At 33.8% G+C, this 144,179-nt stretch overlaps 1 long non-coding RNA gene and 1 pseudogene across 1 annotated transcript; one reads left to right on the top strand and one right to left on the bottom strand.

Annotated features, from left to right (window-relative positions):
* Positions 1-69,219: 69,219 nt before the first annotated feature.
* On the top strand, positions 69,220-69,859 carry LOC126745749 (uncharacterized). Its single transcript, XR_007663668.1, has 2 exons — positions 69,220-69,412; positions 69,491-69,859. It is a non-coding gene; the product is annotated as an uncharacterized LOC126745749 (long non-coding RNA).
* A 2,731-nt stretch (positions 69,860-72,590) lies between these two features.
* Positions 72,591-141,898, bottom strand: LOC126745946 (uncharacterized; annotated as a pseudogene).
* Positions 141,899-144,179: the final 2,281 nt, after the last annotated feature.

Raw genomic sequence — 144,179 nt, 5'->3', positions numbered from 1 at the left:
GATTGCCCTTCTTGTAGCATCATGATTACCCATATTCTGTAATAAGATTATCTTTAGCCTGTTTTGCACTTTGGCTAGGTCAAGGAAATCCTCTCAGCAGTTTTGTACAGTCTTTGACCTAGTCTCAAACGGTCCTTAAGCATTTGTTGCTGCCTAGACTCCTGTAAAGATTGCGAAGTTTAAGATCCTTGGGGCCTCTTCTCTCATCAGTTGGACACAGGTTTGAATTCGTAGTATATTTGCCTTTAAGTCTGTTACTTCTAGGCCCAGGATCAAGGTGAGTTGCCTGCCGTTATCCATCTCATACTACGCCCACTGCTACCCCAATCTTGGATCGTATGGCCGCAGTGTACTATAATGAGTAGCCGCCTCGCCTAACCCGGATAACTGTTGTTCCTAGTGTTCCCTTTCTTTCTTTAATCACAAAGGTTTTTTTCTAGCAGTGTGACCTCGTTTTTTTTCGTTCTTAGTGCCATACTCCCAAGGTTATAGATTTTATTGAATAGGGCGTTGTGTCCAACTTTCGTTGCGATCGTTACGTTATTCGATAGTAGCCTTTTTGCTCCTAATATTGCTTCAGCCCGTAGTCCTAGATGTAGTAGGCTTAGCCCTGTTTGATTTTCTAGGACAGCAGTCGGTGTTATTGACATCACTCCTGCTGCATAACTGTTCTTTGTGTTTTGTTGAGTATCTAAATAACAGCCCTCCTTTCTACCGTATGCCACTATATTAGTGCTGCGTATATAATGATGGGTCTCACCATTGTTGTGTATACCCAGGGTGTCATTTTTGGTGAGAGTCCTTATGATCTGCCAAACATTCCCTCAGTACATAAGAACTTTCCTGGTCTTATTTGTATTACTTATTACATGCTTCTTGTAGATAAGTTTTTACGCAGGATCATCCCTAGATATTTGACCTAATTTTCGAATTCTAGATATTTGCCAAAGAGCACTACACAACTAGGGTGGGTTTTTCGGGATTTACCCTTAGTCGTTCCTCTATGCAGTAGTGTTTGTCAACGTGCAGAGCTTTTTACATTTTTTTTGAATACATGAGCCTGGTTGCCCTTTCGTGCTAGTAGAACGATGTCGTCCGCGTATCCCTCAGTGAATATATACTGTCTCTCTAGTCGTGTCAGCAAGCTGTTCGAGACAACATTCCAGAGTAGCGGTAAAAGTACTTCCCCCCTGGGGTTCTCCTATATACGTGGTGTTGTTGAGATTCGCTGTCACCTTCCTATAGTTTAGCATTTGGTTGACTCAACCGCCTATCATAGGATGTATACCTTGTGTAGCTATGACATGGTTGATTGAGTGTGGTCAAATGCTCTTTCAAGGTCTAGAAAGACTCCTAGAGGGCTAGCCTGCAGTACATCTTTCCTCATAGACCTTTCTATATGCTTTTCGTCTGTTTTCAGGAAGAATGATGTATTTGAGTTTCACGTATAAATGTAGCACGTTATTTATAATAAAATATTAATTACCTAATAAAAAAAATTAAAATCAAATCTGCAAATATCACTAAAATAACAACAACTCGATAATTACAGTAAGAACAACCTGTCAATATGTTAAAATCAGTGACAGGTATCAGCATGTAAATATTTTACAAAGAACACAGCGTTCTTTATTTTAACCTAAGCTGCATCTCCAACAGGTATCAAGATCTCTATGCCGAGGATCCTGTATAATGATATAAAAGTAATATGAATCTCAGAAAAGCAGAATCATAGAGAGCCAAGTTTCTTAATTCCTGTAAAAAAATTATAATATTTAGTATTAAATTTGCTTTTGAATTGGCTATAGCCAACAAATGTATCGTTCTCATCAAAATAAACATATTAGTCGCTTAAATTTAATCCAATAAAGTCAATTTATAATATCTATTTTATACACATTATTAAGGTTTGAGGCTATGTAATATGGCTTTGAATATTCTATAATGTTGTTTGCGAGGAGGGTCATTTAAATGAAATTCAATGTTAAGCGATGTAAATAAGTTTAGCAGATTACTACGATAATGCTAATAATATATCGGAAGTCAAGTATTCATTTATCATTAATTAATTGATTGATTAAACTGAAAATTGGACAATATTATAACATTTCATGTATAATTTAAATTAACTTGCAATTCACTAGCTAAGCTGGGACAATTTAGTTGCGCTGTCATAAAAGACTATCACATTGCGATTTGTAAAATTTTGTTTTTTACGTAATAGAGCAATCAAACTTTTCATTCTCAGTTCTACTGTATTGTATGCATGGCTTATTTAAAATTCAAAGGAATGTCTTAAAAGTGCTGTTTTATATTTATGAATATAACAATTATGATTATAAATTATTGCTAAAATTCGGTCGTAAATTCAAATGCATGTAAGAATTCTGCACGTTTTGAAGTTTATTCTTAAGGTCAGTCTACACGTAACCCTTTAGTTGACGTTTTACTTGAAGAGTTTAAACAGATCATGCAAAACGTTGCGTGTAGACAACAAAACGTAGGTTTTACCTAGGACTGAAAACGGACCTGTTGAACTGATCGACAGAAGCATTGTTTTCGGTAAAACGTCAGGTAAGATTGAACGTGTATACGTTAAACTGTCTGTTTTGGCTGCATTCTTTGCTGTTATCCTATAAAATTTATTTCTTTTTCTTGAGCGCTTGTGTGTTGAAGTACAAAATGTTGGGCATAAGACAGTGGTCGAGAGAATTTATTGCAGAATTCAACACAACAAAGTAAACCACGTTTGTGGAACGTAAAAAACAAAATGTACAGCGACCGTGACCGAAAAAAATAATAAATTCAGAAGTAATGCCGTTCTGGGGTGGGCAAAGATGATGTTTATCAACCAGCTCTGTGGTACTTTAATCTTCTAGCATTTCTGAATGATCAAGGAACACCAAGATAGACACTTAGTAATATAGATAATGACTCAGATGAACAGGTAAGAAATTTATATTTGTTGCAACGTATGAATAATGTTATGGCAACATTAAAATTTGTTTTCTGGGTGTTTTCATCTGAAAATTTAATTAGTTAGGTTGGTTACAATGAAGTTTGTAAATTAATATTAGGCTATTAGTTTTTTGATCCAGTCTTGCTGTCTTCGCATTTTTACGCTGCGGCAATTTTATCTATATATCAAATTGAACGGCTAGTCTTCTTTCAAGGTTTTTTTTTATAAATAGGACAATTAAGAATTTTTTGCTATTTTATTTCCTTACATCTTCTTTTACATTATTACTAAAGGATCTAATTAAACATTGTTATAAGAAATTGCTTTGTCTTGCCAGAAAACCGAGCCTTCTATTACAAAATATGATTTTAATGTATCTCGTATTGCTTTTGTATCTTTTTTTACAAGTCCACAAGATCCATGTTAAAGGTTATGCAGAACAGAAGGATCGCATCTCGCTCTTTTACGGAGCCATCCTCTAGATTTTCATAATCTAAATCCTCCAGATGTGTATACTGCATAGAACATGTTCTTCTTAAGTAATTGTGGAGTACACAACAAGTCATTACTACAATGTCAATTTTTAATATCCAAATTTATTTGCGTGTAAAAACTTCTAAAGCGAGAAGCCATTATTGCAAACGCATTTTCAATAATAATAATAATAATAATAATAATAAGCCTTTATTTCCAACAGGCAACTTGCCCAATAACAGGAAACAGTTGCAAAACAATGAAAAATATAGTTAAAAAAAACACACACAAACAAACCTAAAAGAATGAAAAGAAAAGAAAAAGAGTAAAGTAAAGTCACATTCTCAAAAGTTATCCAAAGAATTAGAACAAATAACTATTAATATGATATAAAAACCCAATTATAAAAGTTTAACAAGATAATCACATATTCAACAAAATTAAATTAAATTAAATTAACTGCAATATACCTACTAACTATAACTTAAACACATGTGTCTTAATCCCAAGAGTAATGATCCACCAAGATATCGACAATCACATGAACCGGAGAGAAATTTATATCGCACATGTGACAGATCCGATTAAATATAGCGCATGTTGTATATAGTGGCGATTTCAACAGGATGTTAGTATGAGGCCTTGGCAGAAAGAATGTTAGGGGATGTCTAGCATTAAGCCTAGGCACCATGAAACGTACACCGGAAAGAAGTACAGGACTATCAATGAATCCATTCAGTAACCCATGCAGGAATTTTACAGAGAAGATCATTCTTCTGAGTTGTAATGGATGTAGATTGAAGCGTTCCAATAGTTGCCGATGATCAAACCCTCTTACCGGATATATGCCATCCTGCCTGAAGGCCAAAAACTTAGCAAATCTACGCTGAACAGATTCAAGCAGACCAACATGATTCCGATAGAGCGGGTTCCATATAATGCAGCCAAACTCCAGTTTTGATCTCACAAAGCAACAGAAAAGCAGTTTTAATGTAGACTCCAAAGTAAAACTCTGAGAACTTCTAATTATGAACCCAAGCCCTCTCAGGGCTGACTTGACTATGTTATTGAAGTGTGGAACGAATGTAAATTCAGAGTCAAAGGTTATACCAAGATCAGTAATTTGCTCTAATCTACTCAAAATAGTATCATTAATAAAGTAATTAAAATTTAAGGGTGTTTTTGATCTAGAGTAACTGACCACACTACACTTAGCCGCATTCAAGCCTAACCTGTTAACAGCACACCATACCTCCAATGTATTTAGACAGTTCTGAAGAAAAACACAATCCTCCAAACCATATACATTTAAATATAGCTTCAAATCATCGGCAAAAGCCAGCCTATGACAAGTGAGTGACTCAATCAAGTCATTTATAAAAAAACTAAACAGGAGCGGACCCAGGTTCGAGCCCTGTGGCACACCCGACGTTACGTTAAAAAGTTTCGATTTAAAGCCCTCATATTCAACATATTGAGATCTACCAATCAAGTAGGAATGAAATAAATTAAATAATCTCCCTGAAAAACCATACTGAGTTAATTTATGCAGCAAAATATAGCAAAATATACGTCGAGTTCCAGACAAACGGTACTTAAAAATTCTTGTCATCCTATCCAACCTCTATGTAGGAAATAAACTGCTCAACAATCGAATTGAATATTTTATAAATTACGGAAATTTGCCTAAAAAAATTAAATTCATCATGTTGCGTTTTATGCTATGAGTAAATCCTGTTGATAGCAAATATTTTTTGTCGTTTTTTTTTTTCATACATTCTTATCTCTTTTAAAGAATTCGGTTTCAAAATCCTAACAATTTAGTCACATAAAAGTGCTTGTAGAGACTTTATTATTCTCATTGTTACCAATAAATCTCTTTACTTATTTCTTACTTTCTTAAAAATAATGGTTCTACGACGGTTAGAAACAGTGCAACTTGAGCAATTAGTATGTTGGCTACAGGAGGGCCTAACTGAAGAAGAAGTTGCTAACCGGCTAAATGTGTCCGAAAGTGTCGTGAGTCGTGCATGGAATCGATATGTAGAGACTGGGTCTGCAGCTTACAGGCAAGGTGGAGGCCGAGAACGTGCTACAACTCATGCTCAAGACCGCTATATAACAGTAACCGCAAGAAGAAACCGAACACTTACGGCTTCGAGAATTAACAGCTACTTAAGGCATGCTACTGGGAGGGTAATTTCTAATCAGACTGTTAGAAGAAGATTACATGCGTCCGATTTAAGAGCCAGACGACGTGCCACACATCCACGGTTGACGGGGGAACATCGTGCATGCAGAAATCGGTGGGCAATAGAACACAGTAATTGGAATTTTCAAAACTGGAGGTCTTGTATGTTTACGGATGAGTCCAGATTTCGGCTGCATATGTGTGTTGGTCGAATTTTGGTGTGGAGGGAAAGGGTACAGCGATACCATGAAAATTTGATGGCGCCCACTACCCTTTTTAGTGGCGGTTCAGTTTGCGTTTGGGGAATGAAACAATGAACGCTATACGATATAGAGACATTATTAAAGAGAACATAATTGTACCATTTTTTGGTGCAATAGGCGAAGAATTCGTTTTAATCAATGATAATGCGCGCCCGCACCGTGCCAAATTGTCAATGATCGCATTGAATTTCATGGCATTACCAGAATGGACTGGCCACCACATTTACCCTACATGAATTGCATTGAACATGTATGGGCCGAAATGTCTCGAAGATTAAACCAGCTCGAACAGCCACCTCTAACCTTAGAACAACTAGCCAATTAATTACCGAAAATATGGCAAAACATTCCTTAACACTACATTAACAACTTAATAAGAACTATGCCAAACAAGATGACAGCACTAAGATGAGCCAGGGGTAGACCTACGAGGTATTAATTTTCATGACAGGACTTTGGGGCACGCTTTACAGGGTGTAATTTTATTTTAATTTTTCCTGTTGTGTGTTAAAAATTTAAATTTTTTAGGAGATATCTGTTTATTTAATTTTTTATTTATTTAATTTTTTGGGCTATTGTGAGTGAACTTAATAGAGATTTATTTATTACATTTAATTTTGTTGTATTGTAAATCATTGGTAAACTAAAATTGCAGATTTTTATAATATCGACTTCGATTGTTGAGCAGTGTAGTTGTAGTAAATCGTTATGCAATGAAAATGCTTCATCTGCTATAAAAACATAGGGCGATATTTAATCACTCTTTTTCATTCTGTCAGGCTTTGGTAGACGCAGACTGCCACTTTCAGTTTTTCATAAAACTTCGTGTTAGCAATAACACCTCCATGACAATAAATGGATTACTGTGCGTCTTCTTGTAATCGAAATAGGAGAATCTACTTCTTGCTGGTGGTACAATTTGTACGTGCTTCCTTCAATAGCGCCAAGGCAGTGAGAAAACTGCCATCTTCTCACGAACTCATTAGCAGTTTTCATCCAGTCTTATTGATCTTTTGGAAACTGAAAAAAAAAATTATTTATTTACACTAATGCCAACAACAAAAAGGATATCTGTACCCCAGAGCAAGACTATGTTAAGTCCAAATTAACAAAAATCAACCTTAATATGTTAAATCACATAACATTATGCCCAGCATCTTTTGATATTTTTAGATTTAACATATCTTAAAAATTACTGTAGATAGCCAATTTTGAAAAATGTTAAGTCCACATAGCGCACAAACCCAAACAATGTTAAGTCGCATTAACCTTATTTGGCTTGGGATTTCGTATTTAGTCTAATGTATTAAATCCGTAAATAAAAATTTTTTTCGGGAGAGCTAAAAATTATTGTTTGATTAAAATTGTTTTAAGGGTGTATTTTTTGAGGTAGGTAGTAATGTCATCGACACCGTCAACTTTGACGACCCCGTGGTCTTCTAGGACCGCTAAAATATTAGGTAAGGTGATACCTGATGAAGTAACTGGAAAGGATAAAAATCAGCAAGGTCCAAACAGAATAAGAAAATCAGGTACGTAAAAAATACTTGTTACTATAGAAGGAACAAACTAAATAACGTATTGGCCTAATTAATAGTTTTTTTTTACATTAATTAAGTCATAGAATGGACTTAATATAGTTTACCCCTAGCATTAAATAGCATAATAATTAGGACTTAACATATTTGTGTTAAATTAAAAAAAAAGTGATAGGTATTTTAGGAAAGAAATATTATTTTTCCAGAATTTGTCGAAGGTAAAAAAGATGATCCTCCTAGTGGGTGTAAACCTGAATATCCAGAGAACCTTCAAATGAATTTTGAGATAGGATTTAATAAAATGGAAACACCTGGTAAGTTTTTAAAGCACTTACATTTTATAAACTATCTAGCTTAAATAATTTTGACTAATATTTCATAACATTTTATCCAATCAATCCAATAATTTCATCCTATTTATCATAAATTTATGTTTTTGTTTTTCAGAAAACACCAGTCGTGAAAACAGGGATTCCCAAATAGGATGTGTACTGCCATCGCAATCAGCATTTAGTTTAAGCGCAGATTCGAACAATTCAGAAGGGAGATTAAAAAAACATGTAACGGCAGAAGGTGAGGAGCATCAATCGCATAGAACTCCAGACCGAGAATTATTAGATTTTGGCAGTGATGACGATGTGGCGGATCCTAATTATTCATCATCAGAATTAGAAGATGAATCTGATGATGAAGCTGAGCAAGATGAAGACGAAGGTGCATCTAATGCTGAACTAGGTCAATGCGAAGTACAAACTAAAATACTAATCCGAAAAAGAAGACGAGATCCAAAAATTTGGAAAAAAAATGTAACAAAAAGAATACGGTATTCAGGATTAGAATACAAAACGGACAGTGGCAATCGTATTATGAAAACGAAATATCTTAAAGAACCGTGTGGTGAATAAAATTTCTCAGGAGCGTCGCCAAATTATTCATAAGAATTTCTGGAGCCCATCAAAAACAATAAATGTAAGAAGGCAATACATAGCATCCAACGTTTCTCAAATACCAATAAAAAGACGTAGGGAGGTAACTGGTCAAAGATGGGCAAAAATAAATTTTACTAATAACTATAGTTTTGAAACAGGCGGAGTAAAAGAAAAGGTTTGCAAAAAGTTTTGTTTAAATACACTGAGCATCTCTCAGCAAACAGTGGATACTGCAATTAAAAAGAAAAAGGATGGAGGCATTGTAACACCTGATAAAAAAAAAACACGTACCTGTCAACAAAATCTCAGAGGAGGTTCGAAACGTTGTTCGAGCCCATATTTCGAAATTTCCAGCTTGCGAGTCACACTATTCCCGGGAAAAAACAAAAAAGAAATATCTCAATCATTTGAATATAAGTAGGATGTATAATCTTTATTTAGAAGAATCTCAAGAGAATGGTCTTGAAGCCGAAAACATTGCAAAGGAGTGGATATATTCAGAGATATTTAACTATGAATATAACTACTCCTTTAAGAGTCCTGACAACGACACCTGTGACCTATGCGATGAGCTTCAGTTTAATACCCGTGAAGCGGAATCTCTTGAATTACGGCAAGCTTATAACGCGGCTAGGGTAAAACAATTTTTAACAAATACTTTTCCTAACCGCCTTATTAGTGGGACTGGCGATATTAAATGGCCTCCTAGATCTCCAGATTTGTCTTCAAATGACTTTTATCTGTGGGGTTACCTTAAGCAGACCATTTACAAGCATGAATTTAGTAGGCCAACAAATTTAGAGGAGTTGCGAAATAAAATTGTCGAAGGTGCCAATTCCATTTTACCTGAAACTCTTTTCGAGGTGCGAAATAGCTTTTACGATAGGTTAAGTTTTTGTTTAGCGAAAGAAGGCGGTTTATTTGAGCCTTTTATTTAAAAAATGATATGTTGTTAAGTTTGTTTATTAGAGTTTCATTTCTGATTTTTTATTATATTTTTATCAGAGTTGATATTTTATTTTTTATTAGAATAACGCTTTAATTTTCATTATGCAAAACACAGCATATTAAATATTTTAAGATTACAATTCTATGCGGGTTTTACACATTGTCATGTCTGTACACATTGTACACGCGCGACGTTGCAAAATTTCGCCTCTATGCGGTTTCCTATAAGTAACGAACGAAAACACGATCTGTATAACGGCTTGGATTTAAGCCCTTCAACTGTGATCGACTGTAATCTGTCATCTAAATAACTGCAAACAAGTTGACTAGTGTCAAGTTTAATACCATAGTGAAAAATGTTTTGCACACAGCATTCAGAGTATCAAAAGCTTTGCTAAAGTCCAACAACAGTCCTGAAGTTTTACCCCTCTCGGCCGCTAAAAGAATGTCATCTAAAGCCTTTAAGAGTGCTGTGACAATATAAATCCTGTCCAGACTGCAACATAGATAATCAAGTATTATCAGTGAAGTAATTAATAATTTTCTTATAAATAAGCTTTTAAAATACTTTAGACAGTACTTTAGATTTCAGCCATTTTTATTACGCAGTCAAAAGGCTCCTTCGTATGGAGGAAATAAAAAGATCAACAGGCAAAGCAGAATTGTTAGAGAACGCAGCTTCAACATTTCAAGGCTAATTCCATCTACACCAGAGGCGTTAAACTCAATCTCCGATACTGCTCAGAAAAGTTATCTTCATTAACCAGTTTCACTTTCAGTTGAAACCCTACTGTTGCACTTTTGGTATTAAGGTATTCAGAAATAGTGTAACGAAGTTACAAGTTTTTGTCTTTATTTTATAGTAATAAGGGTAAGCCCAGGCAGTCCTTTATAAGACAACTTAGATGGTTTTGCTCCGTTAACATTTTAACCTCTAAATTTGTAATTTGCATAACGGAGAGATGCATTTTAAGCTTTACCTGTGAGTCATGAGGGGTTTATAATTGTAAATATACATAAAGAAACCAACTTAAAGAGGTTTCTAGCCTGATAGTATCCTGGAAGGGTTTGATTTCTTATAGGTTATGCCTAGTTCTCCGTTGACTATGTTGTAGTCTCTGGCCTTATTGTTTTCAGCCCTGGTTATTCTTAGGATAATAAGGAACCACAAATGCCTAAAACTGAGAGGGTTTTCATCACTATGCTTCCAGTTTTCCGGTTATTTTCATGAAATTTTCCTTTCATGCTGTTGCATTATTTACATGTTCTATTTTGCAAGTTTTAAGGTTTACCTACCTTGGGAAGCGCTGTTAAATGAAGGCGCATGCCCGGTGCGGCAAAATATAATATAAATCATGATCCAGTTTCCCGCGGTTTTCCTGAAAAAACGGTTTTCTTGTACACATGTGGCCAATTTTTGTCCCGCTGTTTTCACTTAGAAATACCCTTTTTATAGCCTTTAAATCCGTACCGTTTTCATGAGGAAAAACTCTATTTTTATTAAGTTTGCATGTTTATTCAACGATTGGTTCCGAGGATGTTCGTGAGTCGTCGGCATTCAAATTCTTGCGATAGGTATAAAAAGGATCCAGGTCCACCAAGGATTCACATTCGTCGCAGTAAGGTCGTACCATACCTTTCGAGCGAAGTACCAGTAATTTTTCCATATTTCAATACCGTTCAATTTTCAATATTTACGTTTAATTTTGTCTTGACGTTGACAGTGTGAATTGGGTTAGGTAAGAGCCACCTGTTGACAGTTTACCGGCCGCTTCCAAGCTCGCGTATTAAGATCTTTATCGAATCCGTTGCTATTGATATCGTTCCGTCCCGTTCAATTTATTTTTAAAACTGTGGACACTATCTTTCTTCGTGTTTTGCAGGGCAGGCAGTAGCCGCGTTTATTAATTATTACTTGGCTTCTCAAGATAGTGAGAGACGAGTAATAACCGAGTCCGTGATGTCATAATTACTATTCGTATAGCAACAGAGCAGAGATAAATGTTGACCGATTGATTGAGATTGCTTCGCTTGATTGGTGTTGAGTTTCCGGCTTTGCTTAACGAATGTCATCCGTAACCGCTTGTACAAAACATCATAACCCCGTCCCTTAAATCATACTATTTTGCGTCATTAATAGAGTGCCGAATTTTCCGGTACATTTTCCCAAATAACTGCCTGTGCTTAATCATAGAAATTGGTAATGGGGATTATTAGATTTTAAGGACACTTTTGTTCATTTAGTTTTAAACAACCAAACCTGTTACTTATTAGTATTTGTAATAATAAAGATTAAGAGTAATAAGATCTCATTATAACCGGACAGTCTACTTTCAATTTCTATCTGGTTTCTCCACTGTCTAAAGGCTTACCCGAGAGGCTAGAGGGGACTCTAAGCTCCTTTAATTGCTTAGAATGGCGCCCGAGGCATTTTGTCAACTTTTTCTCCTATAACTGTACAAAAAAATAGTGAGGGGGGTTGACGGATACCCTGCGTCGTCAAAGGTTAGAGGGTGGGCATACAGCGAGTACGTAAGGCCCCCCCCTACAATAGTATTCGCATCGACAATCTATATATATAAAAGAGTTTGTCCTGACTGACTGACTCATCATCGCAGAACCCAAACTACAATAGCTAGAAACGTGAAATTTTGCCAACGGGTACCTTTTATAATGTAGGCACCGATAAGTGGTAAAAAATGGGAAAATTATTACCCGTGACCTCGACAAGTAAGGAGGCGTGGCTTCGGAGTTTGAACGGAGACTGCCCGCACCAACAAGTCGCAGGCATCAACTTAAGAAAAAAAAATTAACTGCAACAAGGTTTTTTTATAATGTAGGCCCCGGATACGAACGAACTTTTTGAAATTCCACTAATAAGAGGTGTTAGCGATATGATAAGTATCGCATAGCGGCATAAAACTGAAAAATAAATACGATTGAAAAAGTGCCTCTGTATTATTTATATTTTGGTAGACATAACAACAAGGCGGGTCCATGCGAGACTAATACCCGAGAGGTGACTACTCGATTCAGTCTTACCGCTCGCTCTGCATCTAATGAATCATTTTTAAGATTATTTGTGTCTTGGTTTTATAATAATTATATTATATTAATCGCGCCCCTTGACCTCAAGAAAAACGGCGTGGCAATTGTGGGTTGCATGTACTATCAATGAAGCGAGGCTTCGGATTTTATTTTTGTGTATTGTGGGTTGCATGTACAATCATTGAGCCGTGGCTTCGGATTTTATTTTTGTGTATTGTGGGTTGCATTTACTATTATTGGAGGCCTTCTTCGACTTTTCTTTTATTTTCACGAAAGCAACGCCGCGGGCATTCAGCTAGTACTATATATTTGTCGCACCGAGTCTATAAAGTATTGAATAAGAATTTTGAACTCAAATATTGAGTTTTTCGGATGGTAAGAAACAAAAAATTTCTCTTGCTTTTTTTTATATGAGGTGCTGTTTTAATTTTTTTTTAAATGTAATGAGTAACAGTTGATATGGATTTTATTAACTGCACTAGTATAATTCTTGCTACTGTGGTTCAGACTTAGATCGCGCCTTACTAACGGATGATTCTCATATATTCATATACTTAAATGACATAACTCTTCTAAATGTAAAAGTATTACACTGAGGTATAGACATTCTATTATTTATGATCATAGAACAAAAAAGACTAGATAAACAACAACTTTGTTTGAGTTCAACATATGCTCAGGGGCAAGGGGAGTGCTTTGTTTACAAATAGGTTCATCGATTCTCTGTTTTCAAGTTCATACACATTTTCAAAAAAGGAAATTTTTAGCTATATATTAACACATATAATAATCAAATTATGAGTTTTACAACTAACCAAAACTCTTTATTGTTACTCTCGATACATGTTTGACAATGTTGTTAACGATGTTAGCATCTTCGAGTGAAGATTAAAACTTCTCTCTCAAGCAGTTAACATCGTTAAACATGGTTAGCGAAATACGTGTCGAGAGTAAAAATAAAGAGTTTTGGTTAGTGGTAAGACTGTCTCGTAATTTGAGGATCACACCAAAGATTCCAACCATAGGATTATATATAATAATGTTAATTTAACTTATTAGCGTTAGATTTAAAATAGCATTAACTGGGCTAATGAGATTTACCTGAAACCGTTACTGCTTGTGCGTCCTAGCCGTACTGCCCGACGTCCGGCGGTCTGCATCTGACAATCTACTGGGACGTGTCTCAGTCTGGACGCAGCCGTTGTACAAGCAAACATATGTTTTTATTGTGTTTATTATTATGGCGCAAAAATTTTCTGCTTTTGAGGATGAAAAACTAATTGAGGAAGTGAGGAAATATTTTGCGATATTTGATCCCGAGCAACGCGACTATAAAAACTTGACTATTAAGGACGCAATATGGGAAAAAATAGGAGTATTGTTGGAAAAAAACGGTAGGTATTTACTTGATTTTTATTTATTTATATTATTTAATTTGGATTACTACTAGTTCTAGTAATATAGACATTTTACCAATCAACTTGTTCCTCGTCATTAAAAAACCTCATAAATTGACCCCGTACCTCAAATCCATCTCCGCCAAGCAAGCAACAATTATAAGGTTATCGCAGGTCAGAACCAATATTTGCCAGAAAACTGTTTACCTAATAATGAGTCCAATGAAAGCACAACACAACATGGTCTTTATCTACACTCATTTCCCGAAAATTCCTAATTATTTACATTAATTTAGTAGGTATAATAAAAGCACCTTCTATTAAGCCTTGATTATACTATTTTAGTTAAGTTATTTTTTTAGAATTGTTGATTTTAGTAAGATTTAAGAAGAAATTTTTATTTGTTTTTTATTATATATAGGTACTTCATCAATAAAGTAAAGACGTAAGTGAAAATAAGCGTTTTTCATTGATTTTGCCTGTGTTGTTTTTTAATGTAAATATTCATATAAATATCATTATAAATTTAAAATAAATATCAAAACTTACCTTAAAGTACTGGCCAATTTTTCTTTAGGTATTACGGGATGCCTTAGAAATCGCGTTGGCATTTTTTGAAGATCATCTTTTACAAGGCCTAACACAAACTGAAACTAATCATGGTTTAGTCTAAAAAAGGCTCTAAACTTCTTTTCTTCCTCATTTAGATGATTTCTTATTAAGATATTATAGTAGCCTTCTGTAGATCGTTTTTTAAAGAAATCTTGAGTTTTCTGACGTTTCTTCTTAAATAATTTTAAATATTCTTCTTCTTCTTCATCCTTATCCAATAAAAGAGCACATAATAAGCGTTTATACATCTTTGCACGTCGAGATATAACAAATGATTGCGAAAATAAAATTATAGTCAAACGCTTAAATGAAAACACTCTACCGCACTGCTAGACGCGGCGACTAGCGGTTGCGTCGAAACGCAAACCTCCAGACGCACAAGCGAAACCATAACTTTAAAGGTGAGTCTGCTATCTCTCTTCGTTTAATGATAAACATATCTCTTGTAAAAATGCATATTTCTATCCAGATTGCCAGAGAAGTGACCGTCTGCCACACCAGAATGGCAGAAACGGTTGTCTAGTGTACCAGTTGTTGGTTCTGCAACTGGTTTTCATAGTCACTACCTAGGGTAGTAGAAGAATGTATGTTTAACTGAATCGATGCCGCCAGAATAATACCATTTCTCTATTTAACCTAAGTTAAACCATTTTAGGTAGGCTTAAAAATTTCCATGACCGATTAGTAGTTGCATCAGGTAAAAGTGTGTTTCACCAAGTTTCCTTTTCACCCAAGGTCTTATGTGTTGGTTATGAGCTTTTTTATCCCACCTGCTGTGCCATTATCGTGATTGTAATTCCACGTTTCTGGCCTCTTTTACTTCCCTCTCTATTTAAGCTTTCTGCCTTGCTAGCAAGTGGAAGTGTATTGAAGGAGTTCTTGCTCCTACCATCAGTGCCTTTGTAGACGATGTTCTGTACGTGCAAAATATTCGAACTGCAGTTCTTCGTTACGTACTAATGAGAACTTTTCTGTGCGTTTCCTTTTCTATGGCTTCGATCTTCCCATATCGATGTACCATAAAGAATAATAGCCTCTACTATCGAGGCCAATATTCTTCTGCATCCTTCGCATGGTCTATACGTTTTTGGAATTAAGCGGCTTAGGTTGTTTAATGCTTTGGTAAGTTTTTTAGCAACGATTTCGATATGGTTTGTAAAGGTGTGATTTTTATCTAGATGAATGCCCAGATACCTGAGAACTTCCTGTCTTTTAGTAATTTTATCATTTATAGTAACAGAAATGTTTTTGGTTTTTTTACTTGCAACAAGGAGCACTGCCGTGGTTTTCTGCGGAATCAGTTTTAAGTTCTTCTTTTCTATCCACTTCGTGATGTTATTTAAAGCTTAATTTGTTGTGACCTGTCAAAACTGGACTCTTCGTCTTCTGGCTTGCATTAACAACTTATTCAATTTTGAGCCGGAACTCATTTTTAATAACATTATCTAGTCCCCTCCTTTCTTTTCAAGCTACCGCATGAACGGTGATGGCCTAATGGTCAACGCAGCAAATCTTAGTGGGGTTGTAGCTTCAAATCCCGTTTCTTCCGTTCCTTTTTAAGGTATACTTATTCATTTAATTTTAGGATCTTTATTATAATTAATTGGTTTTGCTGCGTTATTTTTTAGGTGTGATGATCGTAGGAGCGAAACACATGTTACTACTTTATGTATAATTAATTAATTATTATTATTATTATTATTATTATTATTATTATTATTATTATTATTATTATTATTATTAAATAAAACACGTACATTTTATTACATTTTTCGATTCAAAAATATATTAAGCATATTTTATGTTTTGGTTGTTTATGGTTTTTGAGATATTGACTTTATACTAAAATCAATTAGTGCAATTTTTGAAGAACCAGAAGAGTTTTTACTATAAATAGAAAAAAAAAAGATTTTTATTTGTTTTTTTGATAAATGACTGAAAATATTTAAAAGAAGTCGCAATATAACAGCGAGGCAACGTGACATATCACCATACTTTACCTAAGATCCTGTTAATTTGCTTAAAGATTTAAACTGAATTCAAAATGTCATTTAACATTTAAATCTGAAAATCAACTCTTCAATTCCCTTCGTAATGGCCCAAACAACAATAATAGCATCATTACATTTATAATAACGCCCAGAGGGTAGTATATCGTATGCCGTAGCCTTTGAAAATGTAATCCAATAGTGCGGAAAATTGTTAAACTAATTTGCAAAATATAAATAAACCATGTACATGCATCAAAACCCGTATTTCTGAATGAACATTTTGTAATTTTAGTTATTCCCCTCTTGTCTATTTCAAGGCATTAATGAGATTTACATAACGCCGTCTGAGCTAATTAACATTTATTCTGAACTATAGGATATCGGGAGGAATTATGTAAATTGCGATAACTTTAGCTGTAGATCGTTGGTTATATTGATCGTTTGTTAACTTTATTAATATTTTCCGTTTACTGTTAGTTATAAGTAGCCTGTCACTTTCTAGTAGATTTAAATAAGTTACAATTTTACCACTAAGTAATATTTAGAATAGGTATATGTCAGGATTAAGAGTACCTACTACAATGCTATTTCTTGGGAACCGAGCAACGAAATCTGATATCCAAAACACCTGACTATTGGACATTTTTAATATTGTACTTGTATTGATACTGTATTGATAATTTATTGTGATCCTTATGTACCTAACTGTTAGGGGGTGCCAACAACAGGGGCCGGACCTGCGAACCTGGACGACAGGAAGAAAGACAGGCAGAGAGCTTTTGAGCCTCATTAAGATGATTACGCTCCGAACGTTCAATAGTTAGTTTTAATATTTTTTTTATTTTTTTCTAAGCGGCGCAGTGAGCGTCATTTTGTAATTAATCGTAAATAGATTAAATTGTTTTTAAATTAAAATATTTCATTGTTGAATATTACATCAGAAGTGGGATAGTATTCGTGACTTTCCGCAAAGTGTGTTATCGGCAATCATCAGATGTTCAACCCATTAAAAAAAAATATATACTTTTTTTTTCGTTGCGTGATGTGTTCCACAATCGAAGAATTCGCGAAAATTTTATCTGAGTATATTAAAGACCTAAAAGAGTACGACCGACAGTGTCAACATCTTTTGATATACCGTGTTTTAACCCTAACCGAGATGATGATGGTGCTTCTAACTGGTGTAATGGAATGGAGAAGTTGGGAGAGACTTTTGACTGGTCCAGTCATGAGCTTTTGGCGAGGAATGCCAACGGACTGGCCGGTGAAGCCAGGGGCTGGTTTTCTTTGTGGAAGTCTTTGGACAAGTCCTGGGTGGAGTTTAGGAACGAGTTGTTAAGCCTTTATCCAGCCAAGCGTAATTTAAGTGAAAAACTTCACAAGACTAGTCAGTACACTAGCAATGAAGCAAAATCCTACAGTGAGTATGCCAGAAAAAAATTATTTTTAATTAATTCGTTAAATTTTGATTTGTCTACATCTTAAATTGTGGAAATTGTTTTAGAAAATATTTTTGATAATCACCTTTAAACGGCTGCTTTTAACAGTAATGTAAAATCGGTCAGTATCATTTTGTCTCTCTTAACTAAAATACCAGTTATAAAATAAAATGTTTTTCTTCTTGTGGTGGTTCAGACTTATGCTATTCATGTAATGAGAGACACTATGTTAGTCGCCTTTGTCCTAAGAAACGCAAGTTAAATACTTTTAATTCGGGATCAAAAAGGGGTTTACGGGACCATCAAACTAAGTTTGAAGTTGTTTGTGCTTATTGTAAAAAACGTGGCCTTTATGCCACGGAGTGTTTTTTAAAACGACGCGACCGACCTTCTACATCAGAAATTATTTATTCTTCAGTACAGTTAGAACGTAATTTTTGTGCAAATTGTATAGTACAGCGTACTAAAGTAAAATGTTTGGTAGATACTTGAGCAGAGTTTATTATCTAAGAAAGTTGGTAAAAACCTCGAGTGCCATTTCGAGCCTGCATTTATTACCATAAAGGGAATTGGAAATAATCATGTTTTTGTAAATAGGAGAGTAAATCTAAAAATTGAAAGTAACGGCACGGCATTTGATATTTGTTTTTGTATAGTAAATAGTGATGTTATGACCCCCGACGCTATATTGGGCTCGATCATTTTAGTCATCAATGCGTAGAAATCCGTTGCGACCATCTTAGAACATTGAAAGGCTAGAATTAGCATTGCCGTGGAACTATGAGCCGTTTGTTTACTTGCAACATTTCTGATGTATGGTAGAAATGGAAAAAAACACAATTTGTCACTTATTTTGATAGGCGCATAATTATATTGTTTCTCTTTAATAAAATATGAAGCATTTTTTTTTCATAAAATATGATAAGATACTCTATAAAGAAGTCAACATTCAAAGTAAATGAATATAGATAATGTCCCTATAATAAAGAAAAAGGCAACAACATCGCAACGCCGCTCGATCTTATTGTTGATTCCACTGACACAAGTAATCCTTACCAGTGACGTCGTCAAAAAAATATTTACATGATAAATATTTATTATTAATAGGTTATGCTTTAAATTATAAACAATATTACCGTTTATGAACTCTTTATGCTTTTTTCTACCATACTTCATTAAAGTAATGGTACTTATCTAATGAAATGCATTTTTATGGAAATTAAATATTTTATAATTATTATAGATTTCTTACTAAGTTTTTATTATTCTACGTTTATGACGACGGTTATTCCTTGATATGATCTTATGACAATAACGGTATTTACTTGTGAAAAGATCCGCCTAAACCGCCCTTTTCCTATGGTGCGGCACAATTTTTTACTATCGTAACAGTTCACAAAAACACTCTAATGCAGGTTTTAGACCTCCTATCAGGTTGGATTTTGCTCCTTTTTTAGCTAGCTTGTCAGTCGCCTCATTTCCTGTGAGCCCAGCATATCCCGGAATCCATGTTAGGGTAATTTTGTTCCCTTTCTCAATCAGTATGAGCTTGTTTTCGCAGCTTCATGTTGCTCTAGATGTGCAGATAGGGGATTCTAGCGCTTTTAAAGCCGCCTGATTGTTACTATAGATTTTGGTGGTTCTCAAGTGGTTTTCAAGTTGCATTTGGTTAAGCATTCTTGCACAGATTTCAATGGCATGTACTTCCGCCTGAAAAATTGATGAGTGCTTCTCAGGGCAGATAGATTTCTCTGTTCTTGGGTTAGTGCAGTATATTTTTGCTCTTATTCCAAAATTGGTTTTAGAGATGTCTGAATATACTCGGATGTCCAATTTCTCTAGGTCCATCCGTTTCTGATCCATGTCTCCTCGGTCTGGTATGTTTACTGAGCATAAACTCGTGTTTAGTGTTTTTCTTGGCATTAGGTCTGACGGCATTCCAAGTGTGCTGTGATTGCATACTTTCTCAACTAGTTCGGTTGAGTCCATCCAGACTTTGTTTACCGAGATGTCCTTTATGAAATGGTGCAGCCTGTAAGTAGTTCTTATGGCTTCCTCTTGCAGGCATATCTGCAATCCAAGTTATACTTCGATGGCGACTGTCGGGGTATTTCTGATCGCCCCCGTAATGAGCAAGTAGGCCTGCTTTTAAAGGTTATTAAGTTTTGTTTTGACCAGTTGTTATGTTGTTATAATGCTTTGCTTCACCACACAACAGGATATCATCCATCTGATGACCTCTGTGTATATTCACTGCTTTGGGTTTATTCCTGCGACAGTTCCATAGGACAAGTTTTGCTTTCTTGATTGTTTTGTCAAGATACGAGTTCCAATTAGGCATCCTATCTTAGGTTATCCCAAGATGTTTCGACTCCGTTGCAAATTGTATGGTTTCACCTCCCAGGATTAGCGGTTTGAGTTCGCCCTTTTTCTGGTGAGTGGCACTTTTACCATTTTATGCGAATTAATGGATATTTCCCCTTTCTTGCACCATTTTAGAATGATGTTTAGTACTTCTTGTAGTGTTGTTGAGATTGCTTTCTCATTTTTCCTTTTAACAGGATCACCAAATCATTTGCGTAAGCTTGAACTTCGACCTCCCACAGTCGAATTATGGCCAACAGGTCGTCAACGAGTAGCGACCATAGGAGGGAGATAGTACCCCTTCCTGCGGGCAACCTCGCGTGGCCCTCAAGTATACACGTTCGCCCTGTAAGGTGGTCGATATTCTTCTGTCACTTAGCATGGCTTAGATCCAATTGCAGATACGGGAGATTACTTTTCTTGCTGCTATCGATTGATAGAGTGAGCATAACAGTGCGTTCTTGAAGGCCTCTTCTATGTCTAAGAAGGCCGCCACGGGCACTTCCTTTTATTTCAGCGAGTAAGTCTGTTGATTTTCCTGCCTGATAGGCGTGTTGGTGGATATTTGGCGGATGTTTTTTCAGCGCCACATTTCTGATGTGTCCATCAAAGATCTGCTCAATGGTCTTCAACAGAAAGGATGTCGGTCTTATTGAGCTGAGCAAAGATGCCTCGGCAATTAGTCGCCCGGCTTTCGGTATGTATGTTACGTTGGTAATTTCCTCACTCTCGGATGTTACCACTGGGTCAGTGTTGCGGATGGTAATTGATCCGTCACTCGCAAAGATTCCTCTAAAAGAGAATCGTGACTATTGCCCACCATGTTAGAGTCTTTAATTTTTTCGTGACGTTTATCCATAGAAAGTTCCACAAGAAGCTAGGGAAAGTTGGTCGATTGTGACAGAGCCTTGCATGCTACAACAAGGCTTGAATACTACGGAATTTTACCCGGTTTTCTATAGGAATCGTTCGAGATACCCAAGTTAAGGGCTCAGGTGCCATGCAGACCTCGACACGATGGCTTTCACCTTGTCTTAAATCCGATGCCCCTGAAACCCCACCCCGAGAGAAAGAAGAAGATAGCGCAGTGTGGGAGAAAAGTAATCTAAATTGTGATCAGTTTGACCGATAGCGGATAGCAGAAAGTAGAAAAAGCAGAATCACATGCAAGCATAGGAGAAATAGAGAGAGTGCGTTCTTAGTCCGATAGCTGCAAGTGCCGCCACCGGGGAGAATATTGACATCTAGTCTAGAGCAACCCCTACTAAAAACTCAATTAACTTTTAATGCCACTATTCAAAAAACAAGTCGATTTACACTTACTACGATTTACACAATATACTTATTAACTGGCGTAGAGGGTAATATGCCGAACATTACAATACTGACTGAATTTGGAAAAAGATAGGGATCTGGCATACGCGCGAATAAGGAAACAAGCTGACGACGTAAAAGCTCTATTTAATAAGACACGTAGGTTCAATAAAAATGTCAGGCATCTGGTATTTCAACCTTCGAGTAACAGCCTTCCAATCTGGCTAAGCTAGACCCAAAATACGAGGGACCTTTTGAAATAATCAAAATTTTAGATCACAGCGGGTTCGATATAAAAAATTTAATGACCAATCGCAAAAGTATTGCTGCCATATATATGCTTTATGTATGGCCTTGAGAGTTTTCCAATAGTTTAGAATAGAATAGTTTGTTTTTAGGTGAATATTGCTATTCAAACATATTATTATTAAATATGTGAGTTAAATGTAAACGACCCATAGCGACATTTATTTGTTTAATTTTGTGAATAATTGTTATAATATGTTGAAATCTACGAAAAAGATGTTAAAGTCTACAATAATTTATTTCTAACTCTACGATGACATAATACGTTTAAGTAGGTCTACGACAGTGTTCATTCATTTCTACGAGGATATAATACGTTTATATTTGACATGATATTCATTTTAAGTTGACATGACGTCGATTAAGCTGTAAACGTACGAATAAGGAATAACACATATTTTTAATTGGTTATGTTTTGCATCACTTACATTCGGCTCACAACTCTAAAGCATTGATGATAAGAAAAAATAAGTTTCTGCTACTGTTTTTTTTATCGTTTCAGAAAGTAGTTAATTCGAGGGCGAATTAATGTCAGGTTGGGCTTATCAGAATTAAGAGTACTTACTCCAGTGTTATTTATTGGGAACCAAGCAATGAAACCCGACATCCAAAACAGCCGACGTGTGGACAACTCTAATACTGTACAAATAAATTGTTAATTTATTATAACACTTATACTGTATATAGTTGTTACATTTAACTGTCAGCGGGTGCCAACAATATTTGTGGGAATAAGGAACCTGGAAGATGGGAAAAAGGGAAGGCAGATAGATTTTGAGCCTCATTGAAATGGTTACGGTCCGAACCTTCGACAATTGGTTTTAGCATTTTTTTCTTTTTTTCTAAGCGGCGCGGTGAACCTAATTTTGTATTTAATCATAAGTAGATTTAATTGTTTTTAAATTACAGTATTTTTATCGAATCTTACATAATCGGTATAACATCGATTGTGTGGCATAACATGAACCACCAAGTCAAACAATGGTCTAGAGAGTGCCTCCAATGCCAACGCGCCAAGGTTGGGCGGCACGTATGCCAAACGAACGATTCGCCCATATTCATGTTGACATTGTAGGACCACTTCCGCCTAGCCAAGGATTCCGGTACCTCTTGACCATCATTGACCGATTCACAAGGTGGCCTGAAGCTATACCTATCTCCGAGATAACTGCTGAGATTGTGGCAGTAAAAATTCTTGAAGGATAGATATCTCGCTTTGGCGTTCCAGGTACCATAACTACCGACCGAAGAAGACAATTTGAGTGCCAGTTATTCCGCCAGCTCAATACAATGCTGGGGGTACAGCACATCAAGACGACCCCCTATCACCCACAGTCGAATGGGTGTATTGAACGTTTCCATCTGACTCTAAAAGCTGCCCTTATTGCAGCCGACGTTGTGTCCTGGACCGAAGCTTTGCCTCTGGTCAAGCTTACCTTACGCAACACGTTTAAGCCATACATATGTATGTATGCGCATAAGATTATGCGCACAGCCTCTGAGTTGCTGTATGGTACACCAGTTCGCCTCCCCGGCCAGGTGTTGGTCCCTAGTGCCGCCGCTCCTGATGACCACCGATTTGTCCAGCGGCTCTGCGAGATTATGGGAGCATTACGACCGGTACCAACCAGCAACCATTCAACTCACATCGCCTATGTTCATCCGGCGTTGCAGTCAGCGACACATGCGTTTATTCGCAACGACAAAGTGAAGCCACTGCTAACGGCTCCATACAGTGGTCCGTACAAAGTATTGGAATGACACGACAAGTTCCTAACACTTGATGTCCAGAGTGTCCCCCAACGAGTGTCCATGGACCGCCTAAAACCCGCATATGTTCCAGCAGCTCATCGTCTCTTGGAAGAACATTCATACGCTAACCGAATGCAGCTCAATGCATGTCAACAGAATCGCTCGCAACCAGCGGGTTCCTCACTGGGGGGGAGCCCTGTGGCGAATATACATAACAGGTTAATTCGCCCCAAATCTGATTCAGAAGTGCGGCAACAACCAGCTGTTATCTGTCTTGTCAGAGGTAGACGGATGACAAGTGACGTAGACGGCAGGTTCTCCCGCGCATTCCGACCGACGACGCGTGTCGGACATTACTCGTGTTCTTTTTAATAATATAAGATAGTTTTTAAGTGCAATTAGGTTATTTAAGGGTAATAAATTTAGTTCCTAAACAAGTATGCCTTATTTGCTGATCGCAACAGCCACATTGCTGTAAGTAAAACATCGCTAACTCGAGCGTTTTTGCTTGGAATTTCAAAAAGATTAAAATAAACATTTGACACTGACACATACAATTACCTGATAGTTCCGTGAAAAGCTCACATAAAACATACGACCAAACTTTACTGTGTGCATCTTTACCTCAAAGCCTATAGGTAAGCAAAAACAAATAAATAAATCTTCAAAAAGTGCTCTCCAAAATATTAAAAAAAAAACAAATTAAAATATTTAAATATATTGCATTCTATTCTTTATTTGATTATAATAAGGTGGCAAATAATGTTGTAAGTTGCTATTCAAATAAGATAATCCTATTCATCTTTAAGAGGATTTATATTTAAAGAATTCATTGGTCAACTCAATATCTGGATATTGTCTTCCCGCACCATGTTTTCTACCCTTCGCGTCCAATATTAAACAAAATTCTTTATCTTAAAGGGAAACATTTTCATAACCTTAAAAACTGAGTATTTTAGGGCCCACGTGTATATCATCTTTTCAACTTTATTTTCGTTTTAGAATGCTGCTTTCAAATTATGACGTATACCAGTAAGTTACTTATTTTGTTGGATATAACGTCACTTTTATAATAAAAATGATTAATTTAGAAAAAAAAATTAAATTCGTCATAACAATACAGATTTAACTTGTACCAGTTAGTAACACACATACATATTTGGTTAAGAAAATATTTCTCCTAATATAGAAAAACTGGAATATTGACCTGGATTATTATTTAACCCGAATATTTTATATTAAAATATTGTTATCATTTTGGTTATCTCCCTATGCAAGCAGAATATTATTTGCCACAAGCACGTAATAATAAATGTAACCCATACAGTAAACATTCAATGAAGTAGATAATAAATTTTCATATTTTGTTTAAATTATAAATTGTCACCTAAACATGTTATTTATACCAAATTTTGAAATATATTGAACCTGAAATTTGTAATATTGATTTAGGTTTAGAATACGTGCAAAATATACTCTTGCAAAGCCCATATTTGCTTTAATTTATTTTAAAAATAAATTCGAGACCGTAGTGTTTTACAATAACTAACATTAATAGCATTAGAAATGGTATCGTATAATCGTATTGGTCAGTTTTTACTATTTGTTTCTCGCCAACGTTTCGAATTATATTTAATTCATCTTCAGGGCTCTAGAAACGTTGTCAAGAAATAAATAGTTTTCTTTAAAAATTGACCAATACACCCAGTAAATACCATTTTTAATACAAAATCTCTTGTCACAAATTAACAAAAATAATTAATAGCAATATTGCTCATAAAGAAAAATGAATATGCTATTCTTTCGATAAGCCGTAGGTCTTCAAAGCATTTATTGCGAACAAATACAACGCCTCCTCAGAGAGAAGGGCATTCTGTGGAACAAAACGGATCGTCATCCTTATTGATAACGCAGGCAAACACACGGGATTCAGAATTAAACACGCTTATTCGTGAACTGCAAAATTAAATTAAAGAAATGAAAAAATCAATGGATTTTTCAAATGAAAAGTACGAGGACGAGTTGAAGCGCTCCAAAGATTTATCAGACATGGTATCCGAGATTTCAAAAGACAACCAGGAACTTAAAACTAAGATTCAAAAACTAAAAACCATCTTAAATTTTAATTAATCAGCTAAAATTAAAAATAATATTTGTATCACGGGTCTCTCATATTGTCACCTGTCTGCCAGAACCACGAATGTGAAATTTTCTCGATTTCTCGTTTTTCATAACAAATATATTTTTGTTTGATCATTGGATTCTTGAAATAAAAGCTACTTTGGTCGCTGTAACTCGTCTTTACTTTCTAAATTATCCTATTTATTGAAAAGCGAAATCAAGGCCTGTTGACACACCGTCTTGGTTCTGTCACTGCCCGTCATTTACAGCCGATCCAACGGTGCCACGTCTAATAACTAAAACTAATATCAACTAAACATGAGTTATGTGATGCAACCAGGCCAAGAACCTCAGTTGACCCCATACATAATTATTATTATTACAAATATTCCTGAATTAACAAAATAAGCATTTTAATATTATTAGGCTCCATAAAAATTGCATTATATAAAATCACTCATCTATTAATTTTCGACGAATAAAGTTGTAGTTAATCGATGGTCAAATTTGTGTAGAATTTATTTTGAATTAAATTTATTCCTTTTTTTAAAAACTAGATGTTCAATAATAATTCCATCACTGGCGCAGTCGGTAGGATGCCCGCAGCTAGAAGACGTTTTCATCTGCAAGCAAACCACCCTCTCAAAAGACGAATATTGCCTCTTCAAACTGCTAACAACGTCAACCAATATATGCCCGTTAACCAATGTTAATTACCAAAAAAGTACCATTCAACGCCTAAATGGTAACGAAATTTTGGTCATTCCTGTGCAGATGACAATCGCCCAAGACAAATGTCAACAAGGACTCTACAAGATCTCTAAACCAAGTATTGTTACCCTATCTATGTGCCCCGTTGAGATAGATAACAAAACATACGAAGGCGAAAGAAAAACGGAATTCCAATATGTGTTAGAATTGCCAAAGTTTTCGTATGTCCAAAGCAGCAACAACAATTCCAAATTAACCCTCGAGGAAATAAACTTGGATGAACTGAAGACAGCGCAGAAAATATTGTCGACAATCCAGTTACACCCTCTAGAGGCGCCCGAAAATTCCACGTACCCGTGGATCGCTCCAATCTCATCCATTGCCGCCCTCATATGCGGAATCCTGCTGTATATTGGATGGAAGAAATGGAAAAAGCCTGTTTCATCCCATAGAAGCCACCACTACGAGAACGACCCCTTCGACGGCCCTTCACAAGAGAGTCGAAAAAACGAGCAGCCATTGCAGCCCTTATTTTCCGAACTTAAGGAGGGAGGAGTTATGTGATGCATCCAGGCCAAGAACCTCAGTTGACCCCATACATAATTATTATTATTACAAATATTCCTGAATTAACAAAATAAGCATTTTAATATTATTAGGCTCCATAAAAATTGCATTATATAAAATCACTCATCTATTAATTTTCGACGAATAAAGTTGTAGTTAATCGATGGTCAAATTTGTGTAGAATTTATTTTGAATTAAATTTATTCCTTTTTTTAAAAAGTAGATGTTCAATAATAATTCCATCACTCATGTGAATAAAACCAAATTCCAACTAGATAATAAAAATATTAAACTAACTAACAGAACATCTTCCCCTTCAAGCTTTAAGATTATTAATCAAGAAAGTAATCATTAAGGTACGCCGGTTTTTTTACAAGTCTCTTAGCTCGGGGTGGGGAATCACTAGGGGGAATGTAAGAAGGTCTATTAAGAGAGGAATTTGGAACCTGCGTCTCATTCAAGGTTTCACTACAAAGACTTTTATCACCACTGTTAGAACTTAGATTCAATTTAGAGTCTGAATTTTTCACTTCTACACTTATTTGTAGTTCACTGTTATCCGAAGGTACAGATCTATTACTAATTTGACATTGATCCTTAATATTATGGTTAGTGGGATTTGCCCATGTCGGAGTAAATATGGGTTCAGTATAGTAAGGTGCAGGAATTAAATGAAACCTATTTCGACGATACACACCTGAATTATTAGTCTATATTAACCTTCGTCTTCCCGGGTGGGGTACAAATGTACCTCATACATCTCTTTTCTTGCATATTTGCCCGAAAAAAGCTTATTTTTTGTGAACAATTTTATTTTCTGTTAATGAAAGCTTTGTAAATATTTACTGCCTTTTAAACCACATTTTTTTCCCGGTTTTTCAAAAATAAAGTTGTTTGAATAGCCTGGGGTACATTTATACCCCACGTGGGAATGCACGCCTACTAGCTTGGCGGTGCTTTGTACTTCGATCCGGCGCGCGCTGCTTCTAAAAATAGACCATTAGTTGATTAGAGTGATCGTTGCAGTGTGCGCAGACTTATTTACTGTTTTATTTATTTCAAAGTCATTGAAGTGTTTTGTTTTAGCAGTTTTGCGAGTTTTGTGGTATTTCGCTTTTTTAAAATTTAATCAAAAATGTCGAAAGGCCTTAGTGATACCGAATTAGAACGGCTATTATATGCAGACTCCGATGATAAAATAGGGCAATTTGACGTAATTTTGTCTGACGATGAGGAAAGTGACGGGGAACCGGAAATAAATGACGAGGAGTCGGATCTTATTGAATGCGATAGTGACAGTCAGGGCACATCTGTGGAGCAGGAACAGCAAGAGTCTATGGACGGTGGAAATCTATTTTATAAATCTAAAGATGGTACCCAGTGGTCAAAAGTTCCCTATCCTCAGACACGCAGAGCAGCTAAAGATTTAATAAAGAATAAACAAGGTCTTACTCCGTATAGTTCAAATTTTACCACTGAAATTGAAGCTTTTCTACTGTTCATGTCAGATAATATATTGAATATATTAGTAGTTCAGGCGAATAGAAAAGCTGAAGAGGTAAGTTTCCTTTTTCATTGACCTTATTTAAAATTTTATTTGATATTATTTATTAGTATTATTAGTTTTCTTTATTTGACTGTTACTTATTAAGAATTATTTTGTTATAGGTAATAAGACAATGGAATGAAAAATATCCACATAAATTGCAACGAACTTGGCAGCTTACCAATTCTACGGAAATCAAGGCGTACTTAGGAATTCTGCTAATCCAAGGAGCGCCTCAAGCAACCAAGGAGCCCCAAAAATTGTTATGGTGTACAGATAAGAAATATGTCAGGCCTATTATTCCGGCAAGTATGTCACGTAATCGATTTTAGTTGCTTACAGCATTTATTCGATTTGACGACTATTCTACTAGACCTCAGCGTAAGATAAACGATAAATTGGCGCCAATTAGAGAAGTTTTTGATTTGTTTGTTCAGAATTGTATCATGGCCTATTCACCTGGGTGACACTTTACTATAGATGAGCAACTTGTTTCCTTCAGAGGGAGATGTCCTTTCGAGTTTACATGAAAAGTAAGCCCGATAAATATGGCCTTAAAATTTGGGCAATGGAGGATAAAAAAAATTCGTACAGTGCAAATTTACAGGTTTATCTTGGTAAAATAAATAACAAACCAGAAAAAAATCATGGTGAGAGAGTGGTTCTGGATCTTATTGAACCCCTTGGCACTGGATATGGAGTAACCACTGATAATTTTTTTACAAGTCTACCACTGGCAGATAAGCTTGCTGAAAAAAAATTACTCTGTGTGGAACCCTCAGAAAAAATAAGTCATACATTCCAAATGAGTTGCAACCCAAATTATTTAGGCCTGAATTTTCTAGTATGTTTGCATTCACAAAAGTACATACTATTGTGTCTTATACACCTAGCAAAGGCAAAACAGTTATTTTATTGTCTACGGAACATCATGATGATACTGTTGCAAATGAAAAATATAAGAATAAACCTCATATTTTATTATACTTCACTATAATGATACAAAGGGTTCTGTAGACACCACAGATAAAATGGTAAAGCAATTTTTGGCCAATTATTAGATATTGCGGCACTAAACTCTTTTATTTTATGGGACATCAAGTATCCAATAATCAAAAAATCTAAGGACGACCGACGATATATTTTGCTTCAGTTAGGAGAATCTTTGGTAAAAGAATATATTGTACGAAGATATAATAACTCAGGACGCTTGTCTGAGTTATTATAGAGATTATTATTGAGTTATTGATATGTTAACTCAGAAAAATTAAGGCAGTTAGGAAAAACACTTTTTTGAAAAGACTGATTAATTAGAGTAATAAGATGACATAATGTACATTCGGGCAGATTTGAAAACATTTTGAGAGTAAGTCCATCAATTCCAGAAGAGCCTTTGTTTTTGATTTCCCTAATTGAACTGCAAAGCTCTGGTAACACTACGGGCGTAAAGAAGAAGCTGTGGAAATTCTCATTTGCAATGGGAAGATATGAAAATGGATCATGGGAAGGAATTATGGTACTCATTAAATTATTTGCCACATTTACAAAATAATCATTAAGGTTCTCAGATGAAGTGGAGATAGTATTCGACAAAGAAGGCTTCTTTCTCAAAGCATTAACAATTGACCATGTTTCCTTAGCCACATTTTTAGATTTAGCCAGTCTCCTATTATAGTAAATATCCTTGGCGGCTTTTAAAGTTCTCTGATAAATCTTTTTGTAAAGTCTTACGTACTCATGAAAAAAAGCGCTGTCTGAAAATTTCTTAAGATGAGATAATAAGCGCATGTTCTTAGCAGATGTACGCAAGCCTTGGGTAGACCAGGGGTTATGTTGCTTCTTTTTAAGAGGTGTCAAAGGAAAGGACTTGTGAGAAAGACTAGATAGCGTTTTTACAAATCTAGAGAATTCTGAATCAACGTTGTCAGAGAGAATATTCCAGTCAGTTGATTGACAAAGGTGCCTAAAATGTAAAAAAAAATTATCCGAGAAAATACGGCCTAATTTGCGTGGAACATTTTTACTTTTAGATTTAGTTATGGAAAACTTTGTTAACATTGCTTCATGGTCTGAGAAACCTGGGCTTAAGACAGTACAATCGACGAAATCTGGCTCAAAGGAAGATACGACATAATCTATTGTACTAGAGCTGATTTTAGTTATTCTGGTAGTTGATTTAATGTGCATGATTAAGCCAAAAGAGTCGAAAATGGACTAGAGAGATTCTTGAGCAGCACACACACTGGAAAAATCGATGTTTAGGTCGCCACATAAAATGAGTTTGCTTTTTAACGGCAGAGACTCAAGCAAGCTTAGCAATTTTTGGAAAAAAACATTTACGTCAGCATCAGGTGTTCTGGAAATACAAACAACGTAAAGATCAACATTATTATTGTAGACAATGGAAAATTCAAATATTTTTTCAGAAACTAAATTATCGAACCTGGTTACCATTGAAAAGTCGTTGCTAGTAGATAATATCACAGTACCTCCATGAGTTAGATTTGTTCTATCAAATCTGGCAACTGTAGTGTAATTATACACCATCACAGGCTCACCAACATGCAACCAATGTTCAGTTATGGCAACGATTTCTGGAAAATTAAGCTTTTCTAGTAAAAGAAATAAATCATTAGTTTTATGTCTTAAGGACTGAATATTTAGAGAGAAAATACTAAGCTTGCCAGTATTTCAGAGGGTGCTTGATCCTCTGTTCTCGTCATGTCATTTATAAATTTTTATTCCTGACGGGAGATCCACCAGAATATTAATTGCTATGACTCTCTCTGATTTTTTGAAGGCGTAGCAGCTTTTCTGATGAGAAGAAGGACCTAAAGGCTGACAGATCTGCTTCAACTTCAGTTGGACCAATACCATAGGCATCATGGTAGCGAAAGTAGAGCCTCCGCAAAGAGTCCACGTCACCAGGAAGTCCCTCTGATGCAAGTGCCAATCGGATGCTGGTGTTGGTATGTCCTTCAAAACACACACTGGAGGGTTGATCATGCAGATAGGCAAGGAATAGCCTAAGAGGTTTTAAGATGGAATGGCTTAGTCTGGCCAATAAATAGCGACCATCAGACGTATATGAGTCTCTTGATAGCCGCACTATTGGTGGAGTCAACGGGTCCATATTATTTGCTGCTTTATTCGCTACTGAATTATTATCGATGACAAAATCAACCTCTAATAATTCTGTTGCAAGGGACTTAGAGGCAGCAATGGCCTCCCTATCAGAACTAATTTTCAAAGATTGAACCTCTCTGGATATTGTAGCAGATGTTGATGAAACTGAGCGATGTGGCAGGTTATGGCTGTCTGGAGAGTGAGGCTTAGACTTAGACTAGGAAGGCTTAGATTTGGGCGAGGTGGTACTATTTATTTGGACTGGCGCTTTAGAGGTTTCCAAACATGAATTTATGAGAGTGCCCAGTGGCCACATACTAATATCCTTCAGCCGCTTTAAGTGATTTAAGTTCTGCACACCAATTTTGAAGTCGGAATGTGCAATGTCCTTGGTTTTTAGCATTGGGAAACGTCGGATAAAGTCCGTCGTTCCCAGTTTTTCTTTGATGAAGTGTGCAAGCTGATTTCCGGTATACGGAAGTGGGATATTTGATACAACCACGTAATGCCATTCATCTTTGTTCATTGTGTTGTCCTTCGGTGACGTCGGAACCTCCGGGTCTGGTTTTTTTGTATGATCAGTCTGGCAGGCTATCGTCTTTTTAGTTACAGGTTGGTAACTTTTAACATTAGATTTTTCTTTAGCTAATTGTTCTATGGTGCGAGCCATTTGTTTAACATCTTTTCTCAGATTCACTACTTTACTTTTTAACTCTTCATTGGAAGAATCATGGACCTGTATCTTTACCGTCTCACCATGGTTATCCATAAGAATTGATGACAGGTTAAAAATTTCCTGTTTCATATCTCTGATTGAATGGAAAAGAGATTCTTGTCCATTTTCAGAGACAGTATGGAGGCGATGAATTTCATCAATTTTGTCATAGAGGTTCTTCCATTTGGAGTCGTGAGAATTTAAAATGTCGTACATCTCTGAAAACACTGGAAGAAGGTCGTTACTGGGAACCTGTCTATATTCTTTAGACAGGTTTCCAGAGCATTGACATTTTCTAGAGATATCTGAGAGTTTTGCAGCTGCGAAACTTTATCATGAAGATATTTTAATGTTGGTGAATCACAAACACTGCAGAAAAATCTAATGTTGTTGTATTTCTGCTGATGAAGGACCTTTGTAGTTACCTTGTCCAGGCCTGTGCAGCCCATACAGAAATTACGGCGGCATTCTCCACTGCAACGAAGTTTGTATTTCTCCTTATCCGAGACGATTTTTTCAGGAATCGCACTTGAATTCAGCCATTATTCTCAAGTGGACGGTAGATGTTTATACAGGAAAACTCAAAAATAGTTCAACAGACAGAGTTACACAGAAACTAAATAGTTAGCGGGAAATGTTTTTTAACTAGAAAGCATGCACAGCAATTATCTTCAATATTAAAAGTTCAATAAATATCGAAAAAGTCAATGGTAGCTATACAAGGTCACGTTAAGTTATACCGGAAAAAAATGCGCGATGTTGTTCCAGACTTGGCGTCTCCTCCAGTTGAAAACCAAAATAAAAGACTTAAAAGTGGACGTTGTTATCTCTGTGATCGAAATAGAGATCGCCAATCTAGACAACTTTGCAAGGAGTGTCAAAATTTCGTATGCGCGGAACACCATGCAAAAGAAGTGAAGTGTGTTAAGTGCAAAGAAAACTATGTTTTTTATAATTTGATTAGTTACAAGTTTATTTTATGTATTTGCATAATTAAAAATATGTAAATATATCAGTAGTATCATTTTCATGGTGGGGTACAAATGTACCCCACTTGGGACTTTACGTAATTTTTCTAACGTGGGAAGACGTAGGTTAAATATGAACAAGGTTCGCCCAATATCTTAATAACTTTCCCATACGTACGTAAATCTAATATCCAGACATAGTCTCCAACTGCAAAAGCACGTTTCAAAGTTTCGACTCCGGTGTCTTTTATTAAACTGTTGAGCTGTCTTGTCCTTCGCAATAGCCTCCTTTTTACAAATAGAATTGTGGTCAGTATTTACTTTATCATTTAACAGGCTTGGCAACACCCGTAGTGGAGTTCGCATTTTTCTACCATATAACAACTTACTTGGAAAAAATCCACATTCCACCATAGGGCTACTAGTCATATGACAAAATTATATTCACAAGCAAATTTTTTAAATTCTGTCAAGAATTGAGGACCGTTAACAGACCGTATAGTCTCACTGATACCATATCTAGAAAATAATTCTTTCAACTTTTCAATGATAACGGATTCAGTTATTTTTGTCAATCTAAAGATTTCAAAGAATCTCGAATAATAGTCGGTAACTATTGAGTACCATGAATCGCATTTAACCCTGGAATGCTACTTGGGGTACATTTGTACCCCATCATTAATCATATCTCAAGTTAAATGGAAGTGGGCGGGGGAACGAACGCCGACGTCTTATTAGTTTCAAGACGCGGCAAATCAGTTCGCGTGCGACAATTGACATTGGCACACGGTTTTTTCTTTTCGAGATTTGTGATATTTGGGGTTAGCGCGTACCCCAGTGTAGCAGTTTAGGTTAAATATACTCTGTGATTATTTCGCTTCTCAGTAGATTTTGGTGATTATTATTATATGAGTAAGTATCTTTTTTTGAAAAATATTTCTAAAATATGACTATAATACTTTGAAAATATTTTAGTTTTTTTTTTAAGTTATTATATTTTTATTTGATTTTTAAGTTATTATTCATTTTCTTTGTTAGGCTGCACGAATAATGGCTGGGCAGAAAAAGTTCTTCGACCTAACAAAGCCTGAAGATGTCGGAGAAATTCATCGCATTCTCTATGAATCTGATTCAGACAGTTTTTTGGATGACAGCGAGGAGGAAGATGCCGTTATACCTGATTTTAGAGAGGAGCCAGAAGAGGATGAAATACGCGGCAATCAAATCAATCTTAATTCTTTTATTGCACCAGAACAGACTCAGGATACCTTTCCATCTGATACAGATTCTGAAGATGACAATATACCATTGGCAGAAATATAGGCAATCAACAGAGATATGGTGGAAATTTTACCAGTGCCTACCTAAGTGGTAAAAATGGGTTTATGTGGTCAGGTAAGAAAGGCGCAATTCATTGTACACCAAAACGAAATATGGTTTTGCATTTACCTGGAAACAAAAACGAAGCAAAACATATAACATCGGGAACTGAAGCTTGGAAATTATTTTTTATTCAAGAAAATCTCGATAAAATTACCCAATATACTAATAACGAGATCCAAGTTCAACGATTGAAATATTCAAATGAGAACGATGACCAAGATGCACCTGTTATTACGCCAGTAGGTAAGAGACCCTCTTGGACTAAGGATACAAACAGCATTGAACTCCAAGCACTTTTCGGGCTATTTTATTATGCCGGTGTTATAAAAATGGCCGGAGTTTTGACCATGGAACTATTTGATAAAGACACAGGAATTCCAATATTCCATGCTACCATGTCCGAGGCACGTTTCAGGTTTTTGATAAACTGTCTTCGCTTTGATGATAAGCAGTCCAGAGCTAAAAGAAAAGAAACTGATAAGATTGCAGCTTTTCGAGAGGTATTTGAAAGGTTAATCGGTAAAATGAAAAACCTATATACTCCTTCAGAATATATTACAATTGATGAACAATTGGTTGGTTTTAGAGGGCGATGTCCTTTTAAAATGTACATCCCTTCAAAGCCCAATAAATACGGAATCAAAATTGTGTTTTCCTATGATGCCAAAACAGCTTTTGCACTTGATGCTGAAATTTATATAGGAAAAGGTTCCACACCAACTGATGTTCCTGTAGTTCAGTATTACTGTAATAAGCTAACCAGTTCTGTCCAAGGAATAAATAGGAACTTGACCATGGATAACTGGTTTACTTCTATTGAGACCGCGAAACATCTTTTGGAGAGGAAAATTACCATTGTTGGTACTGTGAGAAGAAATAAAAAAGAAATTCCTGAGTCGTTTTTGGACCTCAAAGAAAGGAATCAAAATTCTACCATGTTTGCTACAGTGGACATCTGACACTGTTATCATACTGTCCACCCAAGACTGCTAAAAAAGCAGTAATTATGCTTTCGACAATGCACGAAAAAGGTGATGAGCCATTTACGACCAAGTTACCAGAAATTATTCAATTTTATAATTCTACAAAAGGAGGAGTGGATACTTTAGACCAGTTGTGCCACACTTATTCTACTGGTAGAAAAACACGTCGCTGGCCATTATGTCTGTTCTATAATTTGTTGGATAGTCTGGGATATAATTTAATGATTTTTTTGCGTGGCTCTGGTGAAGTGAATAAAGAAATTGTAAAGCACAGGAGAGAATACCTCAAGAAGCATGCCCTTAACCTGGTCAGACCGCACATGATGAGTCATTTGGAAGCTCCGACTTTGAGGCTCGAACTCCGTGAAACTATATGTAGGGTCCTCAAGATAACCAATTCAGAAGAAGTACTTACTAGGCTTGCAACAACAGTGGGTAGGTGTGTAATTTGTCCCAGAAGAGAGGATCGAAAATCGAGAGTAAGCTGTGCTGTATGCAAAAAGTTCGTGTGTTTGCAACATCAAAAAAAAATATGCTCAGTGTGTGCCGCATGAACATTTTATTATGGATGTTCGTTAAAAGTGTTCTTAGAGACTCGGTTTAAGTTACAATTTTTCTATAAGTGAATAAATTTTTCGTTTTTCTAAAATACGACGTGTTTTATTTGGGGTACGGTTGTATCCCTGTGTAGCAAATGCAGAGTCGGAAATAAGTTTAGCATTCCAGGGTTAAATAAGTCCAACGCAATTTTCTGCCAAGGACGATTTGGAAATGAATCTTTTAATAACGGTTCTTTAATATTTATTATATTTTCAATACACTGAGGGGAATTTCTAACCAAATTTTCTATTTGAGTAGAAAACCCAATCCACCAAACAGAAGATTTAGCTCTCTGTCGACATTTAACTACCCCCACGTTTTAATTTAAGCCTTTTAATTGTAAAGATGGAGGAATATTAATTCTCAGATTTCGTAATAAAAAGCTTTCTGGAAATGACTTTTCATCCCTATAAGTATAATATTGCAAAAGATTATCGTTCAAAGAATTTTTTTGAGGCCACCCTATCTCTGAAAACTCTTTGATTTTCAATAACGTCTCATCTTTTGCTTGCTCTGTCCGTATTTCGTCCAGGAAATAGAGTTTTACTTCTATTGAAACGACTATGAGTCTAACATTCGTCTACAGTCTAACTTCAACTTCACTTGCCAGTTCATCTTCAATGGGTTTTTCTTGATTTTCTGAAAAATTTTGCGATAAGGCATCAGCAACGACTAAATCTTTACCCGGCGAATAATAAATTTTATAATTGTACTTCATCAAGCGAATTCTAAAACGTTGTAAGCGAGGTGTTAATTTATCAATTGGTTTAGTTTGAAGAACCTGAATTAATGGTCGTTGATCGGTTTGAAACAAAATAGGTATTCCTGTGACATATTCCGAAAACTTATTAGCCGCCCAGACAAGTGCGAGTGCTTCTCGCTTAATTTGCGCATACGAGGTGTGACAATTAAGTAATGAGACTGATTCCATAAAAATCGTTTATTCAAAATATATTCTACAACTCTGCCATTTCCTTCAAAGTAGTCCCCTTGGGCAGCTATACAACGATTCCAGCGCATTTTCCACGCTTCGTAACTGTTCTGGAATGCTTCGACTGGGATGTTCGCCAGTACCCCCATCACAGCCGCTTGGATGTCCGTAATCGATTCAAAATGGGTACCTTTGACCACCGATTTTGTTCTTGGGAACAAAAAAAAGTCACAGGGTGACATATCGGACGAATAAGGTGGTTGTTGTAACACGGCGATCCCTTTCGAGGCCAAATACTGGGACACGCTAAGGGCGATATGGCACGGCGCGTTGTCATCCCAAAATCGTCGGTTAAAATTTGTCTTACTGTCTCACGGTTCATACCTAGTTTGGAGGCTAACATTCGGACTGTTAAACACCGATTTTCAAGGATTAGGGCGCGTACACGCTGCGCATGCGCGTTAGTCCGCACCTTGACCGGTCTCCGTCGTCTTTCACGCTTTCTTGCCCCTCTATAAACTCTTTATGCCATCAAAACACCTGGGCACAACTAAGAGCACTATCACCTTTGCACCTTATGCACTTTTACAATTTTAGTGTACGTTTCCGAAGCTGTTTCGACCAATCTGGTGTAAAATTTTATTGCAACGCGTTGCTCTAGATTTCGTTTTTGCATTTTCGTGACAAGCACCACCAACACACGTCCACTCAATACGACACAGCAGGCGAACTAAACAAGCTAGATCGATGTATTAATGGAGAGGGAAGGGATGCCGGGGAAGGGGAAAGGAATGTTAAGATCGCAGGTTTACCACAAGCGTGGCAAGAAAATCAGTCTCATTACTTAATTGTCACACCTCGTATCTTCGTTCAGTATCAGGCGAAGCATAGGCGACAATCTCATTTTTCCTATCCTGAGATTGAATTAGACATGCACCTAAACCATAAGAAGAAGCATCCGCCGAAATCAGTATAGATTTAGTCGGATCAAAATACGCCAAAGTTGGGCTATTCTGCAACAATGTTTTAATTTTTTCAAAAGATTAGATTTGAGCCACATCCCAAACAAATTTGATTTGTTACCGATTGGGAATAAATCTACAAGAAAAATTAATCATACCTAAAAACTGTAAAATTTTGTTTCTATTTTTAGGCTAAGGAAAACTTTTAATCGCGATAATTCGATCTGAATCTACTGTGACACCTTTGCTTGAAATTTGATGACCTAAAAATGTTAAAGACTGTATTGCAAAAACACATTTTTGCTCATTTAAGGTTAGCCCCTACGCCTCGATACGTTTTAACACTTCCTCTAAAATTTTGTTATCATCGATATGACTTATGACCCCTTTTACGCCGGACAATATTTTATTTAGTAGTATGGAAAAATATTCTGGAGCACAATTAATTCCAAAAGGTACTCTTTTAAAGAAGTACCTCCCAAAAGTGGTCAAAATTTGAGACTCAGGACTAAGTTTAATTTGATGAAAACCTGAATTAGTATCTAATTTAGTAAAATACTTAGATCCCTTTAATTGTCCCAGAATAGTTTCTACTTTTCCTATTGGGAAGTGTGAACGTTGAACTGCTGTATTCAATTTAGCATAATCAACACATAGTCTGATTTTAGAATTTTTTTCAACCACTACAATAGGACTAACCCAGTCTGTTCGACTCTCTGTACCAAGCTGTTCAAGTCTTTGTAGCTCTTTTTTTAGAGGATTTAATAATGGAATGGGTACAACACGAAGCACAGACTGTACATATGGCTGAATACCCTCTGTAAGTTAAATGCGCATTTCAGTTTTGAAGGTACCAACATCCTTAAAGATTCCTGGAAACCTTCTCTTGACATTTTATGTGAGAAAATAAATTTAATTTTATTATAGTTGTTCTACCAAGTATAGGTTTGGTCAATTTATCTATAATGTAAATGTCTGCATCGAATGTGCTGATGCTGAAAACTCAATCTCACTGATAATGTACCTAAAACATTCAGTTTAATTCCAGACGGACCGGTAATAATTTTATCAGAAAATTTTAAGTTATTTTTAAACTGTTTAAATAAATGAGATGGTACACATGTAATGTCAGCCTCCGAATCAATTAAAAATTCTATATTTTTGTTAATCATAGTGACAAAAATGAAAGCTTCCCATTCTTTAGTGTCTATGTGGTTTATCTGAATTGACCCCAAAAAAGAATTGACCTCTTTAGAATCCGCCAAATTATTTGCGGAATTGTACTCTTACTCATGTTATTCTAAATCTCACTCTTGATTTACATTATTATTAGTGTGGATAAGTCTGACCTTATTTGTACTCCTGCATACTATTGCCCAATGTCCTGGCTTTTGGCACTTCCTACATGTAGATTTTGCGGCTGGGCATTGATCCCTAGAGTGGGGTCGTAGACCACGGAACCCACACTTGTCTCTTCTTCCAATATTGCCACTTCAAAAGTTATTTTTTTCCCTACCTTGGTTGGAAATGCCTGGAACCTTTGAGTTTCCACTTTTAGTAGACTGCACTCGACTTACTTGACGACTAGATAGTTGCCTTGACTGGGATGCTTGTAATTCTGCTTGCTTAGCCATCAGAATGCACTCTTTTAAATCCAAGTGTTCTTTTAGCTGCAGACGCTCAGAAGTCTTAGAATCCAGCATCCCAACTACAATTCTATCTCGGATAAGTTCTTCTTTTAGAGTGGCAGAGTTGCAATGTTCAGCTAGTGAATGCAAATTTGTTATAAAGGATTCTATTGGCTCACCTGGTTTTTGAACTGTAGAATTAAATTTAAATCTTTCAAAAATTATATTTCCACGAGGAATGAAAAAATTTTCGAAACACTCTAATGCTTTCACATAAGATTCTGGCTGCCTTGGAAACTGTTACATAATTTCCTCTGATTCTTCTCCCATTATGTATACCAACATTTTCTTCTCTTCTGGTTTACCTAGTTGTCCGAATACTACCATATATCTTTTAAACCTTTTCCTCCAAGAAGTCCATGTACCTGGAGTAGAAAAAGGAAATTTGTCTGGCTTACACTAACGGGAGTTGTAACATTAACCACTTGGGGGCCTTGAAACTGTTCGGATGTATTAGCACCTTCGTCTGCACCTGCTTGATTTTTTTGTCCGGGCATGACGACTTTTTAATCTAGCCAAAAAAATTAACTTGTATGATTTCAACAAGGGTTTGCGTTAAATGATACTCTACACTACTGGAACTGGTAATCGTGCATTCACTGATCTCGATACGTATCCCCGTCCCTAGCTTGTGTTGTATTGTGAGGCTTAAAAACACATTTATAAGTTAGGTTAGAACCCACGGCGACCCTCTACTGTAAAAGCAATAATTTGCTTTTTTTACGCCACTGCACGACGAAACATTTTAATCTGCTGAAATCACGAATATGCTTGCATAGTAAATAAACCGGCAACACAGCATTATATTTTCGCTAATGTCAAAACATGTTACTTCTTGATACGCAAAATCGCAAATGTGACACATTCGTGATTTTGCCGTTTCCGGTCCTTTCGATTTTTAAAATTCGCAATTTAACGCTATTTATATTTAAATGTTATGTTCATATTTATGTTTACATTTATTAAAACATCAAACCCTTCAAACGCTAGATCACAAATTTTTTGAGGCAGGATACTCGGATATCGAATGCGATTCAATCCATTCTAAAATTTTAAAAAAATCTAAATTTGTACCTGTTTATGTGCCTGAAGGTTAGGCACTGCTCATAAAAGACACAAATAAATCCAAGGCCCTTTAATGTAATAAACTTTATATTTAAGGATTTTTTTGATTTTAGGTCATATTCGATTATAAAACAAAGTTAAAAATTCCTTGGCGAAGTATTTGCTGGCTTCATTATAAGAAAAAAGAGCCTTAAAAGAGTTTCTATAAAACCAGCTTCAAAAGTCTTTTTTCTTGGAGGAAGCTGCTAAAAGAAGCAAAGAACGTTATCCATAAAAAGAACTACTACTAGAAAAAGCTTACCAAGGTAATTTGCCAATTACAAAATCAAAATATGCAGACTGAGAAAAAATGTGCAAGGATGGCACCATTTTTGCTATTTATCCCTTTTATCGAAGTTAAAAGACTGATAATAAAATGAGAGATCAGTTACCGGAACCTAACTTTGATGAGGAGTCTGACTATGTGTAAAAAGAGCTTAGTTTTTTTATCATATTTTTGTATAAGCAAAAAATAAAGTATTTTTTTATATCATGAAATATTTCATCTGCCAAAATCATGATTGTGCTTTTTAACATAAAAAAAAATGTTTCTCATAAATTTATATTTTAAGCATTAGAAGTTAAAATTATATATGAATATACTAAGCTTTTAACAAAATTTTCCAACGTAAACCAATCTAAATCAAAATATGAATTTCCTATTACTTTTGAAATGGCTCCCGTGAAAAATTCAAAAAAATCCACATTCGTGGGTTTGGCAGACAGGTAACAATATCTTCTATTAAAAAAGAAAACAAAGAAACTTGCTTAATAAAACTGTTTCAAAGTATATGTCCAAAAATTACAGAAAAGAAACTGACGTTGATAAAATACAGCACATTACTATAAAAGGTGGGATCAAATCCATAATTTCATTGAAATCAATCCAAAGCAAAAAAAGGAAAAATTACAGCTCATATTTCTGGAAAGAATAGGGGATTCGACACACCCATATATATAGACAAGGAACTCACCACAGAGAGTTATTTACTTTATAAAAGGCCAAGAGTCAGTTAGAAGGAATTTGCAAATATATTTGGCATAAGAATGGTAGGATCTGGTTCGTAGGACCTATTGAGAAAGGTATAAAATAGTTAGGAGTGACGTGGACATTGATAAGATCACGGCATAGTCTTACTCTTACTCTACTCTTTGTTTTTTTTTTTATTATACAGGAGATAAATAGATTTTGGCGCCCAACATGTAAGACTACAAATTTTTAAAAATTCAGCTTTTTTGTCAAGTCTTCAGACTAGTCCACGAATAATAATAATAATAATAATAATAATAATAATAATAATAATAATAATAATAATAATAATAATATCTTTATTAAAATTTACAATTGGTAAATTCTAAATGGCGAAATTGAAGCTTACTTCCTAGCTTAACCATACAAATCAGCTTGAGGTTAGATACTACAAAGAATTTCAAAATTTATCTTAAATAATTGCATAGTTACAAAATATTAAGTTCTAACTGCCTATATGCACAACCGATTAACATTACAACATTTGATAACCACACAGACTTATGAAATTTACAATTAGTTAAAGAATAGATATTTAACAACACTCTAGGCTAACAGAGATCAGTAACATAACTGCTTATCTTTCGTCTAAATATAGAAGGTGAAATATTTTTTAACTCAGGAGGAATTTTATTATATTTCAGATGAATACAGTAACTGAAGCTCCTCTCAAATAAAACAGTTTTATGAAGAGGAGGTGTAATAAAATGCTTATTTCTTAAGTCCAAAACATGAGCGTCACATCTAAACTTAATTTTCTGATAAAGGTATTTAGAACATTTTTTAAAGACAATTTTATTAAAGAGAACAAGACTATGTAGTAACCTCCTTTCACTCATATTTAGCCATCTCATCAAGCGTAACTCACTACTCACACCTCTATCAAATTTTCTCATTCCATTAATTAGCCTTACACAACAATTTTGAATGTACTGTATTCTTTTTATATCACTTATCAAAAGGCAGGGGCCATACAAAACATCACAGTAAGTGAAATGGGACAATACAAGACTGTCACATAAACCTTTTTTTAGTTCCTTATTAAGGAGCTGCCTCTGACTATAAAGTAGCTTAAGGTTAATAAAAGCTTTTTTAATACATTGATCAATGTGCTCAGTGAACCTCAACTTAACATCTAATAAAACTCCAAAATTCCTAGCCACATTAATACAATTTATTAGTTGACCATTCCATTTAATCTGAACAAATTTCTCATATGTGTCTCTGGAATGCAACCTACTAAAAAGAAGAACCTTACATTTACTTGGGTTTAAACTCAAACAATGATTTTCCGATGCCTTTGCTAGCATGTTAAGGTCGTAAGATACCTTATTATTAGCTTCTAAGATTCTGTTAGGAGGAAAAGAGAAATAAACCTGTGTAGCGTCGGCATATAGATGGACTTTTGAATATTTGAGACTCTTACACAATTGAGACGTATACAGGGTAAAGAATAGAGGACCAAGAATAGACCCTTGTGGTACTCCGCAAGAGAGATCCATAGCCGAGGATTGCTTCCCATTGAGCTTCACTATCTGAGTTCGACCGGTCAAATATTGCCGAACTAGAGAGCGAGCACTCTCCCCAAAACCTAAGAATTTTAGTATAGCCAGTAATAATAATAATAATAATAATAAATGTCTTTTATTATTCAAATTCATTACAAACTTGATACAAAAAAAAACAAAGTACCTGAACCTAGCGCAGTCTAGCTTTATATAGCTACTCCACTGAACCAGATCAGGGTGTATTTGAAGTAACATTATAACAACATGTTATATGTAAAGAAATATTCCCAATTATAATATAACACAAAAAAAGTTTTCTTCTTCTATAAAAAACAGCAAATTTGATACATATTAAATAGTAAGAGAATTGTTTTGAATATTCATAAGAACAATTTTATATTTCCTCCTAAATTTATCTGCACGAAGGTCAACAAATTCTGCAGGTATTTTATTGTAGCACTGAACAGCATTGTAAGAAAACGATCGCTGAAACATAGCACTCCTATGGACCGGCATGGTTAACTTATTTCTAGCTCTAACATTTACCTCGTGTACATTTGCTCTAAACAACAATCTATTCCTTATAGTCGCAGGTGCCTTTGGGCTGCTAATGATTTTTATCAAAAAAGTGGAAAAATTAAGAATTCTACGATTGTCCATTTTAAGCCAGTTAATTGTTTTATAATATTGCGAAATATGATCATACTTACGTAAGCCATAAACCAATCTGATACAGGCATTTTGAATTTTTTGTATGCGCATTTTACAATCATTATCTAAGCAAAAACCATAAACATAATCACAGTAGTTAAAATTAGAGAGCACCATGGCCTCACATAGGCTGCGTTTAAGACTTAGATTAAGAATATCTCTATTACTATATAAGAGTTTTAAAGCTGCAAACGATTTTTGAACAATTTTTTTAACATGCTCCCTGAATCTCAACTTACTGTCCATCACAATGCCTAAATTTTTGGCAGTTTCAACAACCGAAAGCTTAGAGCCCTCCACATGAACATTTATTACACTTTTAATATTTGTAATTTTATTTGTATTACCAAAAACCATAAAACAAGACTTTGAGGAATTTAATTTTAAATTATGTTTTTTACATAATTGATTTATTATATTTAAGTCATTGTTTATACCAATCTCCGCTTCTTTAAGATTATCATGTTTGAAAGTTGTATATATCTGCGTATCATCAGCAAACGCTTGCACCTTACAAACTTTTAAGGACTTAAGAATGTCTGCTGTATATACAAGGAAAAGCAAAGGTCCCAGGACAGAACCCTGGGGCACTCCAGACAAAATGTGAGCCTGATTAGAATAAGAATTATTTGTAAATATTGTCTGAAATCTATTATTCAAATAAGACTCAATTAACTGTATAGACTCCATTGAAAAGCCATAATATTTAAGCTTAGCTAGTAAAAGGGCATGATTTATTGTATCGAACGCCTTAGAGAAATCTAAAAGCACCAGAACAGCAATCTGTTGCTTATCAATAGCGTCCATTATATCATCCAGTACGTTTAGTAGAGCTACAGAGGTACCAAAGTTCTCCCTAAAGCCACATTGCGTAGCCGGAATAATTTCATTATCAATAAAATAATAAACCATCTGATGGTAAAGTACCTTTTCAAATATTTTTGAAAGTACTGGAAGTATACTTATAACGCGCAAGTCGTTATAATTTTCTGGGCTAGCAACTTTTGATAAGGGTTTACATATCAAAATTTTCCATTGATCGGGGAAATAGTGAGCTTCTATACAACAATTTATTATGTGGCATATGTACTTATCAATAAAAGGGCTACAATACCTTAACATTTTTGGTGAAATCTGATCCACATCAGTCGCATTAGACTTAATACTATTTAAAATTCTACTTGCATCTTCAACAGTTGCAAGATTAAGTGTGAAATGCAGGCTATTATCAAATACACCATTATTATAACACTGAACTTGTTCATCACAATTCGCAGAATTTTGAAGAAATTTAGAAAAAAATATGTTAATTTGATTTGGATCAGACAGGTGTTCCGGAATATTGGTATTATTTTTATCTCTACAAATGTTAAACTTTTTTAATGACGACCAAAGCTGACGTTTATTTTTTTCGTTACTCAACAGATTAAGGTGCTTCTTTTTTTCTCTCCTAATTGTAGCCAGAGTATGATTTCTCAGAAATTTATAATTCTCCCAATCTTGTATATCCCTTGTTGCCTTGAATTTCCTTAATGCCTCATTGCGTTGTTTTTTGAAAAGAAGTACCTCTGATGTTAGCCAAGGAGCTTTAGGTTTAGTAATTCTTGCTTTTTTAAAAGGAGCATGTTTATTAAAAAGTGTTTAAATTAAATTATTAAAAATTACTAGCTTACTATCGATATTATTTTGATATAAAATACTATCCCATGGTAGGAAATATAAATCCTGCAAAAAAAGTTGGTTATTAAAATTTTTAAAGCACCTGTAATCAATTAGTTTAGGAACTATGGGTACCCTGTTTAAATTTAGTTCACAGAAAACCAAGTTGTGATCTGAGACGTTGTCTGCGCAAATGTCCCCTTTATTATGTATCAGAGACACACTAGACACAAATATTGCATCAAGAAGAGTGCTGCAAGTAGCTGAGACTCTGGTTGGGTCTTCAATTATTTGAGTGAGATTATAATTTTCAAATAATGATGTAAGGGGATTATTAAAATTTAAAAGATTAATATTAAAATCTCCTAAACAGAAAACTTCGTCAACACACGGGTATATAAAAGAAAATATATTATCAAAATCAGAAATTAGGCTATTAAAGTTAAGAGTAGGGGGCTTATAAAAACCACCAAAAGCATAATTTTTATTTTTGATTTTTATTTTTAAGAAAAGAAGTTCCAATTGAGCGTTAATATTAAAGTCAAATGAAACAATATTAACTTTATATTTGTCTCTTATACACCGCCTCTACCCTGACGATTCTTCTTAAAAAATTGGTATCCCGGAATTTGAAACAACAATGAGTCATCGGTATTGGAGAGCCATGTTTCAGATAAAAAGATAATGTCTACATTTTGATGTTTTACTAGGAATCTAAATTCATTGAACCTTGTATGCAATGATCTTACGTTTAAATGTGCAATTCACATTTACCTATAAAATATATAACACCTCACTATAACAAACACTATAATATACCTTTTTATACCAAAAAGAGAAAAATTAATAAAAAATAAAAAATTAATATATAAAAATAATATACAAATAAAAATTATTTAACATAAAAATAGTAAATGGTTAGAGGTTAAGAACCACAGATGAATGATGAATGAGTCGCTCTCACTCCCATTTTTAATACCTTAGACAAGTTTTTACCAAAGAAACAATTATAAAAACAAAACGAAAAAAATACTATAATTATAAATTATTTTTGTTATAAACAAAAAGCGTAAACGCGCATGAAATTATAAATAATATATGTAGCCATATACTTATATAAAAGTACAGTAAACCAAATGACCAATTTTAATTTTTAAATGTACCTGTTAATCACGTCAATTTTTAATTGAATGAATATCCATCTCTGAGTTAATGCAGTGCACTGTACCATTTTCCGCTCTAACATACACATCACCATTCAAAATCCATGTATTTTTATGTGAAAATGAACTAGAAGCATTTTTGAATAGCACTAACCGAGATTTAGTTAGGTCCTCCTTAATTTGCACACCCGTATTTTTTAGATATTTTCGATTTTTAAGCACGGCTATACGAGCGGCCTCCGACGAGAACCGCACCATAACTGCCGGCGGTGAGTCGCCAGGAATTTTAGAAGCAATTCTGTGGCATTTTTTCAGGTCATTGTGTCCAATTTTTAATTTATGTTTAGTGTTAAATAAATCAAATACTTTATTGGGCAGATTTTCGGATTCCTCAGGTTGTAAAACAAAAATACGGATGTTGTCATTGCGCACACTTTTCTCTTGTTGATCTATTTCTTGTCGAAGAGTGACATTTTCATTTTGTAACTTTATCAGACCACCTCTAATTTTCTGAATTTCGGCCTTTTGAGTTTTTAATCTATCATCAAAATGTTGTTCAACCATTGTGAGAACTTTTTCTGCTATATCAGAGAGGAATTTTTCAGTAAAAACAGCAGCAACAACTGACTTAATTTCACGTAGATCTGTCGACGAAAGAACCATTTTGGCAAGAGATAATACAAAAATAGCACTGGAGCTGCAGTACTATAGTTTACCAACTAAAACTTGGATCACTGAACAAGGAATGCTTAGGCCAACACAGTTTTTCCCAATAAACACTTAGGTACTTTAAAAAACTGCACTTTAGAAGCAAAATTCACGGAGCGACTATCACTACTGTTTTACTCGTACGCCATTCCGCGCCGAATCTAGTATCTGAGTTCCTACTCTATATAGGTGATTTAATTTATCAATGGCCTTGGAGTAATCAAGTAGAGTCAAGATTTTTAACTCATTACAATCAGCTGACTGTATAATATCGTCAGTTACTTTTAGAAGAACAGTAGAGCAGCTGAAGTCTTTTCAAAACCCGGACTGAATAACCGGCAAGATATCAAATCTGTTTACGTATGTTCTGATTTGGCTTTCCAATACCCTTTCTAAAACTTTTGAGATGACAGGGAGAATGCTAATAGGCCTAAGGTCGGATAATTCAGTTGGAAAAGGGACTTTCAAGAATCGGGAAAAGTTGAAGATCCAATACAACAATTAACAAGATGCACTAGAAATGGAAGAATATATGGACAGCAGTGGAGCAGCATCGACAAGCCTATACCATCTGTCCCAGTGGCCTCGGATTCCATTGAAAATAAAGTAGATCTAAGTTCTTCAAGCGTTGCTAGCTGAAACTCGAAGTTTCCTACCCCTTCCTTAACATTTAGTAGATAATAAGACAACGTTTCTGGATTAGGCGCGTTGGAAGATGCAGCATTTATAAAAAAGGTATTTATGATTTCAGGGTCACCCAAGTGGTCAGGAATGGTGTTTTGAGGCTTGCAATGTATGTTCAGCTGACGTAGTACCTTTCAGTTATTTTTGGAGTCACCCTTTTGTAAGGTGTTATTGAGATAGCACTTCTTCTCTATTTCAACAGCCGCTGTCACTTGGTTCCGAAGTTGGCGATAGTGTTCCCAATTTAATTCAGTTTTTTGTCTTTTGTACTTGGACAAGGCCCCATTTCTAAGATAAATAAGATGTTTGATATTATCTGTGATCCAAGGACTCCTTCCTTTAGTAATCCTGGCCGTTTTAAATGGCGCATGTATATTAAAAAGATTAAGTATACAATCATTAAACCTATCAACTTTAGCATTAATATCTTCCATATAAAATATGTCATCTAATCGAGAATTTAATAAATCTTGGTAAAAATTAGCATGTATAAAATGTTTAAAATCCCTGTAAGTTAATAGGAAGGGTGGAGGTTTGAAAATCATAAGACGTACTTTACATAAAGCGACAAAGTGATCTGATACCTGAAAATTTGAATCAACACTACTATTCTGTACAAAATTTAAGTTTGAGCATATAATCAAATCTAAGAGGGAGCCGTTTCCAGCTAAGCCAGGCCGAGTGAACTCATTGATAATTTGACTTAAGCTGTATACCTGAAGTAGAGAAAGAAACCTTTGCGTATGGATAGATTCCAAGTTATTTACGTTTATATTAAAATCGCCAAGACAGAGGAGATTGTCACACGACAAAAGATATCTACAAATGTTAGTTTCAAACTCAGTCATAAAATCATTTATATTAGTAAGACCCGGGGGCCTATAGAAAACACCTATGGTGCTTAGAACACCCTTAGTTTTAAACTTTTATCAATAATTTTTAAATTTTGACTACGAGAACCCAAGATATTCATTACTCAATAATAGACAAAGTGTTTTACTTCTTACAGGCACTCCTGGAATAAGAACTCTATTATCTTGACTTCAAAATGATTGTTAATCTATATGTTAAATCTTCGCAGGTACTGATTGACATTCTGTACATTGTTTGGGCCCTGAAAATTAATCTGTTTTAAAATGGGTTATAAAAAAAGGTGATCTTTATCTGATATATGTATCTTATAAAATAATATTATTTTTAATCAGCAGAATTAAGTGTTGAGTCCCATGATCTCATTAAAATCTTAAAAAAAGATAGGCATTTCATTTTATGGACAAAGCATCTTCCTTAATAACTATTCCATTTACATCCAAAACGGACTTCTTTAATTAAATATGTAAAAGCTCTGAAAGCTCTGATTGCCATTCCGTCCATTGTTTGGGCCCTTGCTTTTCTGCATATTTTGACGCTGACTTTCAGTCTTTAGGTCTAAGGCCTGTTTACTTATGGAAAGACATTTTGACACCCAACCTGTGAAATTAAAAAATTAACCCTTTGTCTAGACAGTAAAAGTTATTTTGAAAATATGTATTTCTTTAGGTAGAATTAAAAAAAAAAATATTTTGGGCCCAACATGTGAAACTGGAAATTTAAAAACTCAATTTTTTTTGTCTAGGCAATTAAAATTAGTTCTAAAATATTTATATCTTAGGATTATTTAAGATTTAAAGGCAGCATTCAAGGTGGATTCTAAGACCTACTGCCAGAAGCGAAAAGAATTGGATTGCCTTACGAATGTCTATCGAAAATACCTCGGCACAAGTTGCAGAGATATTCAAAACAACTTCGAATAATTCGATGTTTCAATGTTGTATTTGATTTTGTATATAAATTTATCGACACCCTAAAAGAAAAATAGGCGCGCTATCAATAACCATATATTTTGGTTAAAAATATTGGCTTATCCGAAACTTGGCTTACTGGCTATATTGGTGATGAGATTCTTCAAATACCAGGTTATAACTTGGTCAGGCAGGATCACACTACTGGGTGGAGCGGGAGAGTTATGTTTTATGTTAAGGAATATATTGATGTTCATGTAATTAATTGTATAAATAATAGTAATTGGGAACAATTGTGTATACAATTTGAGATTGGTAGTATCGCCTATCGGAAAGAATAATGATACAACTCTAGATTTTACGTTTTTATGATTTATGCACTAACATATATAAAAAACGGCCAATTTTAAGCCTGAATAACGTCACAAATATTATCCAAAAAAAAATTCACCAGAGCGCATAAAGTGACACTATGCCGTTGCCGATTTTAACATACATCTGAGAAAGAACAACGTCATATCTCAGTCTTAATCCACCATCGAACGCAGAAAGTCGATCGCTATGCGTTAAAACTGTCGTTGTGTCGTTCAAAGTAAAACGTTTACTATCTGTGTTACTCAGAAATAGTGTCACAATTATAATTGTGCCAATATTCTTGCCTAAGGTAAATCAATTTATATTACTAACAGTTTTCAAAATCGTGATATTTCAAACTATGTAATGACTATTTAAAATTCATTATCGTTTAAGTTTCTTTTTAAATATCTCATGGTAAGAAGTTGGTGGAAATTGCACAGCTGCAAGTGAAACAAAATGACGTCCTTACATCTTTAGTTTCTACTATGATGAGGTGCCTGCACGAAGAGAGGATAATTTACTTTCAACATTTTTAAATACTAATGCGTTATTGGAATCCCAAATTGTTTCTAATGCTGAGAAGGAAGAAATTAATTTCACGGTGACTGAATTTTTGGATACCATCTCTATCTACCATATTACCAGAAGCTCCTTTACTAAAACTGTCTACTTCAGGTTTGCAGCAAACAAAGTCAAGGCGTTTATCTACAAGGTCATCTTCTAGTTCATCTTCGAGTTCCTCAAAAGTTCTTCTTCGAGTTCCTTAAGAATAAGTTCTTTGGGTGGTTTTAGCTCATCAAAGGAAAATAAATATACAAATATTTCAGCTAATTACGATTCCGATGCTGACCCAAAGTATAAAGCAAGTTCTTCATCTAGTAGTTCAAAAAATAAAGACTCGTTAGAGCAAATCACAATTTCTGATAATGAAATCCGTGCTAAAAAAGACTACGTGAGGTCGAAGATAGGAATAAAGTAAAAGCAAAGAGATTAGGAAATTTAGGTATGGAGTACGTGGCACCGAAATAAAAAAAAAAGTGAAGTGCAGATGAAAATGCCATGAAAAATTAATCGTTGTTGTAATGTTGAACTACAGCGCACATTTATAATGCGTTTTATCTTTATAATGAAGATACCAAAATAAGAGTTTGCAAATGGTTTTTTAAAGCCACCTTAGGCATTAATGATAAACCAATTCGCACTGTTTTAGATAAAGAAATAAACGGCATTCCAGTCGAGGACAAACGAGGAAAACATAACAATCACAAAAAAGTGGATAATGCTATTAAGAACTCAGTACGTAAGCATATAAATTCAATTCCTAGAATAGAGAGCGCGTATAGGCGTAAAGAATTTACTCTACAGTACATTTCAGGAGACAAATGTCAGAAGGACAAAAATCAACCTGCAGCCAATTTGACAATGTATAGCCGAATTTTCACGAATGAATTTAATATTTCTTTTTTTTCCTCCAAAAAAGATTTATGCAATTTATATGAACACTTCAAAAATGCCCCAAATGTTAAAGAGCTAAAAAGAAAAGTGGAAGAATATGACAAAGAAAAGGTGTTAAGCCGCCAATCAAAAAAAAATTATAAAAGCCTTACTTGTGATAACTACATCGTAGCAACATTTAATCTGCAAGCTGTTTTGTCAAGTCCTACTGGAGAGGTTTCACTGTTTTATTATAAATCAAAAATAAATGCATACAATTTTACAATTTCCCAGCTTGGAGCTGACAATGTAGAGTGTTATTTTTGGCATTAAGGAGAGGGTCAGAGGGGCTCAAACGAATTAAGCTCATGTCTTTTCATGTTCCTAGAAAAGCTAGCAGCCACCAACGAGAACGCCGAAATAACATTTTATTCCGATAATTGCTGCGGACAAAATAAAAATCGGTATATAATTGTTTTATTTGTATATGCAGTATGGAAACTAAACATTAAAAGTATACCACATAAGTTCCTAATTGTCGGGCGTAAACAGAATGAAAGGGACACTGTACACTCTGTAATCGAAAAAGAAATTAAAAAGGCTAAAAAAGGTGACCCAATGTACATTCCTCAACAATATGCTATGTTAATAAGAATATTGTAATGACGCTTTAAATAAAGGTAAGAAAAGAACAATAAAATAATTTGCTCAGAAAAACTGACACAACTCGTAACAAAACATTTTTTCCAAAAATAGGAAGAAGAGCAGATAATTATTCTTCAAGGTTTTTTCAAGTTTTCTCAACAAATATTATATTTTTGCATGTTTGTAAAAACTGATAATTAAATTTGCGTTTTCTGAAAAATGTATATTTTTTAGTTGTGTCACTATTCTTCTTGATAGGCAATATTAATTGACTGTTGTATAGACCTCCTACTGGTAGTCTTAATAAATTTTTTGACGGATTTGAGGTAAACGTTTCAATTTTGCTAACCGAGCGCACGTTTTAATTGGTAAATAAAAGTCATAATTTATTTTAAACTGAGTGTTATTTATATTTTAATGTAAAGCTAATACACTGCAATTAAACGTGAAAAGTAATATCTGGCAAATGGCCGCCTCGACTTTCGTGTCAGACTCTTATTCGTTTTGAGAAATTTTCAAATTACATTTTCACATAATTGCGGCCCAATTTCGCTAATAATACGTCTAATTTCGTTTTTCAACTGTGGAATTGTTGTTGGGTTATTAGCTTATACGAGGGATTTTAAAAAACCCCAAAGAAAAAAGTCACAAGGCGTTAAATTGCATGATCTTGCGGGCCAGTTCTGGTCTCCATTCCGTGAAATGATACGACCAGGAAACTTTCTTTGCAACAATTGAATTGCTTAACGTGTAGTGTGACATGTCGCACCATCCTGTTGGTACCACATACCGCCCGTATCCATACCATCCAACTGAGGCCATAAAAACTAAGTGAGCCTATTACGATAGCGTTCGCTGTTCACGGTAACTGTATTTTCAGCCTCGTCCTCTAAGAAGTACGGTCAAATTACTCCACCTGTCCATACCAAACAGTGACTCTTAATGGATGCATTTTCTTCTCATTAATGACTGTAGGATTTTCTTCGCCCCAAATTCGGCAATTTTGTTTATTAACAAAGCCATTAAGGTGAAAGTGTGCCTCATCGGTAAACAAAATTTTTTTCGAAAAATCGACATCCATTTGTTGTTTTTGCAATACCCAAGAAGAAAATGTACGGCGCGTCGCATGGTCCACTGGCTTTAAATCTTGGGTAAATTGAATCTTATAGGCATGTAAATGAAGATCTTTTGTTAGAATTCCGTGGGTACTGCTCTTCGAAATGTGCAACTGCTGTGCACGATGACGGATAGATGTTCCCGGATTCTCGCCAACACTTTCACGCACTGCGGCAATATTTTCAACAGAACCGCTCGTACGGTGACGCAGTGGTGTGTTTACATTCACGACAGAACCATTTTGTTCAAATTTATCAATTAGTCTTTGGACGGTCGTGTGATTCGGTGCATCGTGTCGACCAAAAATGCTCCGCAATTTACGAACTGTTTCCGCAAAACATTCTCCATATTTGTAGCGTGTTTTAACAATAATAATTCGTTGTTCGACCGTATATCGTTCCATGGCTACTAATCTCAAACTGTTTACATTATTCTTTTCAGTTGTTTTTTTGACATACTGCGATAAAAAAAGAATGCTACAATTATATGGCCATTTCCGATGATCTAATAATAATTATTCATTGTATTAGTCATAATTAGTCATAAGAAGAATGCTTGTCTCAGCTATTTTCATATAATTATAAATACGACTCCAGTCATTTATGAGTCAGTTCATAAGTTGCTTCGCCGTGGATCACATATTTTGTAATTTCGTAAAAATAAAGTTTTTTAAAAAGCTTAGTTGCGAATTACTGAATAAAATTGGCGCAGTCGGTAGGATACCTTTCGGTGTGCTTTCTGGATTTTGGATTATCAGTGCTTTCTGAATTTTGGATTATCAGTGCTCTCTTAGTAGTGCTTTTACCAGTGTCCTTTAGAGTGCTACTTAAGCTCTAATGTGAAAGTGCCCACATGATCAAGACTGTGCACCCTTCTGTGCCAACGGATTAAGAAAGGAATCAGAAACAGATCCCGGCCTAGAGCTTTGGCTCCTGGTTGAAAATCGCTTTTTGGTACGCCACAACGACGCAACCAGTAAGACGTATTGGCCTATGCTAGCGTCTACTACAAGCAGCAACCTACCCAAGCAGTTCATCTTCTTGGCAAAGCTACTGCCTGATACAGGAAGAAGACAAGAACAATAATTGTAAGTGATTTACTAAAATTGTTTCTTATTGTTGGAAAGTCCTGTTAGTTAAGAAAAATTGATTTTTATTTTATTTTATTTTATTATTATTATTTATAAACTGATTGATTAATGAACTTTTAATAATTTTAATGAGTAGAAATAGAACATTCTCTGAAGATATTACATATCTGAGAATTAGTAGTAATTTAAGAAGAAATAGTTCAATAACAAATACTGATTTTTCTAATTTAGATATAGAAACATTATATTCTGATATTGCTATTTGTACAAATAATTCTAATTTTAAAATGGCTGATGCTTTGAGATCAACAGTAACTCTTTTAAAAACATTTGACGGAACTCCATCACATTTGGAAGCCTTTATTAATCAAATTGATACATTTCATTTAAGATATTTTAATAATGATTCGTCTCAACAAGAGTATGTCAACTTGGCAATAAAATCTAAAATTTTAGGGCCAGCTGAAGATTTTCTTTTGACTCGACCTGATTTAGTAAATTGGGAAGAAATTAAACTAGCTTTAAGACAAAAATTTAGTGACCCAATTACTAGAACTAACTTGCAACAACAATTAATATTTTTGAGTAAAAAGAATGAATCCACTCAAGATTACATACAAAAGCTCAAAGCCTTAGTTACTAAAATAAATACAAAAATATGCACCGAAGTTAATAATATTGAAGCAAGAACTATCTTAATTTCTCAAAATGAATTAACCGCAACACAAAATCTATTAGCCAATATTTCTAATGAACTAAGAACTTTATTAATAGTTTAAAATCCTCAAAACTTGGATAATGCTATTGATATAATAACAAACTATGATATTCTGACAAGTCAAGCTAATTTTAAAAATAATTTTGTACATAATCATTCTCAAAATAGACACAATACAAATCAAATTGAAATTAAACAGTTTTCAAGTCAATCAATTACCCTATATCGAAATACCCAATTATAACATTCGATTATTAATCGATACAGGCTCTCATGCATCTCTTCTCAGACCATCAATAGTTGAAAACTTATTCCCTGAATCAATCGTACCCTATATTTCTACCCTTCAAACGTGTGCTGGATCAAGGAAAGCCACAGCTAAAGCTAAAATTCCATTACTTTTACCCTTTGGCATAAGCGAACACATAGACTTTGTCCTATATCCATTTCACGAATATTTCGATGGAATTTTAGGAGTAAAAGATCTTTGTAAACTAAACTTGAACATCGACTTAAAAAATCAGAAATTGAAGAATAATTACTTAGAAATTCCTTTTCAATATAGACAAAACTTCGATCAAAATACAATCGAAATATTGCCTAAAACAATTCAAAAAGTAGTATTTAAAACAAACCTACCTAATGATTCAACTTGGATAATGCCTTATTTTTCTGACGAAAATATTGAAATTCAACCAACATTGATAACAGTTAATGACCATAAATATACAGTTGATATCCTTAATCATTCGGATAAAACTTTCGCTTTTAAATGCAATATAAATGAAAATTTACCATTAGAACCAATTGAAATCAATAATTACGAAGTAATAAATTTTGAAGAAACGCAACCACAAAAACTATATCAAGAAAGAAAAACTCTTAAATGCAGAGAATTAGAATCTTTAATAAGACATCAACATTTAAACCTGGAAGAACGATTTCAGCTCTTTAAACTTCTAAAGAACTTTAGCCAAATTTTAACTAAACCTGGAGATTCTTTAACATCATCAAATCAAGTCAAACATGTTATAAATACGACACATGAAATCCCAGTTCATTCAAAAAATTATAGATATTCATACATCCATAAGGAAGAAGTAAATAATCAAATAGAACAAATGTTAAAAGATAAAATAATACAACCCTCTAGCTCACCTTGGAGTTCACCTGTATGGATTGTACCAAAAAAGATGGACGCATCTGGCAAAAGAAAATGGAGACTTGTGATCGATTATAGAAAATTAAATGAGAAGACAATCGATGATCGCTATCCATTGCCAAACGTAACGGATATTCTAGACAAACTAGGAAGATGTCAATATTTTACGACCATTGACTTAACAAGTGGATTTCACCAAATTGAAATGGAAAAAAATAGTATTCTTAAAACGGCATTCAACGTAGAACATGGACATTATGAATTCCTAAGAATGCCCTTTGGCGTCAAAAATGCTCCTTCGACATTTCAAAAAGCTATAGAAAATGTTTTAAGAGGATTACTAGGAAAACAATGCTTAGTATATATGGACGATATTATTGTCTATTAGACCTCACTTCAAGAACATATCGATGCCTTACGACGAGTATTCGAACGTCTAATATCATTTAATATGAAAATTCAGTTAGATAAATGTGAATTCCTACGTAAAACTGTAGAATTCTTAGGACACGTCGTAACATCAGACGGCATCAAGCCAAACCCAAAGAAAGTTGAAGCAATAAAAAATTTCAAGATTCCAAATACCACAAAGGAAATAAAATCTTTTTTAGGACTTATCGGATACTACAGGAAATTCATTAAGAATTTTGCTAAAATTACAAAACCCCTAACTCACTGTCTAAAGAAAAATGTTAAAATAATTCATGATAAACCTTTTGTAGAAGCATTTAATCTTTGTAAAACCATTTCAATGAATGATCCTATACTTCAACATCCTAACTTTGAAAAGCCATTCGTCCTGACTACAGACGCATCCAATTACGCAATCGGCGCTATACTTTCTCAAGGTCCCGTTGGATCAGATTTGCCTATAGCATATGCAAGCAGAACTCTTAACCAAGCTGAATGTAACTATTCTACAATAGAAAAGGAACTATTAGCAATTGTCTGGGCCACCAAATATTTCCGACCTTATTTATTTGGTAGAAAATTTACAGTGGTAACAGATCATAAACCACTTCAATGGTTATTCTCCATTAAAGAACCGAACTCAAAATTAGTCAGATGGAGACTTAAAACTTCAAGAATTCGAATATACTATCCACTATAAGAAAGGTACTCGAAACTTAAATGCCGATGCACTTTCAAGACCACCGTTGGATATACACCCTTTAAATATAATAGATCCACCATTAACACATATGTCTGCTGTATGCGAAAGAAATTAAAAAACTGAAGACCAATATGCTTGGCATGATAAAATTAAACGATTTTTCGAATCACAAGGAATTGAATCGCAGGAAAACCTGTTTGAACCACAAAAAGAAATTGAAAAAACCAAACCAGAACCAAAAATTCGAATAATATCAGATATTCAAATAAGACCTCCGAATAAAAATAATAATGAACCACTACCATCAACTTCTAAAGAAGAAAATGAAAATGGAAAAGAAGATTCAGAAACAGAGGCAATTCATACATCAATAGAAAACCCAATACTAGGCGCACCCTATGTTAACAAAAGTGTAAATACTTATAAAAATCAAATCATTTTTAAATGGACAAGAAATGAAAAACCCTATTCAATAATGAAGAAATTATTCGAAACCAAGAAAAGAATAATAATGTTTATAAATGAAAACCCAATAACAGAAGAAATACAAATATTTCTAAGAGACCATTTACCACCAGACAGTTACTGTTCACATTTTCCTAACAAGGAACTAGAACCAGTAATTCTTAGAATATTCCAAGAAACGTTCTCAAGTAATATGTTTAAATTAGTCATTTCTAACACCCTACTTGAAGATGTGACAAATTAAGATGAACAAAAAGAAATAATTAATAGATATCATACAACAAAGACATCACATAGAGGAATAAACGAAAATATTAAAAATATTAAACAATCCTACTATTGGCCAAGCTTAGAAAGAGACGTAATAGATTTTATTAACACCTGTGAAGTATGTCAAAAAACGAAATATGATCGACATCCACACAAAGTAATATTTAAACCAACCCCAACAGGATCTAAACCCTTTGAGCATATCTACATGGATATATATTCAATAGCAGCTCAAAAGTATCTAACAATAATAGATAACTTTTCAAAATTTGCTGCAGCATATCCAATAAATGAGACATCAATTGAGATATGTCAGAGTTTAATTAAATTCTTCTCACACCATGGAACCCCATGTCGAATCACAACAGATAACGCTCGAAATTTTAAAAGTAACTTAATTCAAGATCTTTGTAAAGCATATAAAATTGAGTTGCATTTTACACCATATAACCCGAATTCAAACTCACCTATTGAAAGATTTCATTCAACTCTAAAAGAAAGCCTAGTTGCTTTAAAAAACGATCATTCTCAAAAACCACTTCAAAATATAATTGATTTAGCTGTATTAAATTATAACAATAGCATACATTCGTCACATGATTATACCCCATTCCAGATTATTAAAGGAAACCTTAATTATCAGTTAAATTTTGAGAAAAACCTAGACCAATTACAAACAGATTATATAAATGAGTTGACAGAAACCTTCAAGGAATTAAATAAAAACATTTATTCCAAAATGAATGCAAAAAAGGCAAATGTCCTTAGCAAACTTAATCAAAATAGAGAAAACGACCCTGAAATACCGGAAAATACTGATCAATTGTTAAAAACACCTAAAAAATTATCACAGAAATTAGAACCTATCTATAAAATAAAGACGTTCAAAAAGCAAAGACATCCTAAAGATATTAAGAGGCATTCTAAATTTTAGGAAATGAAGATCCTTCTTGTAATACTTCCGCTGCTCGTGAACGCACAATACTAGATTGAAACTCTTAACAACCCAATATTGCCAATCTACCAAGGAAAAGGTTATGTAGTAACTAGTTATCATCATATTTATTATCACGTAAATCTTACTAATATAAGGAATTGCTTAAAACTAACAAAGAAAACGCTTATGTATGCAAATAAGACTTTGGGAGAATCAAAACTACCCTTATATCATCTTTTAGCTGTAAAAACAAATGATCTTCTCAATCAATCAAGATCAATAGAATCATTTTTAGATCACTATACAACCAAGCCAATTTCAAAAAGAAATAAAAGAGGATTATTTAACTTCTTAGGAAAAGCGCAAAAATATCTATACGGCACATTAGATGCAGATGATGGAGAACGCTATGACAATTATATTAGAACTCTCCAAAATAATTAAGACACCTTACAAAAAGACATATTACAAACACAAACTGTCCTAAAGAAACTAACCCATGATATTGACACTCAGCTGACTAATATAGGAAATAATCAGCAAAAATTATATAAGGAAATTAATGACCTAAGACAGATGAGTCAGTCAACGTCTACTACACTATATTTTATCTTACTACTTGATACGCTAGAAAACAATCTTCGCGTCAGCAATGAGATACGTATGAATGTGCAAACTGCAATTAATTTTGCAGAAATAAACATTATGCATCATAGTATTCTCAAATATCAAGAACTATTAGTCATTCTATCTAAGTTTAATCAGAAAACACGAATTCCTTTTGATAACATAATTAAATATTATAAAGTCGCACATGCTGACGTAACAATAAAAGAAGACCTAATAATTTTCTATATAGCAATACCCCTAATATCTGAGAAAACTTATGCCTTCTATCATGTTTTCCCTATCCCAATAAATAATCATTTAACAATGTTGAGTAATCCCTATTTATTGAAATCAGACAAAGATTTCTATAATTCAAAAGAAAGTTGCCAAAAAATCGAGGACATCTTTCTTTGCCATGCAAAAATATTAAATCAGAATGAACCTTGCATCTCTGAGACAATTAACCTGACAAATCATTGCCCAATGACTCCTGTTAATTATTTAAAAACATCTGTCACCCAATTAGAGGATAATTCAATTATAATAATTCCCAAAGACCAAGAAAAAATAAATTTTCAATGCCCTAATCAACACACCATTCAAACAATCAATCAACCAACATTAATTCTACCCAAAAGTTGTATTGTCAAAATAAAGAATGATTATTTCGATTCTTAAAAATCAGATTCTATTAACTTAAGATTAAAACTACCACCAATAACAATTAATGAAGAACTAATTAAAAAATTAGAACCCTTAGAACTCGAAGAAATTAATTTAAATAATATACACGAAGAATTAAAAAATGTCAATAAATTAACAACACACCCCTTAGAAAAACTAAATATTATCAGCTCAGGTGTATCTGTAACATTAATTATAATTATTATTGTAGTAATAATAGGGATAATAATCTTTGTATATTATAAGTATAAATGTAAAACAAAAGAAAATGTAAAAGTGGACATAAAATTGAATCCCCTTGAAAAACAATCCTTCGAAAATCAACCCCGATTTTCTCAGACTTAAGGAGGGAGGAATTATATGGCCATTTCCGATGATCTAATAATAATTAATCATTGTATTAGTCATAATTAGTCATAAGAATAATGCTTGTCTCAGCTATTTTCATATAATTATAAATACGACTCCAGTCATTTATGAGTCAGTCCATAAGTTGCTTCGCCGTAGATCACATATTTAGTAATTTTGTAAAATAAAGTTTTTTAAAAAGCTTAGTTGCGAATTACTGAATAAAATTCTAGTATGCCAAAAGCATTCCATATATGGAATACCCAAATATTTTGTAAATATCGTATGAAATAATTTGTGACTGCCCTATTATTACACAAAAGGAAATATTTTAAAACAAATTCCAGGGGACGAAGTTTAGCAGCCTAGACGTAATTTATGAAATTTGGGCTTTAAGCTTTAACCAGAAGTTGTCCTTTATTGTGCCTTAATTGAGAACCCTTACCACTAAATATTCATGTGTGCTTCTATATGGCATTTTGGTCATTAGATAAATATAGTGTAACGTAAAATATTTATTACATAATTTGCATATTTTGCGGGTATTAGTTGTTAGAAAACCAATTAGGTAAATAGTAAGGAATGTTATATAAAATTGATCTTATAACGCCTAAAATACTATTTACTAATAACGATATCTTAGATTAAAGAAACGGCTAGAAATTTATTAATAATTGAAAAAAAAATAGAACTATAACACTTCCAGCCGTATGAGTAGTAAGTACTTATAGCATTTTTAAGGGCTTACATGTGAAGTCAATATTATCCTTCACCTTTTTGCGGATGACTTAAAAACATATAAACCAGTAAAATCCACTGCAAATTTAACAACTCTACATAAAAGCATTAATGAACTGTTAAACTGGTATACAATAATGGAATAAGCCAAAATGCTTAAAAAATAAAATAATATTCATTACAAGATCCTATCCTATCCTAAATACTACATTGAAAATACTTTATTGCATATGTCAAGTCAATGTCTGACTTTGAAGTAATATAAAAAGACCATATAAAAAAAATAAATTATTTTTTTATATGAGAAAAAAGCTCGGACCCGTCGATTTTTATTTCAAGGGGGAAACATTTCCTTCATATCATTAACTTTGCAATTTCAACCCCCTCGCTTGGGGTGAGCTCCAACCCCAAAATCTTAAATGGGAATAGAAGTCTACTAATGCCTTATTTTAAAGGTAATTGAACTCTCTTTTCAACACATCTACAAATTATTTAATAACTCCAACAACCTTTTTTATAAAAAAAAGTCATCAGCTGATTAGAAAACTTATCCCAGATTTTTTAAATAAAGGTTCCATTAATTTTAATTTAGAAGTTTGAATTAGTTAATCCATAGGACGATATGCAATTAAGTCTGCCCATAGATAAAAATAGAATGGACTCTTCTTTTTTAATTGTAGGAAACTGCGTTTCCATCATATGTCTATCTCTGTCCTCGGTTATATCTGTCTTTTTTTATTGAGCTTAACGAATGTGCGAGTGCGTGCGAACCCACCATTTCAATGATTATTCGTGTTTTAGAGCTCGCTTGAGCTTGAAGTAGCTTGAGCGTGTGACGGGAGGCTGAATGAATTTATTAAGTTTCGAGAAGTAAAATAGGTTGTTGTGTGTTATGTGTGGTGGTTCCCATTGAACGCATTAATCTCAACATCTCGACAAGAACCCAAATGCCTACATTTGGTGACCCCGACGTGATTTGCTAAAATGACGCGATGTTTAGTTCTTTTGGGTAACTGCTAACAAATTATGGACATTTTTCACAACCGCCGCTGGAATTTATGGTCTGGTATAAACAAATTATCCTAGTTTGGTTTTTGATTGCACGAGGTAGCCGCATGACGTAGTTCCGGTCCGCCATTTTGAATTTCCATGATGACGTTGACGTTGTTGACATTTGATGACGTTGACTGCTTGAGAAGGAATCTGCTGTACCTGCTACATCGGTAAATTAGGAATCTACCGTCCGCCATATTATGCATATTGGTGGTAGTATAACCACAAAGTGTTCACCATAAAATAACTAATTCCACCATTTTGATATTTGTTCATATATAACTCGAGTTTGAAAACCCTGCTGCTGCATTTGCTGCTTTCAACTATCATTAAGGATGTTGACCTGGTAATGTGCTGTATTGGACCTGGACTAGGATTACTGCTGCCCTGCTGACTGGTGTACTGGATCTCCTGAAAGCATTAAATTATTTTTCAGGTCCCGCTCACATTCCTGCAGTTCTTCTGTGACAGCCTTCGCTGGATTTTATTGACGTTTTCTTTAAAACTTTTTTTTTAAACGGTTTAAACTTAGGTATTTTTAAAATTTTGTATATTTTAGAAATATTTGTTGATGATGAAGCTTTGGCTACCGCTCTAGCGTAAATTGCTCGTTTGCAGGCGCAAGTAGATCAGCTCAAGGTTGAGGATGATCAGCCTGCGGTTGAAGCAGCTCCTGCTGCAATGCCGAGCATAAATTTTAATGGTAATGGTGAGGCTGTTGGTGCTAGTGGTGTGAACGTGCAGTCATTCCGCTTGGACCATTATAGAGTTCCCAAATTAACTCCATTCTCTCAAGTGGACCCTGCCCTTTGGTTTATTCAGGCTAAAGTGTCCATGAGAAATGCCCGTATTCTTATTGGATCCACCAAAGCTGACACTGTTCTTGCAGCAATAGATGTGGAAGTCTTAGGTTGTGGTAGGGACATTATAATCATGAATATGCCACCTATAAATATCTATGAGCAAACTAAAGCCCGTGTTATTGCAACTTACGCTGAGTCGGATGAGATGAAGCTGCGTAAACTATTAAAGGGTCAGGTAGGTATTTATGGCAAGCCGTCGTGGTGCTAAGCCGTCTTAGAGGTCTTAGCAACGGCACAGTCGATGACAATATTATAAGATCAATTTCTTTCTTGAACAGCTCCCTCGAGAGCACCGTACAATTCTCGTTTCAGCAGGTGTCTCAGACCTTAATCGTCTAGCTGAGGCTGCTGACCGCATTGCCGAATGTGCATCTACTAGTTCAGAGCCTTATATTGCTTCTGCCTCTAAGCCATCAGCTACCTCAGTCCCTGTAGTTTCAGAAATGAAGCAACTTAAGGATAGTATTGCCGCTCTCAACGGGAAAGTATTATACCTTAAAAAATAGCTTAAGAAAACACGTTCACGCTCGTCTTCGAATTCTCGTAGAGCGTCAAACTCTAGAAAAGATGCTTCTTCACTCTGCCGCGCTCATACTCAATACCCAAATAATCCAACCTCTTGTCGAAAGTGGTGCTCTAAGTATGGCGATTGGGTCAATAAACCAAAAAACTAAGTGAACCTTCCCGGTTGGAGATGGTTGGAGAAGGTGTTCGAATTTCTAATCGTCTTCACGTTCGTGATCGTACTAGTAGTCAGTTATTTCTGACTGACACTGGTGCTGACATTTCACTACGTCCTGCCATTCCTAAAATTAAGGGAAATCCCTCGGAAATACAACTTTTTGCTGCGAATGACACTCGAATCGACACTTTTGGAGAATCTTTTAAAAAACTTGATCTTGGTCTAAGGCGTCCTATCCGCTGGAATTTGGTTATAGCTGCAGTTCCTTATCCCATTATTGGTGCGGATTTACTTTCGTATTATGGTTTGACGGTGGATGTTAAAAAGAAATGTATTATTGATACTAGAACTTTCGTCCATTTTAAAGCAATTGATAGACCAGCTGCCTACCAGTCTATTAATAAGCTCAGTTCCGACTTTAGTTTTTGCGAGGTCCTTGCCGAATTTCCGCGATTGACAGGCGCTTCTCCTTTGAGCCCTCCTGTTTGCAGTGATGTATTTCATCATATCATTACCTCTGGTCCTTTTGTATCTGAACGTGCTCGTCGTCTCCCTCCTGCAAAACTTAAGGCCGCCAAAGACGAATTCCAAGCTTTAGTCGAGGCAGGTATTTGCCGCCCTTCTTCTAGTCCTTGGGCAAGTCCTATTCATTTAGTGCCTAAAAAAGATGGTTCTTGGACGGGTTTGTGGAGATTATCGACGCTTGAATGCAGTAACTCTACCTGATAAATGTCCTACGCCGCACCTGCACGATTGCACAGTCAATTTGCACGGTAAGGCCATTTTTTCTTCCTCAGATCTGCACAGAGTTGCATAGTTATTTGCTAGAAGGTTGCGATTTTAAAATCCTCACCGATCATAAACCTCTTATATATGCATTTAAGCAACGCTCTGATAAAGCTTCATCGCGACATTTACGACAATTATCATTTATTGCCCAGTTTACTAACCATATCGAGCATAATGCAGGCTCTCAAAATTTTGTGGCCGACACCTTGTCTCGTATTGAACCTGTACAGTTGCCTCCTAATTTTATTGTGAAAGAACTCGCGGAATTACAAGACGGTGATAATGAATTAAAATCGATTTTTCCTTCGTTGGATGATCCATTAAAGCTGAAAAAGCTTCAGTGGGGTCCAGACTTAGTTAGTGTGTAGTGCGAATTATCAGGTGAGACTATTCGTCCTTTTATTCCTGTCAGCCTTCGCCAAAAAGTTTTTCATCAAATTCATGATCCAGCTCACCCTAGTAGTAGAATCACTAATCGGATAGTTCGGCAACGGTATGTTTGGCCTAACATGCATCGTGACATTGCAACATGGTGCAAGAACTGTTTAGAATGTCAACAATCCAAAATTAGCCGTCATGTGAAACTTGTTCCTGAACATCTTTCTGCTCCTGACGGACGATTTGATCAAGTTCACATTGATATAGTTGGTCCTCTTTCATCATCTGAAGGATTCTCTTACTACCTGACAATGATTGACCAATTTTCTCGCTGGCCTGAAGCAATTCCTATTAAGGATACGTCTGCCTAAACTATTGCTAAAACTTTTTATGATACTTGGATTTCGCGTTATGGTACTCCTAGATTGCTTACCTCGGATCAAGGAACTCAATTCAAATCACGCATTTTCTCGGCCCTACTCTCTTTAATTGGTTGTCAGCGTATTCGTACTACCCCTTATCACCCTAAATCGAACGGAATGATTAAGCGTTTTCACCGCGTACTAAAAGCCGCTATCATGTGCCATACTGAATCCAAAAAATGGACTCGTTCTTTATCCACAATTTTGTTGGGAATTCGTTCCCATGTTAGAGCATATACTAAAGCTTCACCGGCAGAATTTTTGCTTGGCTCTACTCTACGTCTTCCTGGAGAATTCTTTCTTCCGGACGACGTTACTCCAAATCCAAACATTTTTATCGAAGAATTTAGACAATATATGCGTGAAATTCAACCTGTGCCTGTTGCACATAAATATAAAAAGCGAATTTTTTTTGCTTTAAAGATTTGTATAACTGTACTCATGTATTTTTTAGAAACATACCTAAGAAGTCTCTCGAAAGGCCTTATACTGGACCGCATAAAGTTTTAAAACGCGTCTCTGATCGTGTTTTTGATATTGACATCAATGGTAAATCGAAAAGTATCTCGGTTGACTTATTAAAACCAGCCTTTTTTATTGCTGATGAACTCAACGGCCCAGTAGAACCTTCCGAAAGCACTTCTAATCAGGATGATACTGTAATGATACTCTTCTTAGAACTTACGCTCGTAAGAAAGTCACTTTTGCACCTAGTGTAAAATAATTTAATTTTTTTTAGTTGATAACTATATAATCAATGTTTATTTTAAGGCGATTTTATTTTTAAGAATTAAGTATGTTACATCATATCTAACACTTAAGTTTTAAGCTTTTATAAACCTTTGTAAAACTATTTTATTTTCTTTAATGTCGTTGTCACTGGGGAGGGAGTGTGTAGGGAACTGCGTTTCCATCATATGTCTATCTCTTTCCTCGGTTATATCTGTCTTTTTTTCATTGAGGTTAACGAATGTGCGATGTACGCAACCCACCATTTCAATGATTATTCGTGTTTTAGAGCTCGCTTGAGCTTGAAGTAGCTTGAGCATGTGACGGGAGGCTGAATGAATTTATTAAGTTTCGAGAAGTAAAATAGGTTGTTGTGAGTTATGTGTGGGGGTTTCCATTGAACGGACTAATCCCAACATCCAGCGCGTCTTAAACTGGCGATCACATTATTAGATTAGACGCAGTGTTGCCAGATGATTGGGTGAGAATTATGGTACATTCTGGCCAAAATTATGGAATTTTGTACAAATTTATGGTACAATCATACAATTCTGTCAGTACACAACCTTTTCCTATGTATGACGTCAGGTCAAAGTCGCGCCGTCGCCATACTTATAAAATGTGTTTCATTTTGTTGATAATGGATTATGAATTTAATCAAATTTCCTATTCTGATCATTTCTTTTAATTAAAAGAACGATTTCTAGTAGAAATAAAATACTTTTTTAACAAAGATAGTACTTTATTGAAAAATTAACAAAACATTGCACTCAAAATCTAAATTAAAAATAGATAAACATTAACACAAATACATATACAAATTTGTATATTGTAATATTTGTATTTGTAATTTAGCCAACCCTGAGACGACTTATCTAATTCCCAATCCTTTCGATAACTTTGGGGTCTATTTGCTCGTCTATTTTTATTTCCAAACTTCACTTGTTTTAAGTTTCGTTCACTATTTTTATCTTCGGATTCAGAATCAGTTTTATTCTTTAGTTCTATTTCACCCCCAACCCCCAATAGCCAAAAGCAAACAAAAATAATAACAAAACAACTTAACCTCAAATAATAAAAACAAATGACAGACTGTTGACGTTGACGTTTAGAAGGGTTGTGTCTTAATGTAGTTGTGTGTTTAATGGGATTTTTCATGTACATTTTGCATTTTACTGCGAAATTGTTCATATCATATTAATATGAAAAACAATCATAGAAATTTATAAAACCCAAAAAAAAAACAAAATTATGGTACAACTATGGTACATTTCTGATTATGGTACAAATTATGGAGCAAGCAAAAAATGTTGCAAAATTATGGTACAATTCCATAATTATGGTACGTCTGGCAACACTGATTAGACGTAATAGGCCGTCGACAAGAACCCAAATAATGAATTATTATAGAGCCATCTATCGGTCTGGAATAAAGAGGTGGCTTACATCTTTTATTACTAGATGGCGCCATACGCAAGATTTTCGCAGCAAAGGTACCATTAATTGAAAGTTAGAAGTTTGGGTTAGTTAATACAGGATATGCAATGACTTAACTCTGCCTATAGATAAAGACGTATATAGAATGGACTGTTCTTTGCTAATGCATTATTATGTCACCTAGAGCCATCTATCGGTTTGGAATAAAGTAAGGGCTTAAAGCTTTTATGACTAGTTAGCGCGATACGCAAAAGCTCGCTATTTTAGGCGGGATTTTTAAATATTTAGTTACTACTATTGATTTAAAATTTAAACTGAAAGAATATCTGAAAAAAAAATTATAAATTAAACAAAATTTATTAAAATTACATGCATTAAAAATTTTTAAATAACACAATTTTAAAATTTAAATCACTTGCCTGATACATTGTAAAATATTTTAAATTCTTAATTTTTCTAACATTTTAGTACTGAAACATGGTAGAGAGAAAACTAATGAAAACTCAACTTTCTTTGGTCTTAAGTCTTTAAATGTTATTGATTGCTTTTTTTTTGTAAAAGAATAAATGAATAAAAAATAATGTAAACTTAACCAATCTTGATGCATTTAAAGAAATTTCAATTTACCAAGAAAGAAAATTCGGACATGTATGACAACGCATCTATGCAGTTATTTTTGAAAAATTAGAAAAAGAAGAAAAATACAAAATGTTTTTAGAAGTTTCTTGAGTTTTATTTTATTTTATTCATTGCTTAAATAAATTATAGTAGCACTTGTTTTTAATTATCAAGTAAATAAACAAGCAATTTCTAATGATTAATATAACTAAAATACATTTTATTGCTCATCTTAAATTAATAAGTGAAACACGTGCCGGGTGTATTGGTAGTCCTGGTATTGGTAGTGTCGCTACGCGAATTTCCTAACATAAGGAAATACCCTATGCTTCTTAATTGTCTTTGACTTGTCAAAGTCAATATCGATTTTTACTTTTGGCATTTCCTTTCACTTGGTTCTCGTGTGTTGGTAGGAGCACACGTAAAAGTTTGTAGCCTAACTAACCAAAGAAGATGCAATTTACTTAAAATATTAGTTAATTTGGCTTTAATGGCACCTTTTTTACCTCATCTTGACATGATTTGGTAATTTCTTGTCAGGATGCCCAAGAAATTACCATTTGATTGGAAACTTAGCGAGGTGAGTGATAGAACATTTCTTTGTTTGTACTAGCATCGTGCCAGTGACTTGGTTATTATCACTAGAAAATTGTTTCAGGTTTTTAATTTTCCGGTTTTCTTTTAGTCTCCATTTTCTTTTTTTCCTTCTTCGATTGCTTCGCCTTGAAGGTGTGATGGTGTTGAATTCTGTGATGCTCCACGAGTGACTCCAGAACAGCCTGTTTTCTCTACAAGGAGAACCAAGACTTCATGCAGCCAGTTGAATTGGTGAGACTTTATGTAGATGAAGATCAGGTAAATTAAGACCAGTTTTCTTTATATTTTTTTATCTAATAATTCAATCTGTTTAATTGAGAGTGACTAGTAGAATATGGACATCTGGCCGAAGCCCATATAACCTGGATTCTGTGTTCATGTCCTGCTCGTTATAAAAATTTTCATAATTAAATTTAACCTGTGGTATTCATATTGTGTTTTATTTCATTTAAATTAACTATTTAGTAAATCATTCAATACCCATAAGCCACTACTTATTTAAAGTGTAATTTAATCTTATTTTATATTATGTAGTAATTATTATATTAGTAATTATTGATTAATTCCTTATTAAATTGTATAAAGTTAAACAAGGGATTTGTGTGAATAAAATGGGTTGGTATTGGGAACTGTTGCCTCTACTTGCCATAGCATAGTCCAAGCCATCTTACTAAAATTTAAATAATCAGGTAAGAAGTTGTCTTAGTTCCTTTTAAGCTAATCTTCTAAGCTAAGCCGTCTGCTATCCTTGTAAACAATTTATATTTGTGCGACAATACCCCATTTTAATAAACATCAAATTCTCTTTTTAACAAGTTCAACGACAAAATTAAAAAAAAAAAAAATTACATTTCTTATTCTATTTATCACCAAATAGAGAAGAGAACACAAATTGTAAATTTTGTTTACAATTCATTATTTATGACAATAAGTGCTTTAAGTGTTGGTTGGCGTCCTGCATCTGCACAATATTAAAGATCTTTCTCAAAACCTCCCCGGACATTATAAAGCATTTCTGGTGTAATGGCCCGACATTCATCAATGATGCGCTGGTGCAAATCATTTATTGACTCTGGCTGAGTTTTAAATATTTTACTCTTTAAGTGACCACATAAAAAATCTAAGGAGGACAAGTCAGGTGATCTTGCGGGTCACTCTATTGCTACCAGGATATGTCTATTACTACTATCATATATAATGAGGAGGTGCATCATTTTGTTGAAATCTTAACTCTTTGGCAATGTAATTATTGTAATTTTCTGGTCGTCGAGTTTCTAGTTTCTATCAATTTTTTTCAATGCATCGATGGCGTCTTCCGTTAATTGTAGATACTGAAATTAAACAATCGCCATTAATTCCAACGCAGACGTTTAATTTTTCAGTATGTTGAGTGTAAACCTCATGGACTAGATGTGGATTTTCGTCAGAGCAATATCGACAATTGTAACGGTTAGCAGTTCCATTTATAAAAAATTTAAATCCATTGGAAAAACAAATGCTAGTAGTAGTATTAGTAAGGGTGGGGGAGCTAGATCTCGGCAAGTAGGCCTGAACTTTTCGCCAACCCCAGAATCACCCACTCTTACGCCTCCACTCCCAATGCGCGGTCACAAACGCTTGATCACAAACGCTTCGAGATAAATTGGAATATTAAACTAAATATAAATACTCGGAATTTCTAAGAAAAGGAAAAAAAACGAAAATTTGTAAACACAAACAGCATTCTCTCAGTCTTTTTACCGATCACTGGCACTTAAGAAGCCATCTTCATACTATCGGTATTGCGGACAACCTGGAATGCCGATGGTGCTGTGAGGAGGATGAAACCGTTGACCATGTAGTCGGGGAGTGCCCAGCACTCACGCGCGCCAGGTTCAAATACTTGGGTAACACTTTCAGTGTACCGAGCGACTTTAAGTCCTTTAAAACAGAGAGCCTTATTGGTTTCTCTAAGGCCGTTGTGCTCTGGTAACCCCCGGTGGGGCATGACGGGTCCATCAGGAGACCTATATGCACAACTGCCTTGGCAGCCCACTGTTTCGTCAATTCAAAATTCAATTTAAACAACATTCCATAGTAAAAAAAATAGTACCTATTACTCTTTTCTTCAAATGATAAAATTAGAATTTATATTAACAGTTTTAAGCGATAAATCTCGAAATTTGTTTTTCATTTCATTTAAGGACTGAAGTTCATGTCTCGTGAGCTTAGTGACAAAATTAAAAATAAAGCACAAAAGGTAGTTCTTATCGGCGATTTCAACGAAAGAATTAGCAGTATTGTATCCGGAAATATGCCTACTGTAGGAAGACACGGACTCGGAAATCAAAATGAGAGAGGAGAGAGACTATTAAGTGTTGCTGTTGAAAATAATCATAGAGTCGGAAATACTCTATTTCAACATTATCCAAGCCTTAAGCCAATTTAAAGCCAAGTCGGAAATAGACCATGGGTCTGACTACAAGCAAAATTACAAATCTAAACCAAAGAAACAAACTAAACTTCCCCTCAATCCTAGACCTAACATGGATGTCGATCTTTTTAAATGGATTTTAAAACACCACGAGGCTCCGATTATCATCGATAACGTAGAGGAGGCTTAGGAAATGAATTAAAGAGTGAATAACTAAATGAGCCGTGACATCATCAAAAGAAAAAGCCTAAACGAAGAGAACTAGGATTATAGTAAACAATTATACAAAGAGCTCAAACCAGCAAATAGACGATAAAAATGTCATCACAAGGGTCTGTGGAGAACTTAAGAACCATACGAACAAACATGAGCCACGAGCATTGTTTTACAGAGTAGTAGTAGTAGTGTAGTTACAGAGTAGTAGTAAGGGCTTCGTCACCCTTACTACTACTGTGCACTAGAGCTCAGCAAGTATGCCTAAAGGTCTTTTTTTGCTAACCCAAGAATCACCCACCCCTACGCCTCCACATCCAATGCATGTCCATTAAATACCGACTTGAATGCTGTTCTAGTCGAAATCTTTAAGATTTGGAGTGTCGTTAATCTAGAAATGTTTGTTCTCAGGCGACTTCACCAATGACCAATTCCTAATATGTGGTATGGAGTTTACTTTACTGTACCGCAATTCGGAGAGAGCGGACTTTCTCTTTTCTTACATCCTTATTTATCTCTACATCCTTCTGTCCTTCTACAATTCTTCCTGGTTTCTTCTCAGGCCTTGTTCCTGGAAGTTCCTGGGAAATTTTTTTTTACTGTGAGAAAGACAAGACTCGGAGCCTATTAATGAAATAACGAAACCTTGTCTTGCACCCTAGTGTCCTGGGACTTACCGCAGTCTCACTTCCTTGTATGTTTCCAGCCTTTCCAATGCCTCTCTGCACTCCTGGACTAGCGCTGAACTCGTCCCCGGTTGACTTGGTGCTTTCCATGATCCATCTGTGTACCAGGCCTGGAAATCATTTAGCTCATTGATTTAGTTCATTAAACGTTCTTCCTTTGTCGAGATTTCTACTCCAAAGTCTTTCTTTAATATTGGGTTGCCACTAGCTGTAGCTTACCAGAGTAAGATATCTCTTTAATGAATTAAAACAACGTACTCAAGTAATAAAAAATGAGAAACTAAAATTATAAAGACCAATGGTATAGCAGAAGTTTAGAAAGTATATAGTGATAAACTTTACAAAGGTAATTAAGAAAAACTTTCAAAAGAAATAAATACCTCTGAAAATCCTCATATACTAAAATCAGAAGTTGAAAATGCCACAAAACAAACAATCTACAGGTGCCGAACAAATAACGGCAGAGGTCTAAAAGTCTTTTAGTAAGAAGGGAATAGAAGTGTCTCACAAAATTTGGAAACTTATATAGAAAATAAGGCATTGACGTAAAGACTGGGGAGAGTAGCTTTTTGTTTCAATGTTCAAAAAGATTTGCCCTTGGAATACAGCAACTGTAAAACGGTTTCTCTTATCTCTTACGTAAGTAAGATCTGCCTAACTTTCCCCGACGAAAAAATTATTATTTATTTATTTATTTATTCATTATTTATAAACGGGAAAAGCCCAATTACAATTCTGTTAAATTTTTAAATTTACAACAGTTATACATAATATAGGTAATATACAAAAATACTAAAAATCATTAAGTAATAATAATTAAAAATATCTAACCTAAGCTTACTAAAACTTGACGCAGGAATTTATTATAAGTTTCAAAAAGGTCAATATCATGATGTTGGTTTGCTAATCTCATTATTCTAGTGAGGAAGTTATTAAGACCATAGACCGGTGGATTGGGTAATGAAAGCTGTCAGTGGCTCTAGTTGTTCTTAGTTGTTCGAATATTGAGTTTTTGGAGTAGCTCTGAAGCTCGAGATTTCCCATGTAGGACGTCGTAAAAAGTAATAAGATCCCTCCTCTTATGGCAAATAATGATGAGAGCCATATGTAGCATATCAAGTATATCTGCATCATTGTAATTATCTAAGATATTCTATTTATATGCTATTAGTTATAAAAGTTTGTGTTTTAACTAGTTGAAGAGCATCAATATATACCTTATAGAAAGAAGACTACACACAGAAGGCATACTCCAGATTAGGACGGATCAGAGCACAAAGGGGCAATACTTGTGAAGTCTTGAGTACATCTCCTAACAAAATCAAGCATTCGAAAAGCTTTATTGATGACACTATCCAAGTGATGAGAAAATTATAAGCTCGTATCGAAAGTGACACCCAAATCAAGAAGAGCTGTTTCAAGGGTATAGCGACCGATCTTGTAGTCGAAATTAATAGTATTTCTGGAACGATAAAAGGTCAATATTTTACATTTAGCTGGATTAAGTTCCATACCATGTCCTTCACACCAAACTACCAAATTATTTAAATCCTATTGTAATTTGTCACAATCAACAGGATACTCGATTGTATAACTCAATTTCAGATCATCGGCAAACAACAAAAATAGGCAGCTAGTGAAGCATTCTTCTATATTATCTATATATCGATAAAAATATTAAAAAGAAATGGCCGAGATGAGAGCCATGAGGCACTCCAGATGGAACCTGAGTAGTTTTAGAAAGAAAATTACTAATGTTAACAATCAGTCTACGATCAGATAAATAGCTCTTGAACCAGGATAATAAAGGTTGATCAATACCAATTATTAATAGTTTATGCAACAAAATATTGTTAGGTACCTTGTCGAATGCCTTGGAGAAATCTGTGTATATTGTATCCACTTGATATCCCTTGTTCAAGGCATCCAACAAAAAGTCCACCTGAGTAAGGGTTCAGCTCCGTAGATTTGCTTAATTCAATCGTCTTAATCCAAACTGCCGATCAGTTAGTAGAGGTTCAAGAAGGGGGGTGATGATATCACATACTAAGCTTTCAAAAACTTTTTGAACTGCACTGAGTATAGTGACAGGACGATAGTTGGTAGCACTGGTTTTGTCGCCCGACTTATGAATAGGTTTTAGGAAACTTTCTTTCCAATAGTCTGGGAACTTTCCAGTTGGAATGGATAGATTGAATATATGGTATAAGGGTCTGGAGAGATTAGAACTACATATTTTTAGAAATAAAGTAGGCACACCGTCTGGTCCAGGACCCTTGTTAATATTCAAGGATGAGAGTTTAGTAAATATATCAGATATTCTAATGTAAGGGTGAGGGATATGGGTATCGGATGCAGATAATTCACTTGGGGAGGTTAAGACTATGGTGTGAGTATACTGTAGAAAAATAATCAGCAAACATGTTACCAATCTCCTCTTCAGCACAACTTGTCCCGTCCAAGTATCTCAGGGTATTTGGAAAAGAGCTATTTTTCCTTTTATGATTTACAAATGACCAAAATTTCTTTATGTTTGAGCCAATAGCTGTAAATATACTGTTGTATAACATTCCTGTGTCAGATTCTTGCATACGTGTCTCAATCTAAAAAACTCTCGATACTCTGCAGGTGATCGTTTTTGTTTATATTTTTTGTGCATTTTTTTCTTTTCGATAATACGATTTTTAAGTTGAATTGAAAACCACACTGGAAATTTTCTTGCCGAAATTAAAAGGGTTTATAAAGTATAATACGGATAACGTTTTCCACTAATCCGATGTGACGCAAATGCGGATAATGCTGTTAGGGTATGAAGTACAGACACCAACGAGAGTAATACGGTATTATTAGTGTATGTACTATGGAAAACCTGGCAGTAGCAAACTAAATGCGGAACCGACTTTGATTATTCGAATTAGATAGTAGGTTGTCATGAGTTATGTGATGCAACCAGGCCAAGAACCTCAGTTGACCCCATACATAAATATTATTATTACAAATATTCCTGAATCAACAAAATAAGCATTTTAATATTATTAGGCTCCATAAAAATTGCATTATATAAAATCACTTATCTATTAATTTTCGACGAATAAAGTTGTAGTTAATTGATGGTCAAATTTGTGTAGAATTTATTTTGAATTAAATTTATTCCTTTTTTAAAAAGTAGATGTTCAATAATAATTCCATCACTGGCGCAGTCGTTCATGTAGGTGTCTCAAAGATTCCTGGTTGTGCAAGCAGTCTAAGAAAACGTTGCTGAAGCCAAGAAATCGTCAGTTTTAACTGTTTGTTGAGGCATTGAAACCAACCCAAGGCAAGAAGACCACAGTTGCGAGAAGTAAAATCGTAAGTGAGTTTTCCTTTCCACTCCCATTTAATTTTATGATAATTGTTGTGTGTATATTTTGAATTTATTTTTTTAATTTTTGCAATTTATTATTAAGTATACTTTAAATTTACTAAAAGTGCGATAATTCGTTTACATTAGTTAAATTTTAATGTCAAATAGTAAAATTGATAAATAATCTTACACAAAACCTTTCAAATATTTCTTTAAGAAACGTAAATTTAACAAATTTAACGTTAGAACTAAATTCATTAAATATGACTACCCTTACAGCAGCAAAAGAGATTGCTCATACTCTTAAAACATTTACAGGCAATAGTGATCATCTAGAATTTTTTATTTCAAGTGTAGACAAATTTTATAATAGATATTATATAGGCACTGTAGATGAATCTCTCAAAGAATTTGTTTTTGCTTCAATATGTTCTTAACTAACCGAAGAAGCAGGCGATTTTTTACTTTGTAGACCGGATCTAACGACCTGGCCCAAAATAAAAGACGCCTTAAGACAAAAATTTGGCGATAGAATAAACCGTCAAGTACTTTCTCAACAGTTAAATTTTTTAACTCGATCTAGAAAAGAGCCCATTTTAGATTTTATAGAAAGATTAAAAATTTTAAAATCTCGCATTTCCTTAAAAATCGCTGCTGATGATTCCCTAACTCAAGGTACAAAAGACGCTTTAATGGAGCAAACTGAATTAACAACTATTACTGTTTTAATGTCTAACTCTCCTAGCGAGCTTCGAACAATTTTAATGTTACACAATCCCCAAAATATTGATGACGCAAGTTCAATTGTTCTAAACCATTCACTTATCGAACAGCAAATAAATGCTCGTAGTTTCATTCCACGACAAGAAATTTATAATACACGCCAAAATAGAACATCTCCCCTAAGAAATAATCGCCAAAATTTCAGCCATATGCCCCCACCAATTCAACAATCTTTTGTTCCTCCCCAAAATCAATATTCTTTTCAAAATCCCTTTCCAATGCCAAATAACAACATTCAACCCCAGTTTTCAAATAATACAGGTGTAATATCTAAATAACCATTTCCAAGCCAACCTATAAATATTCAACCCCAACCCGCACGTCAACATTTCCCCACTAACGAACAAGTTTTTGGCAAGCCGAAAAATGTATTTTCTAAAGAAAATTCAAATAAATTAACCAGCCCCCCAACCCCAATGTCTACAACAAGTAGAATGCCGTCTGCAATAAGTAGAAACACAGACGTTCACATGCGCTCAATTCAAAGCCGCAATCCACAAAGGCAATATCCCAGAAATCTTAGTTCAACATTCCAAAATCAAAAGCCATACCCATTTACCGACTTAGCATATCTAGCAGATAGCCATATTCAATCCCAACAAGAATATGAAAATTTCCGTGAAGAACAAGAATATCAAGACTCTTTCGAAACCCCTGAATACTACGAAGAGAATGAATATTTTGAAAATTACGAAAATTCCCAAGATTTACAAAATTTTCCCAAAAGCCCTCTAAACGAAAATCCGTCCTAAATCTAAATAGTTTTCAAGTCAACTCCCTGCCCTATATTCAACTTCAAAATCCCCCAGCCAAACTTCTTATTGACACGGGTAGCCACACATCCTTAATCAGACCATCTTTAGCAGAAGAATATTTTCCACAATTAATTTTTCCTTGTAAACACACTTTAGTAACTTGTACCGGCAATACCAACACCCAAAATAAAGCAAAAGTCCCCCTTTTACATGAATTTAATATTAATAATGAACTTGAATTAATTTTATATAGTTTTCACGACTATTTCGATGGAATAATAGGTATAAGAGATTTACGTAAACTAGGTCTGAACATTGATATAACAAATAGGCTTTTAAAAAATGATACGACAGAAATACCTATTTATTACAGAGACAACTTTGACTTACAAAAAATAGAAATACCACCCTTATCTATAATAATAAAAACATGTATACTGATATACCTGACGAAACCGAATTATACATTCCTCATTTACACACTGGCCAAAATATTGAAATCCCAGGATCCCTTTTAAAAGTTCAAAATGGCACTGTCCCTTTGGAATTTCGAAATCATAGCAACGAAAGTATCATCCTAGAATTTTATCCTGATTGACTTAGAAAAGTAGTTCAAGTTTTTAATGCTCAAAATTTCGAGATATTTAATATCGAGCAAATAACATCCAATTTTCACACATATGACAGTCCCGATCAAAGCCATGATTTTTCACTTATCCGTACAGATCATTTAAATAGCGAAGAAAAAACCGCCCTTAAAAAAGTCATCCTTCAATTTCCAGAAGTTTTACATAGGCCAAACGAAAAATTACCTTGTACAAATACCGTTAGACATGTGATTAAGACCACAGATGATATCCCAGTCTATACAAAATCATACAGATATCCCTTTGTACACAAAAAAGAAGTACAAAAACAAATTTCGGAAATGTTAGAAAATGGTATTATTCCTTCCTCTTCAAGCCCCTGGTCTAGTCCTGTCTGGGTTGTCCCCAAAAAAAATGACGCTTCCATGAAACAAAAATGGAGAATCGTTATAGACTATCGTAAAATCAACGAAAAAACTATAACAGATCGTTATGTCATCCCCAATATTTCAGATACCCTCGATAAACTTGGACGCAGCCAATATTTTACTACATTGGATCTAGCCTCTGGCTTTCATCAAGTAGCCATGCACCCAAATTCCATTGAGAAAACCGCATTCAGTGTCGAAAATGGACACTACGAATTTCTTCGAATGCCCTTTGGCCTTAAAAATGCCCCTGCCACTTTCCAAAGACTCATGGACAATGTTCTTAAAGATCTCCTTGGCAATATATGTCTTGTATATATGGATGACATTATCGTCTTCTCTACATCCTTGTAAGAACATATTTCTAATCTAAAATGCGTCTTTCAAAAACTCAAAGAAAACAACCTTAAAATCCAGCTTGATAAATGCAAGTTTCTCTGCAAAACCGTAGAATTTTTAGGACATGTTATTACGCCCGAAGGTGTGAAACCCAATCCGAAAAAAATTGCAGCCATCCAAAAATTTCCATTGCCAAAAACATCTCGCGACATAAAGTCATTTCTAGGCTTAATTGGCTATTATCGGAAATTTATCAAAAATTTTGCACACCTCACAAAACCATTAACAAATTGTTTGAAAAAAAATAAAAAAGTTGAACGTACACCTCAATTCATTCAGTGTTTTGAAACTTGCAAAACTCTGTTAATGAATGACCCTGTTCTTCAACGTCCAGATTTCACAAAACCTTTCGTTCTTACCACGGACGCTTCAAACGTCGCTATCAGTGGAATTTTGTCCCAAGGCCCCATTGGCAACGATTTACCAATCGCATTTGCTTCACGCACCCTAAATCCGGCAGAAACAAACTATAGCACCATCGAACGTGAACTTCTTGCTATAGTCTGGGCAACAAAATATTTCCGGCCCTATCTTTATGGGACCCGTTTTAAAATTGTTACAGATCATAAACCATTACAATGGTTATTTTCTGTTAAAGAACCCAATTCTAAACTTATTCGATGGCGATTAAAACTCCAAGAATACGACTATGAAATCGTATATAAAAAAGGAACACAAAATTCTAATGCCGATTGTCTATCCCGCATACAAATTAACCCCATTGAAGACGATCAAATGTCAATTTTACCCAACTTCGACCCAGATGAAATTCCCCAATTACCGCCTAAAGAATTTGATGAAATTCTGAACACTCTTTGTAATGAACCAGAACCAGACAACGAAAAAATAAACATAATTTCTGACATAATAATACGACCAGCACAACCCTCTACCAACATAGAAACTAAACACTCTAACATAGAACATCCCATTATTGGTGCCCCATACGTTCAAAAAGCATTAAATATCTATAAAAATCAAATTATATTTAGATACTCCAATAATAACAAAATTAAAGTTCAAAAAGAATTTATTTTTGACAAACAAAGAACGATTATATTTTTAAAAAATGATCCATCTGAAAAAGATCTCTGTGACATTATTAAAGAACATTTTGTACCCAAAACTACATACTGCCTACATTTTATAAATAAATCTCTTAAGCCACTTATAAGCAGAGTTTTTCAAAAATACTTTAAAAATAATTCGTTTAACCTTTACATATCCAATACCCTACTAGAAGACATAACAGACGTAGAAGACCAACAATTAAAGATTAAATATTATCACGAGACCAAAACTTCCCACCGAGGTATTCAAGAAAATATTATATCACTTAAGAAAAACTTCTACTGGCCAAATTTAGAAAATGACGTCAAAATGTATGTTAACCTCTGCGAAATTTGCCAAAAAACTAAATACGAAAGACATCCTAACAAAATCGTTTTTAAACCCACCCCTATTGGTCACGAACCTTTCGATCACATCTATATAGATATCTATAAAACACATAATACGTCCTTTCTAACCGTAATTGACAGCTTTTCTAAATTAGGACAAGCATACCCTCTTTTAACACCCACAGGAATCGAAGTAGCTAACAAACTTATTACCTATTTTAATCATTATGGCCTTCCCCGAAAAATTACTACAGATAATGGCACATCCTTTAAAAACGAAATAATTCAAAACCTCTGTTCCTTACATAAAATTGAAATTCATTATTGTACCCCTCACAACCCCAACTCAAATAGTCCAATTGAACGTCTTCACTCCACTTTAAATGAAATTATTCTTACCCTTAAGCACCAAAAGCCAAAAGAAAATATAATAATTCTAATGAATTATGCCATTCTTTCCTATAATAACTCTACATATAGTGCATCCCAATATACCCCTTTTCAAATTGTCAGAGGCAAATTTGACTATAAAAACCCTCTAGAGCTCTCAAACGCACAAAATCTTTCCCAATACATGCAAGAGCATGCAGAGAATATTAAAATAATTAATCATGAACTTTATGAAAAATTAACAGACCAACGACAATCTTCTTTAGATAAAGTAAATAAAGACCGAAATGTAGTAAACATCGACCCTAACAAACCACTTTTTGCGAAAACGTTTCCACAGAAATCAAAAGTTAAAGAATCAGATAAATATAAAACAATAACCAAACCTGTTACACAAAAAACTAACGCCATAGCCACCCAAAATAGACGAATACATAAAAACTTATTAAAACCACAACGTAACCTTGTTTCAGATGATCCCAATCAAAATCATCCCATTCCTGCTCCTCCTACCTATAGCTACGAACTTAGAAGTAAAAAGAATTAGAAATCGCATATTACCAATGGCCATAGGAAAAACCTATATATCAGCTACTAAATATACATCCACTTTTCACATAAACCTTACAGAAATTGAAATTCCCCTATATAACATAAAAAACATACTAACTCAGGCAAACAAAACTGTTTTCAGTACAAATCAAAAGGAAAGCTTCTCAATTCTTACATCCTATAAATTTAATCAAACCTATGAATAATTTCAGACAATTTTAAGAAATACCAAGATTTTTCACAAACCTAATCGATCAAAAAGAGGATTACTTAACGTAGTAGGTAACGCTGAAAAATGGCTCTTCGGTACCCTTGACTCAGACGATGAAACCCGCTATAATAACTATTTCGATATGCTAACAAAAAATCAAGAAATTCTAAATAACAACTTTAATAAAGAACAATCAATTCTATCCTCTATCACACAAGAATTTACTAAAAATTTAGAAAAAATAAATAACAATCAAGCAATTATATTGGAAAAACTAAATTTACTTGAGAAAAATCAGTTAGATTTATCTAATGCCCTATACAATATAATGTTGCAATTAAACACTTTAAATTCCGTAATAAATAACATCGAAAACGCAATCTCATTCGCTCATGTAAATAAAATGCACAACTCCATACTCAATCCTAACCAACTTTTAAATTTAATAGAAGATATAAAAACAATATATGCTCCAAACCGAATACCTGAATTTAAAGAATTAGTAAACTTTTATAACTATTTATCTGTTCAAGTAATTATCAAAAATAGCTCAATTTTATTTTCAATACGCACCCCAATTGTCTTTCCCAACCACTATATACTTTACAAACTCTACCCAATACCCATTGGAAATAAAACCATTCTCCCTTCCAATCCTTATATCCTACTCACAAACGATAACTACTGGACCACAGAAGAAGAATGCCCGCAGCTAGAAGACGTTTTCATCTGCAAGCAAACCACCCTCTCAAAAGACGAATATTGCCTCTTCCAACTGCTAACAACGTCAACCAATATATGCCCGTTAACCAATGTTAATTACCAAAAAAGTACCATTCAACGCCTAAATGTTAACGAAATTTTGGTCATTCCTGTGCAGATGACAATCGCCCGAGACAAATGTCAACAGGACTCTACAAGATCTTTGAACCAAGTATTGTTACCCTATCTATGTGCCCCGTTGAGATAGATAACAAAACATACGAAGGCGAAAGAAAAACGGAATTCCAATATGTGTTAGAATTGCCAAAGTTTTCGTATGTCCAAAGCAGCAACAACAATTCCAAATTAACCCTCGAGGAATTAAACTTGGATGAACTGAAGACAGCGCAGAAAATATTGTCGACAATCCAGTTACACCCTCTAGAGGCGCCCGAAAATTCCACGTACCCGTGGATCGCTCCAATCTCATCCATTGCCGTCCTCATATGCGGAATCACTCATGTCACATCAACATAACGCTGGTAACACGGTCATTTGCGGATACGGTTAAAAACTGGAGGGTATCACAAGACATAACTATCAGCGACCATCTTCTCCAAAGAGAAACTAGATATAGAGGTAGTACGGCTAAATAGTATAATTATCAATTCTTACGAGAGAGCCTAGAGCTCAGAAGAGTTATCTGAGCTCTAGACTCTATATAGAGTTGGTAAGAAATTGCTTTGTTGGAATGACATTGTGGACGATCTTAAAAAATCGTAAAAAGGTCCAATTACCTGCGCACAAGGTGGAAATTCTAGAGAATTGGGATGTATACTTGACAGCTAGAAGGAAATTCTAAAACGAATTCCAACACTGCAAAAGAGACTACTGGCAGAAGTTCTGTGAACAGATAGAATCTCTCAGACTTAGCTTGTCTTCTAAAGCCAGGAAAACTAAGAGAGCATGCTTAAAGAAAGATGAAATATGGATCTCAAATAAAGAAGAAACCATCGAGCTTCTTGAACAGACCTTAGACCTCCGACTATGTATCAGAATCGCCTAACATTGGGACAGCTAATCAAATACTTGAGAGTTACTTTAGACAACGAGGTCACATTTAATACTCTCATAGAGTAGGTAGTAGTAAATAAGACAACAGCCCTAATATGGTAATTACAGTAAATAATAGTAACAAGATAAGATTGTTCTCCGGTGGCTTTATACTGCAACTGCTTACGCTCAACTTCCCACTTATATCTCTGGTTTGTAGATTATCAAAGGTCATTTGATAAAGTAAACTTGCGCTGTCCTAATTGGACCTAAAGGAGGAAGTGGGACTCAACGTTCAATCAAAAAAACAGCGTGAAAGTCAAAATACCAGAAATAGTAAAAACTAAGAGCAAACTGTCTATTCTTATAGCAAAAAATTTAGGTTAAAAATAGAATGATATCAGAAATTGCAGGCTATGAAGTTGTAAACAATTTTAACTATCTTGTTTCCTTAATTACAATACCTGAGAAATGTGAAAATAAAATACTATGGCAAGATCAGCGACTACCAAGCTAAATAAAAAATGGAAAAACAAAGCTATTATTAAAACAACGAAACTCAGTTTAGCTGATGCTTTTAGCTTCCTGATTGCAACGTACGCAGCGGAAATATGAACTTTAAACAAAGCAGATAAAAACCGAATAGATGCTTTCTAAATGTGGGTACATAAATGATTCTTACGAGTATCTTAGAGAGAACATGGGTGTTCTGCGTGTCCCAACAAGCGGATCCATTTTGCAAAAAAGCATAAACTGCATGTATCTGCAGTACCTTGGGTATATAGTTAGAAGATCAGGAATAATGGACTGACTTATCATAAAAGGGAAGGTCAAATGCGAACTCTCAGGAGGCAGATCTCCAACTAGATGGGTAGATCAGATAAAACTCCTAAATTTTGCTCTAACTGCTAACTCTTTAATTATTACTTAATTAATATGAAACTATAAGATAGGAAGCATAGAACTAGCTGCTAAAATCAAATATAAATGGTTACTATATCCATTGGAAGATAATTAAAAGGCAAAGAGGACAAAATTGACATTTTGAAAAGTTTCCACAATTCACTATTTTCTAATATAATAATTTGCTCGAAATGTTGTAGTGATTTTTGAGTACAAAATAATATGACCTATTCATTGATTTTAGGATTAACAAACCCGATTTTAGGATAAACTAGTTTTTCCTAGGTCAAATCTGTAGTATTTCTGTAGCTAGTTATCATGGATGAGGTTTCATCAAGTGGACACGTAGATCAAAAAGAGTGGCGGGAAAGATTCTTGGTAGAGGTTTTAAGATCTGAGGATAAAAAATCATCTCATTTTAATGATTTGATAAAGGAAAAGTATTTGGCACTTATACTACAGTGGAAGAGGCTAAAAAAACAGAAAAGAAATCACCCTTGCAACAAAGAAGACTGAAAAGATTTGATGTGGTGGAATTCGGAGATGTAAAGAAACTTACCTTACGAAATGAAGGAAATACAAATTATATAAAGTATTATCTCACGGCTGATGAGTTATACTATCGGACAAAAGTAGAGCAACACTTCCAGAAATATTTGCAAATATTGATTTTAAAATTATAAATGCATGTTAATGTATACAAATCCACTAAGTTTTAAAACTACAAAGTAAGCTATGATTATCAATGTCAACAAAAATTTTCGCAATCAAAACAAATGATTTTATTTTGACGTTTAAGTTTAAATGCTTCATAGTAACGCGTCAAAAGTAAAGCAACATTCAAATAATTTGTTCAAAAGAAGAGTTTTAGCAAATGTAAAGGGATAAAATAATTTTGTAAGGTGATTTTTATGTTTTTTGAACATTTCTGTGTAAGATTAATCATGCCGAGAGAAATTCCAATTTCAAAAGACTTGAAGCAAAGAGTTGTGAATGGATTCATAGAAGGTAACAAACAAGCCGATATTTCAAGACAGTTTGAGTTACCCCGGTACACTGTGTCCAAAACAATATTATCGTATAATAAGAGGGGACATTTAGAGAAGTTGCCAAAATCGGGAAGGCCAAGGAAAACATCAGTAATGACTGACAGACGCATCAAAAGGATTTCCCAAAATGATCCATGGAAGTCCGCACCTCGAATTATTGCCGAAATTCCAGAAATTACGGTTAGTATACGAACAGTACACTGTGTCCCAATTTGGTTGTATTTGCAGGTTATCTCTGTTATTTTTAAAGATAGAGATGTGCGGTTTTCGCGAACCTATGTCACTTTTTTGTAAAACTTTTATTGGCGCAAACAGAATTGAGATACCTTTTTTTGTTTCTGAGATACAGGGTGAAATTGAAAATTTTCACTTTTTGACGACTTGCTCTATCTCACGAACCATATAAGTTATAGTAATAGTAAAAACTGCTATGGATAGATAATTTTAAATAAAATTCAGTGGCGTAGTCAAAAATTTTATTAAAGGCATTATTTAAGAGATATGACCCAAACTTGCATTTTTTTAAATAGAATACCCTGTATTTTTTCATACCAATAAATTGCGCTATTTTTTCCGATTAAAATGATATATAACACTTGGTATCTTAAGTCATGATAAATGGCCAAAATATGCAAAAAAAACAAATCATAGCGAAAGAAACATTAGTTGGCCATGAAACAGAAAAAATTGAAGTTGGCTGTTTAAAGATGTCAATTATACCGTGATAGAAGTTTTTATAATCAAATAAAAACCTTTTAATTATATAATATTTAAAAGTCTTAGATACAAAAACTCTTGTCTTAAGCAATTTTATTAAAAAAAATATTGTAACAACTGAATAAATTTAACAAAGAACCTTAACAAGCTATTTTTTATTTATTAATTCTACAGTCCTATAAAAAAATTTGTAAAAACTAATTAAATTGCTCGAAATGGTTGCCATTTTCCTGAACGCATAATTGGCATAGAGTTGTTATTCTCCGCAAGGCATTTAAAATAATAAGCAGCCTTGCTAGCAAGGCTTCAAAGGCTTGAACTGTAGCATCCTGAAGTTCTTGCAAATTATGCACCACATTTAAATAAATTTTGTTTTTTAAGAAAGACCAGACAAAAAAGTCCAAAACAGAAAGATCCGGTGATCTAGCTGGCCACCTATTTGGAGCGTGGGTACCAATCCATCGATCTTCGAATGTCTTGATTATAAATGGCCTTACTATTTGAGAATTATGAGCTGGCGCCCCATCTTGCTGAAAATATATGCTATTTAAAAATGCCAACGGTATCTCATCTAGAAGTTCTGGTAAAATCCGCTGCAATATTTCCAGATATCTGGCTGCTGTTAAAGTGTGTTCATAAAAAACATACTTTATTTTAGTGCCCAAAATAAAGCATGATACACTAAATCCAAATCTGCCCTGTTGTTGGCGTTCCCGTAATAAGTATGGATTCTGAGTGTACCAATGCCTGTTATTATGACGGATAAAAATTCCAGTGCAACTTATATATGCTTCATCGGACCATATAACTTTTCTGGCAAAATTTGGAACAATTCGAGTTTGCTCTAAAAACCAATTGCAAAAAACTATTCGCATTTGCGCATCCCCGGGATGTAATTGTTGAACTATCTTAACTTTGTATGGTTTATATTTATATTTTTTTAATATTCGCTGTGTTTGACTCTTTGACACTCCTACATTTGTTTCAATATTTCGACAGGAATTTGAATGATTTGCCTCAACACTTGCTAAAACCGCAATTTCATTATTTCCCTGATTTTGCCTATGGTAATTTTTATTTCTTGGCTTTGTAAATGATCCATTATTAATCAAACTCATTTTTATTCTCCGAAAAATAGACTTGTTTGGTTGACGCCTTTCAGGATATCTTAGAAAAATTGTTTTAAGTATAATAGCAAATATTAGGTAACGACACTAACACATACCTGTTTAAATACAAACCGGATGCCCTGTCACTATTTTCTTGGCACTCAATAAAACAAGCTATCATGTCATATTTGTGACTGTTTTCAAAATTATTAGTCATTCTTAAAAATTACGCTCTATCCCTTAAGAAAAATACTAAAATATTTACTTAAAAACTTTCGTTCGAAATAAATAAATTCTAAACAATTATTGATAGCTTCATACTGATATCTTTAAACAGCCAACTTCAATTTTTTCTGTTTCATGGCCAACTAATGTTTTTTTCGCTATGATTTGTTTTTTTTGCATGTTTTGGCCATTTATCATGACTTAAGATACCAAGTGTTATATATCATTTTAATCGGAAAAAATAGCGCAATTTATTGGTATGAAAAAATACAGGGTGTTCTATTTAAAAAAATGCAAGTTTGGGTCATATCTCTTAAATATTGCCTTTAATAAAATTTTTGACTACGCCACTGAATTTTATTTAAAATTATCTATCTATAGCAGTTTTTACTTTTTTTATAACTTATATGGTTCGTGAGATAGAGCAAGTCGTCAAAAAGTGAAAATTTTTAATTTCACCCTGTATCTCAGAAACAAAAATAGGTATCTCAATTCTGTTTGCGGCAATAAAAGTTTTACAAAAAAGTGACACAGGTTCACGAAAACCGCACATCTCTATCTTTAAAAATAACAGAGATAACCTGCAAATACAACCAAATTGGGACACAGTGTACAAAGAAGGTTAGTAGACGCAAAGTTATTTAGTAGACGTCCAGCTAAAAAGCCGTTAGTTTCAATAAGAAATAGAGCAGCAAGGTTGGCATTTGCACGCTGGCATTTAAACTGGACCGTCAATGACTGGAAAAAAGTTCTATTCAGCGATGAAACTCGCTACCAAATATTCAATTCTGATGGAATGAGGCGTGTGAGGCGACCAATCAATACAGGGTTTAATCCTAAATACGTAACACCTACAATTAAGCATGGTAAAGGTAGTGTATTTTTATGGGGTTGTTTTTCATGGAATGAGGTAGGCCTTATGCATTTTATTAATGATACGATGGACCGATTTGTTTATAGGAATATCATGAAGAATGTTATGCTTCCTTATGCAGAATAGGAAATGCCATTGCGTTTTATTTTTCAATAGGACAACGATCCAAAACATTCTTCACAAGTTGTTCAACAATGGTTTCAGGAAAATAATGTTCGTGTTTTACAGTGGCCAGCACAATCTCCAGATCATAACCCCATTGAGAATCTCTGGGAAGAAGTAGAACGTCGTATTCATACCCAAATATTTCCAAATAAACAATCCTTAATAAATAAAATTTGTGAAGTTTGAACAAATCTTCCCGAAAATGTCATTCAGAAGTTGATTGCTTTAATGCAGCGCCGTTGTCAGCAAGTAATTAATAATAATGAATATTCTATCCATTACTAATGTATTACTTTTAATTGTTTTTGTTGTTAAATGTGTTAAATATTTTTTGTTGAACTAAAGTAAAATAAAATACTGTTAAATACAATTTGTTGCTCTACTTTGGTCGCCCCCATTCTTATCAATTTTTATAATCATTAACATTTACCGTTCTTAAAATGATTAAAAGTACACCAAAATGTACTGAAATATTACTTTCGAGGTAAGGATAGTGTGACATTAAGCTTAGCGAAAAATCACAACCCAATAATCCTTTTTATTTAAACATGAATAAAATTGAACTTTGTTGATCTACTTTTATCCGATAGTGTATATGACGTTATTGACGCAGCTCACGCAGTGGGGCATGGTGGTCGTGACAGAATGTGGGCTGAAACTTCTGAAAAGTATACGAGTATCACAAAAGAAATTATATATCTTTTTTATCTATGTGCGTGGTGTGTCAGCAAAAAAAGACCAAAAAAAAAAGAAATGATTAGTCCCCAAACCGATTTTGCATTCCGAAATGAATAGCCGATGCCAAGTCGATCTTATTGACTTCCAGACACAGCCAAATGGAAAGTTTAAATTCATACTGATGTATCAGGACCACCTAACAAAATTTGTTCTGCTTCGTCCATTGGAAAGTAAAAGAACCGAAGAGGTAGCGTATCATTTAAATGATATATTTTTAACTTTCGGAGCCCCTATGCATTCTACAATCTGACAATGGCCGAGAATTTGTTAATCGTGTAATTTCAGTAGTGACAAGCTTATGGCCAGATGGCAAAATCGTGCATTGAAAACCACGACATAGTCAAAGTAAGGGATCAGTCGAAAGAGTAAACCAAGATATTGAAAACATGTTAAGTGCTTGGATGAATGACAGTCAGACAACCAAATGGTCAGAAGGACTAAGGTACATACAGTTTATGAAAAATCGGGCATTTCATTCTGGAATTCAACAATTGCCTTATAAGGCAATTTTGTTTTTTTTTATAAAAGGTAAAAACACAAAATCTACAGCATCATAAATACATTTAATAAAATTACAAAGGTTACATGTTTCGCTAGACTAGAGCATCATCAGACCATACACAAAATACAGAGATAACATACACAAAACATCTGACATATAAGTGTATCACTTATAAGTGTATAGTGAGTGTATGTGATACAGTGATACTGTATCATTATATGTCAGGTGTTTTGTGTTTGTTATGGTCTGATGATGCTCTAGATGCTCTCGAGCGAAACATGTAATCTTTGTAATTTTAATAAATGTATTTATGATGCTGTAGATTTTGTATTTTTACCTTTTATAAAAGTGTATGACCAGCATCTTTGGGATAATGGATGAATTTTTCGAGTTTTATAAGGTATTGTTTGGTGCAGAACCCAAGGTTGGCTCCTTTACTACTTCATTGCCTTTGGAACTGCTAAAGGACATTGCAGACGAAGACGATCTTCGAAAACTGTTTGATAAAAATGAAAATGAAGGTAGTGATGGGTACGAAGATAAGGATGAAGACGAAGATAGGAGTGGTGACATGGATAAAATCTCACAAAAATTTTAGAAGCACGTTCAAAGGCTGCGCAAACCCTCGAAAAACAAGCGAAAAAGATGAAAACAACCTCTCAGAAGTCGCATCCACCAGCGAAAGTTGGAGATAACATCATCATACCTACTCCTGATGTATACAGGGCTAAAGGAAATCTTCGGAACGTTATTGGAGTTGTGCTTAAAGCATCTGATGATGGATTTTATAAGATTGGGACTAAGCATGGTATCTTACAAAAATTATATTGCAGGTAATTCTTTTCTTGCGGTTTCTATTTTATTTAAATTAAATATTTTCTTTTCAGAAATGAATTTAATATCTGCGCTCAAAAATTTTTATTGGAAGAAGAAGTAACCAAAAATATCAAACTTTTGTTAAGAACCGCAGCGATTAAAAATTCAGTTGGAACAGGCCAAGGTTTCTTTAAGTGTAGTTGCACCAAGAAGTGTACGTCGAATCGATGCCTTTGCAAGAAAAGTAACGTTCTCTGCAACTTTGCAAGAAAAATAACGAAATGCCATAATAGTTTGACACGTAATAATAAACATTAGTAAACATGTTAGTAATAATAGTATTTTCTTTAATAAATAGTAAAAACGTTACCTTTGTGAAGAGACTGTTTGTAGACTAGGATAAATCAGTTTTGCCTAATCACAATTAATTGATTTTAGGACAAATCAGTTTAGACTAGGATAAACTAGTTCATCCTATCGCTCTTCGGATACACTGATTCGGACTAGAAAAAACTAGTTTATCCTAAAATCGGATTTTAATATGAATGAAAATACTAAAAAAATCAAAAACCATTGATTTGAATGCCAATAGAAAACTTACCGCACTACTACGTATGCCACATTTCGAATAGCGACACATCAAAATATTTAAATATTTCTAAACCGGCAGGACTTTATCAAAATTATTAAAATTATATTTCAGGTCCAGTCCTCAATATTACAATAATTGTTTACTATGTAGTACATGCTTCTTCTACTCTAGAGCACAATGTTTAAAGAAAATAAATCCGGCCCTGCTCCATTAACTATCCCCATTTCCTTGATGCCCCGCGTCCGATGTGTCATTGTGTTTCTTGTGCTCAGAGCATCCACACGTTGCTGCTCTTCGCGACGTTTATTTTACGGCCAGTCGGCCCTTCAGAGTGAAATTTATATCTGTTTTTTTTTGTATACGCAAAGCCCTGGGGTAAGTAGGTAACCTTATTAATTTTACCCTAGCTGGACGTCTTGACTGATATTGCATTTCAAATGTAAAAACCTATATTAATTTAATTCCCTTATTCGGATTATAGCTGTTTTTTACAGTTGGAATGGGCAAATCAAAGAGGAAAAGGGGTCGTAGTTGCTCTTCGAGCTGCGAAGATGATTCTGTATCCACTCGGCAACTTTTAAAGAAGTTGAGAAGGGAAATTAAGAGTGTTAAACAACAACAAACTCAAAAATCCCGGTCTCGAAGTCGTAGCCGACGACGAGAACCATATCGTCAACCTCATCACGAGGCTAGGCGACGGGAGTCAAGAAGCCCACGCGCACGCTCGCAGGGACGAAGCAGATCAAGGAATTTTCGTCATCACGTCCACCGTGACCGTGAAACGAAAAACATTGCGCCATTGGCTGCGGCTCCAACGCGGGCTTCGCTCGAAATTCCGACGTTGCCACGTCCAGCTGAAGATCCTTCTGATCGTGATATTCAAAATGACGCCTGTAGCGTTGTTTCAGAGGATAGTTTATTGAATTTGGGTACCTGTAGTGCTCAATCACATTTAGGCGGTACGAGAGATGTATGTAACGCCCCTCAGGGAAACAACATTGACGACGCCTGTAGCGTTTTGTCAAACGACTCTCGAGGAAATGAACTTGTAATTCATAATGACGTATCCTTACCAGAGGATGTCATTGAAATGCTCGGGGTTGATCCAGAAAGTACGGCAGTAAACGGTTTATTGTTGCACAATGAACTTGCAAAGAGGTGGAAGGCTATTCTGCAAAATGGCCTTAAAAAGGATGAATTATTAGCGATCCTAAATAAATATGACACACCCTCAAATTTGCCTTTTTTAACCTCCCCATTACTCAATCCGGAGGTTAAGGCCGCCTTACAAAAGTCTAATCTTTCGATAGACTATTCACAGTCTGAGGTACAGAGTCAATTAGGAAAAGGGCTCGTTGCTTTAGTCAAAGCAATCACGAATGTCCTTGGAAATATTGAAAATATTCCTGGAGGCATAAAAAGCGATTTACTTACAGATCTTTTTAACTCTGGTCGTATACTAACTAACCTCTTCCATCGGGAATCTGTTACAAGGAAAAATCTTATTACACCTCATTTAAAAAACCTGCAGGTAGTTGCTGAAAAATGCGTGCCTGCTGAATATCTGTTTGGAACAGATCTATCAGAAACACTAAAGTCTCTCAAGGCTATTGAAAATGCAAGTAAAGAACTTAAAACGGTGCAAAGACCTTTACTTATTAAAAAGAGGGGGGGTGATACTGTAAGTAACCGAAATAACCCTGGATCGAGTCAACAAAATCGGCCTTTAAACACGTACAGGCCGGTCCGTCATTATACAGAGACGCGGCCGGCCAGGCAACAAAAATCTGCCTACCGGGCAGAACCAGCCAAAACTTACCGCAACAAAAACCAAAGCACCTGGAGGAAGAGAACCTAAAGGTGAGAGAAAATTTAAAAAATAATGCTCTTTATGCCGGTCGCCTCTTTCATTTTTACGAAAATTGGCTCTTTATAAATCCTTCCTCAATTGTTTTGAGCTGGATTAAAGGATATAAATTACCTTTTATTAAGAAGCCTAAACAAGCAGTTTTTCTACGTTCAAAATCATTTGATCATAGAGAAAGTTGCCAAATTAGTATTGAAATTTCCAACTTACTAAAAATAGGGGCAATACAGAAATGTAGTTTTTCAAAAAATCAATTTCTGTCTCCAATATTTTTAGCCGATAAAGCTAATGGGAAAAAACGTTTTATCTTAAATTTAAAACGTTTAAATAATTACGTTTTTGCCCCCCATTTTAAAATGGAGGACACCAGAACGGCAAACAGGTTAATTCAGAAAAACTCATATGCAGCCACTCTCGATTTAAAAGATGCATATTATTTACTCCCAGTAGCACCCGAGCATAGAAAATATTTAAGATTTTCTTATAATAACACCCTTTATGAATTTACCTGTTTGCCGTTTGGTTTGACAACCGCGCCTTACACGTTCACGAAGCTTCTACGGCCGGTAGTAGAACATGTGCGGTATACCAGGGGGGTACTTTGCGTAAATTTTCTTGATGATTTTTTGGTTCTAGGGTCATCGAAAGACGAATGCACTCAAAGTGTTCAAATTCTTATGGTCACATTAGAATCATTGGGATTTATAGTAAATTTGGAAAAAAGTGTGCTTTTTCCGGACAGAAGATTTAAATTTCTGGGTTTTATTTATAATTCAGTTTTAATGACCATACAGCAACATTGGAAAAATGAGACAAAATTTTTAAATGGTCTCAACTGTTAATTAACAGGAAAAATTGCAAAATTATTACACTTGCAAAATTTTTAGGTCTTCTAACGTCAGCATGCCCAGCTGCTAAATACGGCTGGGTGTATACCAAAATTTTAGAGAGAGAAAAACATCTAGCATTACAACAAAATAGTGATAACTATTATGCAAAAATGAATATCTCAGATCCTATGCGGAACGATTTAAAGTGGTGGGTTTCCAACATTTATACCACAAATAATGATTTGAGGAGAGATTCTTTTGATCTTGAAATCTTTACAGACGCAAGCTTAACAGGCTGGGGTGTTTTTTGTCAGGGCGAAACTGCCAATGGATAGTGGGATATCCGTTATAAAGACGAACACATTAATTTCTTAGAACTCCAAGCTATTTACCTTGGGTTACAATGTTTTGCTAAAAATTACTCAAGCTGTAGGATTTTAATTTGTACCGATAATACTACTGCGGTTTCTAGTGTAAATAAAATGGGTAGCGTAAAATTTTTGAAGTTAAATGATATTACAAGGAAAATTTGGTGTTGGTGCGAATCCAAAAATATTTGGATTTTTGCATCATACATACACTCAGCTGAAAATTATGAAGCTGATAAAGCTTCTCGTGTCTTAAATACGGAAACTGAGTGGGCCCTTAATAATGACATATTTTTAGAAATTACAGAAAAGTTTGGTTTTCCCGAAATCGATCTTTTCGCCTCTATGGAAAATCGTATGTGTAAAAGGTTTATTTCTTGGCAGAGAGACCCAAAAGCTGAAATGGTTGATGCCTTCACTATAAGTTGGAATAGTTTAAGATTTTATGCGTTTCCGCCTTTTCCTTTAATTTTAAGAACCTTGCAAAAAATTATAAACGACAAGGCATCTGGTATTTTAGTTGTACCGTATTGGAAATCGCAGCCGTGGTTCCCTTTATTCGAAAAAATTATTGAAGGTGATCTGCTACTTTTTGGGCCAGCAGATAATACTTTATTTTCTCCTTTCAGCGACCAAAAACATCCTTTTGCCTCGGACCTTATCCTGGCTGTAGCCAGGTTATCAGGAAAGCCTTTTTAATACAAGGCATACCGGAAAATGCTCTAACAGTTATGGAAAAATCCTTAAGTGACAACACATTAAGGCAGTATAATTCAACATACAAGCGATGGTGGGAATTTTGTGTAAACAGGAACTTTTCACCATTCGAAAAGAACAGTTCTCATATAATATCTTTCTTGCAAAACGTTTTTGAAACAACGGACAACATATTTGGTGCGTTTAACTCTCACCGTGCTGCCTTATCCTTAATAACTTCATCAGATTTAGGAGAAGATCCCCAAATTAAAAGATTCATTAAGGGAATTTTTAGGCTTCGACCACCGAAGCCAAGATACAACTGTACATGGGATCCTCAAATTGTTTTAGTTTTTTTGGAAAAAACAGAGACAGATTCTTTAAAGTGTCTTTCTCATAAATTAATCACCCTACTTGCCTTAGGAACCGGCCATAGAATGCAAACATTTTCTTTTATAATTCTTCCAAGCATTCAATTTACTAGCGAAAGAGCCAAAATATTTGTTCCTGATTTAATTAAGACATCTAGGGTCAATTCAGTACAACCATGCCTAGATTTGCCTTTTTTTGAGAATCCCAACTTATGTGTAGCATCAACGCTTAAGAAATATTTAGCGGACTCTCTCTGGACTCCATAAAAAAATCAGCAGGTTGGAGTAAAAACTCCAACGCATTTGCTCGGTTTTATAACCGACCACTTAAAGATAAGAGTTTTCTTGATTCAATTCTTGAAACACAAAATAATTAAATTACTGTGTCTTCTAGGACAAGTTTTTTAAGGCATAATAATATTTATATCTCTTTTTTATACTTACCTACAAACGGTCAAGTACTACTAAAGGGTTTAATTTTTGTTTTGTTTTTGGGAAATAAAAGTTCAGTTTATTTTTATTTTTATTTACTTATAGGTTGTTTTATTTAAAGCATTAGATACTTGGGTATGTATCTACATATATTTTAAATACACTGTTTTTCGGCTTCCGACTTTAAACATCTACATAGTAAACAATTATTGTAATATTGAGGACTGGACCTGAAATATAATTAATCGATCAAAAGAACTTACCTGAAGTTCGATCGTAATTATATGAAGGTCCAGTCCGAAAATATTACACCCCACCCACCCTCAACCAGAGTATATGTACACCGAAAAACAGGAAGGTAAATCTTTAAAACAATGACACATCGGACGCGGGGCATCAAGGAGATGGGGATAGGTAATGGAGCAGGGCCGGATTTATTTTCTTTAAACATTGTGCTCTAGAGTAGAAGAAGCATGTACTACATAGTAAACAATTATTGTAATATTTTCGGACTGGACCTTCATATAATTACGATCGAACTTCAGGTAAGTTCTTTTGATCGATTAATTATTTCTACCAAAATACAAACTCATACGGTATATAAAATCAATACTTGGACAAGAATATAACTTAGAACTATTAGTGGTATGTTATCGTAAGCAAATTTTATTGGTTTGTCTTCTATCAATTTCTTTTATGTTGTCTCCCATTCTTTTCAGTTTACGACCCTCTGCGATATTTCGAGGGGTCAAAGACCTTTATATACTTATTTTAGGGTCTTTTGAAAATGCTGGTCTTCTAAATTATACATTCTAAATTATCTTCTAAATTATACATTCTCAATGATATCTATATATAGAAATCCGCAATTTTTTTTTATAAATAAAATTAGAGGCTTGGTTCCTTTACAAACATGGATAATTAATTGCTATAGAGTAAATACTTAATTGAGGAAAAAAAATTGACTTTTTTAACAAAAATTTAATAATTATGTTCTAAAGATATTGGCAAAATATTTTTATTAGCTTCCTTTCTATATGCCTCCCTTTAAGCCATTGAATATCTAATGGATGTCCCCTTTCGGACAAATATGTATAAATTTTATATACCGATATAGAAAGTTTTGTTTTAATGTGTTGTTATAGTGATACAGTTCAATTGTGCTAACTTTTAACGGTTAAGTTAGATATGAATATATCAATGGCATATATCAATTAAGATCCCAGGTGTTCAACATTTTTTTTCTTTTAATGCCAAAGTTTGGGCCTAAATGAGGCTTTCTTCAGGGCGAACAGAGAAATTAAAGCTTTTCGTTAGACTGTAGAAATGGAACATAGCTGTATTTTTTTAATGATTCCATTTGGTTTATTAGTATTTGAGGATATCAAACTGCTGGTGTATAAGCAACGAAAACAAATAGAAATTATCCAAATGATATGTTTTCAATGAGGTGTTTTGTGTAAGTTATGGTCTAACGGACAAAACATGTAACCTTTGTCGTCTTATTAAATGTTTCTGTAATGCTGTAGATTTAGTGTTTTTGCCTTTTATAAAAACGCATGACCAGCATCTTTGTGAAAATACATGCATTTTTCAAGTCCAGTCAAGTTAAATATCACATTCTTAGACGGCTATTTCTAATAGACTTTGTCTAGCTAAGGAAAGGTACATCACGTGTTGTTCGGCTCGATTGCGCAGTAAATCGATCGCCCCGATTTGCATATAAACAGTGCCGTTGCGTTAATTCTTATATTATACTATGTCTTAAAGGCGCGCTACTGTCGCTAATCGCGCGTTATTAGGGGACGAAACTTGGCGCAGCTTTGAAACATATGGTGTACCTTTCCTTAGCTAGACAAATTTTACAGTATTTGGCCTATAATGTAATCATTTATACCGATTTTAAAAATGTTGATGATGATGAGTTTTCAAAGTACCAAAAAAAAATCACAATTAATAAATCTCGATTATTATTTAATATATTTCATCTGTTATCTGCATGGCAAAGAAAATTTTGCATTTAGAAAAAAAATCAGGAAAGCAAAACCGAAAAGTTTTCTCAAAACCAAAACAATTAAATAGCAAGCAGATGGATAAAGTTTTCAAATAAATCCGACATTCAGGATATGGTCTGTTATTCACCGTTGTCAATAGCTAGGCTATTATTCGAAATATTTTAAACATTTTGGAAACTTTTTCCACTTGTACGTTTAGCTCTTTTACATAACGAGAACAACATGAACTAATTGAGTATATAATTCGCACTAGCAGGTAGACAAACTAAAAGTTATAGACGATATGTCAAAATTATGGATTTTTTAAAATGTTTTCTATTTAAATTTGTACAAAAGTGTAGTGTGATGCAACCAAGCCAATAACGCCGATGACCGGACAATCCTGCTTATTCATATAATATTATTTCATTCACGCAAAATAAGCATTTATAAGTTAATATTTGTTGAAACCTGTATCAAATCAAATCAAATCAAACTTCTTTATTTGCCCAATATATACATATACAAATTATACACAATCAATTTTACAACTATATACTATATAACCCGAGGACAAAAAGGACCACAGCGCGACCATAGTGGCCGATAACACAAAATACAAAAATCATGTGAATTTGTGCGCGGTAACCCTGTATCATCTAAACTATACATAAATAAATAAGTAAATAAGTCAACAAAATTTTCAATGGAACAGCAAATGGCAGAAAAAAAGGGCGAAAGGTGTGCGCGAGACAAAACAAGGGCAGCTAATAGTAAATATATTCATTTTACAGGATGTCCTATCTTATTTTATTTTATTTTTGCGGGAAAATCTGACAACAGCACAGCACGCATGGCTTGGAAGAAATGTAGGTTATTTTTGCTCTGTAATAAGAAATTGCTTAGTGTATTTTAGGAATCTTTTATAAGTAAATTCCTTTACTTCCTCTGGTAAATCATTCCACAATTTAATCCCTATAAATGTAAAAGATTTCTGAAAAGCTGCAGTGCGATGTTGAGGTACCCTGTATTTATTAACAAATCTTGTATGATGCTGATGTAAAAATGGATTAAATAACGCTGCAAGGTATGAGGGTTGTCCAGTTTTTAAGATTCTATGTAAAAAAGTATAAAAATGAAGTTTTCTACGGTAACTCATATTAAGGATATATTTATTATTTAAATGAGGTTTAATATGTTCTCTAAATGGAATATTGTAAGAAAAACGCATACAGTTGTTTTGTATTTTTTGTATTTGGTGTGCTAATTGCATTGTCAAAGATGAACCATAAACCACATCACCGTAGTCGAATAGCGATAATATTAAAGTGTCACATAATTGATACTTTATTTTGGATGGTAGCCATTTTTTTAAATAATTAAGTTTTTTCAATCTTATATAAGCAGTTTTTAATTTATTATGAATATGTGCTTAAAATGTTAGCCAATCATCAAAAAGTATACCCAAATTTTTCACCTCGGAAACTGAGGCCAGAGGCATATTATCTATTTGTGGAACAAATAATTGCCTAATTCTCTTAATCTGATATTTAGCATTAAAAAATAGCGTACAGGATTTAGAGGAGTTTAGTATTAAATTATGATCATCGGAGAATTTTTTAAAATTATTCAAGTCCCTGTTAAATTTGTCAATATTTTCGTTTACATAATCTAAAGAAAATGAAGTGTATATTTGAGAATCATCAGCATATTATTGAATTTTCGAGTTTTCAATAGAATTGCTCATATCTGCAACATATATTGAAAACAAAAGAGGGCCCAAAATTGAGCCTTGAGGCACACCTGTGGCATTGGTACAAATTCACATCGAATGCTTTGAAAATCTCTCACAATTTCCACACAAAAGGATCTATCTATTAAATATTGTTCGAAAAATTTTACAGAATTATCAGAAAGTCCATAGTAATAAAGCTTGGCTAAAAGCATATTGTGGCTAATCGTATCGAATGCTTTGCTGAAATCGAGAAATGCCAGGCAAGTTATTAGTTTCTTATCTTCACTGTGACGAACATCATTTAAAAGATTAACTAAACAAGTAGAGGTGCTGTAACCAAATCGGAATCCTGACTGGCACGATGAGATAAAATTTGACGTGTTTAGGAAGCCGTACAATTGTTTATTAATATGTTATTCAAGAAGTTTAGAAACTACCGAAAGAATACTGATCGGTCTTAGATCCTTTAGTCCTTTAGCATTCGTATTTTTAGCTAGCGGTTTCACGATTGCTTTTTTCCATGAAAATGAAAAATAACTTTCTAAAATACAGGAATTTATTATATTTAATAAGGGTGGAATGCAGTATAGTAAGCAAAGTTTAATATCCCTCACTGATATACCATCATCGCCAATTGCCCCAGTGGATATACGATTCAGAATCTTTAAGAGGGAATTCTCGTCTATAAGCGTAAAGTTTAGTTTGATATTAACATTGGGATGGACATTTGAACGATAAAAAAAGATTTTGTCATCTGACGCAGAGTTAGGAGCTTGAAAAGTAGATAAAAAAAAGTTGCAAATCTGTTCTGGATCACATAATTCATTGGGAATTTCAACTGTCTTATTGGATGATATATTTAATTTTTTAGCATTATCCCATAAATCTTTTCCTTTTTTTGAAGAAAATTGCTTAAAATAAGTAGTTTTCTCCCATGTAATAGCATGTTTTGTAAAATTTCTTAACTGTCTATAATATTCTAAGTTACCCAAAGTTTTGTTTTTTAAATATTTCTTGTGTGCCTTATCCCTTAAACGCATTAAAAGTTTTATGTTATCAGTTATCCAGGGCATAAAATTTTTCTCTTTAACTAATTTTTGTTGAAGTGGAGCGTGCTTATTTATTAAATTTAATATAATTGTATTAAAAATATCTAATTTTGTATCAATACTGTTTGTGAAATAAATTCCGTTCCACTCTATTTGCTCAGCATCTCTGCGAAAATCCTCAGGACTAATGTTTTTATAATTACTGTATTTTAAATGTTTTACTTTGTTTTGTATTTTTGGAAAATTTAATATGGCGTATACTAAATTATGGTCGGTTAGGCTTCTTGACACAGGTGTAGAAACGGCTTTTATCACTTCAAGTTCTTGACTTGAAATAATCACATCAATAAGACTTGACCTATTTGTCAATAAATTATGGTGTGTAGGTTTAGTTATTATGTTTTAAGTTGAAGACATTTAAAACATTTTTAAGGTTTCTTGTATTCACATTTTCACTTAGTAAATTAATATTTATATCACCAAGTAACAAAATATAATCGCAAAGCGTCATTGCTTGCGCCAGTACATTTTCTAACGTATCAAAAAAAGTGACGGTATTTCCAGAAGGTGGTCTATATATAGTAAGGGCCAAAACCCGCTTACCACTCACTTCAAACCCAACACTCATATGTTCAAAATCTGGAGAATTGACATTGTCAAATATTAGTCGAGAAAATTGTAAAGATTTTTTTATATAAAATCCAACTCCCCCTCCAATGCCAACTCTATCCTCTCTCACGAAATTATAGCCCGGTATATTATAAAAATTACTATCACAATTTGAAGACAACCAAGTTTCCGAAAGGCCTAGAATGTCAAACGCATAAGAAAATACATAATTTTTAAATTCATCAAGGCCTGTGTTTAAGGACCTTACGTTCAAATGAGCAGAAACGAAATTATTTATCCCGATAAAATTATCATCAACCAGGGCGCTACGCATGTCGTCATCCCGCAAAATATCGCGTTCATCCATCAGGAATCCCCATCAGCACCCCCCCGCCTCCCCCGCACGTCGCCACATACCCCAAAATCCACCACAGAGACTTATCCATCAAAAATATTAACTATGTATAAATAATAATAATGAACACTAAAAACTAATTCTATATCACAAGTAATAAAATATATAGAATTAACAGAGAACGCAATATGCCCGTCACAGTGCATCCGATCAAAAACTTACCGGGTGCTTCAATTATATTAAAAAAAAATACATATATATATATATATATATATATATATATATATATATATATATATACATATATATATGTATATATATATATATATATATTATTACACTGTGACGGGCATATTGCGTTCTCTGTTAATTCTATATATATATATATTATATATATATGTTTTTTACTAGGTACAGAACTTATTATAATTTAGGTATTGTTTAATGCGTTTAATATATATATGCATTAAACAATACCTAAATTATAATAAGTTCTGTACCTAGTAAAAAACTAAGCCTTTCTTATTGCATATTCTAGCCCATATATTTTAAGAATAAAAAATAAATCTTAGATTATAGAGACGAAAAAAAAAAGAATAAAAATAAATTTTAAATACTAAAAGCCAAACATTTACTTTAGGTTAATCAAATATACTATGCAATATTATCCAACTCTTTCCTATTTATTCAGAAACCATGCGAAGAGGAAAATGAAACAAAACAAAAAAAAAATTAAAAATAAAGTACCAACCATTCGTTATTCCAATAATACTGCCTCTAACCAATGACTTACAGGTTTTTTAAATATGTCCAAAATAAAGTATTAACCATCCGTTTTGAAGTCGGCAAGCTCTGATTGCGAGGAAATGCGATGCACAACATTTTTCACTTTTATATACACGTTTCCATTACGTACCCACGCATCCTTTTCGAACAAACGAACGGCACTAGTTAGTAAATTAAGACGTGTCTTAGTTAAGTCTTCTTTAATTTGTATACCCGAACCTTTTAAAAGTTTACGATTTTTAAGTACCGATACCCGTGAAATATCGGTGGAAAACCGCACGAGAACTGCAGGCGGCTTATCACTAGGCATTTTAGGTGCGATCCGGTGACAATTTTTTATCTCTGTATGCGGTATGTTAACCTTTAATTTAGTATTTATAAGTGAGTGAACTTTTTCATGCAAATTTTCTCCTTCTTCCATTTTTACGCCGAATATGTGTATATTTTGATTGCGCAGCGACTGTTCTTGATTATCGATGAGCCCCTTTAGATGCTTGTTTTCATTCTTCAAACTTATAACCTTAGTATTTATGGAGTCGATTATTTTTCGCTGATATATGATTATCGAAAACATTATGCACCTCTTGGCAACCGCGTATACCTGGGCAGCTTATATCGACGGCTCCGTGCAAGAAAGGAAGGGAACGAGACTCCTTTTTAACACGCCGCGCCGACGCGAAAGTAGCGTGAATTATAAGGTTTGTTCTCACTGCAAATTTCTTACAAGTTTGAAACTGTTTTCAAACCATTCTTGATGCGCATGCGTAAAATATTACAACTTCTGATCGATTTGAAACCGTCTGTGCGAACATCAAATACGGGTTGAGTTGAGAAGAAAAATAACCTCACTTTTTTATGCCAGTGGGAAAAGGGCAATAAAATAAAACATAAACAAACAAAAAATTTCAGTACAACCTTAAAATAGCTGTATATTATTATTAGAGTTTAAGATTGTGTGATTATTTGCTACTTCAGGGCTTACTCTAAAATGGTCGAGAAATTCTATTCTATTAAATTGGGACACAGTTTCATCAAAATAGTTTTGATTTTCGGGCCTCATCCGTTCTTTAAGTAAATCTTCTTTAAAAGTCTGTGTCGGAATAACCATAACTCAGATTCAAGAAAATTCTGATCAGATTCTTCCGACGATTTAAAATCACTTATTTCCTTAATGTGTATTTTTAGACTAATCCAACAATTTAAAATACAATTTTTCAAAACGAATATCAGGGACTATACAAAACGACAAAATACAAACAACAATTTAGAGGTTATGTTCATATTCCGAAGATCGGCGTTGACTGGCTACACGAATTCTCTGACACTTTACTTGAAATAAATCCGAAAACAAGTCTGACTATCAGATGACAATCAGAAATTTGTGTAAGAACATCAAACTTTTGATTTGAAACCGATCAGAAGTTTCTGTGCGAACGCATTTTACTCTATTGCGCATGTGTATTTGTCGAAAACTTGTTTCTTACTGCTGTGAGAACAAACCTATAATCGTTTGTTTTACATTTTTTTATAAGTTGTAATAATTAGTTTAAATAATACATATGTAACTGATTTACATTTCTACTTTAATAAATTAATGTTTAAAGTAGTGGTCCTTCAAATTATTAAAATCGAACACGTCACGACAACGAAATTGGTTTCCACAGACCAATAAACAATATTTGTTCCGATAATTAGTTTTACTTTTACTTATCTTTTAATTTTCGAGTAGTAAAGATTGTAATTAAATAGATAGTCAACCTTCTTGGTACAAAATTATTTAAATAAATTTAATTTTTTTAAAAGTTACTTTTCGTATATAATCCCATCACTAATGTCAAACGGCGTTAATCGCTGTTAAAAAAACATTAAATACACCAAACAGGGAAAAAGTGGAACGATATATTTTTCAGATGTTTTTTTGACTTGAACAATAATACGCATGGATATTCTCAACCATTTAATGTCCAACGTTTGATATCTGTTGTTTGTAGATCAATTTTGGATGTCCATAGGATATTTTGTGCTTGGTTTTGATACAATTAAATTAAGAAAACGTAAATATTTCAAAAAAATTTAAGATTAGTTAAAAATTAATTAATTTTTTTATTTTTGATAAGGAATAGCACTACTAAAATTTGTTTTTCTAAAGCTTTCTATAAGTTGAGTTATGTGAAATTTTAAAATAATTGTATCAGAAATGCTAAGAAAAATTAAAGGATAAAGTGATTTATGTACGATTTACTCACGTATTATGTAAATATAAGTTTTTCTGGTCTTTTATTATTTATAAGATAGTTAGTTTATCACATTTACAAGAATCGAACAATATTTTACCGAATATAATAAATTTAAAGTGTTTTCAGCAAGAGTCAGCAGTCAGTATTTTATAATAATTTACTTCTAAAAATATTCTGGATTAATATGCTGTTTTGGCTTAGGACTTCGCATTAATCTTATGGAAAATCGATACCAGTCTAATTGGCCTAATGTTGCGTACCTTGCCATCTAAAATATGGGTTTTTCGTCCAATTCATATTTTTTAATAATTAGTTATTAAGAATTTAATCTTAAAACATTGAAAGGCTAGAATTAGTAAACAACAACTTTGTTTGAGTCCAACATGTGCACAGGGGCAAGAGGGGTGTTTTGTTTACAAACATATTAACCGATTCTCTGTTGTCAAGTCGACACAAATTTCCAACGGAGGAAATTTTGAGCTATATTTTAACAACCATTATAACGTTAATTTAACTTATTGGTGTTGTATTTTATAGGAAAATTTAAAATAAGAAGTATAAATATACTAAATATAAATAGCTACAATTAACCTATTTTAAGAATAAATATAATATCCTTAAGAAAAAAAAACAAAATTATTAACATTCTTATCCCTAAAACTGCTTCTAAAAATTTGAAGCGACAACACCGGAGCTTAAGCGCCTGAGCCATACGCGTAGTGTCATCTGTCAATCGCCTTTTTGTTTATATTCGGGATTCTTGTATTTTCTTTTATTTTTGGTTTAAAAAGGAAAAAGGCCACATTTTAGTGTTTTTTTGAATTGCTAGGATGGCAAAAACTTGTGTCGTTTGTACTGTATGATCTTCATGCAAGCCGATCTTTTCACAAGTAAGGACCGATACTTTAAAAAGCCGAAAAATATAAAACTAGAATTTTGTCCGTGGTTTTATTACTGGATTTTATTTTTTTTTTGTTTTAGCAGAAAAAATGCATAATACCTATGTACCTATCTATATACAGGGTGTTCCGTTGATCATCAACTTCTAGGGCAGATAGAAAACGTCAAAAGAAAAACAAAAGTTCATATAAACATGGGTCCGGAAAAGCTTCCTCAGGGAGCTAGAGCTCTTTGAAAATAACCTTTAAAAACTAGTTTTTTTTAATAGCTCCGGAACTACTTTAGCTACCTAAGACTTTAATTTCTGCATGTTTGGGCATTAGATTATGATGTTCCTATGCTTTTTCCATAAAAAAGGTGCTCTTAGTAAAAGTCGGTAAATATCACCGTTTTTGTGGAAATTGAGTAAAACCAAACTAAGATACTGCACCTGAATTAAGTATTTTAATAATAATAATAATGCTAATTCATTGCCACTGTCAGTATTTTTTAAATTTGTCACTGTATTTTTTACATGATATTAATTGCCTTTTTATTACGGTTAAGTAATGGAAGATTACACTTTTGCTGAATACGCCGATATGCTTTTAATTTATGGGGAAGTTCGATGTAATGGTAGAGCTGCTTCTCGACTATATGAAGAGCGGTTTCCCGAAAGGCGAATCCCAGCTCACACACTTTTTGAAAGGGTCAATCAACGGCTCAGGGAGACTGGCTCCGTTAAAATAAAACGCCAAGATAATGACGCGCAAAGGAACATCCGAATCCAGGATTTTGAGGAAGAAGTGCTTCAGCGATTTGAAGATAGCCCATCAGTAAGTACTGGAGCAGTAGCTGATGCGATGCATGTAAATTATGTTAGGGTATAAAACGTTGTTAATGAACAGCTTCTTTGGCCCTACCACCTGCAAAAGGTGCAATCATTAGGACCCAATGATTTTATGCCCCGCGTGAATTTTTGCCAGTGGTTTCTTGACCGGTGTACAAAAGAACCTCAATTTCCAAAATATGTCCTTTTTACTGACGAGGCTTTATTTACAAAAGAAGGCATTTTTAATTCTAAGAATATTCATGTGTGGAGTGAGGAAAACCCTTATGGTATTCGTTTTAGGAGCTATCAACATAAGTTTTCGGTCAATATGTGGGCCGGCATTGTTGAAGAACGCTTAATTGGTCCAATTATGCTGCCTTCTCGTTTAACGGGAAATATTTATTTTAATTTTTTAAGAAATGTACTGCCAGAAGTATTAGATGATCTGCCCCTAAATATACGACAGAACTTATGGCTATAACACGATGGAGCGCGAGCTCATTTTTCACTTATTGTCCGCGAGTTTATAAATGAAAATTTTGGAAGCCGCTGGATTGACCGCGGAGGCCCTGTCACCTGGCCAGCGCGCTCACCAGATTTGACACCTTTGGTTTTTTGGTTCTTTGGGGGTATATGAAGAGTCTCGTATATAAAACTCCAGTCGAGTCAGAAGAAGACCTGGTGGCCAGAATTTCCGCAGCTGCTGAAGTATTCCAAACCACGCCTGATATTTTTAACTACGTCAACCTTAATATGGTGCGTAGATACAATAAATGTATCGATCGTGGCGACCGGCATTTTGAGCAATTAATATTTTAAGTTTATTTTTGTAATACCAATGTTTAATAAAATTTGTTTACGTTTCTAAAATTGTTAATTTGTTGGTTTTTTATTATACATGATTTTAAAATCATTTAAACATTTTATGCCTCAAGGAAAAGGTAAAAAAAAAGTCAAAATAAACATCAATATAGCACATATTAAAGTTATTGTTCAATTCTTTCTCTAAGTACAAATAAGAGTTTTATGCCATTTATCATTTTATTCTATATATCTTTTTTAAAAGTAATATAGTATTTTATTGTATTATATTTGTTTAATTAAATTCAATTATTCAAATAAATGATTCTTTATAATAACATACATTTTATTGATTAATTGAAATATCATAATACACTTTTTTATTTTTTCTTTTTAATTTTGGTAAAACTATATTTTTATGTATATTATTCTAGGGTAAAATCAAAATGATTTCCTGGGGACCTAAGCACTGATGATTCCATCGTTTCCAAAGCTAAAGTTATTTGCCAAATTATGAAAAAAAAAATAAAGAACAAGATTGCAACAAATTTATGCCAAAGAAATCGAATTAAGTATCTCAAGTCATTATTAAAAATATTTAGGAAATAATAGCATGATTTTCGAAAAAGCCCAACATACTACATATTTTATTTGACTTGTAAAAGTACTTGTTTGTATATTATCACTAATCTATTGTACATAATCTTTATTCTTAGATAAGCTTTGTTTTTTAGTTTAAATTAATATGATATATATGGTATTAGGTATTATATAGGTCAGTGTTAAATATCTTAAAACTATTATACAGGCTAAATTCTCATAATAAAAATCTTATAACCTATAACAAACCTGCAACTTCTTCACAATTTGAACATTCTTGTAGCTTTAACTCTTTCCACTGAAGCAATAATGTCCCTTTGAAAAAGACCATAGAAGTATATATTATGTGATATAGAAAGTGATGTAAAACTGAGTTTTGTACAATATAATAAAAATAAAATTTTGCAAAATTTTAAAAATTTGTTTCTTAAGACATGATTTATGAAGAAATTTATAATATTATATTAATAAAATATTTAATTTCCATAAAAATGCTTTGAAAAAAAAAGGCCTTTTAATAGGACCTTCCTCTAATGAAGTCCGTTAAAAAAACACATAAATAGCTCATAAATGGTAATATTACTTATACTCAAACTCTATAATAATTAATAAATATTTGTCATGTAAATATTTCGTCAGCGATGTGACAATACCTCCTATCTTCCAAAAATACATATGTTCAGTTACTACTTTAAAATGATTCCTGACAATTCTGCGCATGATTCAAAAACCTCCTAACTTACAAAAACTGCACTGTTTTCAAGTCCCTGCGTAAAAACAATACCTCCTATCTGTTAGCGCTTTTTATTATACAACAAATACCGCCTATCTTGTTGCGTGTATAGGCTCGAGCAGATCGTCTGCTGAGCTCGCAGTTTTTTACAATAAATAATGTTAATTTATAAGATAATAGAGAAAAATAGTAAGGTGTTTTTAAGATAATATTTCTGGTAAGTTGTTTTAACTATCTCAATCTTAAGATTGCCCTGTTTTCGAGAAAAAAAGCCGGTAAGTAATCATTGTTTATGTTAAGGTTAGGTTACATTTTAATTTTTCAGATTTTTTAAAAGATTATTCCATTACTCTTATGAAATACAAGTGGCCATTTTTAAAAATCATTGTTTTAAGATATTTTCTAATTTATTTTATTAATTTTTTTATAAAATTTTCTTACTTTCTATTGTTTTTTCAATGGTTAGTTAGGAAGATAGGAGGTATTAAAAAAATTATTAATTAATATAAGCGGTAAATAGGAGTTTTTTTTTCAGATTATCTACAACATGAGTTCACGTACGCTAAAAATTTTAAACCTAATTTCTAAAACTACGCAAAATATTATGATACCCGTACCAGAGTTTTCGGATCATAATAAGCTTCTCACGCAACAACTGCCGATAGAAGATCTTTCTGTGCAAGAGCTTCCCGTACAAGACACTACCATGCAAGAGCCTTCTGTACAAAAAGTGCATGTACAAGAGCTTTTAGAAGAAGAAAATAACTTCGCAATCAATATAGATCAAATTCCGATTGTTTTCGAAGATCAGTTATCAGGACATTTTTGTGGAAATATTTAAACCGATAATCAAAATTCTGATCAATGTATGCTTGAAAATAACCAGACCTCAGATGATCCGGATGATACCAACGAAAGGCTTCCCCACATAAGTGAGAATATAATATCAATGGATTTGAGATCTGAAAGTGTAGCAATTGCGATTCCTTCCACTTCGGGTATATCTTGTAATTTTAAGAGAAATGTAGATGAAAACAGTGAGCCTGCAAGGAGCTCTTCTAGTGGATCGGCTTATGAGCCGGAAATAGCTGAAGAAGAAACCAGTTCCAGTGCTTTTGAGGAACGACAGGGAATCGGTGAGCGGAATGAGGTTCAGTTGCAGCCTATGTATGGAAATATGGAAGAAGGTCGTAAAAGAAAGAAGAAAGCTATCCAAGCAGAGTGGAAGAAGAACAGAAATGAAAAATTGCGTGAAAAGGGAAAGGAATATTTAGGATATAGCAGGAGCAGAGATGGGACTGTTAAACAAGATAGCATGAATTCACTTTTCTGTAGAAAATCTTCCAAAAGACAATGTGACACATTTTCCGAGAAAAAAAGGAATGAACTTTTTAAACATTTCTGGTCTTCATTAAGTTGGGATAAAAAAAAATCTACGTTTAGTCGCATGTATCAAGGGTGGAAACTAAAAAAAAAACTGCTACTCTAAATGAAATATCTCGTAGAGAAGGAAGTTTCAGTTACACTCTAAGCAATGGACAAAAAAAACTACCCGTGTGCAGGCAGTTGTTCTTAAGCACTTTGGGCCTTCGACCTTTTACAGTGCAAACTTGGGTAAAACAAAGTATAAATAGTATGCGAGAAGAGAAGCAACAACAGAATGAGAAAAGAAAAAATAGAAATTATCGTGTTAAGCAGTTTAAAGAACAGAATGAGTACTTAAGTATTTTTTTTGAAGAATTACCCGAACAACCATCCCATTACGTAAGAAAAAATACTAACAAGCTGTATCTTGAAGAACATTTTACATCAATGAAGCAGCTATTTGATAAATACTCAGAGAAATGTCAAGAAGAAAATATTACACCGTTGGGAAGGTACATTTTCGAAAAAATATTTAAGGAAAAAAATCTATGTTTGTTTACCCCGAAGAAGGATCGATGTGATATTTGCATACAGTATAAGCATAAAAATGTGCCAGAAGATAAATGGAAATTTCACATCGACAAAAAAGAGAAAGTTCGTAAAGAGAAAGAAACCGACATAAAAAAGCTAAAGAAAAGAAATGCATTTTATTAACAATGGATTTACAGGCCGTAAAAGTAGCTCCTTATCTAAATGCCACCTCCATTTATTTTAAAAGCAAGTTATCCTATCATAATTTCACTGTATATAATGTTGAAAATCTTAAAGTGTCTTGTTACTAGTTTACAGAAATTGACACAAACCTAAATGCTTCTACTTTTGTTTCTTGTTTGTTAGATTATATCAGAGCAAACTGTTTGAATTTGAATCTTCCTATTATAATCTACAGCGACGGCTGTACATTTCAAAACCGAAATGTGGTCATGTCTAACGCCCTTCTTAACTTCTTAACTGTTAACGTAACCATAATACCAAAGTTTCTAGAAAAAGGTCATTCACAAATGGAAGTGGATTCAGTACACAGCTGCATAGAGCGAAAATTAAAAAATCGCAAAATCCACTTACCGAGTGACTACTTAACGGCAACAGAAGAGGCACGAAAACAGCCGGAGCCGTATAAAGCTATAAAATTGGAGTATGATTTTTTTAAGGATTACTCTGATGTAGCAAACTTTCAATATACTTCTATAAGACCCGGAAAAAAACATCAGACCCTATAGTTACAGACATCGTAGGGATAAAATACTCAGATGATGACTTACAGATCAAATTAGATTTTGGAAAGGAATGGAAGTCGCTGCCTATCAGAAAAAAATCTATAGGTTCTGATATAATATACCCCCAAGCCCATACGTCTCAATTACCAATCAAGAAAAAAAACGTGGTTACACTTACAAGCAGTGAAAAGTGTTATTCCAAAAGACTGCTGGTCTTATTATGGTCTTAATTCCTTATAACAACGATAATTAGTTTGATATGTTCTACAATTAAGTGTAAATTTAGCTTAAGTTAACAAAACTGTTTTGAAGAAATTTTTTTAAATAAATATACCTATTTTCTTCTACAAATTTAGTTTTATTGTCGTAGTCTTGAAATATTATATCTATTTTAATACCTCCTAACTTCCGTCCATTTAAATCCAATATCTCCTATCTTAATTATAAAAAAACAAAAAAAAAATAAATAAAAATTTATTATTTTTTAGCTTTTATTTCCTTTTTCAACACTATATTTGCCAAAAAAAATATTAATATAAAATTGTCATGACGATAAAAATATTTTTTTTGTTTCCTGTAAAATTATGTCTAAGAGAGATAGAAGGTATTGTCACATCACTGACGATTTGTTGACGCCGTCACTGGTAGAGAGTGCTTGTTTCGGTGGCATCAACAATGCGATTGAACGGCGTTGCAATGCCATCACCGTTTTCTCTAATATACTTTATTTACATTTATTTAAGGTTGTATATTAACTTCGATATACAGGGTGTCCCAGCGAAAACGAAACAGAGCTATTTTCGGTATGAAAAAAATTTTTTTTTCAAAAATCTCAGACACGTTGATTTTATTTTTGAGGGGGACAACTTTTCCTTACCAAGGCACCCTCATACCAGCAACCCCCTTCGAGAGGGTGGAATCACCCCTAAAATCTTAAATGGAAAGAGGGGTCGTATGATACCTTATTTTAAAGGTCTTTTAATTCTGAATATAACTGCCAAATTTGAAGTGGCTAAAATTATTTCTCTGGATAAAACAGCTTGTCAAAATTGCGGAAACAGCGAAAATGAAAAAGGTATTATGGACTCTTTTTTGGATAATATTTTTAAAAGAACAAGGAAATCCTATTTTCGAAGGGGTCACTTATTAATTAAGAGGCCACCTAATGCCTGGAATCCTTTACGAGGGGTTGAAAGCACCCCTTAAACCTTAAACAGAAAGAGGGATCGTGTTATACCTTATGTTGAAAGCGTTTTCACTTTAAATTTAAATGGTGACTTCTGAGTGACTGATGGATTTCTTCTGGATATGAAAGCCAAATAAAATTCTGGAAAAAATGCTTTAAATAAACCTTTATGCCTAAAACTCTTTCTTACAATTTTTTTTATTGGATCATTAAAACATGATTAAAAATTTATTAGTATGGTTAATATTATTGTTATTACACTTTATCAGCATATCATTAAATAAAAACAAAATACCAAATAAAATGCAAACACAAGTATCTGAAGAATTTATTTAGCTTGCTAAATATCATTGGTACTTTTTTCATAAATTGCAACATTTATTTAAATAGTTTTAAATTATTACCCAGTCTTTTACGTGTTGAAACACTGTTAGCAATGGTTTATTCTACTGCAGAGAGGGTTGAGATGATAGAGTTTTTCTTTCGGCATAACAATTGTGCCAATAGAACGGTACAAGAATTTAATGACCTTCATCCAGAAAAACGAGTCAACAGAAAATACGTTCTAGAAATAGTTGCTAAATTTAGGGAATCTGGCAGTGTCTTAAATAAAAAGCGTGAGGTTCAAAATGCTGTTGTTGTCAATGAAGCAATGCAAATAAGTCCTAGGTCAACTTCATGCCGAGCCAGGAATAAGTGTCAGAAAATTGGCGACGAGTACAGGAGTAAGCAAAAGTAGTGTTCATAGGATACTTAAGCATAATAAATTCCATGCTTACAAAATTCATCTGGTGCAAAAACTGAATGAGGACGATTTTCACAGGCGAGTGCAATTTTGTGAATCGCTTAGTGATATGATAACTGTTAATCCGCGTCTTATTTACAGCATTTGCTTTTCAGATGAATGTACTTTTTTTCTTAATGGTAACGTAAATCGTCATAACTGCCGCTACTGGTCAAATGCAAATCCGGGCCAGTTTCGTGAAGTTCATACCCAGTTCCCTGAGAAGTTAAATGTTTGGACGGGAATCTTGGGCGGCTCCATTGTTGGTCCGTTTTTTCTGCCCGGAAATTTGAATGGAGAAATGTACCGAGATCTCTTGGAAAATGCCGTATATCCAAGAATAGTAGAAATAATGGAAGGCGGAAATCATTCTGATGATGATCAAGTCGTTTTCCAACAAGACGGAGCGCCTCCACATTATGCTGCTGGTGTGAGGCAATATCTTGATAAGATATTTCTTGATCGTTGGATTGAAAGGAGAGGACCTTTTATGGAATGGCCAGCTAGGTCACCCGATTTAACCCCATTAGATTTTTTTTTATGGGGGCATTTAAAAACAAAAGTTTACGCTACCCAACCAGACACCCTAGAAGACTTACGCCAGAGAATTATAAATGAGTGTCAGATGATAACACCTGAAGTTCTACAAAACGTCAGGCATCGCTTTGAGCAAAACCTGTATTCCTGCATGGAAGTAGGCGGGGCACAATTTGAACATTTAATAAATTGACGTAATTTAAATAAACTTGTTTGATTTAAAAGACACAAAAGGAAAAGGGTAGGTATTTCTTATCTCTCCACTTTTACTAGCAGTAAAGATTGTATTTCTTGCTATTTTGATATCCACAAGATATCCATAAGTCACTCAGAAGTCACTATTTAAATTCAGAGTAAAAAGGCCTTCAAAATAAGGAATGATACGACCCCTTTTTCTATTTAAGATTTAAGGGGTGCTTTCAACCCTTCGTAAAGGGTTCCAAGTATTAGGGTGGCCTCTTAATTAATAAGTGACCCCTTTGAAATTAGGACTTCTTTATTCTTTTAAAAATATTATCCAAAAGATTTTAGGGGTGATCCCACCCCCTCGAAGAGGGTTACTGGTATGAGGGTGCCTTGGTAAGGAAAAGTTGTCCCCCTCGAAAATAAAATCGATGTGTTCGAGATTTTTGTCAAAAAAATGTTTTTTCATACCAAAAATACCTCTGTTTCGTTTTCGCTGGGACACCTTGTAGAGTATCTTATCATATTTTATGTAAAAAAATGCTTGATATTTTATTAAAGGGGAGCAGTAGTATTGTTTTGTGCCTTCGGAAAAAACTGAAAATTTTTATGATAATATAAAGTGATTTTTGCTATTTCTATATAAGCATTTGGCATCATTGCATCAGAGATGTTGCAAGCAAATAAACCTGCCCATAGTTCCACGTCATGCTACTTCTAGCCTTTCAATGTTCTAAGCTCCATACATAAGTATTATGAAAATTAACAATTCCATCACGCCAAAATCCAGCTTCGTCCGTAAAAAGTATGGTTTTTTTAAAATTACTGTTAGTATTTACTTTTTCGTAATACCATTGGCAAAACTGCACACGGGGCAGAAAATCTCTTGGTAGTAATGGCTGCACACGTTGAACATGATACGGATACAAAAGTTGTGTGAAACTGCTTCCTCAAACTCAGGCGTTCTTACAGACCTCGGCCGGCCTCTGTCATTGGTGGGAATAGCAAAACTTCCTAACTAACTTTATTGTCAAAAATATCACGAAAAATATAAGAAAATTGACCTCTTTCCCGCAATCTACAGTCTACGCTTTCAAAGGTTTTACTATCTGGAAGTTGCCGTTGGGGAAACGCTTCTGCATACAGGCGTCTATTACATGCATGTCTGTCATTTCCCCAAAACTGTAATTTTCCATCACAAAAACCGAGATAAAAACTTTTTAGAGAAATTTCATCAAGAAAATTAGGTTAATAAATATTTTCTGGGAGAAATGACGTTTGTCAATGTCTCCATGCATAAATGATTTTTTGTTTTCCAAGGACCTGTGATTTTTTTACCAAAAATTAATAAACCAATTTTGCCCAGTGCAATAAAAGGGTATTTATTTTTTTTTGTCGAAAACAAAGTGAGATACGAAAAAAACACAAGAGGCAAAAAAGTTGTTTTTAAAATGCCTAATCAAACAACAAATATTAAAGTTGCAAAAAAGGCAGTGGCGTAATTTTTTTTGCCAATAATATTGGCTAAGTTGTCCCCCGAGACGCCACTGGACCTTATAATTTTAATCTAATTAGGGCTAAATTAGCCTCTTAATACAACAAGTAATACTGCCAAATTTCAAAACAAGAGTAAATATTTTTCTTTAATTGTAATTAAACAATAATATTTTTTTTTAAATGTATCACCCTGCATCTTGAAAACTGTACATTTCCGGACCCATATTTATAGAAACTTTTTCTTATATTTTTTCACAAGGAATAACCCATTTAAATATCTCCGTCTATTTTTTGAACATCCTGTATAATTTCACATGTATGTATGAAATATGAAATATGTTATTATTACCTAATAAATAAGTCATCAAAAAAATATTAATTTATTTTTCTTTTATATTTATATGAGGTCGTCAAGAAACTCGCAATCATAAATGGGATCGTGAATGACAAAAGTTCAAGAAGCCCTGCTTTAGGTAGACCAATGGCCGGCCTTCGCCTGGTCCGCGGAGTATTTAAACGACGCTAAATCTATTGATTTACTAGATCTTTTTGATCTAATGCCACTATTCTTACCCTATCAAAGTGAGAAATCAGTGAGATGCCTGATATTTTACTAAAAATCTAATCGGTACTTTATCACATAAAATCAGTTCAGAACTGCATCATTTTAGAAATACCTCCACATCGGCGACCCAAAACAAATTTTTGCCATATATTATAGTTAATTTCTACACTAAGATAAAAAGGTATTTATAAACATGAGCACCTTAAAGTAAACAGGACAAAATTTAGCAAGGGAGGCTAAGACTTTTGGAGACTCGCGGAAAGAATGCGGCAAAAAAATATTTTCGTTTTTGCAACGTTGCCACTTCTTCTCATAATTTATTATACTAATATGTCTTATATATTTATTATTACTTTTTTCTAACTTAAAATTACATATTTTATAACACTTCACCAAAACACGCAGTCTGTATTAAAAATTATACTTAGTACTCATACGTAATCTACATGATTTATACAGCGAAGGTGAAAATCACCAGCATCATAATTCTTTCATTACCCGAAAAAGTGTCTCAGCTGGCAACAGACCGCACAGATGATCTTGCAGGTGCTCAGTGGAGGCGGGCCACGAGCGGCGACGTTTCGTATCTGTCTCCTAATTCGTCCAGCCATAGACGTGACCTACAATGGTTGTTTGGCACGCGATACATTTCTATATTTTAGGTTTAAAGACTCCTTGTCTGGTTATCTTGCCATAGGCGCGCGTAGAGATTTTGGACGATTTTGCGATTTCGGCGTTTATTAATTTGCGATTATATTTAACTGTTATTTGTTGTTGTTGTTCTTGTTATTTGCGATTTTTTTTCTATTATTGGTTATTGTGGGTTGTTTTTTTTTTTTGGTAAAGACATTAGATATTTTATTTTCCTTGATTACGCATTTAGCGGAAAATAAAGTAAGTATAGATTAAGCTACCAAATACGATTTTTATAAGTAAAATGGTATATTTATTTCTAGAGTTTTAAAGTAATTTTTATTTTACTTTTAATTATTCATTATGGAAAGAAAGCAATTCTTACATAGACAGGCATTAAGCGGTCAATCTAGGGAGATAATAGCAAATGTTTATAGGGTTTGCGATGAAGAAGCTCTAGCCAACGCATTTAAATTGCCTCTTAAAAGAAAGATTGATCGAGTTGCTCTGTATACTGGAGTCTCTCAAGATAGAATAAGTCAAATTCATAAAGAAGATATGAAACGACAGGCAGAACACCCAGATCAGATGCTTTCTTCCCCACCTAATAAAAAATCTCGAATCTGTCTCTTAAGGGATTTTGACGACTTTCCAATTATAAGACGCACAATCAACAATTTTTATTTAGAGCTTAAGATGGTTCCCACTGTTAATAAATTACTTATTAGAAATTATGAAACTCCCGTATAGCAGAGAAACCTTGGGAAAACTTTTGAAGGCCAACGGATTTTACTTTAGAAAGTGTCAAAATAAAAGAAAAATCTTATCTATAAATATATAAGAGCAATTAGAAAATATAGGGAAGAAGGAAGAAATATTGTGTACCTTGACGAAACATGGGTGGATAATGACTTAACTTTCGGAAAGTGTAGGCAAAGCAATGAAGTTTTTGGGGTTGTTAGCAACATTAGAGCAAATGGTAAGCATATTTGTGTGCTCATTTTAAAAATTGTACTGAAACGTATTCAGAATCTGTTAATTTTTTTTTATTTCTCCATAATTTTCAAAGTAATATAAAATTTTTAAAAAGAATATTTTTAATTCTCCCTATTTACTGCTTCTTATCACAACTTGCGATATAAAGTTAAATTTGAATAAATATGAAACAGCGGCAAATAATTTTATTTAAAAGTTATTATTTTATTTTATTTAAAAGTTAGATGTTTTTTTTCTCCTTCTTACTTCTATTTTCAGGTTGATTAGTAATTGTTCACGCCGGATCTCAAAGTGGCTTTGTACCCAACGCTGGTCTTGTTTTTAAAGCGGGTCAAGCTAGTGGCGAGTATCATGGCCAAATGAATAAAGCCAATTTTACTAACAAGCCCGCCAGTGATGAAAAAAACTATGTTGTGGACCGAATAATTCGGACCCAAACTCTTCGCGTCCAATTCTACTCTGCACTCGCAAGGCAAAACACCGCCATATTTGCCAAGAGTGAATTCATCAATCAAATTTCGTTTCCCCAACGAATTATAAATAAAATTCTTAAAAGCGTAGACACCAACAAAGCTTCTGGACCCAAGATTCAAGACAAATGCCCACAAATAATTCGCGCAAGCACCACTCCAAGAGTGACATAGGACTTTCCTCTTGTGCTTGTGTTTACCATAAAAAAAAAAAATGTTGCTCTTTGCACACCTCCATACATGTGCGAATTAAATCCGATCGAGTTGGTTTGGGCGCAACTAAAAAATTATATTCGATCTCACAATACAACGGGTGATTTGGCGATGAAAAATTTGGCACAGTTAGTCCAGGACGGAATTGAGTCTATAACTCCTTTACACTGGGCAAACTGTTGCAAACATGTCATGTAGATTGAAAATAAATTCTGGGAGACTGATCAAATAATGGAGGAAGCCGAACAACTTATTATTACGAATGCTGGTGGTAACGATGATAGTGATGACGATTCTTCTGACAGCGACGAAGAAAGCGACAAAGAAAATTATATACAAGCCTTAGGTATTTATTTGCATTATTATTTATTTATTTTTTGTTTAATATATGATTTTATTTAATTTTTTAGAAAACGTCGACCAAGAACCGGGTTAAAACCTATTGCTAGTACATATGAGATGTGTGGTGGACAGAGTTATTATTTATTATTCTGGCACACACATGTCAGGGTTCTAGATTGACTTGGCAAAACTAGAAAACATGGCTGGTTCTTTTTTATATTACGGTCTGGTAACTGGTTGATTTAAAATGTTAATTGTTACAAGTCAGTGAATAGGCCAAATACTGCCTTAAATATTCTCTTTTTATGACTGAAAATGGTAAAGGAAACACAGTGAAATTTTACTTAAATTATTTAGTTCGGATAGAAATTCAAATTTAAATTTATCAGCAAAAATTATTAATCCGAAACCAAATTCGTGACAAATTTACAAATATTAAATATTTTCAGGAGGTATGTTTTATTTAATTAACGTTATCGCGATTGGACTGTATTTTTTACCGCTCTTTCGAATAGAATCAGTCATTTTTACCTAAAACCGCACAGAAAAAAGTTTTTTTCGAAGCCTTTTTTCAAATCTGCCAAAAAGGCACTATAAAACTTTATGGAATAAATCGACAAAATACGTCAACTGAGTAATTAATTGAAGTTTCCAAATGCACTATTAGTTCTTTGGTAATGGGTGAACTATTAATTTTGTTTGCAATTTTAGGGCGTTGCTCTACTTATGGGCGATAGGGTACAATTGTATATGATATACCCTTTAATATAAATATAATTTTACTAGATACAATTTTTGACTCTTAATATGCGATTTAAACTTTATAAATATTTAATTTAAAAAGGAACTTCTTGTATAACCTTATTATAAGTTTCATATTATTTTTATTTAATCATTGTGTAAATTATTAGTCCATTTTTACCTGTTTTACATGAATTTATTACATTTATTCTAATTAAAAAAATAATATTATTAAATTAAAAATAAAATCGCCCGCCACTGAGACAGCCGAATAAGCCGAATTTCTTACACAATTCGCCTCTGCCCCCTCAGCCGTTGTTGCGGTTCTCTCGGTTCTAGAACTGTAGAGAGGCTTAAAAAGAAAACATTAATTTTACGGGAGTGCTGCCACATCACGATCTAGTCGGTGCGCGCCATCTATTTTTCCTTTTAACATTGTACTTGGTTTTGTATTTTTGTTAGTTGGGATATTTCGATTTATTCATAATTTTTTGGAGAATTACTCTAAAACAAAGCACATAGTATGAATTATATGACTTAATACCATGTCAGCTAATTAATTATATGACTTAAAACTTATTTACTTTCACTTCTGTTAAAAACAAAACATATTACAATTAAGTTTTTTTCTCATTCCTAAACGCCGCATTGCGATCGAGCAACACGACGAAATATAATCTTGACAATCATTCTAGCTGCGGTTCTTTGGCATTTCATTAGACTGATATTCCATTCCAGGCTTGTTTGTATTTGTGTTTTCAGTTCTCAAAAATTAGTTTACTGGTCCGTGGTTCGCTCTCACATTGTATTTACGAAAATCTGATTGTGCTTGTGCCGTTTTCTCGTTCCCTCTAACGACTCAGCTTTGTGGGAATTGAAGAGACCCAAACAAAATGTCATTTTGCAATTATTAGTTTGTATTGACAAAGTGATTTGATTTAAAGGGAAACCTGGTAAATTTATCGCAACCAAATGTTCGAGTTGTTTCTTATTATTTGCATTATTTGCATATGGACCTTTTATTAATGCAGATCTTATTTATTTTATTATTTATTTTATGTTTTATTTATTTACACCACTCCACAGAATAAATTCCAATTAATGAGTGGGAAAATTACAACAATAAATTACAAAACATAGGTATCTTAAGAAAATTAAAAAGAATACAATATTATCAATAATTACAAGCAAATGGTATTAAAAGAAATATAGACAAAGTAAATTAAAAGTAAAACATCTAGGAAAAGTGTACTCTTTTAATTTCCGACAAACTGCAATTAAAGATGTCACACTGATCCAGAACAGAGTCATGTATGTTACATGCTCTGCGCAGAGGAGAAAATTTACAAATGTTGGTTCTAGGTCTTGATAGGTAAAAAGTTGATGTATTCCTTGCTGATATGCGAGGCACATGAAAATTTAGTTGCTGCAATAGATCTGGTGAATCAATAATATTATTTACCAACTTAAATAAAAATTGCAAATCAGCGGATTTTCGCCGATCCTCCAGCAAAGCAAACGAAAATCTTTCCAATAAACGCTGATGTGGGAAACCAATTTCTGGGTACACTCCGTCACTCTTGTACCAAAGATATTTGAGAAATTTTCGTTGAATATTTTCAAGTTCATGAATATGATTTGTATAATATGGTGACCAATATTGATCTGACATAAGAAAAGTACAGGATTTTTAGACTAAGAACATTATTAAAATTTTGCGAGTTCCTGCTGATATATCCCAACATTCTATAACTGCGCTTGACAATATCTAAAATATGCGGTTGAAAAGAGAAAGAGCTGTCAAAGATCACCCCTAAATCTCTAAATTCAGTTGATCTATGCAGAATAACATCATCTATGGTATAGTTGTAAATAATGAAGTTTTTCTTTAAGCCAAATGAGACAACATTACATTTAGCCGCATTAAGGGGTAGATTATTATTTTTACACCATGTATTCAAAAGACTTAAATTATTTTGTAGCTGCTCACAATCCAAAATAGAGTCAATTCTAATATATAGTTTTATGTCATCTGCGTACAGCAGGCTATTAACATCAAGTTGGTCAGATATTGTATTAATGAATGAGTTGAAAAGAAGTGGTCCCAGAATTGAGCCCTGTGGGACTCCGGAAGTGGCAACTATCTGCACCGAACTACGACCAAAACATTCCACGTGTTGTGGTCGCTCGGTAAGATAGGACTGTAAAAGATTTGACAAAGAAGAAGAAAATCCATAATATAGGTCGAAATTATTAATGAGAATGTTGTGGTCTAGTCGGTCAAATGCTTTTGAAAAGTCTGTATAAATAACATCGACTTGAGAGTTTGCATTTATTGATTCGGTGATATATTCTGTAAGAAAAATCAAATTTGTAGTGGTAGATCTACCTTTAATGAATCCATGTTGTCGAGTATTTATAAGACTCCCCACTCTAGGATATAAAGCAGAATGAAGTGCGCGCTCAAAACATTTGGAGAAGTTATTTATTATTGTGATAGGCCGGTAATTTTCAACCATGTTTTTGTCATTCTTTTTATGTATGGGAACAATTTTAGACGACTTCCAAAGATCAGGAAAACATTCTTGTTTAAGGGCCAAGTTAAAAAGAATTGTTAATGGTTTTGCAAAAACATGTCTAGAGTCTGATAAAAGAAATGCGGGTATTTTGTCAGGTCCAACTATCGGTGTGGGTTTTATAGTTTTTAAAGCACTTAATACCTCGTTTTCAGTAAATCTAGTTATGGTTATGCACTCCGGGTACGGTGTCTGAATATTATTAGAGTTAGAGGCTTGAGGTGAATTAAAAGTCGTGTATGAGCTCCGAAAGAAAGCTGCAAATGCATCAGTAATACTCTGCGGATCCGATAACAAAGTTCCTTGTTGATCAAACATATTTTGGGGCAGGGAGTTATTTTTTTGTAAACTCCGAATTAACTTCCAAAAGTTATTAGGCTGCGAGTTTAAATCATTCTCAAGTCTCGCACAGTATTGTTTGTATGACAGCTCAACATTTCTTTTTATTTTAGAACGCAATTCTCGAAAATTTATTAAATCTTGTTGAAAATGAAAGCGTCTAAATTTTATCCAAAATTTATGTTTTTGTTTTATGTCTCTTACTATTTCAAAAGAAAACCAGGGCGGGTAGGTACGAGCTCTTTTTGCAGTTTTCGGAACATACATATCAAGACAAGAATAAATCTTCAGATAGAAAATGTTCATAGCAGTATTAACATTTTCAACCGCTTCCAAATCACTCCAATCAACTCTAAGAAAACTGTCATATAACAATCTGAGGTCAGCTTTTTTTAAATTATAAAAAATATTATCTATTTTACAGTCATTAAACTTTTTGTCAGGGGTATAATTGAACCTTATAAATAACGAAGGATGGATAGCTTCCTCGTCAACCAAGAAGTCGTAGCATCGCTCCACAGTACAGAATTGAGGCTCTGATGTAATGACCAGATCCAATAATTTACCTTGAGAATTTTTAATAAAATTTACCTGATTCCAGTCAAAAAAGTTTAAAGTATAAATAATCTGGTTTAATCTGTTGGATGATAATGAATTTTCCGAATAATTAATATACTCAGGTATATTAAAGTCTCCTAGCAAAATTATTTTTGAGTTGAAAAGATAGGTTAAAAAAGATAAGTATTCAAAAATATTTTCATATATATCAGCATTAAGTCCGGGTGGTATGTATATTAAAATAACATATACATAAGAGTGCTCAAATATAATTTTTATACCTATGATTTTAATAATATTTTTAAGGTTATAAGAAAGCGCCAAGTTTAACTTTACCACCGAGAATGACTGCTTTACTGCTAATGCCACCCCCCTGCCCCTCTTCTCGGACATCTCTGCATAGTTTCTATCGCAGCGGTAGACAGAGTACGCATTCGGAAAAAGTTCCGAGCTATAAATCCCATCATTCAGCCAAGTCTCGGCCAAAGCAATAACGTCAAAATTGCATGTTAAAAGAGAATTGTAAAGTACTTTTGATTTCGAGCGAAGTCCTCTAACGTTTTGATAACAGATGCGAAGGTCATTGCAACGATCATGCTGCCGAGACTCGACTGAATGCGAGCCGCAGGAACCACGAGAGAGAGGGCAGGCGGTTTTACCTTGCAGGTTGGGGGAATCCAATAAAGTTGGTGGCTACAGAGTGGACCCAAAAATATCGGACTTGAATTTGCTATTAGATTGTTTGTATGCATAGCAAGCAGAATGGTCCCAAGCAGCGTGATTGATTTCAATATTCAATTTATATTTATTTTTTAAAGACTCGCAATTAGCACACTTATAATTTTTTTTATCTGCTGCTTTTAATGTGCACATTCTAACTTCATGTGCGCCTGCGCAAAGAGGACAAACGACGTTACTTTGGCAAAACTTCACTGAATGACCAAGAACATTGCATCTAAAACAGCGTGTTATTGACGTGGAGTCATAAATGTTGCAATTGTCAAGACCTACAACAATTCTTTTTTGATCAATTAGCTTTTTAAAAGTAAAAGTATCTAAACGTAAAGTAGCCTGAAATATAGTTTCATTTTTTTTTGTAGGCCAGACCTTAAGTACACTCATCCTAGATGCACCACTAAACAACAATTTATTTTGAGACTGCAAATGAAATTCTAGTGCTTCGTTAGAGTAATCTTCTGATAAACCAACTATTCGGATCAACGGCATTGTCGACTGAAGTTCTCGAATCTCGTAGTCTTCCCTAAGTTTCTCATTGGCCAGATCCTTCATTTTTCCTGCGCTATTAGGTTCAACTGTGACAAGAACACCGCCATTTGCAATGTGTTTAACATGGTTGAAGGATATGCTTTCATCCGCTGGCTTGATACGGTTTAAGATATCAGCCTTAGTGTGACTGTTATCTTGTGCCGTATTCTTCGGTTTTATAATAAGCCTTGTTTTTTGACCGCTCAACGCATCTGCATAACTAACTCTAGGTTGCTGGATCTCAGTAGGTTGTAGAACAGAGAGTTTCTCATCTATGGTCTGCAATATTGATTCTTTGACAGAAGAAATGTCGTTCTGCAAAGATTCCCGAATGGTACTTTTAATTTCATCCAAAGGTAGATTACGACAGGAAAGACAACGCCAAATCAGTCCAGGAATCGTTGTAATAATATTTACTGCATCACTGGGTATACGCATGCATTCAGCATGGAATCGTTTCTTACAAGATCCTGCGCAGGTGAGATGCGGCTTGCTGCGAGAGGATCCTGCCGACGTGTTGCAAAGCCCACACAAGGACATTTTTTATCTCTATAGACTGATAAGAGATTTCATGCGGTGTGGATCAAACTGACTTTATTGTTGGTTATTCAATGGGTTAAGTGAAATTAAATCACTTACCCATCTGTAGTGGTCACCAGAGAAGCTTCTGTGAAAATTTCAGAATTTTCGAACCATAAATACAGCCAAACCTTAACACTTTACTGGTCAGCGCAAAAACACACGTCCGCTCAGGTCAACGCCTAACGAATATATTTTACTTATATTTACGTTTATATATTTAAAGTATTTTTTTTTGCTCACACACTTTATCTGTCTTAAGTCATTGATTCAAAATAATCATCCATTATTCTCAAAGAGACTTAAGTATATGAACAAATGGGGGGAGAAAGTAAACTAAAAGTCCAAGTTTTATAAATCAAGCGTCTATTTAAAGGTGACGTGTTTCACCGCATTAGGGCATCATCAGACCTAAGTAAAATTAACAAAATTAAATAATACGGAACAGAACGCTAATTAACAGAAAAGACATACCTATCTAAATACAAAAAACTGCACACTGACTCACACTAACATAAATAAAAATAAAATAAAATAAGTTTACACCATCGCGTGAATCGTTATTGACTAAAATATGAATTTTAAAACGCCAAATATCACATCCAGTAAATTTTTTATATATTATTTTATAAAGAATGAAATTAAGTACAATTATGAAAGGAAAAAAATATACAACAAAATTTTCAAAAAATACAGGGATCGAACCAGAGACCATTGAATCTGAAGTCCGAAGCATATACCTTGTCGCCAAACCGGGGTAATGATGTAGGATGCCAGTAATTACGGTATATGAGACAATAATTAATTTTACTTAGGTCTGATGATGCCCTAATGCGGCGAAACGCGTAACCTTTAAATAGACGCTTGATTTATGAGACTTGGACTTTGAGTTTACTTTCTCCCCCCATTTGTTCATATACTTACCCAATAGACATTTGCCGCAACTTATAGTAACATGCAAGATATATAAGGGTTGTATAAAGGTAACAAAGATATATAAGCAAGTTTTGGGGTTTTATAAAATTACTCTAGTAATATTTTATGTTTATAGTGTTACTGTAACCTACAGATATATAATGGGGTGATATAGCGTTTTCCATCACTAATTTATAAAACTTCTAGTAACCGTTACTTATGGTAATTTTAAAGAGTTTATATAAGGTTTGCCGTAACCCTATTTATATAACTCGGTTACCTTAGTTATATAGGAGTGTTCTTGTTTACTCTTATAAAAGTTAGTGTTTCTGAAATTAAATTGTATCACTCTTAGTGATGGTTGTCCCCTTTATAAAACTTAATAAGCTTTGGTAACACATTTTACCCTTATATACCCTTAATGACATAAATATAAATATGAGTTATAATTGGAAAAAAAATAAGGTTTGGAACTTCTTTTCGTCGCAAAATTGCGAAAAATGTTAGCAAAATTCTGACTGGTGATGAAAAAAAGTTTTTATCCGAGAAAGAATATGTAAGCCCTATCAGTTTAGTGAAGCATCCACAAGGGCCTACAATAGAAGTTCCAAAATCTCCAACAGTACCTTATGATGAATCTCTGGAAGATTGTGCAGAAAGAGCTAGTAACAACGAGAATATTGATAAATGGTTTGTTAATTCCTGTGTAATTAATAAAAAGTAAATTTTGTGAAGCAATGTCTTTTAAAATCGTACATACAAGGGAGCCTAAAGCCAAAGGTCCCCTTCTATCGATTGTTCCGACGGCCTATGAAAAAGATGGTACTCTGTACTGTAGCGGAACGACCTCTAGCCCGTAAAACTAAGCCCGTAACTGAGGTGAATAAACTGAGATTTCCCGACATCAGTGGTTTCTTTGACCTACGAACCCCCGGGACTAAAAATCCCATTACAGTACTGGCCCCCGAGTAAAAAGAAGACTCTTCTCTTTAAAATAATAAAAGATGGAAACTCAAGACCTGAGCCAGACTGGATTCCTCAGCCCTGCACCAAGAAAAGGCAAACATTCTTGTCGTATGAAGCTGCTGCAGCTGACCTCGAACTTAGTGCAATGGAAGAGCAGAGTGACAGTAGTGAAAGTTTCCAAAGCTTAGGTTGCTCTAAGAATATCAAAAGATCACAAAATCCAGGTGAAGAATTACTTCCAAAAAAAAGAATTACGAATAACAACAGAATGGAGGCTGGCCGTTTTTTGGATCTGTTGGTAATATATTTGGTAAACGTTTGTTAATAATTCTCATTACTTCTTTTAACGCTCTCTGTGTAATATTAAAATTACATGCCCATTTTGGAAGATCATGCTTAAATTGTTCATTTTTTTCTCGTTCCAATACCTCCTGCTCTTCATGGCCTGAAACATCGTCATCGCCAAGTTCAACTTACACAGGAGGGATTTTCTTTTAAAAACAGTTATAAAAATTTAATTGTAAATAAGTCACGTTAAAAATAACCTATGCCTTGGTGTCTACTGTATGACATCCGGATCTATAATAAAAAATATTTGACTTGTTTTTTTTTTAAGGTGAGTAGTGAGAAAATATACTTAATTATGTTAAACATTACTTTAGTTAGCTGAGGTCTCGTATTTATTAGGAAAAAATCAAATTTGGTCAAAACTTAATTATTTGAAGTAAAGTGAGTGTCTTTAATTTTTCTATTCGCGGCACGTCTTGCGTGCCTGTAGTCATAGGGTTATATAAAGGTGTCTTATAGGTCGTTAAGTTATATACCATCACTAATAGTTATTTAACAGCTCTTTGAGTGACATAATGCTTTCGAAATGGTATATAACGTTACTTAGACTTCCGCCATGATTGTTTTGAAAAATAAACATAAACATAAAAAAAGAAGTACCGAAAAATCAATATATTTCACTTATTTTGTAGAAAATCATCACGATTTTACTATTTATGGTTCAACTATTTCACGAAACAAAGGCACCCGACAATAAATTGTGTAATATTAAAAAAATTAAAGGTTATGATTTCATTAATATCTAAATACAATATAAAAAATACTAGGTATTTTGATGGTCCCTATATTTTTTCGAAGTGAATTAGTTACATTTACAGTAAAAAATGATTCGCACATACATTTTTAGATACAAATTACTCTTAATTCCATTATCTCAAGGTAATAAATTATTTTCTGTCTCCTCCATTTTTAATTTGTTATACCTAGTATCTCATGATTCTCATGTCACCAAAGTGACAAAAACATATTTATATTTAGAAACATCTGACAAGACGTGAAAAGTGACAAGTGACATATGAAAATAGTGATAGTACTATTTTGAACACTTTTATAGGCAAAGTATATAAGAGTAACCATAATATTTTCAACACTAGTTTATATCGCTTAAGTTTTTAAAAGGTTCTTCTGGTAAGTCTTATAACGGTTACGGAAATAGTTTAGTTACTGTTGACTCACAACTTAAACGTTTATAACGTTACCAAGTATGGGTTGCCGATACCCTTATAAACTCCCCATTTAAGCTCTTTAACAGGTTTATAGGAGTAACGGAAATATTTCGGTTACTATTTATATAACTGTAGGGTATATAAGGAAGGTGATATAACAGTTGCGACAAATATTATAAAACCAAAAATGTTTATTGGGTAAGTCTCTTTGAGAATAATGGATGATTATTTTTAATTACGTAATGCCAGTCAGGTAACGACACTCATTCGAACCTACAGGAAGAACCTAATTGCACGGAAAAGTTTACTGCTGAAAATTTGGTTTCTTCAACAATGTTTACTATTTCAACTAGTTCCAAAATTTATAAACATCAGATGCAAAGCACACACAAGGGCTTCTACGGCAGCGGTAAAGAAAGCTCAGATTATTTGGATTAAAAAAGAAATAAAAAATCATTACAGAAACCTAAATACCGTTAATTGTAAGCTTAAATTTCTTTATTTAACTCTAACTTTTGTGTTATCTTTTATAGAATTTTGTATTTTAGATTTAAATTTAGGGATGAAGTGGAGTCATTTGGATCTGAAACTTTTAAGAGATTAGGTAAGAAAATTTCCAACCTTAAATCGTCCAAGTTGACACAACAACGTATTTACCTGAATTTAGACAGAACTTGGGTGGTCATTCATATTTTAATTTTCACAAAAGATTTTTGAATTTATCTGACGTTTCATTTTGAGCCCATGAATAAAATATATATAAGTCATAACTTAAAATTTAATTTTTCGCATAAAGTTGATTTAAAAATTAGAGAAACGCTAGCCGTCGAGGCTGAAAATATCCTACAAACTACAGATATTACCAACAAAAATATCCTTAGAGCAAATATTATTTCTCTCTTAAATTCTAAATTCGACAAAAACAAAACTTTTAATTATAATGGTAAGCACTTAAGCTCCTTAAAAACTAAAATTAAACAACATAACTTGATTGTCACTAAGGCCGATAAAGGATCTTGCTTAGTCGTTATGAAACGCACAGATTATGTGAATAGGGTTGTGGATTTTCTCGATACCGATGAGTTTCGACCTTTGCCTTGGGATCCCACAACTTAATTTTTTACAAAAATGAAAGGTGTTCTCGATAGATCTTTATTAACCTTGGAGTTTTTTAATATTAGAAAGGAGGCTCTTTATCCTATGAACCCTAGAACTCCTCTCCTTTACGGGCTACCTAAAGTTCATAAAGAAGGACAGCCAATTAGACCAGTGGTATCTTTTGTGGATTCTCCTTGCTATAAACTTTCTTCGTGGTTGAATGGGGTTTTGAGAGAGGTAACGGGCTTCCGAAGTTGTTTTTCCACTAAGAATTCCGTCGAATTTGCTCATTTTTTAAAAGGAATGTATATACCAGACGATGCAATGGTAATTTCCTTAGATGTCAAAAATCTTTTTCCCAGTATACCACCCACTGACTGCATTGAACTAATGGAATCTTTACTAGAAAATTCTAATCTACCCAGGCTGATTTTTTCAGACTTAATTTGCCTACTAAAAACTGTTTTAGATCAAAACTTTTTTAAATTCAATGGGAAAATGTATACACAGAACGCTGGCTTAGCCATAGGATCATGCCTTTCCCCTTTCTTAAGTGAAGTTTTTTATGAACAACTTGGAGTGCAAAATTATGAACAGTTTTTTCGCCGATCATATAATAGCGTATAAACGATATGTGGACGACATTTGTATTGTTTGGGGAGGCAATGACGATCAATTGTCCACCTTCTTAAATTTTACAAACAGTCTACATAGTAGAATTTCATTTACCTTAGAAAAGGAGCACAACAAAAGTTTGCCTTTCTTAGACCTCTTGTTAACCAGGAATAATAATAAAATCGAATTCGATATATACAGTAAACCATCCACAACTGACAGCATCATACAATTCACTTCTAACTCACCACATACCCACAAGTTTGCTTCATTTAACTCTTTGTTATATAGGATATTCACCCTTCCTCTATCCAAGGAATCTTTTTATAAAGAATTTAACATAATAAAGCAGATTGCAGTTAATAATGGTTTTCCACTTTCTACCATAAATAGACTTTTTTTCGCATACATGAATAAATATAAATTCTCCTACCATATCTTACACTCCAATTCTTTAAATCTTAACAAATTCAGATCTTTAATATTTTTTGGTTCAATAGCTCTCCAACTTGCAAAACTATTTCAATCAATCAATCAATCAATCGGATATATTACATATAAGCTTTTACAAAGTATGTGTAATAAAATCCAATAATTATAATCTATCTCAGTACATTTTAAGGTGCACCTAGGTAACCAAATACCTGTATGTGCAAAAAAATCAAAAACAATTTTATAAAAATAAATATTTAAACAAAATATGTCCCGTCCACTAACTATTGCAAAGTTTCCATTTAACACCCAATAAATAATTAAACATTAGAAAACAAAAATCCTTACACGATCATGTATGAATGCCTAAAGCTATGAAATATGAAAATTAATTAACAGTAAGTAGTTTTTTAAATACATATAAATGATCATAAATGTAATCCCCAGATATTTTACAAAATTTTTTGACAGCTTTTGTATGTCTAATATATGGTGGTAATAAGTTGTACAGTTTGGGTGCGTGGTAAAAAATTGATTTTAATTTCATAGTAGTGGCAACAGTTGGAATTGATAAGTGTCTATTTACATTTAATCTAGTCTGATACTGATGATTAACAAAGTTCTTAAATTTATTAGACTTGTGAATATATATACAGAGCGACCAACAGTATAATGTGCGTACATCAAAAATATTTCTGGAATAAAGTAATGCAGTAGAAAATCTTTTGTTTTTTTTGAAAATAACTTTTAAAATGTAGTTTTGGGTTACATTTAAAGAAGTCAATGTGTTTTGGTATATCCCACCCCAAAGAATTAGACCATACCTTAGTAGTGATTCCACAATTGCTTTATAAATCGAAATCAAAAGTTGTTTATTTAATATTTCCCTGAGCACATAAAACTTGTATATTAGTTTTCGAATATTTTTTGATAGTCTAAGGATGTGGTGGTCCCACTTTAAGTGTTTGTCAATATAGATTCCAAGATATTTTGTAAAGTGAACTTCATGAAGTTTATCCATAAGACTATCTATGTAAATACTATTAAATGATGGACGGTATACAGCTGTGAGGGAAAATGCTATATAAATAGTTTTAGTGATATTTAATGATAATTTAAATGAGTCTAGCCAGTGTTTTATTTTCTTTATACCGTTTATAGCATGTTCCTTCACCAAATCCCATGTTTCCCCATAGAAAGTTACTGCTGTGTCGTCAGCATAAGAGATAGTACTACCGTTTTGTATTGACATATTGGTTAAGGAATTGACATATGCTACAAATAAAATTGGACCCAGAACAGTCCCCTGAGGGATGCCCATTTTAATTTGAAGGGGTTCACTTATAGTATTTTCAACTTTGACGGATTGCTCTCGATCCATCAAATAATCATCAAAAACGTCTAACACGGTTCCCCTTATCCCATAGGATTCTAGGACTTGGAGCAATTTGTTATGAGGGACCGTGTCGAATGCCTTGGCTAGGTCTAGGAAGACCGTAAGACACTTTCTGCCACCATCCAAATGGTCTGTTATTTGCTCACAAAGCACACAAACTGCATCGGTTGTGCTGAGGCCACTCTGGAAACCAAATTGGTTCTTAGAAATTATATTGTTTTGATTAAAAAATTCCACCAGGCGGTCCTTAAGGCATTTCTCAAAGACTTTAGAAAAAATGTTCATTATACTTATGGGTCTATAATTATTTATATTTGATTTATCACCTGCCTTGTGAATAGGTTTTACTATGGCTTGTTTAAATTTTTTTGGGACCTTTGCAGTTTGAAAAATTAAATTTATAATGTGTGCGAGAGGGGAAGAAATATAGATATGAATATGTTTTATAATATCGGTTGTAATACCATCAATTCCGGGTGCAGAGGAATTTTTTAAAGAAGCAATTTGTTTGATAATTTCATTCTTATTAGTAGGTCTTAGAAATATTGAAGCCTGTGTGGATGGTTTTATTTGCAGGGAATCTGGAGGATTTTTAATTTTATTATACATATTGTAACCGACATCAACAAAATATTTGTTGCAAAAATTTGCCATATCCAACTTATTATTAAAACTAGAATTATTGTTAGTTACGTTAAACTTAAAATCTTGGTTACTGTTTGAATCTGTTACTTCATTTATTATCTTATATATTTTTTTTAGGTCAGTACCACTAGACTCGATTTTGGCTTTGTAATAATCCTGTTTACATTTCTTGATTAACGTGCACAAGGTATTACGGTAACTATTAAAGGCAGTTTTGTTTTCTAAATTGTTATGAATTAGTAGTGTTTTTTTCATTTTGTCCCTCTTTTTGATACTATTAATTATACCAATTGTGATCCATGGTTTTATTTTTTTATACTTATTTTGACATAATTTTTGGGTTTTTGAATGATTTAATGCTTGTGTAATAGTACTGTATAAAATTTCCAATGCTAGTTCTGGATCATCATTGTTAAAAATGCTTTCAAAATTTTGATTATGTATAAAATTTGTTAATATGGTATAATTTATTCTAACTGTATAAGAATTTACCTCCTCCTTGTTTTTTTGCAACCCAACTGTATCAGTAATATGCAACATGGTGGGAAAATGGTCAGTTATGGCAGATTGAATGAGAAAGGAAGAACAATTAATCTTAGAACCATTTTTTCTTCTCAAGAATATATGATCCAGACAACTAGATGAGTCAGTTGTAACCCTAGTGGCTGAGTTTATGGTAGAAATAAAACCGAAGTGGTTCAGAATAGCCTGGTATGTAATAATTTCATTATTGTTTTCATCAAGAAGGTTCAAATTTATATCCCCTAACATAATGTCAATCTGACTGGTAAATGAATCTGTAAAGAAAGTTTCGAGATCCGAAAGAAAATTATGTGTATTAGTAGAAGGTGGTCTGTATATACAAGAGAGTCTTATTGAGTAATTGTTTACTTTAAATTTAATACTGGTTAATGTTACTTTTGATAGGGCAAGCTCAATATGTGTTACATCGTGTACTAGGTTGAACCTAACATAAACAACTGTGCCATCATTTTGATTAAAACTTGCATTATTATAGTACATACAAAACCCATCCAAGCAAAACCCATTAGCATTCTCTATATGCCAACATTCTGTAAGCACAATAATATCACAAAAGTTAAGCCTATAGCTTCCAAGAAAACTAACTAACTGATCAAAATTTTTTTTTAAGCTACGAATATTAAGATGTAATACATTTATAATCTTATTATCTAGTTCAATATTATTCCCCAATAAATCACAATTTAAAATAGTTTCCTCCCTAATGTTATTACCTAAATTGTCCAGGTTCTGTAGAAGTTCAATCTCTTCTCGTGTGTCAGCCATTGATAGATCCATAATCGATTTTAGCTCTCAAAACAGATAATAAATATTGATAGGAAGGACAGTCCAAATCATTAGCTTTATGGTCAGTCTTATAATTTAGTTTGTGTCTATTGTTGGTGTTGATACAGTTTTTACATTGCTTGTGCGCAGCATTATTGCAGTCTCGAGAGCTATGAGAACCAGAACATGATTCACAAACTGGTTGGTTCGGGCAATTGTCACCTCTATGGAAATGTTCTTGACAGTTAAAACAGCGTGTAACAGAAATATCTTCGAATATAGCATATCTCTCCCAGCCTATAAAAACCTTCCCAACAGCCATAAGCCTATGAAATAGGGAAGGAGAACATTCTGCAAAAACAGTGTAACGGTCCTTTACTTTCTTCAAAAATGTTATATTGAGCTCATCATTTGGGTCAATAAATTTGTTTTGTTCCCTTATACACCCTTCCAAGTCCTCCTTCGCAATTTTACCATCATAGCCTGGTATTTTTATTCTGGGTTTTCTTAATTTTGGTATATCAATGTCATATCCGGCAAGTTTCTTATCAGCTTCCTTCTTCAGAGCATCCAGATCTTGTTTATTTTGACACTTGACAATTAAGTGACCACTTGAGGTAGTACGGGTACCCCGAATAGCAATTTTTAGGTTGGATGGATTTATATTTTGCTTTAAATCAGCCTCCATTTTTTCAATACTCTGGTTGAGTTTGGGTTTAATTATCAAGCTCGGCAAATTATGGTTAGTATGTTTACTTTGTACCTGCTTCACTGGATTTGACAAGGCATTACTGTATGTTGTAGTTAAAGAATTTGATGATTTCTGGGTATTTTCTAAGTCTTCAATTTTTCTTTTTAGTAAGGCAATTATCTCATCTTTGGTGGAAATGATAGTGGTCTTATCCTCAATGGTATTTTGTAAAAGACGACATGTCTCTAGAGAGATGCATTTCTTACAATGAAAAATCATAACTCGAGCACTAAGTTGTAAGACTTTAACTTCAGAAGCCGTTAATCCTGCACAGGCCTTGCACACTCCCTTCCGACATCCATCACATTTAAAAACATTATTTTTGTCCTTGCAGACATGACATTCCATGATGAAGCCAGATTACTATTACAAAAGCAACAGGCCAGCTGGCAACACTGCACAAGTAATCACGTTATTTTGACAATGTTTACATTTGTTTTGTGCGTAAAAAAAAGGCAATCATAGCATTTGCCCTTGTTTGTTATGCACTACTAAAACACCAGAGACATGTAGACACTAATATTATAAATTAATTTTAAGTTAGACTTTCAAATTTCAAACAACAACAGTAGAACAATGCAACAGCTGCACGCAACGTTGCCGCCCGATCAATCTGTGCAAATAATCACACATTACAAATAATCTTAATCTTTCAATAACTTTTAAAACTGCAAACACTTTGAAAAAGCACTTGATAAACACAAAGGATAAAATGGAGCAAACTTTAAAATCTGGGGTGTATTCTTTGAATTATGGTGAGTGTTCCGCTGTGTATGTTGGTCAGTCTGGTAGAAGAGCTAAGAGAAGCCCTATATTAAATTGTGTCAATGATATCTTTAATTTCGAACCTAATCTCATTTTCAATAATCTCCAATAAAAAAAATTTAATCTTGTCTCATATAACGTGATTACTCGCATCCTACGTCATTACCCCGGTTTGGCGACAAAGTATATGCTTCGGACTTCAGATCCAGTGGTCTCTGGTTCGATCCCTGTGTTTTTTGAAATTTTTTTTGTATATTTTTTCCTTTCATAATTGTACTTGTTTTCATCCTTCATAAAATAATATGTAAAAAATTTACTGGATGTAATATTTGGCGTTTTAAAATTCATATTTTAGTCAATAACGATACACGCGATGGTGTAAACTTATTTTATTTTATTTTTATTTATGTTAGTGTGAGTCAGTGTGCAGTTTTTTGTATTTAGATAGGTATGTCTTTTCTGTTAATTAGCGTTCTGTTCCGTATTATTTAATTTTGTTAATTTTACTTAGGTCTGATGATGCCCTAATGCGGCGAAACGCGTAACCTTTAAATAGACGCTTGATTTATGAGACTTGGATTTTTAGTTTACTTTCTCCCCCCATTTATTTAAATCATTGATATTAATATCAAATTATATTAAATCAATCTACGTCAGACCTAATAAAGTTCAAAATGGAAAGTTCGAGATAATGGAGGAGACGTAACCTGCGATATTAAATTTAAAGATTAATTGTGTCACTGGATGGCAAAGTAATTTTTATGGAAAATTCAGTGGATAATTGAAACTGAAGCTTAAAATTCTTTTTAAAATTAATGCGATTTAAATCATATCCTGGCTTTTATTTTTTTAAATAAATATTTAAATAGGTTCAATCATGAAATCTGTTCATGAAATCATTTTTAGGTTATAGATGATCTTATATTGTTTATTATTACACATTAAAAAAAAGATTTGAAAGACAATTTGTGCATGGTATACAAGATAATTTTTATCACAGTAAAAAATTTACCATAAGCGTAAGCAAAGCGATAATTTTTTATTTAAAATAAGCGTGTGCTTTAAACCTGGTTTTCAGATCCCTTACTAAGGTTAGTTGGTGGTCGGGTGGCGTATTTGCCAACCCCATCCTGACTCAGCACCTTTACATAATCAGCTGGCCACGTACAATTATATTTATTTTAGTTTATTTAAAGTGAATGATATAACTCCTTAGCATACGAAAGCTTATTAAAATTCTCATTTTTTTTGTCTTTGGGTTAATAAATTACTTAATTTAAAAAAAAAAGATGCTTTTTACTTGGCAGGAGGACCTTAGATAAATATTTTCTTTGAACTAAAAATTAATGCTTCTTTATGAATAACTAAAACAACAAATTTACGTATTACAAACATTTTATCAAAATTAAACTTACCTACTTTAAAGAAAATTTTTGACAAAATCTTATGACTTAAACATACAGGGTGATTCAAAAGTACGCGTAAATCTTAAAAAAATAAAAATAAGATAAAACATTCCTTAACATGGGCATTTAAATGCTTCTAAGAGAGCTACGCTGCCCTCCTTAGTTAAAATGTCCTAATTACTGGTTTGTTAAAGTTGAGAAAAATTATATTTTAAAAATTCAATTGTGCAGTCTAGGTTTTATGCAAAATTTTATTTCATTTTATTTTATTTTTATTTTATTTACGCCATTCAACAGAAATACATCCAATTACTGAATGGGAAAAAAAAATACATTTACAATCAATAACAATAAGGAAATGCTTAAAAAGAAAAACAATGAGAAAAGTAAAAAAAAAACAAAGTTTTACTAAGAATAGTGTACTTTTTTGATATCTGCTATGCTACAGTTAAATAAGTCACATTGACCCTGAACAGAAAGAATTATATGTTTTACAGGCACTGCGTAGTGGAGAAAATTTGTTAATGTTAGTCCTTGGTCTAGGTAGGCAAAATGTTGTGGAAAACCGATTTCTGGGTACACTCCATCGCATTTATAGCAAAGAAATTTTAGAAATTTTCTCTGTATACCCTCAATCTCATTTATATGGTTTTGGTAATAGGGGAACCAAACTTGAGAAGCATACTCAAGTATGGATCTGAGATATGAGAAAAATAAGATTTTTAGGCTGAGGATATTATTAAAATTATGAGAGTTACGTATTACAAAACCTAGCTACATATTACAAAGCTAGCATTCTGTAGCTACGTTTGACAATATCTGTAATATGTGGCTGAAAAGAAAGAGAGCTATCAAATGTTACACCTAATTCATTCAATTCAAATGTCAATAAAAAAACTCATTCATTTTCATTTCTATTTTCATTTATACTATTTCATCTCATATTTTCATTCTCAAAATTCATTCAAAACTCATATCAAATGTCATTCAAAACTGTTGATCTAGGGACTGTGACATTGTCTATGGTATAGTCATAAATAATTATTTTTTTCTTTAAACTGAAAGAAACAACATTACATTTAGCAGCATTTAGAGGCAGGTTATTATTTTTACACCATGCATTAAGTTTGTTTAAGTCACTTTGAAGTAAAATACAGTCCAAAATGCTGTTAGTTCTATAAAAAACTTTATTATCGTCCGCGTATAATAGACTATTTACAGAAAGTTCATCAGATATTTTATTAATAAATGAGTTGAAAAAAAGCGGTCCCAAAATTGAGCCCTGTGGGACTCCAGAAGCGGCAACAATCTTTGCCGAGCTTCGACCATAGCACTCTACGTACTGGGGGCGGTCACTCAAGTAGGATCTAAAAAGATTCGTTAGGCCGGAAGAAAATCCATAAATTCGATCGAAGTTGTTAACGAGAATGCCATGGTCGAGTCGGTCAAAGGCCTTAGAAAAGTCCGTATATATGACGTCGACTTGAGAGTTGTTATTTATTGATTCAGTTATAAATTCAGTAAGAAAAACTAGATTTGTTGTGGTAGACCTGCCCTTCATAAAACCGTGTTATCTACTGTCAATCAGATGTTTCATTGATGGATATAAAGCAGTATGCAGAACACGTTCAAAACATTTAGAAAAGTTATTAATTATTGTTATAGGGCGATAGTTTTCTATAAGATTTCTGTCACTCTTTTTGTGTACAGGGATAATTTTAGATATTTTCCAAAGATCAGGAAAGCTTTCTTGTTTTAACGCTAAATTAAAAAGTAAAGTTAATGGTTTAACAAAAGCTATGGCACAATCATAGAGAAGGAAAGCAGGAATTTTGTCGGTTCTAACAGTTGCTTTTGGTTTAATCGTTTTAAGAGCTCGTAATACTTCATCTTCCGTGAACCTGGATATAATGATGGTATCTGCAAATATGTTTTGAGCATTGTTGCCAGGTTGTGTAGCAGTGGAAGAAATATATGCACTCTCAAAGAAATCTGCGAATGCGTTGGCAATAGCTTGAGGATCAGACATAATCATTCCCTGTTGGTCAGTCATATTTTGAGGTAACAAATTGTTATTTTGTGAGCTTTGAATTAGCTTCCAAAAATTGTTTGGTTGGGAAAATAAATTATTTTCAAGATTAACACAGTATTGTCTGTGTGACAGTTCAATATCTTTTTTGATTTTCGATCGCAGCTCTCTAAATTTAGTTAAATTACATTGTTGATGAAAACGCTTATATTTCTTCCACGAGCTATGTTTATTTCTAATTGATTCAATAATTTCAGAGGTAAACCAGGGTGGATAAGATCGTTTGCGCCTGGCAGTTTTAGGGACACAGTTATCCAGACAATTATAAATTTTATTATAGAAAAGTTCGACGGCAGAATTGATATCATCCACAGATTCCAATATATTCCAGTTAATGTTAAGAAAGCTCTGATATAAAATTCTTAGGTCAGCTTTTTTAAAATTATAAAAAATATTTTCAACTTTACCGCTATTTATTTTTTTGTCAAGGTTATATCTAAACTTAATCAACAAGGCTGCATGAATATCTTCTTCTTTAACTAAGAAATCATGGCATCTCTGTACTTCACAAAGATCTGATCGAGATGTAATAACGAGATCCAGAAGCCGTCCCTGGATATTTTCAATAAAATTTATTTGTTTCCAATCAAAAAATTCTAACAAGTTATTAAGTTGGTTAACTCTAAATGACGGATTAGCTCCTTTCGAATACAAAATGTACTCTGGAATATTAAAGTCTCCTAGAACCATAATTTTTGAATTGTAAAGGTACGTTAGCGTTGAAATGTAATCAAAAACATCTTCAAAAATCTCTGAAAAACGTCCGGGTGGGATGTAAGTTAAAATAATAAAAAGATTGGTGTGATTAATAATTATTTTTATGCCAATGATTTCTATAATGCTACGCAAATCGTTAGGAAGGACCAATTTTAGGTTTACGACAGAAAAAGTTTATCTAACTGCCAATATAACACCACCCCCCTTATCCTCACTCATCTCGGCGTAGTTTCTGTCACAGCGATACAGTGTATTCGTTCGGAAAAAGTTCTGAATCAAAAAAACTCATTTAGCCCATACTCTGTAATAGCGATAATATCATATGTACACGTTAGTACAGAATTGAAAAAAGATTTTGTTTTCGAGCGAAGGCCATTGGTATTCTGATAATAGATGCAAAGATCGTCAGTACGTTGCTGCTGCCGGGTTTCGATCGACTGAGAGCCACTGCAGCCATAAGAGTTAAGTTGAAGCGAGAGAGTGTCGTAAAGCGAGAAGGAAGAGCAGTGTGAACCTGATGATTGCTACAGAGTGGACCCAAATATTTCAGATTTACTTTGCATTAATTTGCTTATATGAATAACAATTTTTGTAATTCCAAGAAGCGTGTTTGGTGTCTATGTCTAACTTGAATCTATCTTTTAAAAAGCTACAGTTACTACACTTGTAATTATCTTCTGAGACATTGCAATTTTTAAATTCGTGTGAGCCTGAGCATAGAGGACAAACAATTTTATTTTTACAGAATTTATTAGAGTGCCCAAAATTATTACATTTGAAACAACGAGTTACAGAAGTTGAATTGTAAATTTGACAACTATCAAGCCCGACAACAATGTGTTTTTGATCTGTTAGTTTTTTAAAAGTGACTGTATCTATCTGTAGCAAAGCCTGAAAAATGTTTTCTTGATTCTTTGTTGACCATACTTTAAGTACCCTAAACTCAGATAAGAAAAGATTTTTATGTTGACATTTTAAGTGATATTCTAAAGCTTCTTTGGAGTAGTCTTCTGCCAAACCAACGATTCGTACCATCGGCCTAGTTGATTTAAGTTCACGGATTTCATATTTTTCTGCTAATTTCTCATTAGCTAAATTTATTATTCGATCAGCACTGTTTGGGTCAGCAGTTACAATTAACCCTCCATTGGCAGCATGCTTAACGTTCGCAATTTGTAGCTTCTCATCCGCCGGTTTAATATGATTCAGAATATCTGTCTTCGTGCGACTATGATCCTGGTCTGCATTCTTAGGTTTTATAATAAGTTTTGTCATCTGGTTCGCCATAACATCCGCATAACTAATTTTAGGTAAGGGTGTCTCGGTAGGACTTAAAAAAGAAAATTTTTCTTCAATGGTCTGCAATATTGAGTCTTTCACAGAAGAAATGTTGTGCTCCATAGACTCTTTGATGGTGCTCCTAATGTCCTCTAAAGGTAGGTTACGACATGAAGGACATCGCCAGATTAATCCAGGAATGGTCGGTATAATTGTTGCCGCCTCACTGGGTATACGCATGCATTCAATATGAAATCTTTTCTTACAAGATCCTGCGCAGTTGATCTAGGGCTTGCTGCGAGACGATCCGCCTGACGTGCCGCACACACCACACAGAGACATAGTGTGTTTTTTTGCTGATAACGATTCATATACGGATGTAAACCGACTGTATTTCCAATGTTATACAATCCGTAAGGTGAAAACAAATCACTCACCCTTGTGTAGTAGGCCTTCAGGATGCCACGGAGCAACTTTCAGAAATTTTGGTACAGAATCACTTTGAAAAATTTAACTTTAATGCAGAGCGCTCGAACACACGCCGCTGTTCACGTCGTTCACCACTAACTCTAAAATATTATTGTTAAATATTATTTTGTATTATTATAAAATGTTAAATATTATTTTGAAAAGTAATAAGGTTTTGGATTACTTATTTATAGTAAGAAGAGAAGATAGTTTATTTGTATAAAATTTAAGTATTTTGAAAAAAAATAACACTTAGGACGTTTTAACTATGTAACACTAGAAAAAATAGTGCAAATGGGTGTTTTTATCATTTAGAAATATTTATTATTTTAATATTTTCAACTAACCTTAATACATTAAACAAAATATAAAATAAGTATTATTACGTTACTCTCTAATACTAGACTTTTTAATCTAATTCATCTTCCAGTTCAAAATTAGTTTCTGACGTAACTAGTTCTTCCCAAAATTTTAAGCGATTCTTTGAAATGATAGCTTGAAGTTTCGATATAAGATTTTTTTTGCGCTCTAATGAGATACCTCTCTGTTTAGTCATAAAAGGCGGTTTTTTAATTCCTTCTCTTTGTTCTTTGGCTGATGAAAAATTTGACAATTTTTAAACTCTTCGAAAAACCCTTTCTTATAATAAACCACATTTTCACCCCTTCTGAAATTTAAATGCAACATATCTTTAAGGTATGGTTTAGAGATAAATTTTTTAATTTAAATTTAGAAGAATAATTTTTCCATTCATAAAAATCTTTTATTTTCATCTCCTTTATTATGACTTTTGATGAGTTTGAATTTTGAACAGCTAACTTAAAGTCGTTAAAATCAAAAACTTTTCGCGCCTTCTTTAAACTAAGTTCCACTTGGTGATAAAAGGCGTCTGCCGACATGAATGTATGACCGGACTGAAAATATTTTACATCCAAAATCTTAAGATCAACATCAGCACAATTTACAATAAAAATAAAAAAAGATAAAAGCGACCAATTCTTATTTTGAGCCGCACAATTATCAAGCCAAATTGTTATATACGGTGTGTCCCTGTTATTTAATACAAAGGCATAAAACGTTGAGATTAAATATTTTTTTTTTCTGCCGCTTATGGCTTCGTGCCAAATAACTGATTTGAAAGTTTTTGAATATGCATCAACTGGAACAAATGACTCATTAAAAGCAATCAGCCTTGGAGTGAATATCACTTCCTTAAACATTTCGGCCCGTGGTAGCATTATCACCTAAAAAAGTTTAAACACATTGAATAAGAGGCTGTGGTAATGTAGCGTTTTATTTTTCTACTCTTATTTTCACTAACGCTCCATTGATATTTCATTAATTTCAATAATTATATTAATAATTTCAGTCAACTTCTTTTATCGATATTTCTTTAAATTCACACTGTCAATGACACATTACTACTGTAACGCATCACTCTCCTGGTTTTATTATTCATGCTTTCTGTTGACGGTCCGTCACTCTTCTGGTTGGTCTTGATTGATGTTTTCTCTGATTGGATTGACATTGACAGCTCAGGCGAGAGGTGGGGTCGTAACTTATTTAGCCGGTACTGCATCCATTTTTCGAGGACTTGTTCCCGTGTTGCAGGTAGAAGCACACGTAAAAGGCCTGTTTTTTTATTTCCGAAGTTTGTGAAGCAGGAAGTGGCCAATATGGTTTATAATTTATAGTCCTTAATCTTGTTCCTTTAGGGAACTGTTTATTTTATAATTCTGGTGCAGGATGCCCGAGATTTTGATGGATAGATAATGAAACTTAGCAAGGTGAGTGTGTCACATTTTGAACGCCATTCATTTTTATCGACAGTGAAAACAATGGCAACCGTTGTTTTAGGGTTTTACTTTTCCATTTTACTTTTCCGTTTTCCTCTTTATTCTTCTTCAATTGTTGATGGCTGCAGGCTTTTGATTTCCCCGGGAAATCGCTGAAAGCGGTGGAGCTGGGACCAGAACTAGAGCTAGTATTAGATATTCCCAGTCCGGATAGCTAAGCTACAAATGGCATACATTCACAGCCTCGATTTTGAAGGCCAGCCGTTCATTTCTTGGAGGAATATACAGGCCAGTTTATTCCATTTATTTAAATATTACTAACCATAGATTTGTCTCACTTATTTAAATTTTTATTAATATACTTTTAATTTCAATTTATTGCTACAAATATTTAATCAATATCATAATTTAATAAGTCAATTTCTTATCTATAATTTTAGTTATTTTTTGTTCAGTATTTTTCAGTACCCTTTTTGGTAGTTAAGTAGATATAACTCGGTTAAGGCTGATATGCCTTAGGTAAAAAGGTTCATGAACTTTCCCCTGCGTAATACAAATATTTACTAAAAACTTTAATAATTGCAATTTATTTTTCAAGTGCTGAAATCTACCTAGTAGCTTAATCATAATTTAAATGTTACTTTTGACAAACTTATTTTATTTAATCATGTCAACATTATTCATATTTTAATTCATAATAAATTATTAACATGTAATAGATTAGAAAATGAGGTGTATACATATCTTTGATGTAAATATAATTTGGTTGTATTATTAAGATATTTTTTTTTGCCTCTTTAAATCTACTTTATCCAAGGTCATTTAATTGTTAATTGAAACCTATATACCAAGTGTTTTTCTTAGTTTTCTTTCATTTAAAAAAAACTTAGTGGCGCCCTCTTATTTAATAGTTATAATCAAGATTATATTCTTTAATAGCCAGTCATAAGTGAACCTTCGAACAATCCCAAGCCTCCAATAATTCTGAGCTACCGTCTGCAAACTCTCGGCAAAATAGTAACACTGTAAAGTTGACGCCACAGTAATAGGTAACAAAAAAAATTACCTTTTACAAGTCAGCTGAAACAATTAATTTCTCGGATTCTGTTTCCTTCTTATCTTTTTCATATTCCTCTCTGGCAGCGATATAGTTTTCTTTGTGCCCTTTCCATACCCCACATTCTTCACAGTCAATACTTGGAACTTCTTTCTTGTGTAGCGAACCTTTTTAAATGTAAGTTAAATTTCTCACACTCTTAGCATTTCTCGTTTCCTAAATTAGCAAATTAAATATTCATGCTGGCGACCGCCTGCCTATACAACTCATAAGACGCTTTAACTATTGGATTCTTTTCTATGAAATCCTTATACATCAAAGTAACTGAAATGTCACTTGACAAATAGAGCCGGTTAGGGGCATGCTCTCTTCTATAATGCGAAACAACTGGTTGAAATGTTTTAATGTGGTCTACAAGCAAATTTCTATCAACTTTTGCAGAGTTAGGATGGCCACCACGCATATCCTTTCATGGCAAAGCAGCTGTAGGTTCCGTGTCCCTAACAGATTTTAAAAACCTATCATTTGCTGGGTGGAACCCCAAAGTTGCGAGCAGGAACGTTTTGCAAACATAATTGTCCGTGCCATTCAAATCTTTTAGAACATACTTGAAACTATTTTCTCTCCTTAAGTTATTAGCCACTCTTT

This window comes from Anthonomus grandis, chromosome 16 (assembly GCF_022605725.1).
Source record: "Anthonomus grandis grandis chromosome 16, icAntGran1.3, whole genome shotgun sequence".
NCBI lineage: Eukaryota > Metazoa > Arthropoda > Insecta > Coleoptera > Curculionidae > Anthonomus > Anthonomus grandis.
Note: the sequence above shows the minus strand (reverse complement) of the source record. Positions and strands in the feature narration are given on the sequence as shown.